This window comes from Apis florea, unplaced genomic scaffold, assembly GCF_048593485.1.
Source record: "Apis florea isolate Af1SG1 unplaced genomic scaffold, ASM4859348v1 contig_3078_pilon, whole genome shotgun sequence".
Classification (NCBI taxonomy): Eukaryota; Metazoa; Arthropoda; class Insecta; order Hymenoptera; family Apidae; genus Apis; species Apis florea.
The window spans coordinates 2,101,275-2,235,408 of record NW_028256702.1 but is presented as its reverse complement, the minus strand read 5'-3'; the positions used below and the strand labels follow the sequence as shown (position 1 = coordinate 2,235,408).

The window sequence follows — 134,134 nt, the reverse complement described above, 5'->3', positions numbered from 1 at the left end:
TTATAGGAAGCAATGAACGAAATTGATCTATTCAAGAAATCAATTATTAATATAGAAATCAAAACACAATTATTATTAATTTTAAATTTATTTATTAAAAATACGTGCAATTTCGCATTTTATTTTATTAAATTATAAATGTATAATTTATAATGTATATTTATAATATTTCTAATATAAATATATATTTCTTTTTCTAAATAAATATTATTTTTATTACTTCAATGTATAACATATGTCTTTAATAAAATGACATATCATACATAAGTTTATCACAAATTTGAAATAATTATAATATCAAAAAACATGGATGTTAAATTTCGAATATGAATATATCCAAATACATAATTAATTTTTTCAGAATCTAAAAATAAAGAAAAATTATTAATTCAAAAAATTTTATCTCTAATATTCAAGAAGCATTTATTTTTTCACTAATAAAGCATTTCTTTTGATCAGCTCTATCCATTTTCTTAAAAAAATTCTTATTTTCTTAATTTTCTTAAAAAAACTCTACAGAAATTATTTTTGCAATAATATAGTTTTGCATATATTGCAAATTTATAAAAATTTATATTGCAATAATAATAAGTTAAAATAATATTTATGATTTTTCATTTATTTCGAAATATCATAAAAAACATGTACCAGATTTTTATTCATACCAAAATGTTTACTAAATGTTTCAGCGAAATGATAACAAATTGAACTGAATACAAATTGATTGAATTGACTCTAGAGAACAGAACAAAATGCAGTCCATATTATTTGACCGACACTGTTTTCATCGAAGAGAAGAATTCATCGACACTAAATTTCATCACACTAGATTTCACTGATAATAATTTTGATAAATAACAACAATGATTTATAATATTGTTTCAATTAATAGAAAAAAAACTTCCAAAAATAATAATAATCATTGGTATTATCAATTGTCTTCTTTCTCTTTCAGATATGAAGATATTTAATTTCAAATTTATTGGTATTTCCAAATTTAGTTGATATTTTGTTTAATCTATTGAAACATGAAATATATAATATCTAATAAATATGTAAATTTAATAAAAATAATAAACATTTTTATATTGAATTGATATTTTCACTAAAATTATTTTACATAATTATATACTATCTAGTAACCCTTAATTTAAAAGCCTTAAATAATAATTATATACTAATATATATATACATATCATCAATCTTATATTGTCAACTATCACTTATGTATGAGTGGAAACTATATATTACCTATTTCCTTTTGATTAGATTGATTTTTTCAAGATTTTCTTTATGATGTATATAAAATATATAAATTTCAATAAAAGTTTAAAACGTATAATCTAACCTATGTATTATTAAATGTATACACTTATTAGATAATATATTTATTTCATAAAATTACTAGAAGTATTAAATTTAAAATTTATCTGTAAAATAATATCTTCAAAGTTATTGAATTGACTCATACAATGATTAATATTTTGATAAATAATTTTTATTCTAATATTGAATTAATTCGTATGAAATGATTAATTATTGTGATCATTATATAATATTATATTATTTTTTATTTATTATTATATTCCGCAGATTGTTTTTAATTATTTTGTATTGCCCAAACTCTCTATAGATGAATATCAATTGTAATGGATATTAATTACATTGGCATTTTTTCATCCGTTGTATATATCATGTTTGTACAATTATGAATGTGGATATTGTCGTTATTTATATCATGTGATGTTAAGAACGTGTACGCATAAACAGAATTTAATGTAATAGTTTGAAAATTTTTTGCGAATAACTCAAGAACAGAATTGAGAAATCAAAAAAGATGTTCAGAATTATACGTTTAGAAAAAAAAAAAAAATATTTGAAAAATCATTTGATGTTACTATGTATCAAAACAGTATTAATTTTTTTATAAATGAACATTTGAAAGACATATTAATATTAAATTTGTTTTTTTAAATGAAATGAACTAATTCTATAATAAATTAATCGGTGCAGATTATTATTTTTTATAAAAAATTATTACTTTACAAAATATTTTGACTTGAATTTTACATCATAAAAAACAAGGAAAGCATAAACAAAAAAATATTGCTTTGCATGTTACTTTTACTATATTTTACTATATAAACATATAAAGATGTTTTTCTATAGTAAAATGATTTTTTTGCATGAAATTCTATTCTTTAAAATCTCTTCTCTTTCGTTTATAAATTATAAAAATCTATATATAAATATTTGAATATCTTTATCAAATTATTGAATTTATGGATATGAATATTATATTATTATTTTAATATTATTTTTGATAAAATCACAAAGACAAAAAGATATATATTTGATTAATATTTATTTGTTTTACTTTTATTTTTTTATTATTTAATTTATTTGTTTAATATGTACGGAATTAAAATCTTATTTTTTTATTATAATAATAACTTATATAATTTTAAGATTTGTATATACTTTAAGAAATAATTCAAAATATTTAAAGGAAAAATTTTTTATATTAGCTGATGATTATTCCAAATATTATAGTAGTAATTTTCACATTTTCTAATAAACTATTAAACTAATAAACTATTGTTATTTCCATGAAATTAAAATTATTACTCCTATAAAATTGTTTTATTTATGGAGCAAATAATCTGTTATATCTATTATCTTTGATTTATAATCATCATTTATTTTAACTAACAATGAATCATTATGATAGGATACATGAAATTTTTATTTTTTTTTTATTTTATACTTTTATATATACTAGAATTAATCAAATTAAATTGCTATTTTCTCAAAAAACAATAAAATACGATTAAGTTTGAATGAATTTGAATTTATTGAACTCAAAATTTGAATTACATTTGAACTCAAAAAATAAATAAAATTGAAAAAATAACAATTGCTGAAATTACTTATTTTATAATTGTTATTATGATAGTATAACTCTACATTGTATATTATGATAATTAACGAGATACAATTATATTTCATTCATTAAAAAAATAATGATTTTTATTTATTATTTAAAAAAATTAATTTCTATATTGAGATTTGTTGATATGAATTTATATTCTATTAGACAACTTTTGCTATTGGATCTTCTTCTTGCAATGGTCCTTCAATGATATTCTTTCTGCAAAGGAACCTGGAATTTGGCATGATATGTTTCTTTCTGCAGGCAAAGAGCACATGAAGTTCGATTATAAAATAATTAACTAAATAACTATAATTATTATAATTAACTAATTAATTAATTATAATATAGCATATAATATATTATTATTTCTATATTTTCAAGAATATCCAAAAATCCTGAAATGATCAATATCTCAAAAATAAAGCACTTTTGAAAAAAATATTTCAAATAAAAATTAAAAAATTTTAAAGTTTTAAAAGTTTTATTAAATAACCATATCTGTTTCTGTTTAAAATTATATTTTAAAGAAAATATTTCATAAAATTCTTTTGTATCGATATGAATTCCTATAAATTGAAAAAACAAAAAATCACAGCTGATGAAAAAAATTAATGGATTTTTATTCTATGAACAACCTGAACTTTATATGAATACTCTATGATTTTATATTATACGATGAATTTTATATTATATAAACTGATTTATCTTTTGACAAGTTAGATAAATAAAATTTTGTTATATTTTATATTGAATTTTATTTATTTTCGTGAGCCGGGTACATTCGAAATTAAAATTATTGTATTATTTCAAATAATATTTGAGTTTATTAAAAAAATTAGATTAAAAATATTAGAAGAATAATCTGTTTGATTTCATATTTGTGATTAAGATATTCTTCAATAATATTCTTTCAAATTATACAAACATCAATGAAACTTTTTTTCAGGTAATGAAAGCAAGCAATCATAGATAGGTATCTGCAAACAATATTAATATTCCACCTTATACGAATGCAGTTGGAAAAACAGTAGAAAGAGAATTACATTATGTTAGTCGTACTAAACAGAAAAATGTACAATGCATAGGAAAAGTGAGTTTTTAATTTTCATTTTAATTTAGCCTACATTTTAACTCTTTTATTAAAATAATGCATATGATTAGATAATATACAATTAATATTTAATTTTAAATAAAAATTCATATTAGAGTAATATGTATTTATTATATCAGTATGCAATATTTATTATGCAACTACTTAAATTGTATACTTTATATAATTACAATATTTTCATTATATATTGTTATTTCAAATTTTATAAATAACGATTATTATTCTATAATTATTATTGTTATTATATTACTATGATTAAATGATAATTTTAAAATAAGTAATGTAATAATAATAATAATAATATAATAACCTATCAGCAAAAGTTTGTTGAATATATTTATTTAATTTTCAAATTTAAAAAATAAAATTTCATATTTTATTTATTCTCTTTTATATTTATTTTTATTTATATAATTTGATTTTGTTTATTATACATATATATTTCTGATATGTATATATGTATACGATATATAGAATATATATCTAGAATATGTGTGTGTGTGTTTGTATTATGTAAAATTATACATAATTTTATCTTTAATCTTTGAAAAAAGAAATTTTTTCTTTTTTTGTCAAATTTACTCCAATTTCTTTCTGTTAAAATAAAAAATTAATTTTTTGCAGATATATAGATATATAGATCTCATGGAATATTTTATGTTTTACCGTAAAAAATATATACAAAATATGAAGTATTAATAATTCAATAATTTATAAATTTATAAAAATAATAATTTATATTATTAATATATATTAAATTAAAATGCTTGTATATATTATTAAAATTTCTGTAATTTTAACGATAGTAATAATATAATAATAATAATAATAATAATAATAATAATAATAATAATAATAATAATAATAATAATAATAATAATAATAATAATAATAATAATAATAATAATAATAATAATAATAATAATAATAATAATAATAATAATAATAATATATAATAATAATAATAATAATAATAATAATAATAATAATAATAATAATATATAATAATAATATATAATTAATTGTAATTAAATTAAAATTAATAAATAAGTAAATAATATAGAATTATATGATATAGAAAAATATAAAATGAGAGATATCCTTCAAGATAGAATGAATGAATTCAAATGATGCATGATTATTTTTTAACATTAAATGAAACTTCTAATATTTTAAATATAGTGTACAAAAGATATTTTTTTAAAATTAATTTTTAAATTACCATAAGAACTTTGAAATTCTAATTTTTATAAAAATATATTTTTAAAAATTTTTCTAATTTTTCAATTCTTATTTATCATTATCATTCATTATAATACTTTTTTTATTCTTATATTGATTTATAATATGAATTTATTTATATTTTTAAAAAAATTTGAAAAAAATGATGATCATAGTATAAATAAACAAATTTAGAATATTTTTGAAATTATAATTTTCTTGAATTTATTAAATTTAATCTCAGTAGCTAAATCCAAAATTATTTTTATATAATAATAAAAAATGTTATTTGCTGAAAAAAAAATTACTGAATAAAAATTTATAAAATCAACGCGAAATTAAAAAATAAAATTAACAAAAATGAACAATTTGCAGAATTTTAAAATTCAATGAAATTCAAATTATAATAACTTAAATAAAAAGCAAGTTTTGTTCGCTTTTATTAAATCATGAATAATAGAAAAAAATTTTGCTCATATTTCGTTTCGTTTTAGTTCATTTTTTACTTGAGAGCTCTATAAGAATTCTAACAATTCTTATATATATATCTATTATATAATGTATTTGCTAATTATTTATTATAAAATACCAATTATAACCAATAGAATATGTTGTCAACCATCATTCTGAATAATTTTTTTTTATACATATAAACTCGGCCTTAGCTTCAAAATATACATATAAGTATACATATACAAAGCATACATCATATGCAAATATAATATAATTCAGTTTATATTCAGATTAGATTAGATTAGATAAGATATTGTATTATATGGATTAAAACAGAATAAATTAAGTTAGATTTAGATATTGTTTCTTTTAACTTGATCGTTTTGCAACAATTAGCTAGCAATTAAATATATTTGGATATGAGAAAGAATATGAATATTAAACATTGTAAAATCATCCTAATTCACATTTAACACAAATCAAATAAAATTTAAAAAAAAATACGTAATATTCAATGTACATGTATTTAATTATATATATATATATATATATATATATATATATATATATATATATATATATACTATATAATAGAAAACTATATAATAGAAATTATAATATTAGAAATATTATATTCTATTATTCTTTTTATTCTGTTATAATTTAAATCGATTTTTAAATTAGCTTTAGATAATAAATAATAAGATAATTATTATTGTATATTATTATATATGAAACACAATTGAAAATTGAAAATTGAAAATTTTTGTAAATCGATAAAACTTTTTTCATTGAGAGAATTTGAAAACTAATTTTTTAATAGAGGTTAAAAAGATTTTAAAAGTATAAATTGTTATATCAATTTTTCACTAACGTAACACTATAACATAAAAATTGAAGTATTATTATAGAATATTCTTGATTAAAATGTTCTGTCTAGAATTTCGAAAAAATTGAAGTTTCATTTTTTTTTTTTTGTATTGTTTGTCTTAGGATAAGTTAAAATTAAAATATTTCTAAATCTCTATGAAGTTGATATGAATTTCCTAACTTTACTTGAAAAGTATCTAGAACTTTAAATATTGTATATCTTGGAAAATGAAAATATACTAGACAAAATATTTTAACTAAAGAAGGTAAATGAAAATTATGTATAAAAAAGTTTCAGACTTAGAATTACGATGAGAGTTACTTATCTTTTATCTTATGCTATTGTGAAACTTGGAATATCATGAATTGTAAGCTGGAGATCTTAATAAAAATCTGGAGAGAAATGAAAAAAATATCATATTAATCAAATTTCATAATAATGAAAATAATAATGAATTTCATGATAATGAATAGATTTAATTGCAAATAACGACAAATTATAACTTATTTATTATATTATTTTATATATTATTATTATATTTATATATTATTATTTATTATAAAAGAATTAAAAAAAAAAACAAAAAAAATAATAAAAATAAAAATTTTACTCCTATCTTCTTTTTAAATAATAGAAGCTAAAATAGATATCATTTTTTATATCATTTTTATATATTTTATAAATTAAAATAATTTAAAATACTTTTTTATTATAAATTTTTAATATTAACTGTTTATAATAAATTGTAAGTAATAATTTTTAATAATTTTTTCTACAAATTCAAAAATATTTTCAATGATAATATAGATTTGTATTAAAAGTGACGATTTTTTTACAAGCTAAAATTATAGAAATAGCAATCTTACTTATGATTATGATTAATGAACTTAATGATTCTACAAAATCATGATTATCAGTTTTGATTTCTGAATTGATTTTGTAATTCTAAAATTCTATAATTTCTAAAATGATTCTATATATTTCTATTTAAATATTTTTCTGAAATTATTGTTTTAAACATGTATATATAGAATGATAAACCAGAATCTTTCTTAATCTTAAAGAATCATTTTGTTTTGTTATTAATTATTTTGATTTATACATACTTTTGATTATATATATTTAACTATAATATAATAATAATATTTTTAAATTATAATCTTTAAATATATTTTTTATATAAAAATTTATTTTTTTTTTTTTATTATAAAGTATGTTATAATTTTAAATGATTAATAACGGGTTATTATATGGGGATGTAGCTCAGTGGTAGAGCGTTCGCTTTGCATGTGAAAGGCCCCGGGTTCGATCCCCGGCATCTCCATCGTGAATTTTAAAAAAATATCATTGTAACATGAGAAAAATGATTATACAATGTATTTTTAGTAAAAAGCACATCTTTTTATTAATTCAGAAAAAAATATTTAATCATATATCTATTAAATCATATATCTATTTAAAAAAAATATAAATCAATTTTTATATTTATCTTTTCTTTTATATATATAAAATTCATAACATTACATATGATAAAGAAATAAATACTTAGAGAAATCATAATTATACATTATTAATATTCTGTGCACATTATTGCAGCAACAATGATAAATATAAAAACATAATTTATAAAGCATTATTATAGATTAATTTTTAATGTAAATGATAACTGTATAAATAAAATGAAAAAGAGAAAATTTTTTATAATTATATAATCAATATTATATACATATGTACATAATATGTACATATATGTATGATGACTATCATAATCAATTTAGGAATGAAAAAATCTATTTGAATAACATTAACTATGTAATAATATCTATACGTATTTTCATTCAATTTCTAAAAATAAAGATATATATATATACACACACACAAGTTCGATTTGACTGATACGTAATAAAATTAAAATTAAAGAATATATTTTTTAATTTTGTGAATCTTTTATGAATATCTTAAAATGATATCAATTATATATATTTTCAATTCTTGAATATCATTGTTTAAACTATATCAATTCTTTGGTTTTTAATATATGTTCAAATGTTTTTATATTTATTTTGGTGAGTTCAATTGTGTTTTGCTTAAATAAATATTTAGATAAATAATTTATATTTTAATAGAAATAAAAATTAAAATAAAGATAAAAGGAATACTAAACGAAATAATTTACAAAATTAAATAATAATTAAAACATTTTTAAATTAAGTTTAATAATAAATTTAATATAATAATAAATTTTAAGTTTAATAATAATAATAAAAGATAAAACAATAATAAAAAAATGTAAATTTAACTATATTGTATTTTATTTGAACATATCAAAACAAAATTTTTTTATCTGAATATTGTAGTACAATTTAATCAAAATTATACTATTATAGAAGTAGTTATGTATATATGTAAAATGGATTAAATATTTTTTAAATAGGAATTTTATAGATTATGTTGTATTATAACATATACAATAATACAATAATATAACATATATATAATAAAATATTATGTTAAATATAGGTTTGATAAAAAAAGAATTCATAACTTATTTTAATCCTATCTTTAGGATAGATTTTATTTGATGAATGAAAATAAATATAAATTATTAAAAATTTTTTAAATTAATATTTTTATTCTTTAAATTATTTTTTTTTATTTCATTAAAATTTTAAACAATTCAAAAACTAATCGCCATTCGAAATTTAATATTTTTAATACTTTGTTATTAAAAATATTGGATATATAAACAAACAAAAAATAATAAATAAAAAAAATTTTCATCATGTATTACCTATGTCATGTTTAATTGCCTTACAATGCTTTTGATTAACTATAAGAAAATTTTGTTTCATCTTAAAATTTTTATATAATTTTCTTATAAATTAATTTTATTATATATATTAATATTATAAATAATATTATTAATACTTATTATATTTATTATAATACTTATTATACTTATTAATAATTATATCTAAATTGCATAAAAATATTGTTTCATAAAAACAAAAAAAAATATTTTAAATTTAATTATATATTATATAGTATAATATAATAAACTTTTTAATTTTTTAAAAATTAAAAATAAGTGAATAAATAATTTTCTAAAAAATGAGAAAAGATTGCTTATTATTTACTCTTTGATTAATATAGTGGAAAAAATAATTTTTCAGCATTAACGTAATAAGAAAAAAAATAGTGTTTTCATCTTGTTACCACTCTATCTAACAGATGACTAGTGCAATCTCCCTCTTGTCATTCAATCCCTAACTGTGGCACATTATAGCGTACTTATTCAAAAAGAACGTCAGACGTTAAGATAAACTTTATTCTATATGCTAATTGATTTCTTAAAATTAATTATTATATTTTAACGCAATATTTTTTAAAATAATATTTATTAATCAATCCAATTTCATCACTCGATATAAAAGGAATAATAAAATAAGATTTTAAGATCGTTTATATTAATTATTTATTATATTCAATGATTCAATTTTAATTATATGTATAGAATTTATATATATAGATCAATGAATAAATTAACTTTCTTCACTATAATTTATTTCAAAAGAGACATATAATTGTCATTTGCCTACGCAAATGCAATTTTATTGATATGTAGTAACTATCAATTGCATCAATTACATATTGCAATATGTTAAATATAGAATGTCTTATAATAAATGCATTTTAAATATATAGTATAAAAAGACAGTATAAAATTCCTAAGAGAAAAATATTATTTGTAGCATGCATCATCATATAATTTTTATGAATTTTCTCAAATAAAGAAATGCGATGAAAAATGAATGATTACAAATGATGAAAAAAGAAATATTTTAAAATGACGCTAATCGAAAATAAATTCTTCCAAAATTTAATTAATACATAAATTTGTTTTATATTATGAAAAATACTTATAGACACTAATTAATTATTATTTATCTAAATATATATTTAGATTTTTGTTACAAAAAAAATTTTTTTTTATTTATTCATATTTTTTTTAAATAGAGATAGTAACTTAATCAACATATATAAATAATAAAATAAATAAAAAATATAAGAAGTGATTTTAAAAACTAGAACAAACATTAAAGTTGATATATAAAAATGTTAAATCTTATTTGTTAAGAATAATTTTGTATTAAATAAAGCAATTAAAGTTATATATAATTATATTTTTAAATATATAGTATATTTATATTTATATTTAATATAATATTTATTAAATAATTATATTTTTTGCGTCATCTAATATAAATTGCATATAACATAATGAATAAATCTCGAACTACATTTTTGCATTATAATTTTATTTATTTTAATATTTAAAATCGCTTTTTTTTTATATATACTTCGTTAAAAATTCTATGTACTAACAAAATTTTTATACAAAATTTGATTTTAAAGTTTTACATATATTTAATTAAAAAACTATTGATATAAAATTATTTTATACATTTTCAATTATTTCAAGAATAAATTAATATAAATATTTATTATGAATAGATTTTTAGCTTTCCTCTTTTTATTGATATATGTATAATTTTATATACATATTTTACATATTAAAAATGCTTTATAAATTAATTTCATAAAGATTTCTTTAAATATTTTACTTGTGATTTGCGTTTCAAATCAATATTAGGCTCTTATTGAAAAAGTATATAACAGTTAACAAACAGAATAATCATATTAAATAATAGAAAAGTAAAAAATTAATAATTATTGTGATATAAAATAAATGAATTTAATTCTTACACATTCTATCACAAATTTGGACAAATTTTTTTAAATAATATATTATTAGACATAATTATTAATCGAAAGAAAATATTAAAGATAAATAAAAAAAATTGCCTTTCTTTAAAAAATACGAATGTTATATATTATTATATAATATATATACGTATAATATTATTATACAATCGAAAAACATATGATTAACTTTCTCAGGAAAATTTCAGACGAAGAGGAACGATAGGAGAGTATGTCACAAAGGAAGGGGAACTATGCGTATAGGATACATCTGTGCGGTTAAAAAGCAACCGGTGGTCATTTTCTCAGCGCACACCCGTTATGTGGTGGGCACGTGGCCGTTGCGGCATTATATTCCCATGGCTGGCACGTGGCCGTGCGTCGGTACCCCCGAATCCCTCTCTTCACAAGCAAGAACCCCGCCACCTCTTATTATTGGGGAGCCAGTGCCCTCGAGGGTTGGTCGCGCTATTTAATATTTTGATCGGAGAGAAGCGTCTGCGTTTCGTTCGAGCGGCGAGCAGTAGGGGTTGTCCACGTGCTCACGATCGTTCCCTTTTGATTAATTTCGGTACGAATCGACTGGCACGAACGTGGATGATGCTCGACAAAGGAAAGCTTCGAGAAAAACTTCATCGTGGGGGAGAGGAGGAGGGGGGTGGGGGTTAGAACGAGGAAGACAGAGAGAGAGAGAGAAAGAGAAAAAAATAGGAACAGCTGGCACCGAGACGAATACAATACAAGTTCGATACAAGGGCTAAATCACCCTTCGCCTCTCCTTTCACCCCATCCGAACGTATTCTAATCGACACACGGCGTGCACGCGTATGCGTCCTCTCTGCGATCATCCTCCTATATATTATATAATCGCATACCACTTTCAATTCAGGGAAGAAATATCGTTAACGACGCTTCGTTTTCAATGAAATATATTTATGTATCGTGGCGTGAATGATTCGAATTATCGTTTCTATTACGTACAAAGGATGCAATTGTCCTGTAAGAAAGTGTTATCTTGCTTAAAATTTCACGTTTGACTTATTTGTAAGAAATAATTATTTCTTACAAATAATCAATTATTAAATTTTGTCATTTTGTCATTTCTTAATAAAACAAGAGAAAAAAAGGAATATGTAAAAAAAATTATTATTCGTTAAAATAATTATAAAGAATAATTTTTTATTTATATAAAAAAAAATTATAAATATTGATTCCATTATGTGAAAATCGTGATTTCAAGAAGTTGAAAATTTTTTATTTTTGATTCTTGATTACCTAGATATAGAATTAAGTTATATAATAATGCGAAATTTGAACAAAATATTTTCATTCACGAATCTTATGACAACTTCTTTGTGAATTTACTATAATTGAATATAAAAAATAGCAATATATAATTCTAAATGTGATTCAATTTTTATATCAATTTTTAAATCTCAATGTAATAATTATTTCCATTTATGGAACAAAGACAGATTAATTATAAAATTCTATATTCTTATATTTATATTCGTATTATATTCTTATATTCGTTATTGTAAAAATAACGACAGAAATTTTTTGGTTATCTGATATTTTTAACGTTGATGTATTTTTTGTAAAAAGAAATTGTACATTTTTCAAGTATTTTTAAAATTATTCAAATTATATTTTTAAATATATATAATTTAATATAATTTAATATAATTAAATCAAATCTAGTATAATGGAATTAATAAAAAAAAATTTATTCATTAAAGCAACTATGTATCAATTTTGCACATAACTTGAATGTACATAGATATATATTCAATCATAAAAATCTTTATATATCTTCATGAAACTCCAACTAATAAAATGTTATCAGATGATAACATTTTATGTGTATATAAATCATAATGAAACAATTTTTTTTATTAGTAAAATATCATTTCGAGAAAATGAAATCAATCCTTACAATATTAATATTATTTTCGTTTTTTTTTTTTAAATAATATAATTTCGTAATAGTACAAAATAAAACAAAATTTTAAACTATAAAATAATAGATTTTAATACTCTATTATTTTACTGTAAAAAATATTTCAGATGAAATTTACAAAGTATGAAAAAATAAATGAAAATTTTGATTTGAAATTGATTTAACATTTTCAAAAAGATTTTCTGTTGAAAAATAAATTGCTCTATGTATAACTATGTATAATCTATATTCTACATAGATATATATTTTCATTAAAATTCAGATTTTTCAAGATAAATAAATTTTCCTGTAATAACAAATGAAATAATCGACTATAAATAAGTATTTAATTTTCCTTTACTAGTTAAATTTATAATTATTGAAAATCACTTTAATTATAATATCATAATGACTTACCAGAAATAATATAAAAATTATTATTAGAATTATTATTAGAATTATTTCACATTGATTTCGTTATATATATTTCTATATAAAAATTTTCAGATAAACATCGATTATTTCAGAATTATTAAAATTTTGCTAGAATATTAGATATATGACAAGAGAAGCAAGAAAAGCAGAACTTGAATCAGAAATTTAAATCATAATTTGGAAACAGTAAAAGAGAACAGCTGTCCTCTCGTCGATAAAGGTGATCTGCAGCTGCTGTCACTAGTGTTGTTACTACTGCTGTAACTGCTGCAGTAACTTCAAACCACAGACGGTGTACCACGTGAATCCCGTTAATAAAGAATTGCTTTATCAGCTGTACGTCAGTATGATAAACACAGGCATTACTGTGTCGGCTTTCGCTAACAAATACACACATTTAATGAATATTATTTTAAATGTAGATATTTGTTTTCTTCAATTTGTTATTTTAATTTTCAATTTATATAACAAATTATAATTTAATGATGAATATGTAAAATGTTAATTAAATATAAGATAGTACAATAAGATATCTTAGATGCCAAGTTTTGAACAAAAAATATAATATAAATATAGATTGTTTAATGTTTTATTAAAAAATTATAAATATATAAAAATATAAATTCGAAAGGAACAATTAAGTAATACATATACACACACACACATATATATATATGTAATATTATATATTTTATTCTATTTATTTTTTTTTATTTTATTATTATTATTGACTTTATGTGAATTATTTATTGTAATTATTAAATTAATATTAATTATTATTGACATTAATTTTAATATAATATTAAATATAATTTTAAATATAATTAAATATTAAATATTATTTATCTATATTTTATCATTATATCACATTAAATACGCAGTAACTGCATAATTTGTTATAGTTTTCTTCAAATTTCATATTTTTATTTATAATTTTTTTATGAACTTATATTTATATAACACTTATTTAAATTCATAGAATATATTTGATAAAGTTTGATCTTAAACTTGCAATATTCCGTATATATTTTTAATTCTTATTCATAATGCAAAATCAATTCTTTGCATTCAATTCATGAATTTTTAATCATTTTTCGAAAAAAATAAAAAATTTTAATATTTTTTAAATTTTAACTTTTAAATAAATTTAAATATCAAATCATTTTTTCAAATACAATTCTTAAAGATAAAAATTTTTAAAGAAAAAATAATGTTTCTTTATTTCCTCATATTATTCTAAAATTAAAATAAATATAAAAAAATGATTGAGAATTTATATATATAATATATATATATATATATATATATATATATATTATATTATTATTTTTATATTATTATTTTTTTTATATATAATATTTAAAATGTTTCTCAAAATTATGAAAGATAAAATAAAAAGATATTAATATATTTTAAAAAATTCAATTCAAAGTAAATCCAAAAAGCATTTATTGTTTATTATCTTAAATCTTACTAAAATTTTCAAAAAATTAATGAGATAATTAAGAAGCAGAAAGAAAAAAAATAATCTATATTACAATAAAACTAAAATTATACAAAAATTTCATATTTCATTATTTAAAATCATTCAATTATTCTTATATTATTCTATTCTATTTATTCTATTTTGAAAAATTTACTTCAAGTTGATAAAAATTAGTGGGGAATTATGAAATATTTAGATTGTGTTTTTAAAGTTAAGTTTTTAATTTCTATCTAAATATTTTTTAAATAGATATCATTACATAAATGATATTTGCGTTTACTATAATATCTATTATGAAAATGAGTCTTAAAATAATTGTATTGAACAAAAAGAAGTTAAATTATATATGAATAATAATTAATAAATTTAAAAAATATTTATTTTATAATTTTTTTTACAAATTTATGAATAAAAATGAAAAATATAATTACATTTTTTGATCGAAATTATATCTTACTAATTTTTTTTGTGTATATATATATATATATATATATATATATATTTACATATGTATGCTAATTTTTTTTCAAATTTTTTATAATATTCTATATAATATTATTTAAATTATTTATTTAAATTTAATGTCCTATTTAAAAATTATTAAATAATAATATTAAATAATTAAATAATTTCGTTTAATTTTTTGCATTATGAAAGAAATTTTTTAAATTAAAAACAACTATTTATTTATTTATATTTAATTATTATATTTAATCATCACAAGTAAAAAAAACTATTTATTACATTAATAATTTTGAATAACAAAATTTATTAAAACGGTTAAAATATAACAAAATTAGAAATAATTAAAAGCATAATAGATTATGCTTAAAATATAATCAACTATTTATTGAATTATAATCAATGATCATTTATAAGTTATAAGCACAAGATTGATCAAGTTTAAAAATAAGATATAGTTAAGATATTAAAATCAAGTTTAAATGTGCTTTTATGTCTCATTTATAATTTTATAAGTAAAATTTGATTTCAATTTCAATCATTAATATATATATATATTATGTTTTATAATAAATAAATAACTCATGTAACACAAAGTTGATAAGAGATCAAGTAATTCTCAAAATCCTAATAAGAAAAAGTATCGTGTTTATTTCGTATCTTTTCTATTTTATTAACGTGATGACGCAAATTCTGTTACCAACAGGTTCCTTCTCGTAAAATTTTCCAGTGACTAAAAGCTACGTATAGACAGCTTTTTTTCCGCTGTATTATAGGGATAGGGCGGTTCTTATGAGTATGTGTATATGTCCATGATCTTTTGCCCCTCTTTTTTTTTCCTTCTTTCTTTTTCCTCCAATGTCTGCTCCCTTTCTTTGCTGCAGCTGCTCAGCACACAGGCCCCACGCCATCTGCCATTACAGACTACACATGCACAGGCGCCTCTAACAAGACCCCAAGATCCGAAATGGTTTTGCACAATACCGGGTGTGTCAAAGTTTCGAGGATTAAGTGCAATTAATCTTATATCGTTTTATTAATATGACGTTATCAACAAAATATATTAGTTTAATTTTCAATTATCGAAAGCACAAATTTTCTTCCATATCTTTCAATTATTTATTTTTTAAATATTAAAATATACTTATCAAACACAGAATAAAGCATTTGTTGTGAATTGAATTAAATTATAACAAAATGACAATTAATTTTTTTTCAAAGAATAATTTTATTCAAATTCTTCAGAAAATTTTAAATATTTCATTGATCATATTATATGTAATTTTATTAAGTAAATTTTTTTTGTTGTTTTCCTTTTTTATGTTTTTATTTTAATTTTAAATTTACAAGTATTTATTAGTAGTTATTAAAATTTTATTTTGTATATAGCAAAAGATAATTTATTTTGTAAATAGCAAAAGATAATTTTTTTTTTTTTTTTGGTATGATGAAAATATTCATCATAATACAAAAAATTATTATTTTCTTATGACAAATATTTATTCATTTTTATTTGGCTTTAATAAATGTATAAAGTTGTCTTTAGTATATTTCTGTACGTACATTTCTGAAATTATTGTATTTAATTTGTTACAATATGATATTATAATAAAATGCTTATTTCTATATGCTCTTCCTATATTTGTCTTATATTAGTCTTTATATATTGGATGCAATATTTACCCAAATTATTTTCGTATTTTCTACGTTGCATTTAATAATGCTTTGTGTTCATTATTAATATTCCCTTCAAAGTATCGTGACTAATAAGTAAAGAAATAAAATTATCTACGGTTTATATTGTCCTCAGGAATATAAGATGTTATTATATTCATGAGATTTTGAGACTCAATTCTAAATTAAATAAATCTTAATTTCCAAAACGCATTGATATAAAAAAAAGTATAAAAAAATATTGATTTAAATTTATTTATTAAATTATGCAACTGCAATTTGCGTTAAATGAATCGAGATGAATATAGAATAAAATGATACGGCGATGTGACAGAGATAGAATGTGTTTCATCTAATTTTGTTAAAAAAAAAATTAATTGTTTATAATTTAATAAATAACCCTCGATTAATATTTTTATATATCAATTTTTGTATTTTTCAAATTGATTTTTCAAAAATGTTCTACAAGTATATTAATACTTTATATACACGTATGTATATCAATAAACGATAACTATCAACTATAATATAATTAGAATTCTTTTTAATAAATTTTTATTTTTCAATAAACGATGCTATCGTTATTATTATAAAAATATAATTGTGTGCCTGTTCAAAACTTTAATTAAGAAATAGAGTACATATTTAAATAGGGAATAATATTTTTATTGAAAATGTTAAGAAAAATTCATTTTTGCACATCTAACTCATATAATAAATATGTATCCATTCATATTAACCGCTTTAATGTAGCAGTTCGAATTACGACATAACAATTGAAATTCATTAACATCATTTTTGCATGACGTGCTTTAGTTATAATTTTGCGACGGGAGTTGCAGAAAAATTACCATAAAGGACAATGAATGTAAAGAAATACGGGAAGGGTGTGGATTGAGACACACAGCTGGCACGCGCGACATGAGGTTTGTAACAATAGCTGGATCACTGATCTCCATTCAGAAGTTCCACGCATTGCTCTTGGCATTTTACAAAAAGTTATTCTGCACGATCTTTCCTCTTTCTAATTGCATAAAATGTAGAATTTGTGTTTATCAATTAATATATATTTAACATGTAATTAAATTTGATAGAATATTTTTTGACATTAATTTAGATATATTAATTAATTTATATTGTTTTTATAAGAAAAATAAAACATAGGAAAAAAAATGTATGTGTATATGTGTATTATAACAATATAATTATAATGTTTTACATAATAATTTTATGATAATAATTTTTAACTGCATTAAAAATGTGTTGATTGATATAAGGAATTAAATATAACATATAAAATAATTACATGTATTTTTATGTTAATATGGCTAACATATAAAATAATTAAGTTCAAAGAAATAGTTATAACTAAAATATAGATTTATCAAATATTAATGTTAGATAGGTATCTAAATTGAAAAAACTTAAAAAAATTAATTACATAAAAATGAACCACGAAATAATAAATAGAATACAATAAAATAATAAATTCTATCATATTTTTCTGATTCTTTTATTTTTAAGAAATGTTATTTTTTTACAACGTTACAAACAATTTTATAGTAAATAATTTGAAAATAAAAAATAATATTTAAATAATATTTAAATAATATTAAAATTTTTAAATTTCTCTATTGTTTTTTTATTCGAATATAGAATAACGAAATCATTTTTAATCATTAGAAAGAATGTATAAAAATTAAAATATTTTTAATTACATTGCATAAATCAATTAATTTTATTTATAATAATATCATTATATTAATATCATAATAATTATTTGATTAAAATTGATTTTGAAATAAGCAAAAAACTAAAATGAATAATTTTAATTTATGAAAATAAAACAAATATTTTTAATTAAATTAGATTAATTTAAGATTTTATTTATAATATTAATATCATAATAATTGTTTGATATGTAACAATATATTGAAACATAATGTATTCCACACAAGATATGTTGATAACCTAACGCGTCATCTGTTACTTTTCATTGGAGATGGGAATCTTAAAACTTTATTATCGACTGAGCTATATTATATAAATGCTAATTTTAATTATAGAATTGATATTAAAAATATCTTTTATTAAAGTTAACAAATGTTTAAATTAGGTAATTAAGATATTTTATGATTAAAAATAGCATATACAATATTATAGTTTTAACACCATAAAAATGATCTATAATAATTTAGAATAATGTATCAAGATAAGATTAATATTGAACATAAAAACAAATTTTTCAAAATTCCTTAAAAAATAATCTTTTTCAAATGAATAATTTTTGTGTTTCTGTTAGTAAAACAGTTAATTTAATATTTTATTATTTTTTTTTATTTCATTATTTTAATTATTTTATTTTATTAAAATGAGTATTAGGCAAAATTAATTTCTTTTAAATAATGACTCACATAATTTAATTATTCAATCTGATAAAAATATTGAAAAGAATATGCATTGATATTCGTAAATAATATTATTTAACTTTAATATTTAATAATAATATTTTTTAATTTTGATATAATGAATATATTATTCATATGAAATATTATTTTTTATTTTAATTTATAATAGCTTTGATTAATTATCAACTACATATGGATATTTTCGATCAAAAACTAATCTAATATTTACATATATTCATATCTAATGATTATAAAAATTTAATTTCTTAAAAAATAAGTTTTAAAATAAAAAATTTTATTCGATTTTTTTTTATCTCAGATAAAATAATATATTATTGATTATTAAATTATTTCTAATTAAAAAATTTAATACGTATTTAATAAATTTGATTTTCTCAAAACTTAATATTCAACTAAAAGAATATTATTTTGTATTTTCTATTTATCTTTCTACGTAGAATTCTTATTCTTTTCTTCTAATTATGCTTCTTCATGATTAATAAGAAGCTTTATATAGTATTTATAAAATGACGATAAATTGCAGAATTTTTTTTTTTCAATGTAAGTAAGTTTCATTCTTAAATTTTTTAAATGAATTGAAAATAAATATTCAACAAATGAATGAGCAAAATTAAAAATAAATTTTATATAAATTTAATAATAATATTAATAAATTTAATAACGAAATAGAAAATATAATCAAAGAATGTTAAATATTTAGCAGGTTTATTAAATAATTAATTTATCTTACAAGAATGTTTCAATTGAATAACTATTTTGTAATCAGATATATATTGATGATGTTCACATTTCAAAGTTAATTCGTGTTTTATTTCATATGAAATACTATTTGCTTAAAATATTATGTATGTTCAATATCATTGCATTTAACGAACGCATTGCATTAGATTAACTTTAATTAATATAAAATTATGCAGTTAACACCGCATAAAATTAGCATAGCTATTATGTTTTAGGAGAGTTATATTATTGCTATATACGATGTCTTATGTGATTTTAATATCTTGATTTTTCAGTATTATTACAGCAAGAAATATTTCAGATAAAAGTTAAATGATATTGAAGCATATATGATAGAGCATTTATGTGTTATAATGTTATTATTTTTTACAAAAAATGTTATTTGTCTGCTCATGCTTTTTTGTTTTTCATATAATTTTATAAAATTGAAATATTAGTTAATAATTTTTGGACACAATTTTTTACTTTTTTTTATAGAGAATATTAAACTATTTGATGTATATTAATTGATGTATATATAATTCCATTGAAAAAAATAAAGACACATAATTTCTTCACATAATTTTTTATATTCATTAGAATTAATAAAATCAAAATATGCATTTCTTAACAACTTTTATTCAACTTTTATATGAAACATTTTAATTATTAAAAATAACAATTTAAAAATAATAATGTGAAGATTAAGATAATATAATTAGATGAGATACTCTGTCTCATACATATTACAAAAAAATATTCACAGAATGTTGCATTCACAATTTGACATAGAAAGAAAAAAAATCTATTAATTATTGTTTAAATTTATGAAATTTATCTGTCAAAGTAAATTGTATAGCACTAGTGATAAAGTGTCATTCGATTAATAAATTGAAATTTATAGACAAAAAATTGATTCATGTAATTAGCTTTAATAATTATCAATTATTACTGTGTATTCACGTGTATATATTTTTTCTCAAAAACTTTCTTAACAATTATTATTAAAAAGAGAAAATTAGTTAGAAAATTAAATTAATTATTAAAAAATTCAAAATAATATTTATCTAATTAAAAATATTAGAAAAATTAGACAATTAATTTAAATTAATAAAATTAAAAAGTAAAAAAGAATATTTATACTTAAAAATCTCTCTAAATAAATATTTGTAATTATTTATTTATTTATTATTTATAATATATATATTAACAATTTTATTATAAACACATGTAATTTCAATTTTATTTCAAATAGAACCTATTCTGAGACTTTCAAACAAAAATTTATGAAAAGTTCAATTTAACGGGAACAAAATTATATTGAATACAAACAAAATTAGAATGCTATGCAAAGGCGTATCTTTGCACGTTCATAAAGATAACGTATCCTAGAAATTATTTTATCGCATTGGATTTCATTTCTTTTTTTTTTACAAAGAAAATCATTTCTCTTTATTATCTTGAATATTTCTTGCTCTTGATAAAAATATTTCAAATAAAAATTAAATAATGAAACAGATATAATTTGACTTTATTAATTTATTTGTAAATAAATAAATAAAAATAAATAAAAATGTATAATATAAATTTATAACATTTTTCTTTTTAATATGATAAATTTATATTATTTAATTATATAATTTTTTTTCCTTATCATAAATTTATTATTTATATTATATTCTTTACTATTCCTTTTTACCATTTCTTTTTAATTTCTTTTTTTTTCAAACTATAATAAATTAATATTGTAGTAAATTTTTCTTTTCTTCTTTATATTTAATATTTAATTTCATTTTATCTTCTTCAGTTTACATAAGATTAAATTATTCTAAAATTACTAATTGATAATTTAATCCGATACTTTTCTCTCATTATAAAAATTTTTTGAATAATTAAACAAATATTTGATGATTATCTGATGTAATTATCTGATGCAGACATAAAAAAAAAAAAGAAAATCAAGCCAAATCGAAAATCAAACAATCTTTTAGCAAAAATCAATTGTATACGAGTAAACAAGCAACACTGTATTTATTTCAATTGTCGATTTTTTATTACGAAATTTTAAAAAAAAATTTTAAATATATAGTAGTTACACATATTTAAACATTATTTATCGAAAAAAGACCACAAATTTATATATCATATACCATTTAATATATTACTTAATTTTTAATTTTAATTTTACTTACTTAATTTAATATTAATAAATATTAATTGTAAAATTGTTTTTTATAAAAAATTATTGAATTATTTGGAACTTATTCAGATAAATGGGTTTTAATAAGTGTTATTATGAATTTCTTAACGAACAATAAATTAATAAATAAGTATTACTTATATAACGAACAAATTAAAAATAACAATTCAAAAAAACATTATTTACAGAATTATAAACAGAATTATTAAGATATATATGTTTAATTATTTTCGATAAAAATTGTTGAAACTTGATTGAAATATGCTATTTCACTCGCCACAGATGTTGCATCTGATTTTCTTATTCAAGTCTTTGCAAAATTCTTTTAACTTTCTTTCTTTGGTCAATATAGAACACTTGAGTTTTTTATTGAAAAAAAGCTGAAAAATTTTCAGAAAGTAGAATGGAAAATTATGTAAAAAGTAATGAAAGAGAATAAAACAATGTATATATAATTGAATAAATATATAAAAGTATTATCTTTGTATTTTTTTAAAAAATAAAACACGAACTTTCTAACTTATTATTAATATATTTTCAATGAAAAATTTTAATTATTGAATTTTAATTTATTTATTAATTATATTTATTTATTATTAATTTATTTGAATTTTATATTTTATATATGAAAGACAAGGAATATGCAAAATAGTATTTATTTGTTTATATTTTCGTTGTTATCGATACAATAAATTTCACAAAATTCAAGTTAAATATAATTAAGTCAATATTTTTTATTGAAAATAAGTTAATATTTTTTACAGGAAAGAAGAAGATTCAAAATTACATAATTCCATAAAAAGGAAATAATTTAATTTTCATATGACTTTCAACGAAATAACATAAATTAAATGATTACATTAAATTATTCTTTTTTTCAAAATTATTCAATTTTTATTTGATACATAGATTTTTTTTAATAAAATCAAAAATAAACAAAATATTCCAGATGATAAATGGTGTATTCTGTATCTTTTTTTATCTGACATTTTACAATATTGAACTGTATTATCTAAAATCTTTAAATGTCAAAAGTGAATAAAACGTACAGATTGCAAAAATATAAAATTTCTGATTATTTTTCTTTTACAGACTGTAGAATTGATAGAAAAATGTTGATAAAGATTGATCGAGATATATTTTTATAGATTTTCCACATTCAATTCCCTTGAAATGTGAACGTTTCAAAAATTAAAAAAATGCCTTTGAGAATCTATCTCTATCTCTGGTTCGTTAGAAATGATTCAGAAAACAAGCAATAACAAAATTTATTTAAAAACATATTAAAAGCATTTTTAATGTATCAATGTATTAATATACAGTCTGTGAATATTATGTCTATTTTATAATTTGATTTTTTTTCTGTTATATTTCTGTTTCATAATATTATTAAGATGAGTTAAATGTCGGTTGGACAAAGTTTTCCACACTTGTATAAAAAAGAAAGATGATGCTTTTACCGTTTTTCTTTTGAATTAAATAAAAGAAATAGAGAAGCTAAATCCAGTCAAACTTGAACAATATTTATATGCAAGAATAAAGATAAAAAGTCATGAAATGTGTATAATATAAAAATATAACGCTTTTTAATTTATGTCTGTAATATGATATAATGTATGATTTATTCTTTTATCTAATTTACATATATATTTGGTAAAAATTATAATGAAAAAGAATAGAATTAATGAAAAGATAGAATAAGCTACAGTTTTATTCTATTTAATATTAGATTAACAATATCGATATAATAAAATAATAATTTTAAAATTTTTAAAATTAGGAAATTATATATAAAAAAATATTATCTTATATTAACTTAATTATTTTTAATGATTTTTACATTTTAATATTTATTTTGTTATATATGCATTATAGCGAATAAAAAATATTAAAAATAATATAAAAAACATTAAAAAATTAATTAATTTTATATATAAATTAAAAATTTCTAGAAATTTTGAATAGAAAAGTAAAATTAAAAAGGTAAGTTTTCACATTCGAGGTCGAAAGCTCTGACGTCTTTCATAGTTTAAACAGTAGCACGCTGTGTAACCGCCAGATGTGTACACATATATGAGAGATCCTCACATTGTACCAGCTGTGCGTCATACATAGAAATATGTAAGAGGGTTTAATGTAAAAGAAAAAGAAAGAAAGAAAAGGAAAGATAAAAAATGGATGTGTATAACGAAATTATATGTATATATAATAAAAAATGATAAATATGGAAAAAGAAAGTAAAATACATAAAATACATAAGAAAAGAAAGAAGTAAAAATAGAAAAAACAAAAACTGTAGACATTAAAAACTAAAGAGAATATAAACATTACATAATTTATCTCGAACTTGTGAAAGCACTCTCATTACAGAAATTTTCATAGAATTATGAAAAGAGCAAAATAATTTAAAAAAATTACGAGAAGAAAGCGAAGCAATATTTGTTTTCATTTCAATTACCGATGTCTATCATGCATCTTAGGCAATAATTGGCTCGAAGATTTTAAAACTTTTGCAATAAGAGAAATCAATTTTGTTGTGTGAATCGTGGCCAAATGCATGTGATAAAAGAAAAATTAGTGTAAATAATAAGTAGAGTGAAAATGTAAATATTGTCTCGTTATTTTTTACGAACAAAAAATGCATATGCACGAAGAGAAAACAAATATATATAAATATATATTTATACACAATGATTATATAATTTTATACATCACAATATATATACAACATGTAAAATATTGTATGACAAAATATATTGATGATATATTTTATAACATAAACTAAATAAAGAATACATTAGACAATAACTATTTATTTTTAGAAATAAATAATATATACAATATATCAAGTTCACGGATCTAAAACCTTAAATAAATAATTTAGTCATCTGTTGCTTGATAATAAACAACAATTTCATTTACATATAAATGCAATATTCCAATTATGCATTTTCGTTTAAAAGGAATATATGGTAATATATTATAACATTATTCTCTCTCCTCTAAAAGCAGTTATTCCAATCTCAATGCATATACAATTTCTTTATTCTATAGTTGTTTGTTTAGGGCAATTTTATCTTATTCCAAAGAAAGTTCAGTTTCTATCCATTCTTTAAAAGTTTTAGCATATTTCAACAAGTTCAGCTTGCATCTATCTTTTGTCAATTTAAATGTATTTTGAAATAACTCATTTTTTCGTTTTAAAATACTAATAAAATAGTAAATTATAATTAATATTGGTTATCTGAAATTAATAAAAAAAAATAATATTAAATTTTATATATATATGATTTTTTATGAATAGAAAAGGCTTCAATATTTTTAGTTATATTGATTCAGAAAAAGAATATGTAAAAATTCTGAGAAAAATACCGATGTATAATACTTTATTTTTGTTCATATTGAAGGTTTTTAACTTCATATTCTCACTCTTTTTTTTAACTGTTGAATGTTTCTTCTTTTTTCATTTTTCACAGAATAATATTTATTTTATCATACTTATAAAAAAAAAAAAATGATCTATTTCCAATTCACTGAAAAATTCTTTCATTTTTTTTTTTTTTTAGGAAGAATTATTAAAATTCTTCAAATATTAAATTTTTAATACTTTAATGCATAAAAAACAATTGATAAGAGATTTTATTATATACATTTGATATAATAAATGAATAAATAAAATTTCTTATGAGAAACAGAAACGAAATGATTCACATATTTTATTTTTTTATGCACATAATTATAGTTTTAGAATGTTGAAGTTCAAGAATACGAATAAAATATACAGCGTGTTAATATATTCATAGAATATTTTAAATATATGAATATTTAATATTTAATATCTGATCATATTAGATATATAATATCTATGAATATATTCGTAGAATTTTTAGAAAATTGAGAAAATAAGATAAAATAAGACAAAATAAAACAAAATAAAACAAAATAAGCATAAAAATATGTATAAAAAATATAAAATAAAACGAAAACATCACTTTGTTGGTATTATTTTTTTATTTTATATTCCTTGTTCTCCACTCGTTTCATCTAACGCAAATTTAAATTGTTTAATAAACAACTTAATAAATAACGTATTAAATAAATCTTAATCGATATTTTTCTATTTGTTTTAATCTGTAGAATCAATTTCTTCAAAGATATCTTACAATATCTTATTCAATCGTATTATATTCTGTATGATCATTTTATTGTGCAGAATTTTTTCGTGTTTTGAAAATAATTCAACCTGTGACTCAAGTGACTTAATTTAATAATTTTCATGATTAGAATATTTCGTTAATTTATTCTATATCTAACAGAAGGAAGATTTTATTTAAGGTTTACGTCTTGTAGATTGCAACGATTGTTGCACTGCTTCGACCAACGTAATTCGCATGCAAATTGCACCAAATTGCTAGAGTGAAGCAGAACTAATCTTAGTCACCGTCTCTTTACTGGTTAGTTTCGAGACGATTGGACATTACGAATAGAATGTTGTTACGAAATCGAAATTCGAATCGTTCAATAATTCTATTCACTACGATGACGTTAATTTTATTGCATGTGCATGAACTAACAGAAGAAATATTTATATAAGATAAGAAATATTTTACTCATATTAATGAGAAAGTATTAATAAAACTAGTAAAAATATAAAGTGATATACATGAAGTTTATAAAAATTTTTTATTCTCTTTTTTGAAAGTAATCTTTGAAAAATTCAATATCTATGTTAATCAAAGAGTTTTAAAATCATTCTGCTTAAATTATGTTTAATTATCTTGTCATTGTACATTGTAAAAAATCAAGTTTAGATTGGAATCACTTATCTTTATTTATCTTTAAAATATTAATTTTAATTTTAATCTTAATTTAATTTAAAAAATTTATTGATATTAAATCAGAAATAAAGAGGATAATTAAATAAAAAAATTGGTGTTTTATCATGTTATTTGGATCTTGTACACATATTAGGTAATAATAATAATAATGGTTATTCTGATCTTATAATCCATATTTAAATTGAAAAATAAATAATCGAAGCTTGATAATGAATAAAGTATAGACTCAAACATTTTTAAATTAAATAATAGATCGATATATATAGATGATGATATATAGATAATCGATATAGATATTAAATTTTTTCTAAGATTTCCTTGAAGAAAAAAAATAAAAAAATTATAGTTTAATATAATAAAAAGAAAATTATATTGATATATATATTTTTTCATTATTATTTTTAATATTCATAATTCTCACAAAATAAGAAAAGAAATTGAAAATTTCAAAATAGTTTTTGTTATAAAATTGAGATTATAAAATTTAATAATAATAACTATCAAAAAATATTATATATATCTATGTATAAAATTTTTCATAAATATGTTATTAGATTGTTTATTAAGTTTAATGGATCATTTGTATATGATAATAAATTACTCTAAATTTATAATTTATAATATTTTACATCAATTTTCCTTTTTTTTTCTCAAAATTTTTTTCAAAATTACAAAATACAAAATTACAAAATTACAAAAAATATACATTGTAAAATTTATTAACGTAGAATAAATTGAATTAAAAAATATATATTTCTTATAATAATCAGTCGCGTCTCGTTTATCTATTCAAATAATAGAACAATTAAATAATTTCTTTTTCATATTTTTCATTTTTGACTTTTTATATAAAATAAGATAAATATTAAGATATTAAAAAAAAGTATGAAAATTGTAATATTAAGTATGTTAAAATATTTTAACTTAATATTTAATTTAAAAGTTAAAATCATATTTAAATCAAAATATGATTTAAATTATTTTTGTTATATAAAATACATATTAATGTATTTAATATATATCTATATTTTATATATATTTAATGGGATGATATTCGATGTATAATATTATAATTTTTAGAATAATAATAATGCTTTTGAGAAAGAGAATAACCTTATATTTCTTTTCTTCTCTTTTCCATTCTCATTTTTTCATTTATATAAAATCAATATTAAATCATTAATAAAATATAATTATATTAAAATAAATAAATACTAAAAATCAATTAAAACTATCGCTAAAATTAAATAAATTAGAATAAAAATTCAAATTTATCTTCAAGAAATCTATTCTCTATCTATTCTCGGATACTTAGTCTAACAATAATTTATGAGCGGACATGGTTTTCGTAATGCTTTCCAAATCTTTAATTGAAATAAAGATATCACAACAACAGCCACTTTACAAGCTACTTGTACGCTATACGATAGACCACCATAAAAGCGAGGGCAAAAGTCCGAACCCCTATGCGTTGTGATGCGACCTCGCGAGGGCCCATTCTTCGAAACCGCCCTCCAACGCGACGATTGGTGCTTTCAATCCTCTTTCAATATGCATTTTCACGAAAAGCAAGGATTGGAGGAAAAACCAAAGCTCGTAGTCGAATTAAAATAAAAATATAAGACTAGACAGATAGAATTTAACGATATATTCGTTCACTCAGAGCTCATAATATAAATGATTATACAGTTCTACATAAGTGATCTTTCGAGTAGTAGCATCAGTAAGCACCACATTTATCCAAAATCGATCATCTTTCAACTTTAACAATACAATAATTATAATAAATAATAAAAAATCAGATCGACAATTATTTTGCTTTGAACTGAAATCCAACTGTTTTTAAAATAATAATGCAATCCTATCTGCCGCAAAACGCGGCGAATCAAATGATACTGCGCGATTTTTACGTGAATGATCTTTTAACGGGCGCGGACACTGTGGAAGAGGCAATCGTAGTCAAGAGAGATATAGAAACGCTACTACAATCATCGGATTTGAACTACGGAAATGGACTTCCAACGAACCCTCAGTTGTCAGGAATGCCACGGGTGAGTCCATAATTATGGACCCCCAACCCGAGAAGAATCCTCATATGTTCGATCTATGTTGAGAACCAGCACCAGATCATCTAATTATCAGTTAAATGATCCACTAGCCACCCGAATTACGAATTGGATCATTCTTTCAGAAACCGCGAGAATATTCGATTCTCTTGGGTTGGTGGATCCTGTAGTTCTTCCCGCGAAACTACTACTTCAGGCATTGTGACAACTGGAGGTGTCGTGGGACAAATCAGTGCCCCAAGACATTTACACTGAATTCAAGGATTACCTGGCCGATTTCAAATCCAAACCAGATTACCATTCCTCGGTGCGCGTTGGGCAACGGCTCCACCTGGAACTGCATGGTTTCTGCGACGCTTCGGAAAAAGCGCCTACGCCACATGCGTCTATCTACGGGCTGTCAATGTTTCGGAAGTCGTGGTCCATTTGGTCTGTGCAAAATCACGCGTCACTTCTCTCAAAACAATTAGCTTACCACACCTCGAGTTTTGTGGAGTCTTGCTATTATCAGAATTGGTGGGAAAGGTACGTACGTCCTCTCGCATCAAATTCGAGAATGAGACGAATTAGATAAGTGGATAAGGGGTCATCCAAGCCGCTGGAAAACGTTCGTCGCAAATAATCGCGTGACACAAATACATGCGAACGGGAGCGAGATCATGATGAATGGCCCCGTGCACGGCCAGTATCAAAGGAACTACTCGAGGAACGGGCTCCAGTTTGTGTGATCGTAACAATGAGACCCGGAGTTTAAGGCCTTCCATAGGCACTCGAATTATGCGCATTTACTAATTATTATTATCGTTTATTGTTTGAGGTTCTACCTCGCAGTTCGTGCATGACTTCTTGAGCGAAAACCTGCGCAACTTCTAATAATTTCGAATACTCACTCGAGTTACTCTCTCACTAGAGCTGAAATTGATCTTGCGGAGAGCGCCATCCTGGGGTGGCTCCAAGCACACACGTTTACGAGGAAAATCATGGACCTAAATTCAGGTAGGGGATTGGCGGGATCTAGCACATTGAGATGTCTGAATCTCTTTCTCGATGAACAAGTGTTCCTCAGATAGACGGAAAGCTCGATCGAGCGGATTTGCCGTATAGTTACCGACACCCTATTATATTACCAAAGGAGGAGTTCATCATTAAACTCATCCTGCATTGTGAGCGGCTGTTGCACGCCGGATGTGAGAGACGGTCTTATCATCTATCCGAAGGCGATACTAGCCACTTATGGCTAGGAGCACGATACAGGACGTGCTCTGCAAATGTATACGATGCAACCGGGTGGAATCTAATGACACAAGCTACCTGATAAACCAATTACCAGTATCAAGAATACAAATTCAAGCACACTTTTTCAGTACAAGTGTGGACTATCAAGGAGTGGACCCGAAGTAAGACCATAACGAAGATTTGTCTGTGTGTGTTTGTGTGCTTGGCAGTCCACTTAGAGGTGACCAGGGATCTCATCACGGAATCGTTCCTGACTTGTCTAAATAGATTTCTCGCATGTCGAGGTCGATATTGGGAGACCTGCTCAGATAATGGGACCAACTTTCCATTGAGCGCGTGGAATGAATCGAGTCGAATTTCTCAAAAAGAATTTATCCCACCACACGCACCACATTTCGGTGGATTGTGGGGAGGTGCGGTTAAATCGGCTAAACGACACCTTCTGCGCATGATCGGAGAGACGCGCCTCACGTATGAGGAATTGTGCACCGTGCTAGCTTGGGTCGAAGCTTGCCTAAATTCTCTACTGTATCCCATGTCTTCCGATCCCAAAGATTTTGATCCTCTGATGGATACTTCTGGCCTGGATATTTCTTCACTATCCACTAACTGATAAAACCTATTCTGACATCACCGACGTCAAAGTCTCGTCTGACTCGGTTTCAGTTGCTCCAGGCGGTCCACCAGCAATTCTGAAAGAGATGGCAGCATAATTATCTGCACTCCAACAACGATCCAAATGGAAGGATTCAGTACCGGACACTTTTGGATGTGATAGTCATGCTGAAGGAGGAGAATCTGCCACCGCTGCGATGAAGGTTGGGCCGTATAGTGAGGATGTATCCAGGATTAGATGGTGTGACACGAGTGGTGTCAATATGAACACTGGCACTCTCACCAGGCCAATTGCCAAGACCTCATTCTAGAAGACTGTAGAAGACCTAGCACCATCTTGACACCACGAATAGTCAAATCCGCGAATTCGTCTCGAGCAGCAATGGAGGAATTGAATTCGAATTCAAGACGGACGATATGTTCGCGAGCGCTCTTGCGGACAGTAAACAGACGATTGCTCGGGAAGGTCTCTGTCAAAATCCTTCTCGTCCCCATGGCAGCAAGCCATTAGTAGACCTAAACAAAAAACTGTATTTGCTGTCAAGACTAATGGTAAAGTATGCATGACTTATGCTAGTTAACATTTCAAAACACATGGAAGAACGAAATCAAGATCAGCTCTTCGTTTGGATCTATTAAGATGCGTGCTTGTTATCATCCGCAACTTGTATACAAAATATCAGCCTGGCGTGGAATTTCATCGACCTTGGTCCATATTGCGAATCAGATACTGTCGACGATGTTATTGGTCACCGGCATGCCTCACACTCCCAATTAGTCAGGAAGAAAATTAACCTGTGCCATTTTTTCTTCCTTTGTACTGTATATTGTATTTTGTACATTGTATGTGGGAGATATAGGTCTCTAATAATCGCCCAGCGCTTAATTAATCCAATGCAATGATGTTAACTCGGTTACGGCGAAAACATATTGCAACAATCTGTTGTATATCTTTGCCACATATTATGTGATATCATATGTCAATTATTTACAAATAATATATTTTTCAATGAAATTTAAAATTTCTTTTTATAATAGAAATAATAGAATATATTTATCGATACTTTTTTATAAGAAATACTTATAAAAAAAATATTTTTTATCTTTTATAATTCATTTTGCTTTTTTACGAATTTATTTAACGAAGAATGAATTTATTTAATGAATAATATATCCATTATTTTAAATAGGTTAAGTTTTTTTAAATAAGTTAATGAGTTATGTTGAAATCCATTTATTAAATTGATAAATGAATTCAATTTTTATATCTTTTGAAATATAATGAAATAATGTGAGATTATATAAAAAATAATTACATTAACATATAAATTACATAATTATTAACTTATACTTACAAATGATCATAAATTGTAAATTTTAAAATGTAAAATTTTATTTTTTTAATTTTTTTCTGAAATCTTCCATTTGAGAAAAACGCTAGAAATTAAGAGTTTAAACATCCAGTATATATTCTTTTCCAGAATGAAATTTAATTTAAAAAGAAGAATTTTATCATTATTACATCATCAATATTACATATGAATAAAATCATACATATTATACATCAATATATAACATCAAACTTAAAAATATTTTTTGTAGAAATTTTTTTTGTAGATTTGTTTTCACGTTTTTTATTATTCTTAAAATTTACAATATTTAAAATTTATATAATAGAAAGACAAAATATTGAGAAGCTTTCATAAAAAAGAAATTTAATTGTATTTATTAAAAGAAAATGTGTTAATGTTTAATGCAGAAATTTAATATAATTTTCAAAAATTTTAATTAGTGAATATAAAATTATTATTAATAACAATAAGCAATAATTATTATATACCACAATGCATTATTTCATAATATTAAAACAATCATGTTAATAACATTTTTTCATAATATTTTTCATAGAAATATTTTACTAGTGGCTTTATGAGATTAAAACAGATTAAAGGTTTCTAGGATATCTATATGTACATCGTACTTGCATCCACTTGTTCACGGCTTAAATGAAAATTGGATTATATTGTCAAATATATTATAGAGTTCAAAGTTTATTTTATTAATCCAAAATTGACATTGACTTATTAACTTTAATACCATTTATTAACTATAAAATTCTCAACTAGAATGAAATAACAATAAAGTGATTTTTTATTTTTTCATATTTACAAATATTATTAGAAAAAATTTAAATATGTTATTTAAAATTGGATTAAAATTGGATATATTTATATAAGAAGTTGAAAACATGTGATATAATTTATATATATAACAATGATTTAAATTAATATATATAACAATGATTTAATTATATATATATATATATATATACACTAATTACACATGATTCACTGATTCCAAATTTTTTGTTATTATTAAACCTATATATATATATATATATATATATATATATATTAAAGTTAATAATTTTTAATTAAAAATTTTAAAAATATAACAATAATGATTTATAAAAATCTTCAAAATATTTCAAATGAATTATTAATAAATAAATAATAAATGAATCAATAAATATTGACAAAAATGACTTTTTCAAATAAACGTATAAATTTCTTTGATATCCTATAATTTTTTGCTTAAATTGTTAATATTTTTTCTAAATATTTAATTATTTTCATATAAACTAATTACAATGATAATATAATATAAGTATTTATGATATTAATAATATTAAAATATTAATAAAATATTAATAATATTAAGTAAAAATAATTGATATAAATATTTTCTAATTTTTTTTAATAATAATTATTCTTTTTAAAATCTTTTTTACTCTTATTACGTATACTTATAATCTATTTTCTATAATAAGAATGTATATGCTCAATATAAATATAATATATATTATAATAATTTAATAAATTATATACCATTTATATATATAAATATTTATATGAAATGAATATTATTAATTTCTAATATTGGTACAAATTAATATTCGAATCAGATACTAATATCTGATTCGAATATTAATTTAATGACTGAGAAAATTTTATTAGTTATATCCAATCGAAAATTAAAAAATTCAATAGAATATCTTATTACAATATTTACAATATGTAATACATTTATATATTAATTAAATAATAATTCAGTCATCAAACGTAATAAATAATTAAATATACTATATATTAATTATAATTTAATATTATTAAGACACTTAACAGTAAAGAGTATAGATAATATTATGTGAGAACAATGCCATTTTTGAGAGAAGTATCCAAAGAACTTTTGGAATTGTATATTTTTTAGAAACATTTCTGCAAGATTAGAATGTAAACTTGGAATGATATATATATCTATGATATATTCCAATCATAATTCTTATATATTAAAGTATTTAAATATTTATTAATAATTCATCAATATAATTTTTATTTATTTATATATAATTTATATACATATTATTTATATAATATTTAGTAAAATCAAATCTTAATTTAATATAAAAATATTAAATTATTAAATATTCAATTATATATATATCTCATATCGTTTAATTTCATATGATTGATAACAATTTAAAATTATAAAAATGAAAGACCAAACATGATAAATAAATTTTCCATTGAAAAATATATGTGTAAATATCATTTGTAACTAGTATGCATGAACATTTTTAGTTTCTAATAATACTTAATTGATAATAAAATACAAAATTTATAACATATCAATAATAATTAATTACAAAATTTTATCAACTATTATCAAAATATCACATTTCTTGATTTTCTCTATTATTTGTATTAATTTTGTGAAATATAGGAATGAAATTGTTAATACAATCTTTTTGACTCTCAAATAGAAAAAAAGCAATTAAATTGCAAAAATAGAAACATAAAAATTATGCAAAAAAGAAAATGAAAAGGGTTTATCAAATCTGATAGAAACCTTTTTGTGCATTCTCGATTTAATACAGCCTCGAGCAATCAAGCACGCAACAGCGAGGTGCGGCGTCTATAAGACTACATCGTGCCAGACAATTCTTTCGATAATGCGCCGCGCCGTGCCGCTAGCATCATCACCGACAAAACATCTTTAATGTCAGAAAGTAACAAAAAAGAAAGAAAAACGTAACAAACATTGTAAAATAAGAAAGAATTGCAAAATATTTTATGAAAAAAATCATAATTAAAAGAAAATAATACTAGAAAACAAGAGGAAAAGTGTTATCAAATGAAAAAGAAAATAAGATTATAAAAATGTAATAGAGATACACACACACTTTTCTTTCTTTCTCTTTTTTTCTCTCGTTGCAATATATTAACTCTTTAAGTATAAATGAAGAATGAATAATGAATCGTGCAACATGATCATTTCAAATGATTTACAATTTATTTATATAAAAAAAAATGTTTCATTATGATAAAAAAGAGAACGTAACTCAATATGTAAATGTACATTAATATATTAAGTACATTATAATATATAAATTTATATATGATGATTTTTTTTTTAGAAAAAAGTCTTTCACATTTTTAATAAAATTATTATTTTAGAAGATATTTTAATTCGAATTTTATTAAAATTTATATTAAATGTTATAAAAATCATGAAATGAAAATATGAAAGTAGCTATTATTTTGTATGTTTCTTATCTTCTATATGATAAAAATCAAGTTAAAATAATTCTAAAATGATAGTATTAATAATCTTTTAGAGAAGAAAGAAGAAATAAGAAATTCGTATATACTAGTGCATTAAAAAGTGCATAATAAGAATATAATTATATTTAAAAATCGAAATTCACCTTCATATTATGTATTATATAACCATATACAAAAATAATATTAACATCAACATATCTTCCTTTAGATTACGTAATTTTTTTATAAAATATATTTTTATGCAATAAGTAATTTATGAGTTATTTAAATTGATCACGTTATGCGATTCATTCTGTATAATAATTATGAACAAAATTATTACTCAACAAGAATAATGGATATATTTGTACGTATGAGATTTCTTATTCATCATTTTAATGCATATATCAGAATATAATACAATATAGACAATAATAAAAATAAAAAGACAATATGATATAAAGATGGAAGATTAATAAATAATAAGAATATAATGATATATTTAGATTAATGTAATAATGTATTTATAATGTATCATAAAAAAATATAAACAAAAAACTTATAATAAGTACTATAAAAGATTAAAGTATTACATTACAGGAACTTATATAATAAAATTATATTTATTGACAATTTTACTTAAGAATTTTCTTTTTACTCCTTTTCTAAAGATGGTTCATATCAATTAAGATCTGTCATTGACAGAATCTTTTTATTATGTAAGAAATTCAGAATATCTGACAATTTGCGAACATTCAAAGTTGAATTGCATTCATTATTACATAGAATTTTATTAATAATTTAATTTAAAAAATCGATAATAGTATACTAACTAATAGTACATTAATATATATAAAAATAACAAAAACGTTTTTCAACTTAACTGTTCTCGCTCGTTTAAGCGGAATGCATGTACAAGAAAGTGAACTGAAAGTGAAAGGAGGAAGAAAGAGAAAGCATAATAAGAATGTTTCCAGAGAGGTGATCGTAAAGTGAGGTACAATAAAATGTTAGAGGAATGGAATAGTTATAAGGATAAAAAAATCAAGTGGCAGGAGCGTGGAAAAACGACAAGACGGGAAAAATAAATAAAATAAAAGAAAATGAGGTGATGGAAAGAAGGAGAGAGAGAGAGAGAGAGAGAGAGAGAGAGGAAGATATCTCGAAACGTGAAGGAGAGGTACAATACGGAAGAGTCCGAGGAAGGAGAAAAGGGAAGCAAGTTTATGGACAGAGAAGGGGGTAAGGGGAATGTTGCAGACGCGCCTCGACAAGGGTAAATGTACGTACGAATGCACCCCGGATTGGCTTTGGGATGGTTTCCATGGAGACCAATTCGCTCAGCCCGGGGAATTCTCCGCTACCGCCGGCCCAGCTTCCCCGGAAAATCGCATTGCGTCCAAACTCTAAAAAGTTCGAACCATTCGACACATGTATTCGCCTGCCCCTTATTTTATCCGTATTCATGCCTCATCTCTTACTATCATGCGAACGTAAATATTGTATTTGATGAGAGAAATCGATAAACAGAAGGAAATGATCATCATATAGGAATGGATTATTGAGCATCATCGTTAATATCGATCGACACAGGCGTATTGGACAAACATCATGCAAGATAGGTGAATTGTTACGCAATATGTATGTAAATTTTGTTAAATATGAAGATTCTTTATTATAATATCATATTAAAATCGTAAAACTTGTTTGTTTCGTATTATCATATTTTTGTTCTAAAGATAAATATTTTTATTAATAGCTATTTTTAATTATATAATTAACAGCCATATAATATGAATTCAATTTCCTTATTATTGTTACAAAAATTTATTATTAAAGTTAATCTTCTAAGAAACGTAATTGATTGAATTGATTTTCTTGTCCTCCTGATTTAACGAGATCAGACTTTTTTCTTTGAGGTATTTAAAGGGAAAGATCTACAAGTTGGAAGAATAGTTGAAGATAATTCGTCAAAAAATTCGACAAATAATATAAAAAAATATTAAGAAATGCATTTATAAAACAATTAGAAGTAGTAATTTATAATTTTATATATAATTAGAAAAATTAAATAATTATCATATGTATTCCAATGTATTTAATTCATGAAAATATTATTGCAAATTTTATACTTAATACAATATTTTTTGTTCTAACCTTATAATTAATAATAGTTATTATAAAGTTTATATTTTTTTATCAATTTTCAACGTATGCAATATAAATATAAAGTTTATTAAATAAACCTCTTGTTTTTTAGATTTATCAAAAATAAAAATTCAAATATATCCATATATTTAACTGTCGTTGTACATATAGAATTATACAATATATACATTAATTATATAGTAATAATATGTACAGTATAGAAATAAAGTTATATCTGAAAAATACAATTTATAGTTGTTAAAATTAAATAATTAAAATTTAATTATATATCATATCTTAATTATGACTGCATATTTAGTTAAAATATTATTAAATATGAAAACAAAAAAATTACTAATCTATTAATTTGTATTTTCATATAATGAAATTTTCATTTCATGAATCAATTGAATATTTTATCAAATAATAGATAACTATGTTATAAGTTTTTATATATTTGATACAATTTAATATAGCACTTTGATTTAATATGATACAATTATATCTTTTATGTCTTTATTTAATTTTTATTATGTCTTTATATAATTATGTGTATATTTTTCTAAATATCCAGTTTTAATTTTATGAAAAGCACAGATATAAAAATTATCTTATTAAATGCTGTAATTTTTAATTCATGTCAATTTCATTTCTTCCAATTCATTTAATTTGATGTGACGAATGCGAATAAATAAAAGTGTGAGAGGAACGAAATTCATCTCTATCTTTTTTAAACATCTGTAATTTGATGTATATTCATTCGTAATATAACCTATTTAATTATAAATCGTATTAATTTTACGAAAAGAATTTTTTATTTCGTAAAAATTAATTAGATTAATTAATGCTTACTTAAAAATGGTATAAATAGGATAAAACCTCGTTTTTTTTTATTATTTTTGTGATTCGAAACTAAATTAAATCGTATCACATGAAAAGATATATTGCATATTTGAATGTTGATTTGTTTGATTATTTTTTGATTAGAAATTATTTGGTATTTTTAGAAAAGTTATTGCATTCAGAAACGTTTTTTTTTAATTTTAATTTTTTTTCCAATATAGTCCGTTAAATACTTTTTTATAAATTCTTCAAATTTCTTCAACAAATTTTCAACTCCCTTTCAAAAATTTGAAATCATTTTTGTTTCAAAAAATGTTTAGAAGTACAATAATGGATAATAATGATTTGACTTGAATTGCATTCAAAATAATCGGAAATATTAAGATATATCACAATTTTCTGTTATTTTCGTATGGGAAAACCTGCAAGGATAACTTATGAAAAACATAAAACTTAATTTTATAAATAGACTTATATAGAATTACATTTGAATTATTCTATTGCAATTATATAATTACAATTTAATTATATTTATGAAATTTAGTTATAAAATATTTCAATTACATATGTTTTATTTATTTCAATTATTCTAATTTGTTATTAAAATCTCTTATTCAATTAAATTATTATATATTATTATATATTATATATATATAATTATATATTATTGTAATTAATAATATTTGATAATGTATAATTATAGTGAAATATAATTATAAAATGCAATGTAATTGAATTATGAATTATTAATTAATAGTAAGTAAAAGTGTAAAAGAAAATTTGCAAAAATTGTAATCAGGAAAAATATTATCAATGATAAATATTACTATTATTTATAAATTCAGAACAAGAATAATTTTCTTTATAATATTTCTTAAAAATTTAAATTTAATACATTTTTTAAATAAAAATACTTGCTTTGTCACATAATTTACAATATATTATATATAAGAAAAAAATAGTTCCAGTCACATAATACGAAAAAAAGACAGGAATATATTTTCCATATAGACAGGAAAAATAAATATTAACATTTCTTTAAAATCTAAACAAAGTTTCTATAAATTATAATTTGATTACATTGAATTTCAATTAATACTTTAATTATTATATTATATTTAATTATATTATATTTCAATAATATTCATAATCAGATAAAAATTAAGAATTGAATTAATTAAAAATTTTGAATTATGTTGTTGTAATTAATATAACAATTAATTATGTTGTAAATAATATAATAATTAAATCGTAATATAATCAAATTTAATTTAATTAGCATAACTCTTTACTAAAGCATCTTTAGAGGCAAACATTTTATAAGGCAAGTAAATATTTATACACTTTGCCAGGTATACAATATATAATGTCTGTAATAATAATGTTTTGAAACTAATAGCGATGGTACTATGAATCGATGCATGAATCGAGAACTGGCATTAACTCACTGAAAAAGTAATTAAGTTATTTTAAGTAATAATTTTATTTACAGTGTTTAAATAACATTTACTAATATTCGTAACTATTATAGTTGATTCACTCTTCATGATTTTAGGCATTATATTTGGCATTATATTTATCTGCAATTATTTTAATGTTTTAAATGAATTATTGAAATAACTTATTAAGATAACTTTCTAACTATTCTTAATTTCAACCGTTAAAATTTTGCCCGTCTTTGTAATGATTTGTTTAATCACAGTTGTTTAATAATTGGTTGATTAAGAAATAAATCAAATTATGAATCAAAAACAAATAGTAATGAAATGCTTGTTAAATACAAAATGTTTGATTTTGTAGATGTACATATATAATAAGACAAAGACATCAATATTAAAAAATTATAATTAATTTAATTATAATTAATTTTAATTATAATTAATATTATAATTAAAAATTTTTTTTTTTACTTTTATTATATTTTTCATTGCTTTATGATGGTTCATGTATTTATACTTTTACATAGATAGATACACTCATGTGATATTTTCATTTCATTTTAATTTTTGTCAAAAAATAATGTTATTATAATCAAAAAATAAGGTTATTATTATATATAATTCATAATCATGTATAATCCTCTGTTTATCCTTGTATACTTAATATTTTAATAAATAAATTTTTACTTTCTTTTGATATTTAAATTCCAATTATATCGTAAATTTAACAAAATGTGTATTATTACGTATTTATTTCTATTTTACATTATCTTTATTTCTTCATAAATACTAATATTTGTTTATTTGATTTTTTTTTTTAAATTTTGTAAAATATTTACAATGCACATTTTTTACAACATATTGTTTTATGAATATAATTATTTGTTCACAATGTTTATTTGTATTTTAATCAATTTATTAATGTACGAATTTTTTATATCTACTGTAATTTATACATGTAGAATATGATAAGGTTATAATAAATAAATAAAAAAAATAAAAAAAAACATAAAAGTATAAATAAATTAGAGATTGAAACTAGTTTATTCAACTATAAAAATTTCTTGATACTTTTGATTATCATTAATTAATTCTATTATTCATTTTAATCCTTTTTTAATTATATATTTGTATTTTTATTGTATTTGTATTGTATTATATAATTAATTATTTATTATTTATTTAATGAATAATAAAATCTTATAATCTATAAAATTCATTGGTCACATGTCATTGTCCCTATCAAATTTTCATTTATACTATTCACTCAGTTGACACGAGATATTTTAACGTTATAAGCAACAATTTATCAGAAAAAATATTTAATTTAATATCATTATTTATGATTTTTTGAAAAAAAAATTAAAGAAAAAAGATATAATTCAATAATATGAACCAATATATATGTATATCTTTTTATTTCATTTTAAGAAACAGAAAAGTTAAGAGAAATGTGTTTCCTTTTATTCTCTGACAGCAATGAAATCTGTACATAAAATTTATCATTTAATCTGGGAAGTAGTTTGATGTTTGCAATATAACACGTATAGTTTACTTTTGAGACTTTAACAGGAAATTTGATGAAGTTCATAGCTCGTCTATAAGCACATTCTCTTCCAGAAGTCATGCTTCAGTTGTGTTGAAAACAGAAAAGTTTCGAGAGAAAGGAAAAGATATAGGAAGAAAGAAGAGAAGGTAAATCATAAAAGTTTGTTGAAACTACGTGAAAGAACAGTAATGTATTAGAAATAGCGAAGAATATAACCACAACACAATGTAGTTTCTTTGTAATGATTGTGGTAAAAGTATAATAAAAAAAAATCTTTGAATTTATATTAAAATAAACTACATAAAAACATTTGTTTCTAAATAATCTGCATTATATATTTTTTTTTTTGTTTGAATTCTCAAACTGTCTGTAATTATAAAGGAAATAATGAAAGAAAATTACTTCTTTCTAAAATGATAATTTAGAAAGAATTTTAAAATAATAATCAATAATATTTTAAATCGTCGCTATTATTTATATACTATTATATAAATTATTTAATTTGTTAATCATAGTCATGTTTTCTAATTTTAAAATTAAATTTTATTATACGTACAATATTTTTAAAATTTAAAATTCGTAAAAATTTTTATTTTTATAAAATAAAATTATTTCACATCATAAAAATATAACTAAATAAAATTATTTTTATTTTTATTTAATTATATGATATTTTTGTAATAAATTTTATAATAAATTTTCTTTTAACTGATACATTTTATTATAACAATTTTTTTCATTCAAAACATGAAACAAAAATATTAATAATAATTAATGATCTACATTCTGTAATTATAAGAAATTATAAGACATTCTATGATTTTCAATGTTTCTGAAAATTACTAATACATTGTATTAATTTTATATATGTATATACATATATACTCATATGAACTATTTTTTTCTTAATAATGTAAAAAAAGTTAATAGGTAATTTATATTTTTTTTTATAAATTTGATTTGTTTATATGTTTATGAAAAATAAATACAGTACAATTATATAATAAAAACAAGTAGTATAAAACACATCAATTGCTGTTTAACAATTTTTTACATATTTTATATACTAAATTCGAATTTGACCAAAAAAATTATATATAATATTAAATTTAAGAGATAAATAGATAAAAAAATATCTATTTATAGGAATATAATAAAAAAAAATAATTTGTTTTTCAATCATTTTGCACCTGTAAAATCAAATTTGATCTATCATTGTAGGATTTTTTGTTTGTATTGCATTGAAATTATTTCTTTTCGGAAAATTTTATCATCTCTTTGTTTATTATAATATATTGAGTTATAATATACATTTTAATTATAATATATAAATATATATATTATAATATATTGAATTTAATAATTGAATTATTAAATTTTTCCAATTTACAAAATTATTATTTGAAGATGTCAACGATAATTGAGGAAATATAGGATGCAATTTTTTTTTATATATATATAAAAATTTTTATATAATATTTATAATTTTTATATATATATATATATATATAAATTTTATATAATATTTATAATTTTTATATATATATATATATAAAATAATTGCATTTAATACTTTTTGAATTAATATCATTTTTTTGAATGATATATTGAATATATTTACTTTTATAAAACGATTTAATAATTTCCAATTTTGTTATTTATTCATTCATTATACTTCTTCTTTTTTTTGTTTTTTTGATAAATTTTTCTTAAGATTTTGAGATTAGTCTAATTAAATTTTTTCTAAATTTTATGGAAAATGTATAATTTCTTTACAATTTTCTTTTACAAATTCTTCTGTTAATTAATAATTATATAAGATTTTTTATATTTAACTTTTTTATATATTTAAATATTTTTATTGTCATTTGTTGAATTCGAGATTATTTGAATTTTAATAATTTAAATAAAAATTTATCTAAAAATCTGTAATGTTAATACATTATTTAATTATTAAATATTGATATATGTACATATCAAATAACATATACAAATCAAATAAGAATAAAATAAATATAATTATTATAATAATTATTATTATAAATAATTAAAATTAATTAATTAATTATATAATTATTATAATAATATATAATTAATTATATATATATATAATATATATAATTATTATTAATTAATTATTATTATTATTATAATTATAGAATAAAAAAAATTCTGCTTATAATTATCATGATTTATAATAAAATGCAATTTTAACATTGCAATAACATTTAAACTACTTCGATATTATTTAAATCTATAATAATAATAATAATTTATACATAATAATTTATAATTTATAAATAATAATAATAAATAATAATTTATAAATGAATATCAAATTAAAAATGAATAATTTAAAATTACCACAACTGTTTTATGAATATATTTTGTTATATTTTAATATATATTTTGTTTTAAATAAAAATTATTTTTTACAGAATTTAAATTTTAGTCAAAAATTTTTTTTAAATATCTTGAAATTATACAGATTTTCTATTTATATCTTTGAGAGCAAATATCTTAAAAAATACAGAAAAATATAAGAAAAATGTCTCAGCGAAAGATATATAATATCAGAGAGACAGATCATATTGTCATTTATTTGATTTTGAACAGATCCGCAAAAGATAATATCGAATTTTTATATTAAAATCTATATTTTTAAAAACACAGTAGATAAAACACAGTGAAAAAAAAAAGTAATTATATAAAAACAAAACAATAAAAACTAAACTAGAGTTAATTTTAATAATAAAAAAAATCACATGATAAAATTAATTATATATATTTATTTATGACATATATTATCTTGTATGACAGATTAAAAATATAAAAGAGAAATATTTTTTATTGCACATTATTGTAGTTAAAATTAATATGTTTTCAAAACATTATTTAAACTTATCTTTAAGATAAATCATAACATCAAATAACATCAAAATATGATCCGTCAAAGTATCATATCAGCATTTCACATGATATATTGTGAAGAAACTGTACAGTTATATTTTGTATTTCGGCTCTGTATTATGTATATACATATATATGTGATATCAATAGAAATTTAATATTAATTTGAAATTTTTTAATTCATTAATTTTTTCTCTTTCAAAAAAATCTGCTATTTTATGTAATATTACAATGTAATGTTACAATAATTATTGTAATATTATAATAAAGTTATATTATAACATAACATTATAATAAAGTTATATTATAACAGTAATATTATAACATAATAATACATTATTTATTATGATTTTTAATTATTATAATATTCTAATATTATTTTCACAATTCTACGATTTATAAATGTCATTGATATCAAAATATTACTTAAGTAATTTCATATAAAAGCTATGTTAAAGAAATAATTTTAAAAATAAGTTTAATTAAGAGTAATTATTTACATTAAGAAAGTCAATGATTTTGATTTTGACATATATTGTTACTTTTCTGACGTTTTAACTGTCGCTCGTTATTCCTTAAAAATTTATCAATTATTAAAAATAAAATATTTTCTAAGTGAACATCTTAGTATCAGTTAATTGGAATAAGATTAAAGAAATTGAAACAATATGATAATACATTTATAGTAAAAGTATGATTGTGAATATATTTCAATTTTCTTTATAGTTTCATTATTTCTAATTTTAAATCGATATAATAATAAGATTTATCATAAGATATGTTAAGGACAAGATTATCGGAACGTCCTTTAATGTAAATATTTATTTTTGAGGTTGACCTTTGCTGACTTATTCAAGAATATTGCAAGATAATCTATCTCAATAATTTTAATTTGAAAAATATCTTGAAAGATTGTCTCATATTTATTACATTTTTTAAAACATTTGATCTGAAAATAGAAATGGAACATTACATAATATTTTATTGAATGCTTTCTTTTTTAGCAAATGAATATCAAATACATATCTATATAAATATATTTAATATGATTGGATAATACTATAATATTAAATTAAATACAATATTATATTGTATAATGGAAATTTTTTAGATTTGTTATTTATACATATACTAATTTCAAAATTTTAAATATTAGACAAGTTTATTTATAAAAAATAATTATAAATAATTATAAATTATTGTTTTGTAGATGAATAATCAACATTATTGATTACACAAGAAATAAATATGCATTAAAAAAAATTTCCATTTTTATCTATATATAGATATCTTTCTTTATCTCAAGTTAATATTCCACTTCGTCTTCTATTTTAAAACAAGTTTAATTTTCAATTTTTAGATTTTAGAGAATATAAATAAAATAATCTAAAGAATCTATTAAATCGCTAAAATATGATATAAGAAAAATTATAAAATACAATACTTCATTTATAGGTAATGATATTTTAATATTTAAAATAAAAAAAATAATTATTATGCTATCATGAAAATTATCGAAATTTATATATTTCAAAATTTTTGCATTTTAATAAATATAAAAAAAATATCTTTAAAAGACTGCTTCGTTAATTGTATAAAATATATCATATGATATCTTTACATTCGATAAATTTATATATATGTCATGATATGTTTACATTTATTCAAGAAAAATATTAGTATTTCACTTTATATTTTTAAGAAAAAAAATGCAATTATAAATAATGTATTTTAAATCATTCATTTTTTTTCCATTACTTTTTTTATAAAAAAATAAAATATAACTTTTTATAATTGTATAATTTATATATAATTATGGTGTTATTTGAATAAAATTTTTTTACGATTATCAGTTACAACTTTGATGATTCTCTTTCAATTATTTTTGATACAAAAAACTAATATTATGAATTATATTTTCCTATTCCCTAAAATGCTAATTATTACCAAAAATATTTTTTGATTTTCTTTAAAAAAAAAATTTATTCATGATAAAATATAATTATCTAATTTAACCAAAATAAGTATATTGCACATAATGATTTACAAAATTATTTATTGAGCATTTCATTGATATTCATATATATATATATATATTTGTATATGTGCATATATATATTTTAGAGAATATTTTAAAAGTTATATAAATATTTTAGAAAGTTAGTAAAATTTTATTTATATAAACTCCATTTATTGAAATTCCATTTTTATCAATATTCGATTAAGCTGAGTTATATTTGCATTTTTATTATTTGAATAATATCAAGTATCATTTCAACTGTATAAATATCAGTTATGGAAAAAAATAAAAATATAACATAATTAAAAAATGAATTATATGTGCAATTGAACTCATTTATTTTTGAACATGAACTCTATTTAAATGAAAAATAATAAATAGTAAAAAAATCAATGGATTATTATTATATAAATAATCTAATTAATTGCTCGTTCATCATTGAGGCTATATACATAAATGAAGTTTTATATTAAAAATTATTGCAAAATTATACAGAAAAATTTATATTTATGTATATGTTCTATATTTAACATTTTCCTTTGTCTTTACATGCATGAGGTAGCATCTTCTTTTGATATAAGCATTTATTGTTATTAATTTATTATTTATTAATTTATTTAATTCAAGTTAAATGTAAATATATTTAAATTAAGAAAAACTACATTATAATATTTGCAAATTTTATAATATTTTTTAAGTCATTGCAAGTAATACAGACATGTACGATCCTGATGCTTTCATAATCTAAAAATATAAATTAATATGTTATTTAAGTCACTGAAAGAGAAAATTTTTATATTTTACGTCATTATTAAATTGTCTAATAAGTTCATGTGTTTTTATTTTAATTATAAAATAAATTTAATTTATTTTAATTAAAAAATAAATAAAATGTTGATTCTCTCTTTCGTTTCATTTTAAGATAAATTCTTCTAATATACTAATAATAAATTAAGATTTCGTTTTTATTATATTTATATTTTTATCTTTTATTTAATTTAAATTCAAGACTTCAAAATGTCAAATTAATAAATACATCTTTCCAACATCTTGCTGATTTTAAGAAAAGATTTTATTTAAATATGTTACAAATTGCTCATGTCAATTGAGCAACAAAATAAATTGTTATTCACAAACAGTTCACAAATTATTTAAAATCACTGAAAAAGTTTCAATCCTTATAGGATATATACATATTTCTTGAGAATATATCTTGTGATAAAAATTCATATTTATTAGAATAAATATATAAGTATATTACAGTTTCTTATTCTTATTCTTAAATTGAAAATATACCATATCTAATTCTATTTTTAAAAAAAAATTAAGAAATATATTCATTAAAACTTCATATAGAAAAAAACAAAAATAAAATCGTTAATATTTAATATGTATTATATACATAATATATTTATTTTTCAAAGAATCGATTCTCGAGTATAAACAAACACAAAAGTTAATATACAAAAATATAAAATGAATTATTATAAATAATTTATATTCACATTATAGATGAATTAATATAACTTTCTATTCATATTATCTCTATTTCATTAAGTATCTTTATTATTAAGTAATTATAAACTTAAATTCCTATAATTTTATAGTTTAATTAATGTTTTTATATACTAATCTTTATATTTGTTTTGATTTTTCGAATCGATTTCCAATTATTAATATTCTAGTATATTAATGTAATGTAAAAATAATTATAATGGAAAATGTAAAACGCATTAATATAGAAAATCTATTTAACTTTATTAAAATATATAAATTTTAAAAAAACACATAATTAAAAAAACTGTTGAGATACAAATATTTTAGTTTTTGGAATTTAAATTTGATCTGTACGCATTCTCAATTACAGATTTTTAAAAGAAAAATAAAAAGAAATTAAGTCAAAAAAATTAAATAGCATTATCAAAATTCAACAAATTATTATTTTTTTTATATTTCAGTACTTTCTAAATATTGAAACGACCATTTATTAATTTGATTATTACAAGAAACAAAAAATAATATCTATATATAATACAATCGAATAATTTTTATTTATTTTTTTGGAAAAGATATTCTTTTAATCTAAAAACAATACGAACTTATTAGACAATGTAACATAAATAATAAAATCAATATTATCTTTAGTATTATTTTTATATAAAAAAAATTTGATAAAATACTAAAAGACTTAAAATCAAAAAATATAAATAGTTTATATTTACAGCTGTAAAACTTTCCATGGAGAGAGTTGCAAATTTTCCAAAAGTAAAAGTGAATCCTTTTTGAGCTCTCAATATTATGGGTATTAAAAGTCGACTTTCATTTGGATTCATGTTGTACCAAAGAAATTCATATGCTGTATCGGCAATCAATTTACTCTAAAATAAAATAAAATTTTAAAAAGAAAGCATTAAAACATATATTAATATTATGTTTTATATTTTAAAAAAAAATGTGAGTATGACGAAATTACATTAAAAATTTAACAATAAAATAAAATTTAATAAATTTAATGAATTTTTAATCATAATATTAATATTTAATCATAAATAAAGCTTAAAATTTTTTAATTATTCATTCAAATACATTAAATTATTCATGAATTTTCTTAATATATAATTGAATTTAAATATTAATAGTTTTGAACAGAATTAATTAGGATTTAACAAGAATAGAGTTTCCATTAAATAGAATCAAGTGAAAAAAAGAGAAAGAAAAAAGTTGTGCATAGTATTGAAGTAATAAACTTCTCCAAATCAAAAAGATTCTAGATAGATATATAATTATATTATAAATTATAAAAATAAAATAATATAAATGTACTTTATATTTATCTAAAGTTTATGCTTACATTCTAGGAATGTTAAAATTTTCTTTTTAGTCAATGAAGATATATAATAATTCTTGATTGGTTACTTGCAAAGAGCATTTTTATGCAAAATTGTTAATAACTAATAAAGCAAATTTTAACAAAGACATATAGAATAACTATTTTCATTGTTTTTATATTTGTAATATTTTTTATAAATATTATATTATTTAAATCATTTTAAAACATAATTTGATTTTAGATTGTAATATGAAATATATTACTATTAATAATGACTAAAAATATTTATTTTATAACAGTCATTATCATAATATCATTTTTTGAAATATATTTTATTCTATATTTTGTGTTTAATATAAAATTATATTATTTTATACAATAAATAAAATATTATATAATTTTATACATTATATATCAATAAATTGAATATAAAATGCATGAATATAAAATATAATGCATTTTTAATTTATTTATTATATTATTTATTATATTATGTATTATTACAATGTTCTATTACAATGTTCCAAATTATTATATATTCTATTTGAAAAATCTAATTACAAAGTACATGTTTTTTACCTAGTAATTAAAAAAAAATTTTTTATTTAAATAAAAAATTAAAATTTTATTTTACTAATAAATTTCTTTGTTAATTTAAATTTCTTTAATTGTTATTTTTAAAATAATATTTTAAAATAAAAAAAATAATAAAAAAAAATTTTTAAATAATATTGGAGAAGTTTATTTTATTCCCATACTGAATATATCATCTTAATCTATTGGTACAAATAATTCGTAAATTAATAGCTACATTAAGATAAAATATTATGATTTTGAAAAGAATATAATCTAATCACTTGTAAATAAAATATTACCATAAAATAAATAACACAAATTGAATTAATTAATCTTTAACAATGATAATAATATTATTGAAATATATTTTTCTCCAAAATTTATTTTCCGGAAATATCAATTCTAATAATTTTGAGATTTGATGTATTATATAAATATAATTAATTATTAAATGTAAATGTTTAAAAATAATTGTTCATTTGTTGTATAATAACAATATAACTCAAAATGACATCAAGAAAGATAAATTTATATTTTAAATACTTAAAATTAAAAATTTAGCTAAAAATTTCAAAATGTCAAATTGAAAATATGTAATTTAAAAATATACAAGATTCTAGCAATAGCAATTATAATCAACGGTTTCATATATATTTTATAAATATATCTGAAATTATATAGTTGAAATTAATGGTTAGCTATAACCAATATCTATTAATACACGCAAAAAATAATTTTAAATAAAATGAATATTAATTAATTAACATTTAGCAACAATAAGACTAACCGTGTCATTTTGCAATTTTGAAATTAAAATAATTTCCTAAATATTTTTGCTTAGTTTTTTCAATAAATTCGTTATAAAAACTACTATCTATTGCATTAATATATTTTCATATATCATTTAATATTAATACTTCATTTTTTTTTTGTAATGTTTATTTATATATATGAGATTATATTCTTTTCAAACCATTCAAATTTATTTCATTTTTTCACACAATAATACAAGGTTAATTAAATTGAAATGCTTTATATACTATTTAAAAATTTACTATCTGATTAAATGAAATTATATTATTATGTTGGAACAATATAAAAAATACATAAATCAATATTTGTTATATTACCCATGATAAAAAAATGTAATAAAAAATTGATCATTTTGATATTTTAATATATTGTTTAATAACCTTGATACTCAGGTATTCTCCAGCAAAGCAATATATAAATGCTTCTGTACAAATAGCAATATAAAACATGATATATTTTATTAATATTATATTATTACCAAGATGTAATGTCTGTAATATTAAATTTTTTTGTATTATATATTTTCGTGCAAATATATTATAATAATAATATATAATAAAATATTGTTGTTTCCCAAGAACACAAGTATAAAAAATTTGCTTGTATTAAATATTTTTAATATCTTTGATAAAATCAATGATTGTTATTCAAACAGAATTATGAGAATTATGATTTTTAATTATCCTTTATTTCTTATATTCATATTTTGTATTTTTTTTATTCTTTGTTTTATATCTGATAATTAAAAAAAATATATTTATAAATATAAAAATTTTTTTATATTTAATATATAATATATTATACAGTAATCATTTATTTACTTTACTTTTTAATATGTTTGAAATATATATTATTAAAATTTTCAAAATTATTTAAATTATTAAAATTTTTGCTAAAAAGCTATAAAAAGTTAATTTTTTAATTTTTTTAATAGTTATTTATTTTAATCATGTTGATGACCATAACCTTATATTGTATATTGATGTTATCAAGGATCCTCAATAATTTTTCCTTAATCAAATTAATTGTTTTCTGCAGTTTTTTTGAAATATATGCAAAAAATGATTGTTATTATTAAATTAAATTTAATAGCATGCAATCGCTGTATTATTGTACATTATTGGTTGTTAGTACAATATAAATACAACATGATGTATAATAACTGAACTAATAATTATTGTTCAATAAAAAAAAGCGGATGTGAAATTGATTTAATTTTTTAGAGCAGTGTAAGACATGTGTATATAGTCAATATTATATTTATTTATTTAGTATTTTTTATTGAAAATCGTAATGTATTAATAAACAATTAAAACAAAGAAAATTATATTTTGCATCTTTATAATTATATTCTTTTAGCTAGATTCTTTTATTTGTTCTTTCATTTTGTATATACGCAAGCATATATTACTTTTTAATTAATCCTTATAAATAGGAAATTTAGTTTCATTAATTTTCAATTAAATACAATTCATAATATTTATACTTAACACAATAAATTGTTATTTCTATATCGTCTGTAAATATTTAGATACAAGGGATTTTTCAAAACTATAAAATTTTTGTCAACGTCCGAAACAAATACCAGTTGTAACTGTAACCACGACGTCACGTCCGTTAAATTTAACGTTCATCGTAACATCCGTTTCAAAACTCAAAGCTCTGAGCTTCAAACTATGGCTGGATTCTAAACATTGAACAAAAAAAAATCTACTACTGGACATGGATTTTTTTATTGAACATATTTATTTATTGAATTTTCTTTGAATAGTTGTATGAATAATTGTTCATCTAATCTAAATGCATTAAAAATCTAAATGCATTATTAAAAGAAATTTGCATTAATTGTTAAATAAAATATTAGATTGTGTAAGAATGATGTGATTGATAATAAGTTGTTTAATCATGATTAAAAAGATGTTTTTGTTTCATTTTATAAATTGTAAGCAATTTAACTTAATCTTAAATAAAGCAAGATGGAGACAGAATTTTTATCATCTTCAATTTATACATACTATTTTTTATATCAATTTTTGTATTTGTTTTCTCTGAATTTGTATTCTTGAATTTCCAAAGATATTTTACAAATATATTAATATTAAATATAAGAAAATATAAGAAAATAAAAAAATACTTGTTTATCTTTAAGAGATGTTTTCGTTGTACAAACTAAAATATAATTAAAAAATGAAATTATTGAATAATATTTTTTAAATTTGGAAAAAATGAAAATTTTTAATTTATTAAAATTAATCATATCAGGAATAAAAATAATTTTTTCAATTTTTCATTCGAAATCAGGAAAGTTCATGAATTCAAATTCTTTAACAAATCAAAAATAATTTTTTACAATCACAATTGTGTTCATATTTGGAGGCACAACAATATAATTATTATTATTATTATTATTATTATTATTATTATTATTATTATGTATACAACAATATAATAGTGTTACTTACAATTACTATAAGATAACCCAAACAACAAGTAAGTAGAGTATTTGATATAAGTTGACTAAGTGCTATATAAGTAAAAAACTTTTCAATTTTATCTGCCAATAGGATGATTTCTTGATGCCTTTTAATAAAGAATTTTAATTTATTTTCATCTCGATGCATATTTTTAATTAACATCCGACACATGATATCGATTTGACAACCTACATGAAGTACCTAAATGTGATAATCTCAATTCTTAAATAAAATAAGTTTCAATATAATCTCACATTTTTTTATCGAAAGATATTAAACTTAAGAAAAATATAGAAAGATATTTCCATATATATAGCATAAATTATTAATTTCTTAATATTGAATTTTCTTAACATATTTTTAATAATTCTTTCTTCTAAGCAATAAATTTTTTGTTTGTAAACAGCAATAATTAATAAAGCAACATTATATAATTTAGCTATTATCTCAATTATATATTGTAAAAATATATAGAATTTATATTTAAAAATAGGTAATGTTTTACTAAAATTATCAAATGCATGCAATTAGACGACTTCTAAAAACGATTAAAATTACAATTTTTTATTTTCAATTTTATTCAATCAAAAGTAAAAATATTAAAAATATATTTTTTATATAATACGATAAAATATCAATCAAAATACAAATATTGCGATAAGTGTAATGATTTAAATCATTTTTATTTTATTATGTATGTATATTCATACATAGTTATTAATATTAAAAAATATTTTATATTACAAAAATTATGAAGCTACTAATCAATTTCTTATAATAAATAATTTCAAGAAAGATAAATAATAAAATAAAATTTACATCATATTAATCCTTTATTGCAATGCTTTAATATAAGTCTACTATTAATTTTATTTTATTTTTGATATATCTTAGAATGAAATAAAAAATCATTTATAGAAAATCAAATTATATGATGATAATAATTATTTAATAAATGATAATCAAAATAGTTTGGTTTTATTTTCCAGATTTAAATAATTTTAGTGTAAAAGAAAATTTCCATAAAATTGATTTTTACTGTAAAGATTTTTAATTTTTTATTTGTTTTAAATGTCTTTAATTGAACATATTTTTTTAATTTTTAATTTTTATTTTTATTTTTATTATATTATATTTTTCCTCTTTCTGTTAATTATAGATTTATTAAAATTTTAAATATGTAAAGTGATGTTTACAATGTAAATGAATTAAGAATTGATAATTCTGTAAAATAATAACTTCTTTTAATCTATTTTAAATCTAGTTCAAATTTTTTAATTCAAAATTATTTATATATAGAAAGGAAATTTATTATTTTATTTATTAAAAATAAAAATTATTATAAATTATTAAACAAAATATTGTAAAATGAATAAAAATAAATCATCAAGTAATTTATGATAACTCAAAAAATTTATTGATCAAATTTTGATTTTAATTTAAAAAATAAAACTTTTTCTTAGAAATCATAAATATTAAAAAAAATTTGTCCATGTATTCCATTTTAATGTATCTACTAAGTAGTAAAACAAAGTTAATTCTAATTTCAAAAAAATTATTAAAATAAAATATTTATCTATTATATATATTCTATTTAATGTATTAAGAAATATTTTATTTTTCATATAAAATATTGAAATAGATAATATTAACAAATTAATAAAATAAACGATATATTTGGATCATTTAATTTAATATAATATATGCCTGACAAAATATTATTAGAAGTGTATGAATAAGTGATGAATGAAAACAACATAAATTAAGAAAATATTGCACATATTCCATAAAAAATATATATGTATAAATATATGTTTATCATAAAGTGTATTTTATATACTCTTCAATTAATTGAAAGCAGACAAAATTAAATTTAATATAGAAAAAATTTCATTTGAAATAAAAATAAATATTTCTTCTTTCTAAAATAAATGAATTATGAAATTCATCCATTATTATTATTATTAATATATCTTTAATTAATATATCTTATTATTAATATATCTATTATTAATAATATATAATAAATAAAATCCGAATAATGTATGTATTTATAAAAAAATTGTATGCAACTTTGAAAATTAATATTTTCAATTTACATAAGTTAGATAAACATGTATTATATTTTGTATGAAAATTGTATAAGTCATTTATAACAATATGCAATAAAATATTAACCATATTATATCAACTTTTCATATTAATCAAAATATTTAAATATATTCACTTCAATCAGACATATAACATATTGTATAGATATATTAGATATATATGTAGATATACTAAATATAATATCTATACAATCTTTGCAAATTATATATGTATAGATATAAATATGTATGCAAGAGTTACAAAACATTACCCATTTTGATTTTTTAAAAAACATACGTAAAAATTTTTTATTATTATTTTTACTATCTTAATAAAAGAATTTAATTAATATAAAAAAAACTTATTTTAATTCTAATTAAATAAATAACATTTAATTATATTACAATATAATATAATATCAGAAAATACTATTTTTGATTAAATTATTAAATTATTTTTAAAAAAATATATTTTTTATATATTATTATAAAATACATGTGTACATTTTAAGCTTATCTTTAAAAAAAAAATTTTTTTCTTCAGAATAAGATATCTCAATAAAAGAAATTTAATAATAAAATAATTTATTATTTTATACTATTAATACTTACTATCATTAAAAGAAACGCGGCAAATACACCAAACACAAAAGCTGCCGATACTTGATAAAAATATTGTATAATTACTACAAGCTCGTAAATGGGCGATTTGTTAGTATCAAAAGGTAAATCCATTTTTAATAATAATTCTCGAGATTTAGTTACATTAACTTCTTGATTCGAAAAAATACCAATTGCATAACAAACGGTAGATGCTATACAAGTACATATTATAGTACTCGTTAAACGATAAGATAAATAGGCCGTCTTCGATATTAAATTATCCGTATCCATTATTGTATATTTTTGACATTCTTCTTCCATAGATAATAGAATACTACGAATCAAACTGTGAAATATTGTTTGGAATACAATTTTTTTTAATGACATTTATATTGTATTATTTATTAAATTCTACTATCTATTTTAAATCGTTATAAATAATAATAAATTTAATTCATCTTAAATTTACATTTCATACCAATTTCCAATAATTATCTAGTTTAATAACTTTTCCCAATTTTGTCGTATTTCAATTTTGATAATTTATTATAAATTATTAATAATAATAAAAATAATTTGTATAAACAATATATAAGAATGATATGATTAATAATTCAATTTTATATTTCATTTTAATTGATACATAATCTCTTAATTAATACAAATTCACCAATTTATTACAATAGTTTATATGAAGAAAATATAAAATATAAAAATTTAATTTTTTGCAAACAAAAGAAATTATTATTATTATTATTAATTTACTTCGAAGAATTTCAGACAACAAAATTTATAAATAATTATTATTAATAATATAGGTAAAAATAAGTAACCTGAATTTCAAGATTTTTGAAAATTTCGTAAATATAAAAATTAGATTTCAATTTCTAATTTTATATATGTACAAACATTTATTTCACTGAATAATCAAAATAAAAAACTTACGTGTTTTGTTTCCAAGCAGTAAATAATTTGATGCACACTAAACTGTGTGGCAGACAAATACTTATATTATCTATTATTTCTGTAAGAGCATCATATTTATAATGCATGATTAAATAACTGTATTGAGAAATATGAAGCGTACAAAAAACGATCGTCCAAAAAAATTTATGTAAAATCGAAAATGGTGCTCCTGGCCATGACGCAGCAAAATAAAGACCATATTTTACAGACTGACTAATTGTATTAATTGACGTCATTTCGACAAATTTATGTATATCAAAGCTTAAATTTTCGTTAAAAAACTTTTATAAACGTGCAATATACAAGTTTTGAAAATAATACCACTGTCACTGTGAATAAATTTATTATGGCACATCCATACGTGCATGTACAGATTCTTATGGTAGACTGAAATTTTCACAAGAAACTTATCGTGTCAATTCAAACTTATGGAACTTGTTCGCTATTGATAGCTATTTGCTTTGCATTCGCAATTGTTTCATAAATATTGGAAATAATATTATAGGTTTGCTGCGAACAAATACAGTTATAGAGAATACTGGTCAAGTTTTAATCTCAATTTTATTGCAACAGGAAATGATTTCCATAAAAAATACAGGAATAGGCGAATACACGCGAATGCGTATTAAATTGCTTGGATCACGAATCGAAGAAAACTTACAAGTTGTGAAAACATAGCTAGAAAATGTTATGAAATAAGAATTTGCACATAAAAATTTCGAAAATTTACGTAGTATTAAACCGGAATAATTGAAATATATTATTTCTTATAATATGTGTCTTATTTAATTTTAAAAACTGTATTTTGTAAAAACTTTTTTAATAATAATAATAGTAGTAAGTATAATTTCTTATTTTATTTAAATTACACAAATGAAAAGAATGATTAAAAAGATTAAATTTTAATTTTAAATAATTGTATGCATGCTATTTTTATTGTGTAAAAAACAAATAAAAAATATTCTTATATTATTAGTTATAAATTTTATGAATTTGATTTAAATAAATTTCGTTTCTAAAAACCTGAAGTTAATGCATTTTTCTTAAAATGCGTATTTCAATTTCTTAATTAAGCTTAATGTATATTAAATTTTTCTTCAAATATTACGATTAAATGTATCATTAATTTACGTTTTGAAAAAAAGGTAAATTAAACATTTCTTGTAATAATAGATATTCATTAAAATATTATATAACATTAAATTATTCGTTTAATACCTAATTTATATAGATTGTCTTTTTAATTATTAATATTTTTTCGAGAATATAAGAAAAAAGTTGTTTATTTGAAAAGTGTAATTATGTTACAAATTATGTTACAGATCATATTTTTTGATTCAAATAATTTAAAATAATTGTCATTTTCTAAAATCAATTTATTTAAATTATACTTCTTAATTATATAATTGATTCTTATTAACTGAAATTGTGTTTGATTACAAATAACCGTTATTCATAATGAAAAAAATTTTTTGCTTGATTTTTTGAATCTCGATCGAAAATTCAATAAAAGCAAAAAAAAATCTATTAGACTTTTATTTTCTTCTAAAACTTCTTCTACAAAAATTAAACGAAAAATCATTTTTTCAAATTTGATTTTTTTTCTCTTTTAAAATATTCGATCAATCTATAATCAAAACTACAATCAAAAAAAATTGTTTCCATAACTGCTAATGATTAATATTAATTAAACACAATTTCCATCATTGATTATTATTATGAAAAAAAAAAGAAAATTTTCGTTATCAATAATAAACTAATATTCGCTAGTTTTCTTTTACTATAATTTATATTTCATGTTTTATTTATTACTTAAATATTCAATGTAGGATGGAACAAAGAAAACATATTTATAATCTGCTAGGCTTAATAATGCTGCTAGATTTAATTTTTTCTTAAATATATTATTAAACATAGTTTTTTAATTTTTATTTTTATTATCAATTATCAATTATATTTCTTTCAAAATTATCTTTCAAAAATTATTTAAAGAAAGATACGCTTACCAATTTCGGTGATTTTTATATATATTATATATAGCAAAATTTTAAATAATTTATAATAATAACATATTATATAATAATATGTTTTATTTTATTTTAAAGTCATTGAAATCGTTGCAATAAATTGTTTTGAAAATAATAATCATTTTTTTGTTATTCTTCATATATTATAAATTTAATTGATATTTCATAATAAATATGTAAAGAAATAGTTATAATATAAACGGATAAATTAAAAAGATTTATAAAATAATTTATTTTAGATCTATCATTTCTATCTTTTCTATAATCTTGCAAAAAGAATTTTTTCATTCAAAATTGTTTTTAGAAAGATATATTATAAAGATATATTATTTTCTGGAAGACAAAAATTAAATTATTACAGTTTATTGGTCAAAAATTTATAAAATTAATGAAAATAGTAATTTAAATTGTTTGAATTATCTTACAAAATTTATTAATTGAAATCACATTTGAAATGATTCTTTTTTGAATTGATTCTTAAATATTATTATAGAAAGTAAATTTGTTTATTATTAAAAGTCTAAAATTCATTTCATTCTATTATTGAAATAATTATATATTCTTTTGTAAATATTCAATGTAGGATGGATAAATCCTTAATATTATATTGGACTATTATAAATAAATTTATTTAAACCTTACTTAGAGAAAATAAAATTTATATTAGAAATTTATATTAGAACATGTATTCTAATAGAATACATATATAAAGTTTAAATCAATAATCAAAAAATGCTCGTTTTTATTTAATTTTGCTAAAATGGGGAAAGGATTTGCACTTTTAGACTGTAATCTCATTAATAGAAAATATATATTTTAGGATAATAAAATATTTAAATAAGAAAATAATCAGATATATGTTCGAATGATGAAACTTTAAAAAAAGTTAAATTGTAATTATACGAAAAGGGTTTTTGCTAATAAATTCTACTTTCCAAAAAGAGACATTAATGTCTAAAAATAAATAGTCTAGTCCATTATCCATTTATTATCCACTGCAAACGATTCTTTGCAACGAGAAAAATAAAATATTATAATCTGTAATAAATATTTATCTGTAAATATAATAAATTTTTATAAATTTAAAAATCATTTGACGCTCGTCATATTTTTCCAAAAATATTTTCTTTTAATTGAACAACATGATAAATCAAATAATAAATATTCACTTGAAAATCAGTAGATATTAAAAAAATATGTAACAATTCGAAAATATCGGATTTAGATTGAAAATATTTTTTGAAATCGAATAATATTCTAAAAGTTTTTAAAGAAAATCGACATTCTCCAAACTTTAAACATGATTATATATTACAAAATTAAAAAATCTTAAATTTTAACTAAAAAATTATTGATTTTTGAAATATTATAAATTCGTAAAAAATATTGTCCAATAATCTATTTAAACTTATTTTAAAAAATAAAATCTCTACTTCAATATATTACAATTGAATTTTTTCGAAGATTGAAAACGTTTTCATATTAAAAAACAAAACGAAAAATTGATTAAAAGTAATATATATATATATATAGATTAATTTATTTTATTTATGTACTTATTTTATCACGATCTCATAATACTAATAATCTGAATGTTTAAGAGACAATTGGCTGCTATTCGTATGTTCATGTGACGAATGTTCATTCATTTTATCTTATTAAAAAAGATGTATATGATGTATAGATAATTAAAAATTATTGAATAATGTCATATTATTTTCAATAATTTTATTATTATTATTATTTATTATTTTATTATTATTTTCATCATCATTTTTTGTTTAATGTTAATTGAATGTTTAATGTTAATGTGAAAATATCGATGTCGATTTGATATTGTATTTATAAACGATAAATGAGAATTATTAACAATAAGCATATATTGTGTGTTGCAGGATGAAAATCATTTAGTTTACAACGCATTGACTCCCTTATTATATTTGAAATGAGATTGTGATATAAAAATATTTTGTTTTGATAATTTTATTCACGAATTACGATGTATGTGATATGATGTTTATGATTATCACCGAACAAATGCATTGCTAATTATGTTTAAAATTCAGTATCTGTATCTGTATTTTCTGTTATATTTTCTTTCTTCGTTGCTTTTTAATTCTGTGTTATACTATTTGAACTCTGTTTCTTTGAACTTATATGTTAATTCGAACTTGTATTTTTCGACTGCTCAAAAAGGAAAATGTTCGCGCTTTTAAGAGTTTCTATTAAACTCTTTGCATTCTTTTGTGCGATGTCAAAAGAAAAAAAAGTAGAGCATGCGTGAAAAATGACTTTCGAAATTTTCTTGATAATGAAAGATGAGTCCAATTGAAAGTTTGTCAGAGGGAGTTTTCTGTCAAGTTCAAAATTTATAGCATATTCTTCACTATTGAATTTTAAAAGTAATTTATGATTCTAAATTTCCATGATTGGCTAATTAAAATTAGCCATTCAGTATCTGTAAAGGACAAAAAATGAATTTTTTTCAAAATTTATAAAACCCAAACATTTTCATGCAAATAACATAATTTTTTATAAAATCTTTATCTTTTACATCTTAATTTTTTAAATTATTTTAGAATTCATAATAATATTTATATAGATTAGGAAAGATTTTAGAGATCTACGATATATATGATAGACATAACTTTTTAAAACATTTTTGGGAATGAATTAATTTTATTAATAAATCCATCTCTTTTTCTTGTATAAACTATAGAAATTAATTTAATATATTTTAAATTAAACTGATAGTTCATCTATAAAGAAGTCATACAATTTTTATATTTTGAAATAATCTTCGTTTTTTGATGATTATGGTTTTTCTTCAAAACAATTTTCGAAATTTCTAAAAAATGATTTTAATGTAATGAAGTCATCGTTTTATTATATCTCTTTTAATATCTAAAATTATATAAATTATATATCAAATTGAAGCTAAATAAATCTATATATCTATAAATCTAAATAAATATATATATAATTATAATAATTTAAATTATTATAAATATTTTATATTATTATAAATCACTAACAAAAGTTTATGGAATCAATGAATTTAATTATTAAGTAATTTGTTATATCTTGTGATATTTTGAAAAATTTATTGATCAAATTTTGTATTGTATTCCATTTTAATATATCTATTAACTAATAAAAGTCAATGATTCTAATTTCAAAAAACTATCGAAATAAAATATTTATCTATTATACAATCTATTTAATTAAAGAAAAAATATTTTATTTTTCATATGAAATAAATAACATTAACGAATTAACAAAATGAATAATATTTTTGGACTAACATGGTTTATGTCTGACAAATATACTTGAAATGCATGAATAAGTGATAAATAAAAAATAATATAGATTAACTTAAATACTGGATGCACTCCATAAAGAATACAAATTTACTGTAAAGCATATTTTATACACTTTTCAATTAATTGAAAGCATATTAAATTTAAAAAAATTTTATTTCAGATAATAATAACAAATACTTTTTTTTTAAATAAATTTATCTGGACTATTTGTATAAAATTCAATTCAACTAAATATATATATAGATATGCATGCAAAAATTACAAAACATTACCTATTTTAATTTTTTAAAAAATATATATATGTATAAATCTTATTATAATCATTTTTATTATCTTAATAAAAATATCCTCTTAATATAAAACACTTTTAATTAAAAAACTATTTTAATTGATAGAAACTTACATAAATAAAATTTAATTGTATAACAATATATTTTAACATCAAAAAGTAGTACTATTTCTGATTAAATTGTTAACAAACAAATTTCTTTTAAAAATAGAATATCTCAATAAAAGAAATCTAAAATAGTTTACTATTAATACTTACTATCATCAAAAGAAATGCAGCAAATACACCAAACATAAAAGCTGATGATACTTGATAAAAATATTGTACAATTATTACAAACTCATAAATGGGTGATTTATTAGTATCAAAAGGAAAATCCATTTTTAATAATAATTCTCGAGATTTAGTTACATTAACTTCTTGATACGAAAAAATATCGATTAAATAACAAACAGTAGATGCTACACAAGAAAACATTATAATACTCGTCAAACGATAAGATAAATAGGCCGTCTTCGATATTAAATTATCCGTATCCATTATTGCATATTTTTGACATTCTTCTTCCATAGTTGATAGAATACTACGAATTAGACTGTGAAATATTGTTTCAAATATAGTTTTTTTTTTTAATGACATTTATATTATATCATTCACTAAGTTCTGCAAATTGCTTGTAAATGGTGATAGTTTTAATTTTTAACCATCTTAAATTTATATTTTAATGATTTCGATTTAAGTTGAAATTCGATTGAATCTAATTTCTAATTAATTTTTTCTCAATTTTAACATATTCAAATTTTTTAAATTTAATATCACTGTGATATTTTTTTAATTTCATTCAATCATTAAAATAAAAGATTAAAAGAGCTCGAAAAGATATTATAATTATTTTTATTCATTTTTACGAAATAAGAAAAAATTTTATAATTTTGATTTGAAATAAAATTTTAAATATTAATTTACATATTTAAAATATTTGTTTAAATTGAATGATTTATATAATTGTAAATATATATGTAATATTTGTCTAACGTAACATGATATATATTACACATATGTATAGCATCTATATGTTTATATTTGTATTTGTAATAAATATAGATATAGAATATTTTTTAATATTTATTTAAATTTATTGATACATTTGCTAAACTCAAAAATTGAAAATGCCGATAAATACTGAAAAAAATGAATAGAATGAGTTTCAGTTATTTTTAAATGAATTCAGATTTAAAAATATCAATTTTTCAAATCAGATTTAATAAAAATAAAAATATAAAGATAAAAATATCAAAAAGCGTTAATTTTCAATCATAATGTGAGTGACACAAATATCAAAATATCACATATTCATCAAATATTCACATATGACTTTTATAAAATGAAATATTTTTATTGATTCGATGTAAATCTCCGATTGATATTACAAAATTATAATAATTCACAAAATACTTGAGTAGAGATTTATTAAAATCTAATATGACTTAAATCTAAATATATTATATATAATACATCAATTTAAATCTAATCTTTTATAAATTGTATATATTGATATAATATCTCGACATAAAATTAAAAAAAAGACATAATACCGTCAAAATGATCATAATTTTAAAATTTAATAATCTTAAATCAAATTCTGCTAAATTATTGCTAACTATAATTCTATTAAACCAAATAAATTAATGTAATTATTTTAAAAAAGCACATTTTATTGATTTCAATAATTTTGAAATATTTTGTAAAGAGCAATATTTTGAACAATTTTGTTATGCATAGGATGTTAATATATTCAGACGTCTTTGATAATCAATTCTAAAAACTAAATACAAAAAATTATAAGAATTTAAACTAAAGTTTATGTTAAATAAAGCGAAATGTAGATAGAATGAGATTTCATTTCTACAATGCTTTTTTTAAACAGATTTTTAAGTAAACTAATTTAATCTTTCTTTAAATTATAAACCAGCATAATCATTTTTTAATAGTAATCTTAATATATTTTCTAGAATATAGAACTTTATGCAAGATGTAAAAATGAATTTCAAAAATATTTATTAAAAATTTGTTTTTGAAATTTTATTTATTTAAATTTTTACATACTTTAATTTATTGAAATAGAAATTCGATTTAATAAATATAAAGAATTTAATCTTTCAAGTTAGAATTGAAAATAATAAAATAGAAATTTTATTCTACACTTAAAAATTACATACCATTCAAGGATTATATAAATGCTTTTATCAGTAAATCATTTATTCTGATTATTTTCAAATTCTCAAGAAGCACTATTTTTATTTATAAATATTTATAGTTATATAATTAGTTAGTTATATAAATTATTTTTTATATATGTTATATTATATTATTTATTGTACTATTAATATGCATAGTTATATATACATATATTGTTAATTAAGGAATTTTCTAGTATTAAAAAAAATTAAGAAGAGAAGATAATTACGTTTTGTATAAAAATTTATATTATAATTAATAGATAATTTTAAATATTTATAATTTTTATTGTACAATTGATGTTGAAATATTTAAATCTATACTAATAAATATTTCAATACAAGTTTATTAAAAATCGATTTTTTTATCTTTCCATGAGTTAATTTTGATTAAACTAGATTAAATGATTTGATTAGAATAGATAAATTAAAATAGATCGTCTTATCGCAAAACAAAATATTATAACATAATATAATTTTCGAATTCAATTTTAATTAATTGTTGGAAATTTTGTATAATATTATTAAAATATAATTTTTATTAATAATTTTCTAATAATAAGCAATGGTTAAAATAAAATTTTGAAAATTAATTAGAAAAATAATTTTTAATACGTAAAATTTAAAGTCAATAGAATTAAATTTTTTAAACTATAAAAATATACGCAGTATTAAACAAATTTTTGTTGATATTTTGATTAAAGCCAAATAGCAATTATATGTAAAAGAAAAAGTACAAAATTTACACAAATATATTTTAAATCATTAAAATTAAATCAGTGAAATCAATGAAATCTATAGATAAATAAATCTTTCTTTGTAAATAATGATTTAAATTAGAATGATGAAATTTATTTTCAACTTCATATATTACATATATTCAATTATTATTTCATTACAATACTTGAAAAATAATAAAAAGTCAACAAAATGAAAAATCAAATTCACAATTTCTTCACTTTCAAATGGAATGTATCTTGATATAATAATAAATAATAATAAACTTATTATTTGATAATAAATAATAAATATTATTCCATTTACGATAAAAATTGTAATTATTAAATGATATTATTTTAATAAATATTACAAAGTAAAAAATAAATCAAAATAAAAAATCTGCAGAACTTAGCGAAAGACTTGCTTATTATTACATTAAATTAATTATATATTATATAGTATTATTCATAAATAATGATTAATCTATTAAATTTTATATATTTATATATATATGAATATAAAAAACGGAAAAATTGTAAAATTTAAAATGAAAAATTTAAAAAATAGACGAAAATATAAAATTCATATACAATTATAATAATAAAATTTCTATTGAATTCATATTTAGTTTTTAAACGATTGAAAACTGGCTTTTCTTGCATATAATGTAATATGTAAAAATGAAATAAAATTTAATATTTCCGAAATAAAATATCAATTCCGAAATAGACTTATTTACTTAAAAGAAAAAAAATAATCTTCTTTTATTCTTTTCATATTCTTCTTTATTCTTTATTCCTTTCATATTTGCATAATGAAAGGAATAATCATAATTTTCATTAGTTGTAAAACGAAACAAATCTCTTTGGAACCAAAAATTAAATTCTTATAAAATAAATTAATTCAAATACAATAATTATTGCTATTAAAACCATTAAAAAAGAAACAAAAAATCATTAATTAAAATAAATCATTTTTTAAAATTTAAAATTTGTAGTATAAATAAAAATAATTAAAATTATTTGAAATAATATTTGTTTCAATTCAAATAAACTTATATTCAATAGAAAAACTACAATATACTGTAATAACTTCATAAAAATATAATATTTAAAAATAATTATAAAATATGTAAAAATTATATAAAAATATATAAAAATCATTGCTTGCGTTACATAAATTTAGACAAACATAATAAGAAAGAATGTAATTATTCATTTAGAAATATTGTAACTTCTAAAAATAAATTTCATTTTTAAAATATTTTTTTAATAATAATAATATAAAATTCTTTGAAACTTAAAAAGTTTTAAGTTTCTTGAATTAAAAATTTTTATCATTTTTATTTAATTCGAAATTCTTAACCGAATAAAGAATATATTGTATAAACAGTATATAAAAATTTCGATCAATAATTCAATCAATTTTGTATTTAGACTTCAAATTTATTATTGATTTATTATTGATTAATGATACAATTACAATACCAATTAATCAGTCCATAACAGTAATTCATATAAAGGAAAACGAAAGTATAAAAATTTAACAAACTAAAAAAATGATTACTATTATTACTCATTATGATTATTATTATTAACTTAACAAATTTAAGTTATTTTTCAGATATAAAAATTTATTATGATTAAAATAATAATAAGCAATTTGAAATTAAAAAATTTCGAAAATTTTGTGAATATAAAAATCAAATTCAAAAAGAATTTATTTCATAAATAATCGAAGTAAAAACTTACGTGTTTTGTGTCCAAGCAGTAAATAATTTGATGCACACTAAACTGAATGGTAGACAAATACTAATATTATCTATTATTTCCGTAAGAGCATCGTATTTATAATGCATAATTAAATAACTATATTGAGAAATATGAAGTGAAGAGAAAACGATCGTCCAAAAAAGTTTATGTAAAATCGAAAATGGAGCTCCCGGCCATGAGGCAGCAAAATAAAGACCATACTTTACAGATTGAGTAACTGTATTAGCTGTTGTCATTTCCTACAAATTGGTTATTTACATCAAATCTTAAATTTTCATTAAAGGAATTCCATTAAATGTGCAACATAGAATAAGTTTTGAAAATAATATCATTATGAATAAATTTACTATGGCACATTTGTATATCCACATACAGATTCTTACCACAAACTAAAATTTTCAAAAGAAACTTATCAGTTCGAACTTATGGAACTTATGGAACTTATGGAACTTATATGCTATTGATAGCTGTTTGCTTTGCATTCACGGTTGTCGCATAAATATTGCAAATAATATTATAGGTTTGCTGAGAACAAATACAGTTATAAGGAGTGCAGCTCAAGTTTTAATCTCAATTTTATTGCAATAGGATTGATTTTCATAAAAAATAGAGGAGTAAGCATACACGCGAATGCGTATTAAATTGCTTGGGTCACGAAAATTTACAAGTTGTGAAGTAGCTAAAAGACGTTATGAAATAAAAACTTGCATATAAAAATTTCGAAAGTTTACGTACTATTAAATCAGAATAATTGAAACGTATTATTTCTCAAAATATGTATCTTATTTAATTTTTTAAAAAGTGTATTTTATGAAAGCTTTTCTAAAAAATATAATAATAATAGTGAGTACTAATAGTGAGTTATAATATTTTCGTTTTTATAGATATAAAAAATTTAAAGTTAATGTTTTTTCTTAAAATGTGTATTTCAATTTCTTTATTAAATTTAATGTATATTAAATTTTTCTTCAAATATTAACGATTAAATGTATCATTTATTTTACATTAAATATATATAAAAAAAAATAAATTAAACATTTCTTGTTTAATAGATATAATAGATATTCATTAAAATATTATATAACATTAAATTAGTCATTTAATACCTAATTTATATAGATTGTCTTTTTAATTATTAATATTTTTTCGACAATATGAGAAAAAAATTGTTTATTTGAAAAATATAATTATGTTACAAATTATGTTACAGATTATATTTTTTGATTCAAATAATTTAAAATAATCATCATTTTCTAAAATCAATTTATTTAAATTATACTTTTATTATATAATTGATTCTTTTAACTTTAATTTATCTTTAAATTATGTTTGATTACAAATAACCGTTATTCATGATGAAAAAAATTTTTTGCTTGATTTTTTGATCATTATATCTCGATCGAAAATTTAATAAAAGCAAAAAAAAATTTATTTTTTACTTTCTTCTGAAACGTACAAAAATTAAACAAAAAATCATTTTTTCGAATTTGAATTTTTTTCTCTTTTAAAATATTCGATCAATCTATAATCAAGACTAATAATAAAAAAAAATTATTTCCATAACTATTGATTAATGTTAACTAAACACAATTTCCACCATTGATTATTATTATGAAAAAAAAAGAAAATTTTCTTTATTAATAATATACTAATATTCACTAGTTTTCTATTACTATAATTTATATTTCATGTTTTATTTATTACCCAATAAATATTCAATATAGGATGGAACGAAGAAAACATATTTATAACCTTCTAGGCTTAATAATGCTGCTAGAATAAATAATAGAATAGTTAATAATTAATTTCTTCTTAAATATATTATTAAACATAGTTTTTTAATTTTTATTTCTTATTTTTATTATGTTATCATTAATATTAATTATTAATTTTTATTTTTATTATATTATCAATTATATTTCTTTCAAAAATTATTTATAAAAAGATACATTTCTCTGATTTCAATGATTTTGAAGTAATTACGTCTTTTATAAATAATTTTTAATATTAATTTTATATTTAATTTTTTATTTTGAATCATTATAAATAAATTTTATTTTATTAGGAAATAAACAAAATGTAAATATTTATATGTAAAATATTTATACATTATACATTCCAATAACATATGTATATATATATATATATATATATATATTATATGCATTATTAGTATTTAATGCCATTTTCCAAGAAAAAGCATCAACAAGTTTGCAAAAAAAATTATCTAATTCATTATTATCTAATGATATTTTTAATGAGAAAAAGTGTATTATAATTTGCAGTAAATTATCTATAAATATAAGAATTAATTCTTTTTTATAAATTTAAAGGACACTTAATGCTTTCATCATATTTATTTTATTCATAAATACATTTAATTGAAATATAATAATTTAGACAATAAATCTGTTGAAAACCAACAATTATTAAAACAAATTTATAAAAACTTTGAAAATGTCGAATCGAATTATATTGAAAACTTTTTTTAATATCCAATTACGTCTTGAAAGTATAAAGAATCAAGAATCAAGAAATGCGCAAATATTTATTTTAATTAAATTGATTTCATTTATAATGAAACTATATAATTTTTATATTTTGAAATAATCTTCATTTTTGAATGATTATGTTATGATTTCTTTATAATAGTTTTTGAAATCTTTAAAAAATATGCATCTTTGATAAAATGACTTTGTAAAATGACGGAAAAACTTATCGTATTCTATGAATTACAAACAATCTTTTCTTGTTTTATGAAGCAGTTCTATCAGTTTAATTAATTTAAATGCTAGTAATGATTTGTATTAATAGATCCAATCTAAAAATTGGAATAGGTTGTAATGCATCATTTTTTCATTTCATCAAATGAGCTGTTAAAAATTTTTTAAAAATTGTTTAGTTATAAATAATTTCATCTAAAAGTATCGAATTATAATATGTATTTATGAAAGATTTACGACATTCATAAAGTCATATCATCATTATTTATTCATATCAAAAAATTTCAAATTTCAAAAACAATTTAAAGATTGCGAAAATCGAATTGAATTTAAATTTGGCAGAATATGTAAAAAACTCAATTTTTTCCAAAATTAAGTTTTAGTAAAAAAATATTAATCTATATTTTTTAAATTTACTGTTGTTTCTTTTATTGTTAATATCATTATATTATTTCGAGTTTTATCTATATAATAGTTAAGATCTAGATTCTTGTACATTTATATTTTAAATAATTTAACATAAACATTTTATTAATTCTTCAAATTTCAAAAAGCATCTTTTCAAAATGAAAAGATAGATAAAAAGATTTATTGATAGATATATGATTTATATATAATGATTATTGCATAATTTAGTTATAAATTATTTTAGTTTTTTAACTAAATATTGAACTTCAAAAATTACAGTTGCATAAATAATATTGAATATTGAAACAACGTATCATCTAATATTTACTTATTGTTTAAATGTATATAATTATATGCTATATAATTAAATAATAATTTGCTTATGTACCATTACTTACTTTAAAGTGCTATTTATGAGATTTTGAGAATCACCATATATTTTATTGACAATCTTACATTCTTTCATACGAAAATGTGACTCCAGATGTATCATGACATTCAGCTCGATTTTTAATTCTCAACAACTAAAAAATAAAAATTTAAATAATTTTTTTATTTTTGTTTTATTTTCTTTTATATATGAACACTACTTTTTGTTATCAACTTCATTCAAATATATTTTTGTATGAATTTGACTTGAAATTAATATATAAATAAATGTAATATAAAATATACATACCTTAAATTTATAATCATATCAAAATTGACAATTTTAAATAATATGAATTTTAATACAAATTTGATCTCTTTTTATTAAAGATATTTATATGTTTTTATTAATAGAATTTAAGCATTGTCTTTATATATATATATATATATATATATATATTATTATCATAGAATTATATTTTTTTATTATTATATTATATTACTATAATTATATTTTTATTAATTCAACATAACATTGTTTTTATGTATAATTATTATTATAATTATTATTATACAATTATTTAATAAATTATAATAATATTATATTAACTTATATTATCAATGATTTTATTTTTAGTTAATATAAACTATATGATAATTTTACTACGATATAATTATACTCTTTAATACACTGCGAGAAGTACTGATATATATGATGCCGAAATTTTCATAATCTGTAAGTGTGGAAAATAAAATAATTTTATAAAATATGGAGAAATAAAAGAGGAATATTTTTATTTAAAGAAATATAATTTTTTGTCAAAAATAAGTCAAATAATGACATGCAAAAGTTTTATATCACATTTTGTATTTGTGCAAAAAACAACAATTAAAAGAATTTTAATTACATTAAATATGCATAAAAACAAGCATATATAGTGTATCGAAAATAATTACACAATCAAGTAGAAAATAATTTTGCATGAAAAAATATATCAAAGAAAAACAAAATTTTTTTAAATTTAAGATTAAGTCAAATCAACTTTAAAAATTTTTCAAGTACAAATGAAATTAGCTAATTTCTAATTGGATATAATAAATTATAGAAAGTTATTCTTCATGTAAAAATGTGAAACTAGAATAATAGAATAGAATAAATATAAATAATGAAATAGAATAGAATAAATATAATAAATAATATAATAAATATAATATATATATATAAAATAATATATTTAATTAATATTATTATAAATTATATAATATATAATATAATAAATATAATATATATATATAAATAATATAATAATATAATAAATAAATTATAAATAAATAAATAATACTGAGAAACGTTGAATAAAATTTTATCTTTGTTTCTAATTAAAAATTGAAATTATATCAATGAATTTTCAAATTTAATTTTTGAAAACTAAATTTTAAATAAAAAAATTATACATTTTACATTTCCTGTTTATTTTCATATTATATAAAATATCTTATTACAAATAATTAATAAAAAGTTAATCGATCTCATTTGTATTTTAAAAATTTTTAATTTTGATTTATACAAAATCAAAGTCTCAAATATTTTTTTTTTTTATTTATCTTTATATATAAAATCACATATCATGATTTTACACATATATAAAATATGTTTTTAAAGTAAGGTCCGTTCACAAAAATTATATAAATATCTTAAAAAAATATTTATTATTTATATATTATTTATCCACATAGTTTATATATATTAGAAATATTTTTGATATTGTGTGTATTACTAATTTTGTTACTTCGAATCTTATACTATGCATTGACATCGTGATAATAACTATTTTTTTAAATGCAAAAATAAATAATTACTTAATATAAAATTGTTATAGAATTCATTAAAAATTTCATAACGAATTTGTTTTAATAGTTTGAACTATATTTTTTAATTAGATCTATCAAAAATAAATTTTTTAATGAATATTAAAAATATTTTTAATGCTATCTTTATTATTTTGTATTTGTGTTTTTATTTTATGTTATGTTCAATTATGTTGATAATCAAGTATATGAATTGCATGAGAAACAGCATTTTTCTAAGCATATATAAAAAAGTAAAGAAAATATAGAAAAAGAAAAAACATAGATAACATATCTATTTTAAAATTTTTAAAAAGGATTTTTAAAAATTTTTTAAAATTTTGATTTTATTTTATCTTTTCTTTTTTTTATTTTTATTTCATATATTTATATGAAATATTTTTATATTTATTTTGCATTATAATATATATTCTTATATTATCTAAAATTCTTTTGCTGTTGTCAGAAACTGTTGCATGCCACTATATTCTATTATTGTTTAAAATCATCAAATATAAAAAAAAGGAGCTTACACCTGTAAAACTTTCCAAGGAAAGACTTGAAAATTTTCCAAAAGTAAACGTGAAACCTTTTTGAGACCTTAGTATAACAGGTATTAAAAGTTGACTTTCATTTGGCCGTAAATCATACCAAAGAAATTCATAAGCTGTATCGCCGATTAATTTGCTCTAATAATGAAACACATTTTAAATTTGAAATATTAACAAATAATTTTACTATATGGAACATTTAAATAAGAGAACATACAAAATCAAGTCATTCATATTTATCATAATATAAGAAAAAATATATGAGAAATGCTGACGAAAAACGAATTCTGATTTAAATTTATCGAAGATCGAAGAAAACGAAAATCTTTATTCTCATATATGAACGAATAGAAATAAAAAAATTCAAAATAACTTTAAGGAAAAACGAAAAAAAATTTTTTTTTTTTTAGAAATTTATTTAAAATTCTGTTAATTATTAAGTTAAAATTAAGAATTTTCTTGGAGTTTAGTAATTTGCATATTATTTGTTATAACTTCTGCTGATAATTTATTTGATGATAAATTAATTTATAAATAAAAATTGAAACAATAATTTCTTTTTATTATTATTAAGAACAGATTTCTTTTTTATTGACTGAAAGATATTATTTTAAGATATAAGCAAAAATTATTATCTTTGTTTATCCATTCTTCATTTTCCAATTTGATCAATTGGTATTGATTTTTATTGGTTATTTTATTTTTCTAAATTTATTAAAATATATTACTCATAAAGATCTTTATTATATAATCTTAATGATAATCTTTAAATGGTATCAAATTTTTCAGATATTTTTTTATATAATTCTCTCTTTTTTTTTTTTAATAGCTTTTTAATAACTTTATTTAATAGAATTTGGTTCGCATTTCATTAGTTCGAATTCTATAATATTAATGTCTCCTAGATAAATTTTTACAATTTTTATTTATATTTACAATTTTTATAAAATAATAATGATAGTGGTTATTAATTTCTATTTTCAATATAAATTTGCAGCTATCTGCACTAAATTATTAAAATTTTTTACAGCACTATTTTAGATATCTATATTTTCTATTTTTATTGAAATCATTAACTGAATTGATCATTAATAAAATTTTTAAAAACATTCAATCAGTTTTATATTGTGAAATGTTGATGCTTTCTTTATTCGGATCCAAAAGATATTAATTGTAGTTTCTATAGTTCGAATTGAGATGCATGATTTGACAATAATTTTGGTTTTTATTATAAATAAATTTAACAGATCTATTAAAAAATTCCTATTTTCATTAGATTCAGTATGATTATTTGTTTATTATGTAAATCAATAAATATAATTTGTTTGTTATATTAATTAAATATTTTATTAAATATTCTAATAAACAAGTAATAAAATTATTATAGATTATTGTCTTTATTCCTTTTCTATTTATATAAGTATAACAAATGATACATAAAAATAAATTATTAAGAAAATCTTAATATACATTAATTTAAGAGAAATTTTATTTCAAATAATTTTCATATATTGATGTCTTTATTTAAATGTTCCATTTTATATGTTTGATATTTATATTATTAACAAAATCATTTTTAATCATATTTTAAGATATATATTTAAATACACATTATAAAAAAATTAAATGTACAGTAATAAAAAATTTAATAATAAATATAATATATCAGAAGAAAAGCGAAATAAAAGCGAAACATTTAATTTATAACAAAAAATAGATAAGTAAATTATAGTGATATTGATATCAAGACCACTTTCTTTTCAAACACGTCTAAAACAAAAATCATTATATTTTTTTCATCACAGTACATTTGACAAAAAATATAATGAAACAAAGTGATATTTTAGTTAACAACCTTAATACGAAGATATTCACCAGCAAAACAATATATAAACGCTTCTAAACAAATTACCATGTAAAATAAAACAGATTTAAGTAATAATGGCAAGCTATTATCCTCGTGTACTGCCTGTAATATATTTTGTTATATATTTTTAATATGAAAAAGTCAATACATCATTGTATATATAGATTGAAATATTACTTACAATTACAATAAGGAATCCTACACAGCAAGTGATTAAAGTATTTGATACAAGTTGACTAAGTGCTATATATGTAAAGAGTTTTTCAACTCTTTCTGCAAAAATAATGATTTCTTGATATCTGATAATAAAAAACTTTAAATGACTTGCACATATATGAGGAGATATATGTAATAAATTTTGGCACAGAATATCAATTTGGCATCCTATATGAAGAACCTAAAAATTAGAATTTTTATGATTATGATAAAGTAATTGAAATAAGAGTTATATTATATATTTAAGAATTTTACATTATAAAAAATTAATTTTATATAAAAAATAACTATTCAAATAAATAAATATTTTAAAGAATATTTTTAAATCATTATATTTATTAAATTTGAGTTTTCGAGCAAAAAATTTTATGTGATAGATTTTAAGCGAAACATATCTCATATATCTCTAATTTAAATATCTTTTGTTGATAGAAAAAAAATGTCGCAAGACAATGATTCGATTCGATTGAAGTGGCAAATATGATTAGATAAAAAAAAAAATTATTTTCAAAATCATTAATATTTTTATATTTTTCATCATATATATTAAATTCAATCAATTTCATATAATATTGAATAGAAAATTTTTGAATAAATAAAGTGAGATAAATGGAAAATTTCAATAAGTTCAATATATTTTATATAGATTCTAAAAGATCATTTTAATAAATGATTTTTCAATCTTTTTTTGTGTTTTCAAATCATAATTGTTTCTCAAGAAATTAAATTGATCTTGAAATCAACTAACACAATAATTTTGAGAATAATTTTTATACATTATTAATTATCATTTTATTATTAATGTTTATTATTTATCGTCTCTTTGAATCAAATAATATTTTCTTTAGACATTTTTTCCTTTGTCTTGTTAATAATGATGAGTGAAATATTTAAAATACAAGCAGAATCTCTGTGTAATTATTCAGAAGAAATATCATATTCATACTTACCACCATTAGAAGCAGAGCACTGAATGTTCCAAACGTAAGAGCTGCTGATACATGAATGAGAAATTGCGAAGTTACTACAAATTCATAATTCGGAGATTCACTGGTTTCAAAAGGCAAATCCATTTTGAAAAGAAGTTCTCGAGATATTGAATCATTAGTTCTTTGAAAGGCTAAAGTACCGGTAATATAAAAGACAGCAGATACTAAATATGAAGACATAACAATAGTTGTCATATAAAAGGAGATTTGTCCCGTTTTCGATATTAAGTTATTTATATCTATAACAGCATATTTTTGGCAATCCTTTTTCATGGTTGATAAAATATCACAAAACACGCTGTAGAATATATTAATATATCAAATAAAAATTATTGTAAAATTTGATTTTACAGCTATTTCGATGAAAAAGTAAAACAGATTGATAATGTAAACAAATACATAAATATAATGTATAATATAAATTATAAATATGAAAATTAGTGATAAAAAATTAATGATAAAAAAATAATAAAATGATTACATTATTCAAAATTACTTTCGATTTATTTTTCATTTCTTATTCATTTCAATTATCATGTTATCTTCTATATAATATAAAGTATTTCATTGTATGTAGAATATATAAAAAAAATATATATTCAAAACATAAAAGTAAATCAAAAATGAATAATAAAATTTTTTCATTTGAAAACCAGTTTTCGAAGAAATTTTAAAACTTTAATAAATACAGTAGAACTTCAATTATATAAATTTCATTTATATAAATGAAATTCTAGTAATCTCTAATTAAAAAATTTATTTTAACTTATTTTTTTATTTATTTTTTTATCACATAAGCCAAACTTTTATATTCATATTGAAAAATAATGCGTTAATCATTATTTCAAATGAATCGATATTCAAAACACATAAAAGAAAGATCGATATTGATAACATTTTCTATATTCCAACAAATATTTACAAATTTATATTTATTAAAAATAAATCATAACTTACCCATAATTTACCCAAGTAACGATTAATTTGATAAACACTAGACTAAACGGCATAGCTATGCTTAAATTATCTATTATACTCATGAGATTATCAGATTTATAATGCATAACGATATATCTATATTGATAACTTTGAAGTGCAACCATCGCTGCCAGCCAACCTAACTTATGTAAATATGGAAATGCTGTTCCAGGCCAAATACCAGCAAAATGAAGGCCGAATTTAACAGATGGGCTAAGTGTATTTAATACAAGCATTCTATACAGATTTTGTATTCTTCCGCCTATATATTTTTAAATTGTACTTTTCATTTATAGAATCGCGTAATTTTCACAAACACGTATCACTATTACCAGATAACAGATTTATCAGAAGACTAACTTATGTACTAGAAAACTTATGTATGCACGTTTACGATAGACTGAAAGATATATAAAAATCATGCGCAAGCATGAAGGAATTATCCATGAGTGACAACCATTTGTTTCGCATTCCCAGGATTCACGTAAATATTGCAAATAATATCACAATGATTGCAGGCTTGCTGCAAACAAAAGTTGGGAATAGTGAAAAGTATATTATTCAAAATATAATTTCAACTTTTGTTACAATACATAAAATGACAGGTTCTCTCAGTAAAAATACTGAAGGAAACGTACGACATGCAAGTGCATATTAAATTAGATTTGTTATAAGTTGAAGAAAATGCAAAAGTTTTGATACAAAAAGAAATATTTTAAGATTCGTACAATAGTGAATAATTAATAGTGAAATATCATGTTATACTTATTTTGTAAAGAATATATTAAAAATGATCTTGAAGAAAATTGAAAAATAAAATTTAATAAAATATCAAACAATCTAAAGATATGTACATATATAATATAGTGTTTTTATATATTTTTTAAAAGAAATTCGAAATTATCTGCAATATAAATAATTATCTTAATATATATCTTAATATAATCTTAATATAATCTTATATAATCTTATTTATCTTAATATATTATCTTAATATAATAAATTCTATAAATTGTTTTTTTATTTTTAAATTGCAAATACATATTTACAAATAAGTTGTAAATTAATCAAATAACGCTTACATAATATAATGTACTTAGTTTACATAATGCATAAATCAGAAAATGTGGAATTTTTTAATAATAATAAGTTCATAAAAATTAATAATTTACTCATTATTTTACAAATCTATATTATTTCAATAACTTTAATAATGAATGATAATATTAAATTATTAATATACATATCATCTAATATGATTATTTTATTAAACATATCACATTTTTTTATTTATTTTTATCACTGAATATTTTACTTTATATAAAATATATTTAATTGTTGGGTATTATACATTATACTTTTTTCCATTATATTACATTGATTTGAAAAAATCTTAAACAAAATTAAAATAACGCATCTTCCATACGAGATTTTATTTTTAAAAACAAAAGATATATATAACAAATATCATTTTTGGTATATACTTATTGAAATTAAAATAAAATTTTATTATCATATGGATATATGAAACTTGTTTCAAGAATTATAACATATACATAAGATTCTTTTCAAATATACATGTTATATAAATAATTTTTATTAATTTTATTTATTTATTATCATAATTTTATTATCATATTCAATAATTAATTCGAAATTGTTTTAATTCTTTTATGTATTATTATTTAAAGACTTTTTTATACTATATTTACAATATTCTTAAAATAATTTCAATTTCTTAAAATAATCAATTTTATTATCAAGATTTAAGTTTCAATAATTTTAATATTAATTTTGATAATATTAAAGAAACTAATCTTCATTCATAAAATCAGTATTTCTTTTATTTATTGATATAGCTCATAATAGTTTAACTTAATAGTAATTTCAATTTTGAAATCAGATTGTCAAAATAAATTATGACAAAATATAATTTATAATAATATAATATAATAAATTCAATTTTTGAAAATGATTTTAGCTCAAACTTTTTATCTGTTTTGTTTATCTGTTTATCTGTTGAAATTAAATCTGAAAATTGATAAAATCTTTTCCAAAATCCAATTATTTTCCAAGAAAATATTTTCTGATTTTATATTTGTATCATAAGGTTTGTTAGTTTTCTGTGAATATTTGTACATAAGATTATTAAATATGCATAATTTAAATTCAACATTAACAAGTAATTTAATAATAAATGAACGATGTACAAATTGCTAAGATATTTTCCTTCCCATTATTATTTTTATACATGATTTTTTCATGAAAAAAATGTGTGATTCCTGATTGATATAGTATTATAATAACATATAGTACATATTTGTACTTTTTCAATGGATTCAGTGTGATAGAAATGCAATAAAAATTGAATTTCGATTATTATGTTTTCTGTTTATTGGATTCTAATATGCATTATAAATCAGAATATAAATAAAATAAAAGGAAAAGATTTATTAATTAATTCTTAATATTTTTATTAAATGATAGATTTGGATTTCGATAAATAAGCAATTCAAACAATGATTTGCTGAAATGTATTGTCTAAACTTATGTGTGCATCAAAATGAAAAGTATTGAGAACGAAAAATATTTATCAGCTGATTCATTGCTGTTACAGATCTATTCAACTTTCTATGGATTTCATCGAATAAAACATAATAGCGATTTTATCTACGATTTGTATCATCTTATAATGTCGAATTATACAACAGATTTGTCGCAGTTTGTATAAGATAGTTAAGGTAAGTTGTAAAACTTTTGTTAAATAACAAAATATATTTTATATTCTAAAAAAAAGAAATTAATTATCCTTATAATTATCCTTATAATTATAAATATACGTATCTTTGCATATTGTATTGCTTCAAAATGTCAGAATAATTAATTATAATTGTAATTTAAAATAGTACGAATATCATATATATCATATATATTATTTTTAAAATTTTTAACATTATTATAATTGAAAAAAAAGTCTTCGAAAGCAACAAAAATATAAATAAGCATTAACATTGCAAAACATAATATAGAAATATGATATATATTTTTAAAAAGAAGTAATTCTACTAAATAAATAGAATGCAATATTTTAAGTTTTTATTGCTTTATATATATATAATTAATAATACATTCAAATAAGACACTTTCAATCTGTAAACATATTCCAATACATATTCATACATATTTCTTAAGATAAAGTATAATGATCTTCGTAATCAATACATTGCATATAATATTGATATATATGATGCTGAAGCCTTTAAAACCTAAAAAGTAATCAAACGTAAAATAAAATAAAATATTAGATATGAATATTTCAGAAATGTTTTTAAAGTTATATAATATACTATTACATAAAGTTAAATTTTTGAAAAAATTTTTAAATTTTTTTGTTAAAAATTCTTTAAAATTAACTAAAAGACGAAAAGCTATAAAGAAAAATATATTTCATTTTATTGCATTTTCTGTTAAAAAAAATATAAAACAATCTGATTTATCTTTTAAAAAGCATATGATATATTGCAACATATCATATATATATACAATATATATATACATATATCATATATGATAATAATATTATATTCTTGTTTTTAAAAAATTTTATACTTTAGCTATTCTAAAATTGTATTTGTAAGAACTTTAAAAAAAATAAAGAAAACTTTATAAAATTATTTCTTTAACTTAATATTTAAAAAAAATTCTTTAAAATATATATATAATTAAAATATATCATTAATTATTGAATTTTATTAATATAAAGATATTGTTTATCTTTTTTTTGCAAAAATCTGTATTCTTAATGTACAAAAGTCTTAAATCACTTTTTTTATCGATACATTAAATTACATCACACAAAACAGAAGTTTTTCTTTTTTTTTATATATTACGCGCAATAATTTAAAAATATCAAAATGAATCTGATTTGAATATTTCTCTTTCTATAATTGTCTTCTATAAAAGTGATCTATAAATTAATAGTACAATATTCCATTCGCATTCTACCACATATTAGAGATATAAATGTTTAAATCAGCATTATAAAAAATTAAGAAATCAAATTAATTTCTAAATCTATTAGAGCAATAGATATGTGGCAAAGAAGAAATTACGAGAGAGAAGAGATATTCTGAATTATAATATCACAGAAGTTGTTGTTATGAAGTTTAATATTATAAATCCATTTCGAAAATGTCAAAGTGAAGATTACATTATGATAAATTATTTGATAAAATAGTCATTCAAATCAACATTACAATAGCCAAAGTTTCATTCACAAAATATGATTAATAATCATAATGTTTTCTAAAAATTTATTTTAACCAAGAAAACTTTTTTATATCCTCACTTCTAAAAATAAAATATTGCTTAAATATTTAGCAATGTTTGATAATCATAATATATTCTATTATTTTTCCTAGTTTATTATTCCACACAGAATAAGATTAATTATATATAGTTTTATTTAAATAAGAACTATATTTATCTATACAGTTATGAAGAGAAATTATTTTTTCAAATGTAAAAGAAGAAAAAGTGACAATTTACAATTTCTGAAAAAATAAAGATATGGTATGACAATTATGATCATATTAGATTTCATATAGATTTTATATTAAAAAGATATGATTATTTTAAGAGTAAAAAAAAAATATTAAAAATATTTTTATTTTTATCATGAAATTTTTTTAGAAATAGCTTTAACAGTAGGCAAAGATGTTGAAATACGCCCAATGAATATACTTATTTGCAATAAATACAAAACTCAAACTGTTGATAAGTCATGATAAAAACCAATAAAGAACACATCAAGCACTAGCTATTTAGAGGATTCATTTTCTAAAATTCTATTATCTTAATCATCAAAAGAAAAATATTAGTTGACAATTGACTTTTTTAATCACTGTTCTTATAAGTGCTAAATAACTAAAATTGAGAAAATACTTCTTCAATATTTTGTCTGTCCTAATAATCTATGTTATCAGTATGATTGTAACAGCATTTGATAGAACATTGCTATAACAGTTCAGGTCTACATGAGTACTATCATTGCCTAAGCAATTCATAATAATCTATATGAACCGAATCTGCATGAATTTATTATAGCTTATTCCTCGTTATAATATCAAAAAAGAAAAAAATATTTTACTAATATTATCAGAATATCTATAGAAGAAATCAAAGATTTATTAAATTAAATCAAATTTATCGTATTCATCTTAAAAAGAAAATATAAAGTTATTCATGTAAGTTGTCTTATTAGAAACATAAAATTCTCAAGCAATAAAAGAAAATGTTTAAAAAAGAAATAGAAATAGAAAATGGTTTATTGATTCATTGGAAAATATCTTTGATCTGATATGAAAAGATAACATTGGAGATTATTAAAAGAAATTCATGTAATGATTCTTGCCCAAGAATACTACAGAAAAATAAGGTGAATCTCTTATTCCTGGTTAAAACTATATATATAAAATTTTAAATACAATGTTATATATTTTTTTACGTTTGATCGAAAAATTTCTGAGTATAATTTATTATTAGAATGAAACAAAGTATTGATGCAATAATGTCAACTAAATAAAATATATAATTCTAATTATTAGAGAAAGATAAGAAGAAATAAAAAAGTTTGAAAATACTAAAAAAATTATTAGGAATATATGATGTCAAAAAATGTATCTATAAATCTATTAGTATAAATATAAAAGATTCTTCTATATATGTTTTAAATTTTAAAAAGCTGGTAAATTTTCTATTTGAAAAATTCTTGTTTTCTAGTTTCAGTTAGTCTATTCTAAATTTTGCAGTTTATTTATCCTAAATTTAATTAACAAAATTTGTAAGAATATTGATTTTAGTCTCAATATAAATCCAATATAAATCAATATAAATCTCAATATAAATAATATTTAACATTGAACAGATGACACAAGGTGAGGAGAATACCGTTTTTGAAAAAAAGAATTTGGACGACTCCTCGTTTTGTATATTTAGAAACATTTCGACGTGGCTGGATATCAATGTGATCTTAAGGCTTTGAGATGACATTTTCCAGCTATGCCAGTCTCAATGGCAATCAGCATTATCCTACTTGAGAAGAATTATTGCAAACACTTATGGAACAGTTTCGTGGGAAAACAACAGACTTTGTGAGTGCTATAGCTCCTCAGTCTCATTCTAAGAATTTTCTTTAAATTAGGGATATCGTTGAATCAGGAATAATGTATTAGTCACTTGTGTACCCCAGTGAAGAAGACCTGCGATCTCGCGAAATGAATGTAGAGGGAACTTTAGAAGATACCAGTATTTTAGGAGAACTTTTTGAATGTCAGAACTTTCAGAATCTTTGAATCTTTCGAACTTTTAGACTCCTCTAACCTTCAAGAATCTTTTGAACTTAGAACTCTACCGAACTTCGAATCATAATGATAAATCATTAGCATATGAACTTTGGTTTTGATCATTTTATAATTGTATTTGTTTACAACGAATTTTGTAATAATTATTATTTTTATTATTATCATATATCATAGCTCCAGAAACAGATTGGAGCTAACAAACATATTATGTATCTTTAAAAACATTTTTAATATATTAAAATAAATAAAATTGGACTTACATTTGCGAAGCCTTGCATAGATAAATCCATAAATTTTCCAGCAGTAATTGTTAATCGTCTTTGTGATCTTACCATAAGAAGAATCATTACAGCTCTATTCTTAGGACTCAATAAATACCAAGGGGATTCATAAGCTGAATTACTAACTGACAGACTCTAAAATAAAATAATATATTTTTTGCATATTAATTTAAAAAATATATATTCTTATAAGCATACATATGTATAGCTTAATTATATACTAACTTTATTACTAAGATATTCTCCGGCAATGGAAAAAATAAAAGCTTCCAACGTAATAGCAATGTAAAAAAATGATATTCTTATAAGTAATTTTAAATTTGAATTAACCGCCTATAATAATAGAAATTTTTATAAATTATAAAGTATATGTATATTAGCGAAGAAGTATTTTTAAAAGAAAGCAGATGATCCAATGTTCTTTCGCTTTCGATTGCTTTATTACAAGGATTGAATAAAAAAGAATTTTTGAATGATGCATTTCTGGACAAAATAATAACACACATTACGATTTTCATTGTTTCTCTAATAAAATTTATTCAAATTTTAGATATATATCCATATAAAATATTTTTTTATTATATCATTTTAATTTTTCATATAAAAACTTAGGATAGAATTTATAAAAATAAATTAAATTTTATTTTATAGAGTTATATTATATTTTCACTATATTTTATATTAATAAATAATATAAAGGGATACTTTATATTATATATATAAAATTTGAATACATTAATTTCAAAATACTATAATGTTTCTATCATTTTATCTGAAAATAGCAAATAAACTTCAGACAGTCTAGCTTGGTCTAGCCAGTTGAACAATCTGTATATTGGATGTATTCGCACACGCGCATGCGCATATTGATATACTATTTAGAAAATTAATATGATGGATGAATCTTGATTCGATTGAATTGAATACTACGTGTTTAAAGGAATACAAATATTAGACCATATATAAAGATAAATTTTTACTAATAATTTTTTAGTTAAATATTATTTCGTATACATAAAAAATGAAATATTTACTAAGAACACATAATATTTCAATTTAAAAATTCAAATAAATTTTAGCAATATTAAGTTTGCCTATCTTAATTTCCTCCTAATCATATCATTCTGCATTTATATCTCCAAAAATTATGGTTTCTTTAACTTTTCTAAACACAATTTTTTAGTTTTTCTTTATTATTTTATTTGTAATATATAATATTATTTTTATTTCAATTATTTCTTTGTTTTCATTTATAGAATTTGCAATTGAATAATTAAATTAGTAGTATTTACTTACTTATCAAAATTAATATTTATTTAAGATTTTCTACATTCTACTAGAAGAAAATGATATATAACATAGTATTTGCTTTTATACTTACAAACTTTTTAATTATTTTTATGCATATGATTCATTATTCTTATAAAGGATCATAGAATGGATAAGATAGATAAAATAGAGATATATCTAAGAGAACTATGAGTATTTATTTCAATACCATCAAGAAACGAACAGATTAGGGAAGAATCAAATTTTTAATATATAAGAATTATCAAAATCAAAATATAAATTGATATAAAGTATAAATAAAAAATTTTATATACTTACAACTACTATTAAAAATCCTATACAACATATAATGAGAGTATTACATATTAATTGCATTAAAGCAATATATGAAAATAAACTTTCGATATATTCGGAACCAATAATAATCCGATAATGTCTATCGATTAATGATTTGATGATAATTCTGGATGATTCGGGTTTTTCATCTTTGATAGAAATATTTTTTAAAATCTTATGCAATATTTCTATTTGCCCACCAATATGAAATATCTAAATAATAATTATTATTATTTATTATATTATAATTAGATAGGATTTATTTATAAATATTATTTATAAAATTAAATGTATAAAAAACTACAGAATGCATATGATATACAAAAACAAATATAAAATAAAATAAAATATATATAAAAACAATATAAAATATTTGAAGTATAATATGATACGTACGATTTTTTTGGTAACCTTAAATAATATAATTTTACAAGAAAATAAGGAAAACAATTTTTTAATTAATCATTCTTATAAAATTTTCTAGATATTTAATACTAAAAGAATGGAAAATTTAAATAAGTTTCGAATTTTGAAACTTTTTCTTACGTATTTACGATTCAAAATTTAAAATTCAAATAAGAAATAAATCTATATAAGTAATGTCAATTCAAGAATGTCATGAATTCATATAAGATGAATTTATTTTTATTATTATTATTTTTATTTTTATTATTATCCATAATAATTCAATTATTAAGTTTATTAATTTATTGCAATAGTTTATAGAAAGAAAAAAAATATAAAAACTTAATTTTTGCAAGCTAAAAATATGATATTGTTACTGCTAATCTATTTGTTGAAAAATTTAATTGAAATTTATTTAATAAAATTAATTTTTTTTTAAAATATATACTGGATATCAATGGAAAAATTTTCGGAATCTTTATAAACTTTTCCATATTTTTAAATTTAAAAATTAAATTTCGATCTATCCTTAATATTCTTCCAAAGAAAAATTTTATATTCGTAAAATTTTTACGAAATAAGTAAAAATCAATATAATTTCTTAAACATTATTTTATTATATATATATATATATATTTACATAATATTCAAATTATTAATCAAATAAAAATAAATATATTTTTAATTATTATATTAAAATAAACTTACCAATGTAATTATTAAGGCATCTAACATAGCAATACTAGATGCAATAAAAAATAGTTGAATAAATTGTACAATAAGTACATACTCATATATTGGACTTTCATCATATGTAAAAGGAAGATCCATTTTTACTAATAATTCTGGTGATAAATTAGATCGATTTCCTTGATCCTGATTTAATTCCAGAAATACACCGACATACATAAAAACAGCAATAGCATATATACCCATAATTAAATTTGAACAATAATATGCGAGTTCAGTTTTTTTTATCATATCTTTTATGATAAAATCGGCAGCTAAAGCATTAGTCCAATCATGATACATGCCTATTAATATATTTTTAAATATTCTGTAATACACATATAATGAATATAAAAAATTAAAAGAAAAATTTTGAAAGCAATCTTTCGATTGATCTTCTTTATTTTTAGAGATCTTTCATTTTTCATATTTTAATTTATCACTTTTATAATAAATAATTAACTTTTATTATATTTCATGATCTAAATTAAAGCATTAAAATTAAAAGCATTAATTCAAATAAAATTTGATCGATCAAAGTTATGAACCAATAATATTAGTTATAATAATTTTAATTAATTTTATATATAATTTCCTTAATTAATTTTTTTTTATTTTTATCTTTAAATATTTTAAAAAATCATAAAATTTGAAAATCTAAATATAAGAGATTAATAATTCTTAAATTATAGTTCACGGATTTCTATGTCTTTGAGAGTTAATATAATTAAGAGTTAATATAATAATAAAAATTCATAAAAATTTTTTGGAATTTTTTAAATTAAAAATTTAATATTTTATTTAATTTTGATAAAATAAATAATAAAAATTTCATAACAATTTAATAATAACTTTTCATTAAAGTCAATTATTATATGTCAATTATATTTCATTAAAGTCATTATCAAAAAAAGATAATAGTTGGAGATTTTATATAAAATATATATCATATGAAATAATAAATATCAGTAATATTCTTAATCTAACAAAATTTAAGGACCATTATAATAAGCAAATATTATATCAGATATTTCCATTATATAGGTAATATCGACAACAAAATACAATAAAAATAATTTCTTTTAGGTTATAATAATATTTAATTTCTAACAATAATAATATTATACAATATCAGTTATGAAGTATTCTATTTTATCGTATTAAATGAAAGGATAAAATTAAAAGGATATAACTTACTCGCGTTTAGTCCAAAAACTAATTAATTTAAAGCACAATAGACTATAAGGCAAAGTAGTGCTCACGCTATCAATTAAATCTGCCAAATTATCAAGATCAATGTGATTTATTATATATCGATATTGAAATATCTGTGCACACATCATAATAATAACCCATATAAATCGGACTATAATTTCATAGGATGATTTTGGCCAAATTCCAGTCAATCTCAGACCAATTACTATTGGATGGCTGATACTTTTGATAGGTATCATTTTAAACGAAATATATTGGTTTCATGAATTATACGTTTGATATTCAATTTTATTTATCTCTGCACAAAACGATCGAAAATGTTTTATCCTAAACTGTTCGTGCATAGGCAGCTGAACACAATGTACTGAAAATATTTACAGTCAGATAGAACTTCTTGTACATTGGCCATATTTCTATGAAATATTCATATAGTACGAAGAATATACAAAAGTTATAAAGTGCAAGCTATAAATATATAATCAAAGAAAAAGAACAAGTTTACGCAATTTTCCCCAAACATTTCCTTCTAGAATATTAAATAAATTTGCATCATGAAAGTTCATTTTATTCTTTCCTAAAACATATGACGAATCTCAAAATTTTTAAAATAAATAAATTTTAACAATAAATAAATATTTTGATATATTTCATGAATCTGTTACAAAAAGAAAATAAATTTAATATTAAAATTTGGTAAGTCATATTTTATATAGATATTCATTATTAATTTCTAATTTAAAATATTTTTATATTACAAAATATTAATAAAGATATAACATACTAAAATTAACATAATTATAGTATAATCATGATTTATATAATATTAAAATTATATAAATATAATTAATATAATTATATATTAAAATTACATGAAATTAAGATTAAAATTAAGATATTAAAATTATTTATTTTTTGAATTTATAATTATTTCTTTATAAAAGATATACAAATATATGTATACATGGAAGAAATCAGTAACATAGTAGATAATACTTTCTATCTTTTTATATTTGTTTTTATATGAATCAATATTTTTTTCAAGTATTATTTTTATATCATCAAAGCAAAAGTTATTCATTTTATAAAATACAGTAACAAGCAAAAATATAAATATTCAGTATTTATAAGATTAAAATAAATAATAATTGAAATAATTTCAATTATTTTATGAAAATTAAGTTATTATAATTACAAGCTAAATCTAATAAATGATATGATACTTTATTTTTACTTATATTAATAATGTACAGATTATTTTAAAAAATGAAAATCTCATTTAATGTTTATAATTTTGCATTTTAATATTTCGTATTTACATAAGGTAATATTGTAAATTAATATTTTTTCCATTTTCATTATTTTATTTTCAAACTCATAATCAATTTTTTTTTTAATTATTTAGATATATTATCGTTAATATCAAGGTTTTATTTATTATATTGACTATTTTATTATTATTATTGAAAAATTTTGATTATCAATTTTTCATTATTTTCATTGTGTATTTTATATCTCCGCTAGAAAATCAGTTTATCTTCATTACATTGAATTAACAATTATTGATAATTAATTGAAAAATATCTAAATAATATTTCTTTCTCGTGATCTTTTTAATTTTTACTGAAAAGACCAATATTTTTGTATAAAAATCAAATAATATATTAAAGTTAATACAAATATAAATATATATATCTTCGAATTTCATGGCTTGTTTTACTTTTAATATTTTTTATTATTAAAGTTCAATACTTACTAAAATCTTTCATCTGATTAAAATTTATTTTTATCTTATTAGATCATATCTGTCTTATATTTCTAGCAAGTCTGACATCAAAGTACAAAATAATATATAGACTGTATAGGACAACGTAAAGAAGAAATGGTCATACACGAAAGAAAAACTACTTTAAGAAGGGATTAAACTTCGAAAATCCTAAAGTAATATTGGCAACAATATTAAAAAGAAAAAAAAATGACTACGATTCATCTAAGAAAAAAACAATAAAATTACATTACAAAGAAAGATATACAGCATTTTTTTTATCAAGAGAAAAGATATTATATGTATGAGAAAAGATATTACATGATGAAGCATATTACATATAATTAAGCATCAATATAATAAATGATTAATGAGATATGATTTATAAACAATGAAGTGACGAGATTTAATTTATTAATAAGATTGATTTATTATCGTTTAAGAGTTTAATTAATTAATTAACTAATTAATTATCGTTTAAGGAAAGATGGCAGCACTATTTTACTGAGAGATAATGCAGAGTATGACGTTATTGACCAAGAAATAATGCTCCGGAGGTTTATCTAATGATAAAGTAACAATGATTGAAAATATAAGGTATGTGAAAAAATTTTTTCTTGATCATTATATAATGATAATAAAATATATATATAATATATATAATGATATAATATAATAATATAATATAATATATATAATATAAATTTTACATACATATATCAATGACTATTACATAAAAACATTGTTATATAATTTCCATACAAATCAAATTGAAAGACACAATCATGCTTGTTTATACTTACATAATGTTTATATTTGATCCCGAATAAACACTTCAATTTACCTCTCGAGTTTCGTTATTGTATGTATACGTCATTAACACAAATATATTATGTCGCGTGCATACTGCTGTTCGCGAATAGTTGTGAAACATGACCACTTTAACGAATAGTTGGTTATTCGTCTGCAAACAGTATTTTCTCGAGCGGTAATCAAAGGATTTATTTGTGAATTAAAATAATATTTGATCAAATTGTAACGATTTCAATAAATTTAATAATGAATTGACTAAAACTATTCAATCACAATCGCAAGTTTCAATGCGGATATGATACTTTTATTGTTTGTGAACAGCTCATGAATAACTTTAAATGTAGCCAGATGCAATATTACGAAATTAATAAAAATGAAAAAAATAACACTATTGACAATCAGACGAGAATTCAAGAATAAACATAATTTTATACATCAATTATAGCAATTTCTTGTATAAAAAAAAAATTAAAAAAATATTTAAAAAAAATATTTTTGAAAATGATTATAACATAATTTCTTTCATACCTTGTTATTGCTTTTTTTTTATTGCCGTAGTTTAAAATTTTATAGCTTCATAATATACAATTTTATTTTATAAATTTATCAAAGTAAATGGTAAAAGTAAATCATTTTTTTAAAAAATCTTCAAAACTATGCCTGTATATAATTAATTGTTTTTTTTTTTTTGTAAATTTTTATAAAATTAAACAAATATGCTGTAAATCACGATAGAAATTCATTTTTACAGTATAAATAGACATTAAAATATGAAAGTAGACATGGATATACTACTTATTTGCAAGATATCCGTATGATCCCACAGAAATGCCCGATTGCTCTTGAAATAGTGTATGCAAACTATTTGTAGACAATGTTTGAATTAGATTGGCTTTAAATAAAATAACATATATATAATATAATCTCGTTTATTTAAACAAATTTCAGAATTAAGAATAAAAAATCATTAACTTAATGGTGTAATTCATTCATTCCACTTACTTTTATTGGTCAATTTAATATATTTCATTTTATATAATATACAATTCATTCGCCTGTTCTTTCTTCAATATAAAAAAATGATAGTTAAATTCTTCGATATTATCAAATTCAAACTTGAACTGATCGATCTGTTGTATCTATCCACTTAATTCACAACCGGTAAATAATATTTAAATTTTAACATTTAAATTTACATTTTCCAATAAAATTCGTTAAAAGCTTTTAGAAAGAGTGTACTACGCTACCTTGCATCGCGAAGTGAGTAATAAATAGTGAATAATGAGTCATGTATAGCAGTATAGAAATCGGACATAGATATAAACAAGATCTTAATAACAGAAATTTTACATTGACTTTTCTTTCTATCAATTTGACAAACTAGTTATAAAATTATTCATTTTCCTCCAATCAATATTGCTAATAATGATAAATAATAATGATAATGATGAATATATATTGAAATTGATACAGAAATATTTACACTAAATAGTCAATTAATACATACCTTTCAATCGTAAATTAACATAAACAAGAAAGTAAAAAAATTGAACAATATATAAAGTTTTATATATCATTCAGGCATTCGTCATCAATATAAAACTCTTTTAATTTTTCAATAAAAATCTTAAAAAATAAAAATAGATATAAGGATTGATATTAAAAAATAATTGCCTACGAGCTGTTTCTACGTATTCGCAATTATATCTTACTATAGTTCTAAAAATTTATTTTTTAACAATGAATATCATGTAAAAAAATATAATATAATGATTAATTTCAAATAAAATATAAAATTTTAAGCAAACTATACCAAAAAAAAAATTCGATAAAAATATTTTATCTATTGATTATGAATTATATAAAAAATTAAAACTATGTAAAAAGAGATCCAAATATATTTATTATATATATTTTAAGATTAAAAACAAATATAGCTATATTGTACAATATATTGAAAAAAAAGATTTCAAATATCCGTATAAATATAATTTGATGATATGTGATTTGATATGATTTTGACAGAAAATGATTTTTATAACTATAAATGAATTCTTAAATTCGTATAAATGATTTTTTACGAACTAATTAGTTGGATGGATTTTTGCAACTATAACTAAAACTAAAATAAATATAACATATAAAAATAAATCGTATAAAAGAACTGTATAAAAAAAAATTAATTGCACCAACTAAAAAAAGAGCAAATATTACAAATTGTCATATCGTTTTAAAAAATATACAAAACATTTAATGCTAATTTTTTACATTCTTGATCCTTAATATAATAAATCTGTTTTTATCCAAAAATAAAGTTGAATTATTAGCAGAAAATTTTTAGCAAACACGCTTATCTAGTTTCCATGCAATTTCATTTCAGGCTGAGGCAATCTAACCCATACATTGATTATCAATAAATTTCTATCGTCACTGCGTCAAAAACAGATATATTATTAGATTAAATAATATATTTAATAATTAATAATTAAATAATATATTTAATATAATGGAATATATTTATCTAATATTATATATATAATATTATATTTATATAATATTTAATATAAAACATAATTAATAATAATATAAAATATAATAAATACATTCAAAAATAACAATCAATAATAAATCTGGTTTAGACAATAAATCATTATAACACAAACTAAAAAGCTTTTCAAGATATTAATTCTATTTATTTTCAAACAAAATTATATTCTCTCAATTTTCACTTATATAAAAAAAACGTAAAAGTAATTGTCATCATATAATCAGGCAAAAATTGAAGCAATCTGCAAAACTACAAATCAATCATATTTTTAAACATATTCGAAAAAATCTTGGAAGAAATAACATAGAATAAACTCAATATTCTCTTTAGCAAAATCATTGACAACAAATAATTTGATTCTAAAAGAATATAAAAAAAATAAATCTTATTACAATGGTTCTCTTGGACAAAAGTTTTCAATGTTATGACTGTTATGTCTGACATAACGAATTAATATTGATATGACAACAATTAAATAATTAAAAAAATAATTGAAAAAATTTCATAATATTAAAAAAAACATTTATGTCATTATCTAATTATATTGCCATATTGATTAAACTATTTAAAATCGATATGTCTATATTTAAATCTATTCAATTAATATTAATTTAATTAACGTATTTGATTCAATCAATAATAATTTAATAAAAAATAACCTAAAAAATGAAGATTCCATTTTATGTTTCCATGAATTAATTTTGGCTAGATTAAATAAAAATATTATTGTTTAAATTAAAATGAAATTATAATATAATCTAATCTAAACACAATATTTTATAATAAAAATTTCTTTAAATTGTATAATTATTTATAATATAGAATTAAAAATATTTTTATTGATATTAGAAAGTAAAAATAAGTTGTTTAAAATATTGATCTTGGCAACATATTTCAAAATCATTAAAATCAGCTAAGTTTTTATATATTACTAATTTATGTATTTATGTAATTTATTATATAATTATATAATTTTATATAAATAAATTTTCTTTTTAATTCATTCTCATTACTTTTAATTTTTTGAAATTTTATATCACATATAAAACGAATTTACTAATTTTATTATGATATGTATATACTATGATATGTGTTTATATTGAAAATAAAATAAATTTCTCTAGAAAAATTTTATATTAATTAAGAAATTCTATAAAATACAATTTTTTTCAAAAAATATCAGTTTCGAAATATAATTGTTGCTTAAGAAATATCTTTATTTCTTTTTTTTTTTAAATTGAATATGTTAAAAACATGAACAATTTTGAATATTGCACAAATGTAATGCCTGAATTAATGTTATTGCTTGAAGGATTATTTATTACCATAGGAACTATATAATTGTTTATATTATGAGATCTGTGTGAATAAATGATGATATTTTAACTCTTTGCAGCTAATTGTGTGATTCTAACTGTATTTTGATGTAAACTGTATCATTGCTAAAATCTATCTACCTTCTATATCTATTCTAACAACAAGACTGTTTGTGAGCTTTGGTTTTTCTTCCAATCCTTGCCTTTTCGTGAAAATGCACAGAGAAGAATTGGAGGAATCAATCATCGCGTTGGAAGACGCTTTCGAAGGATGGATTTTCGCGGAGTTGCGTCGCAGCGCGAGACGGGGTCACGAATCTTTGCACTCGCTTCCACGATGGCATACAAGTGTGACTTGTAAAATGACAATTTCTGCATCTTTTTGCTTAAATCAAAAATCTGGAAAGCGTTAGGAAAACCTACTCATAAATTACTGCTAAACCATTGGAGGCTCGAACTGTTGAAAATAAAGGCTAGATCGCTTCACAAGCCCTTAATATGCCGCCCACTTTGAAGTCACTGGCAACTTTAACACTGTAATAAACATGCTAATAACATTAACTCTATGTCTCTAACATTAACTCTAATGTCTCTATAACATCTATGTTTCTAGATGAATCTAGATGAGACGAAGTATCCTAATCCATTTCTTTTTGATCGTTTTGATTGTTGCTTGAATCTAATGGTGATCCATTATCGTCATGTATAGATAGGATACACAATTTCACCGTTGATCGCTTGATGATGCTGCTGGCGGTTTTTACGATGGCCAGGCGCGAGATACCATCTGTCCCAAGGTAAAATTGCATCATCCTATTCATGCGCCATTGTAAAGGGAGGAGATTTTCTTCTTGTTACCAAATTGTTCTCTTACAGAATGCTTGTCGACTTATGTCACTTATTCTTGTTGAACTGCTGTAAATATTCTTTGCTCTAGGGTTGCCAAAAATGTTGGAACATTTGCTGAATTAGCTGATATCGGCCGAGGTGATTCACTTTGACCTCTCGCATCGTTCTCTGATATTGCAGTCAACGCATTGCCGATCAGGAAATGACCAAAATGTGATGTGTGCAGAAGGTTCAGGCGTCATTCTATACTATTATCTTTCTAATTTGCTTTTCAAGAGTACGCCTAATTCGTGAAGCTCATTTCGCGCGCCTATAAAGTTTCCGTTATCTGAAAATATTGTCCTACATATTCTCTGCGAACTATAAACTTACACAAACAATTTAAAAAGGTCTCAGTGGAAAAGTCCATGGCTAGTTCTAGATGTATGGCTTTCGTGATGAAGCATAAATAGGATTTCACTATACGGTTCTCTCACGTGTTAGAAACGGACCTGTGTAGTCAAGATAAAAAACGCAGATAAAAAACGGTCTAGTCGGTATTATTGAATTGCAGGTAGCTGACTCATTACGCATTCTAAGGGTCAAGGCCTTGCCTTAAAACACTTTATACATTTTCCTTACTGAATTGCAGACTATGAACTAATATCGCAATGATACTATTATTTGTTGACATGTAATAATCTAGTATACTCGTTCCTTATTATGATTTTTATAAAGGGGTACTTAGAGTAATACTATAAAATATTTTTTTTTTTTGGAAATGTACAAGTGCATTTCGCAATCTGTTACTTATTCTTATAATTTCATCCTCGTCTAAAAATACACATAATTTGTTGGATTTGATAGCAGCTTCTCTGTTTTTAAACACAATAACTCGGTTGCTTTCTGAAAAAAATTTTGATGCATTGGATTTTTCGTAGTAGCTAAGAATGATACAGACACCATGTGACCGTATTTAATTCGTACGTACTAACTGATGCATGCTAACTTCCGATTTGATTTCCTCTATTTCTCAAAATTTGACAAGCAGTTTATCTAAATCATTGTTTCTAGCCAAGTGACACCCGACACGTATCGGATTCTGTCGGTTAGGCCACGTGAAAGTGCCGCCAAACATCGAGTCTTTTGCAACAATAAGCGAAAATCTGACCGTGCTGACCTACACATAACAATGTCTAGAATGGAATTGTTCTGATAAGCATATTTATTATTCTACACTGATTGAATTGAGAATCGGCTAATGAACGGCTGATGTGCAACGATATTTCTAAATTTTCCTTCGCTAGTGAGAGATTGGCAAATCTATGGTAATTTTATCTATGTCCAGACAAGAAATGTTGACGTTAAAATCGTTATATCTGGAAGAAATATTAATAACCGTTTCTCCTGATTTCTTGTAAGAATCACTAGAATCATGGTATCCCACAAGGATATCTCATCTAATTTCTCTAATACGCGAAGATGGTTTTTTGCATCATAAATAAATTCTCTTAAAGCGATGGAAGATCTGTTTTTGATTGCTGGCAAGTCTAAAAATGCACCCGCATAGTAAACAGGAAGATTCGTGATTTTGTCATATCGGGTTTGTAAACTCTCCCAAGCCACCCTAATTTTCTTCGGATAAGGACTGGATCGTGAGAGCAGCCTAATCCTTTAACGACGCTCGCAAATAATGAAATTTTTGCTAATCCAATAAAAAATCATTATTCTGAAATAATGAAACAAATGTATCCTCTGAAACTAATGCTTAGATCTGTCAAAAATTGACAAGATCCTAATGAAGAAATACTCTTTTCTCTTTTTTGACGTGCGCGTGCGTCTTCTATAAAATCTTCTACTGTGGATATTATATTAAAATATATGTTTTCAAACTTGACAAGATGAGCTGCATGTGATGATTCTGATTCAGCAATTTCTTCTATGCTTCTTTCAACATATATGTATTTGTCGTATAAAGAACTATAGGTCTCATATGATTTTTTGATTTCCATAAACGTAAATGATTGTCTGGATTCTTCGAAAAATTTCTTAAACCTCGTCAATGAGATTTTGATCGAACGATGCTCATTGATTAGTGACTTTAATTGAGCGTCCAATGCTGGCTGCTATGGGACCGTCTAATGCTGGATGTCATTGGATTGGGAACTCGATACAATTTCCCATTCTGATAATAGCGTTGATCTTCTTTTCAGGCCAAATCAGGAACATATTGACAGTTCTTTGATAGTGAAGTGAATCCATTCTTGATAACAAGGATTTTTGATTGCTCTTCATCACTGTTCACTGATTACTGAATTGAGCTCACTTTCGAATATTCATTCTTTATTGTTAAAGTCGAAAGCAAAATGAATTTGGATTTTGGATTTTTCACAATGATGTTACTGTTGAAAAGATCACTACTATCGTAGGAACTGTATAATCGTTTATATTATGAGATCTGAATGAATAAATGATGGTACTTTAACTCTTTGCAGCTGTGTGATTCTAACTACATTTTGATGTAAACTATATCATCGCTAAAATCTATTTATCTTCTATATTTAGAATAACTCAACTGCAAGATTGTTCGTGAGCTTTGGTTTTTCTTCCAATTCTTACCTTTTTGTGAAAATGCACACAGAGAGGGATTGGAAGGACCAATCGTCGCGTTGGAGGACGATTTCGAAGGATGTACGTGGTCAGAATGTTCGCTCCCACAATGGTCCATTGCATGGCGTGCAAGTGAGACTTAAAATGGCCATTTCTGTGGCATCTTTGTTTGAATCTGATCTGAAAAAGATCTGAAAAGCGTCAGAAAAATCATGTCCACTAGGCCATTCGAAAATGTAGAAAATAAAGGCCAAACCCGATCGTTTCACAAGCCCTGTGCTTAAAAAAATATATAATCAAAAAACAATCAAATATTCATACACTTGATGAATTTTTAAATTCAATTTGTTCAGAAATAATTTTCAAATGAAAAAAATGTTATTGTACATTTTTCATGGAATATATAAAAATTATTATTTATTTTCATAGAATAATCTTTTGTCTATTTATCATCCAATCAGAAATCAATTAAATTAATTTATTTTATTATTTTATTATTATTAAATTTATTATTAATTATTATTTAATAAAAATAAGAAATTAACTAAATTCAGATATTATATTTGATAAATTTTTAAATTCGAAAATGAAATCTTAAATAAAAAGTGTTATTTTTTTTTTTTTTTTTGGTCTCAGAACTACATAACCTATATACAATTTTTATATTATATAAAACTATATTTTAAATTTCAAATAATAAAATATTTAATCATTTTTATGTAATTAAATAAGTTGATTCAAATTATTATGGAAGTTTATGGAAGCAAATAGTCCAGAATTTCAAAAGTCTAGTGCATATCCAGATAGACTGTTTTCAATTCCAATTCAAATATTCATATTCAATATTCAGTTCAATATTCGGACTATCCTGTAGAAAAACAACTTCCCAACAGATCTTCCTGGTTTTCCCGATGAATCACAAAAATAAAAAAACAGAAATAATGAATATCAATATATCTACAGAAAATGTCAATATCAATATAAATGAAAATGAAGTATAAACTGAGGGAGATGTATAAATTATTATCATTCACAAATTTCATATCTTTTATTTGTTTAAACAAAATTAATATACTTTAAAATGTTAAATAGTTTATTTAAGTAATAACAATTTTTAATTCGTTCATTTAATTTTCCATTTGTTTTGTATAATTTTTTAGAATTCAATCGAATAATTTTTCAATTCAATCATAAATGAATTCATTGATGTTAAACAAAATGAAAAAATACATATGTAAGTAATATACCTAACATATACTATAAATAAATACCTAAAAATAAATTCTTTAAAAAATATTTAAAAAATACTATTTAATTAAATAAAATATTACGTAAATAAAATTACCAATATCAGATGAAATAAAAAAACATCAATGTAAAATTTATGACAACAAATCGTTTATTGACAAATCGTTTAGATTAATCACATAGCAATGATAAAAAAATGCTCAATGTTCAAGTTATCGGATAACGCTACATTTCATTTATTTTTATATAGATATAAATATCACATAATCCTTGTTTATGGCTTTTTTTAGCAATATAATACATTCAAAACCACACTAAAAATCGAAAAAGATTTTGGTGATGGATATTGATTTTCAATAAATATAAAAAAACAATTGTAAAACGCCGAAAAATGCAATGAAATTCAAAATAGTTATGCATATCGATGACAGCACTTGTACTAAACGCATACAAAAAAAAAGCTCAAAATTTTTTTCTTTCACATTTTATAAAATTCATAACGTACACGTCATAAGATAAAAAATCTCTATGATTCGTACATTGCGTCATTGATCTTGAATATATTAAAAGCATTCATATTATCCATTTTAATTTTTATAATTACAAATAATATAAACGCATAAAAATTTTGATCATGCATAACATGACTTGATATTCTTAGGTTAATTAATATTTCTTTCTTCATTTACTTATTTTTAATCAAAATTTATGCTATTTACAATTTAATAAATATATATTATAAAATATATATTTTTTAAATAACAAATGTGTATTTTTAAAATGTTTATATATATATATATACCTTAGTAAAAAGTAATAACAAATGTCCTCTTTCACATCTCATGTAAATTTTATATGAAGTATTGCTTCATGTGAATTATTTGAAATAATTATATTAAATAATTCACTCTATATGTATAACTCATTCTCTCTATATATAAACGTCATATAAATATATATAGGATATAGATATGAATGAGTTTTAAAACATTCTGTATACATAGATGTTTATGGAAATATAAAATAAAAATATAAAATAATATATGTGAAAAAAATCGAGATCAAAGAACATTAAAAAACTTATTAAAAAGAAATCAGAGATACAATTTTTGAAAAGCATATTTTAATAAATTTAAACTATTAAGAGATAATATTTTTATCTTTTATATTCTTTATAACTTATTTCTTTTAAAGAATTAAGAATTAAGAATTCTTTTAAAGAATTAAATAATTACTTACTTGTAGTAGTTTTTATACATCGCAAGTAATGTCTGTTTCTGAACACAGAAAACAAACGCATTATATCGTGAGGTTATTGACCGCAGATACATGCACCCTGAATTCGAGAATTAAGTTTAGTCGAGGGTAGTCTAGCCATGAGGGGTGTTTGAACGGCCCAAGTTCAAGGACATCTCGGTCGATAAACCCAGACGGAACTTGAGAAAAAGAGAAAAGAAAAAGATGAGACAAAAAAAGAAAGAAAAAAAATCTAATATTAATAAGCGATTCTATTTTATTATATCATATAATAATAAATTACATACATAATATGCATATTTATTATAATATGTAATAATGTAATTATAATATGTAGTATTTCAATTATAAAATCTTCCTTTTAAGAAAAACATATTTCGAAATTATACTTTTATTCTAAATATTTTTCATTACATTTTATATAATTGAAGATTAAAAATAAGTAAATAATATAATATTAATAATATTTAATTAAAATTGTATTATTATATATATAATTTTTTTATTATATACATATATAATAATATATATGTAATTTTTTTATTATATATATTTATAATAAAATGTTATAATAAATTATTAAAATAAATGATTGAAACAAAAATTTATATTTTCTTATAAATAATACAATAATAATTTCTTATAAATAATATAATCAATTTTAGGGAAACAAAAAGGTAAATATTTATAATCTTATAATCTTATAACCTTGTTTATAAATAAATATATCATCGTAACTTATTTTTATATTTCGATTAAATGTATCAGTTTAATCAATCATAAAATCAAGATTATTTGTCAAATAATATTAAAATATCACAATAACAGAAAAAAGCAATTTTACTAAAAATTGAAAATTTAACTTTCCAGAGTGTAGAAATTTAAATTCTTCCATAATAGAAATAATAACTATTAAGAGATGTATTTGAATATATATTTAAAACATATTTAATACAAAAAAGAATTGGAAACAAAAAATTGGACGAAGAATAAACGAAAATGATTATTATAATATAAGATAATCATCGAATTATTCAAAAAATTTCATTTCAGAATCACAGAAAGCTTCATTCAGAATTGAATTTAAATATCTATGTTCACAAAGATAATGATATGAAATTGAATTAAAATAATACAGTATTAGACTTTATATTAATATTAAAAATATGAAAAACTGTTAAGCTTTGTTAAAAAGTATTAAAAATTATTTTTGAAAAAAATAATTTTGTCATCAAAATATTTTTGAAAATAAAAATAAATTCGACAATTAAAAAATAAAAAATTAAGTTTATAAACAATCAAATGAAATGTAGAAAAAATAATTTATCATACATCATGATTCTCATATCAAATTTTTTTTACAGTTTACGTGAGAGATTTTTCATATTATTTTCCACGTAACTTTTTCAGTTGTAATCTAACTATGTAATAATGTTTTTTTAATCTTGAATTTCAAATTTTTTCAAATCCTTATTTCGCTGATGAATATTTATATATCAATTTTTTTTTATGTCAAATTAATAAAAAACTCATATTATATAATATATCATGTTATATATATATAATATCATATATATAATTTATTTTGTTAATTAAAAACAATATAATGTTTAATATATTACCATCGAAATATTATTATATTATATTATATATTATATTATATATTATATTAATCAAAAGCAAAAAAGAAGAAAAATAATAACATATAACAATTAAAACAATTTTTTAGCAATTCATTCTAATTATTTATTTAATATTATACTGTACTATAAAACATTTTCCAAATAAAAATATTTTTCAATCTTTTCAGGTTAGCTGAAACACATTTCAAAAATAATTATATTTTCACGATATATATCTTTACGTTGTAATTTTTTAGAATGAAAATTTATATTTGTTAGAAATTATTATATATTTGATATTTTTTGTAATATATTATTTAGTAAAAAATATTTTAAATTTATATTAATAAATATATATAATATAATAAAAGTATTTATAATTTAATTAAATAATTAAAAAATAAGCATTTCGATCTAATATTAATAAAGATAGTAATAAATTTTAATTGTCGTATTGATTATAATTGATTAATTGTTCAAAAATTATATTTCTCGACATTCATAAATGTTAATAAATATTAAAAATTTCTACATTTAGTAAAATTTTAATAAAATCCTTACGAGATATGTGAAATATTTTCGCAATACATTAGTCTGTCGCAACATATCGATTGGGGAAACGTTGCTATATTAATATATTTTTGAACCTCTTTCGAGAATTGATTCTCCAAGAAGCCAAAAGAATACAAAAATTGATATATAAAAATATCGATTAAGACTTATTTAAGTTGCAAGCAATTTATATTTGTGTCAAGTAATCCAAAATAGAAGTAAAATGAAATAGCGAAGACATTATTAGAAAATAAATATTTAAATTATTTCAAATTATTTTTATTTTTATTTTAAATTACATATTTATCTAAGTTTAAGTAGTAATCTTGTTCACGTAATTTATGATCAAATGAAACTATGATGAAGCTATAATTGCATTTAATCCTATATATATATAAAAATACTATAGGAAAATTTCGTATAAATATGAAAGAAAATAAAGGAAAGCATATTAAAGAATTTACTCGTTAGTAGCAATTGTTTGAAGAACGATAATAATAAATTCATGTCTTTTATAAAAAAAATACATTTTCTTTTTTTATGTTTCAGAATTTTAGAATTAATTAATAACGTTTAAAATATGTGATGCAGTATATAGTATATAGTATATATGCAGTATATAGTAGCTTATTACAAGATTTTCCTCTATTTTCGATAATATCCTTTGCCTTAAAAATTTATTACCTTATTAATTATGTACATTATATCTAAAAAGTAGCCAACTTAATTAAATTAGGGAATTATTAATTTAGCCATTTGTATTAATATTAAGAAATTTTTTAAATGATTGTATAAAATACCATAAAGGCTACTTAATAGTCTCATATTTTAAATATTGGGATAGGAAAAATTAGATTAGATCTCGTATCTATTTTATTGTTTTGGCAATCATACAGAATTTATGAAATTGAAATATTGAATTTACAGATTTTTATTTTTGTTAATATTTATCAGTCGGAAAATAATTTTATAATTTTATCAATGATTTTTTCTTTTATTTTTGTAAAGAAAAAACATCCAGCATTTTTCCATTTTTTCGAAAATTATAATTATTATCGCAATTAATATTGCAATATTTATAAATACATGTAACTATAATAAATTATGTGTGATTAGAATTATAATAATTATCATTGACTCATAATGTTATAAATTAGTAATAAATTTTAATAAATTAAAAATTAATAAATTAATCTTGATAAATTAGTTTCAAAATCCAAATGTATTTAATTAATTTATTTAGAATCGGTGATATAATTTCTGTGATATTAAACTTACAAATCAATTTATTATATCTATTCTTAATTCAACGCTTATTTTTTTCCATTAATTTAATGAAAACAAACTTAGAAAATAAAACCTAAATTAAACCTTAAAAAAAAATTGAATAAACTTGAAAAAATCTTATTTTATACGAAATATGCTATATATAAATTATTTTATTATAAAAAAATAATATATTACTTTTCTGATTTTTTTTATTTTTATAAATAATGACATGAATTTATTATTACTTTATAATTAAAATTGTTAAAAAATTTGTATATCTATTATATTTTTTATTTTATTTTCATATAATTCACAACTTTTGATAATAGTAATGAAAATTATAATAATATAAAGTATATTTATATTTACAATATTATATTAATATAAATATTATATTTATAAAGTAGTATTAGTTTAATATATAAATCTAATATATTGTTTTTTTTTAATATTTTTTTACTTTTCTAAGTTCTTCTTCTAAGTTCTTTTCTATTTTAATTGAAATTAATTTTGATAGGAATTTTGTTATTTTGATAATAATATATATTAAATATATTTAAGTCTCATTTACATAATTTATATTTCATTTTTTTCTTTCTCTCTTTTAATCTATGCTTATTATATTTATCTATATTCCCACATATTATTCTTATAAATAGTTACTATTTAATTTTTCTACTACTATAGTTACTATCTAATTTTTCTTTATTGAATATTTTGATCATTAATATCACAAATTATAATATATTTATAAATATATAGTCTATTATTATATTTATCTCAGTTTTATTATATTATTCTATTATATTTTATATTTTTACTTAATTTACAATTCAATTTGTCATTAGAGCTTTATAAATAATATCTTCTCTTGTATCTCTCAATAATTCTAACTCTATTCCTTTCTGATTATATCTATTCCTATTCATAGATATTTTGCTGTCTCTATATTTTTATTTGAATTTCAACATTTTCATTTTTTGGTTTTTGTTTTGGCCCCTTGATTAGATATCATAATTAATCTAACTTTAAAGATCATTTGTAATATAAACAATATATTATTTTTATATATTCTTTTACAAAAAGTTTCAAGAGATTAAAGATTTTAATCTAATGATTTGATGTTTCTGAAGAATCTAATTAATTATATAGCTTAAAATTTTAAAAATGACAATGATATAAAATTATACTAATTTATAATCCAAACGTTCACTCACGTGATACATATCCAAATATAAAAACAAAAATTTATAGCGATTTATGAAGTATCAAATATTGCAAATTAAAAGAGATGAAATAATTGAATCAGATAAAATAAAACATTTTGAAAAGTGAAATAAATTGTTACATGGAAAAACCGCTACAGAATTTATACAGAATATATTCAAAAATTTTTCACATTGATTAAAATAAATACATTTATAAATTTATATATTAGTAATTATTAGTGATGTATTGGTCTGCGAGAGTTTTCATTCATCATTACATTAATTTATCAAAAAACGCATTCATTCTAATCACATTAATTATAATTAATTTCCAATGATTTTATTCTATTCCCAAAAGTAAAGAAAATATAAAAAACATTTTGATGATATTAATAACATTATTTTTCGCTTTCCTTTTTTTTGTAACATATTATTTATTACAGAAAGTAATTAAATTTTATTAGATTTTTGAATTTATATTACAATTTGAAATTTTTTGAGATAAAATCTTGCTTTGTTGTATATTGTATATTTAAAATGTACATCATTACGCATCACATGAAACTTATAATATTTCAGCATTTTCTTTTTTTTTTTTGGGGCCAAAATAATTATACGAATGAAATTTTGAATTATTTTTTTTTATTTAATATAAATGACTTAATGTTATTGCAGAAATTAATTTTTGTGCAAAAAATAAATAAATGTACTTACGATATAATCCTGCTAGTATGTCAGTTAGCTATAAATGAAATTATTCGAATTTATATATTGATCTATTTCAACGTTTCTCTGAAGATAGAAAATAAGATATAAAAAATTTTGAAGTAATTTAAGCAAGATCTTTCGATCAAACTTTCTAGGATTGATATAAGTTTAAGAAAGAAAGAAAAAAATTGTAAAAGAAGAGATAAATGATATCTAATCAGTGATATTACCGTTATAATATAATTTAACTTGGCTGAATATTATACTTGATAATGACATCAAGATAATTGGTATTGATCCAAACATTATGAGTAATATTAGTTGCTTATAGACCTTGCGAATATTAGTGTATCATTCGAAGAAGAAACATTCATCAATCTAGAACAGATTATTTAATACCAAAGTTGATATGAGAAGAGAAAAAGAACAGAAATGTATAAAGATAACACATTATAGAATATAGACACGTGTTAAGTGTTCTCAAAAGAAAAAGTTTAAAACTTTTTAAATTGCATATAAAGTATTAGAAATTGCAATGATGCTTAAGACTATAATTACCTGTCCTATAGAAGTTTGTCTTCGTTTGATCGGCGTTTGGCCATATTCTTCGTATAGAATTGTGCAACGTGTTTTTTGGACAATAATAATGGGCAATTCCACAGTATTCCAACTTTGGTATTGTATTTCTTATTTTAAAACAGCAGATTTACTTGATTTGTTAGATGGCATAACTTTGACTTTGTCAAATACGGTTTTGTTCTTTAAATTGATCATTCTTTGGTTTAATTATCGGTAAGATATATGTATTATATTTTATATCATGACTCTTAATTGTCTTTAAAAATTAATTAATGACGCAAATTGTTTAAAGATGTAAAATTTGTTTAAATTTGTTTAATTTTTATATATTATTCATTCGATTACATTTATTTTTTATTATATAATTTTATTATATTTATTTATATTATTTATCATAACTATTTTTCATCTACCAATAATATTTATTAAATTAATACTTATTCAATATTATTTTTTTAAAATTTTTTTATATTGAAATTTTATTTTTATATTAATGAAATATTTTAATAAATTTTATCAGTTTGTTGATTATAAAATGATTATAAAAATTATTTTATGCAGAATACTTCACAATATACTAACAATTGTGTTTGAGGATTGGAATAATCGTGCTCTTACTGATCAAAAAAAGCAACTTATGGTGGAAAATACTCATTTATCTTCTCGCATTTCAAATTTTTTATTTGGCATTTATTCGGTAACTTGTATTTTATATTCAGCAAGTATCGCGCTGATTTCTGATGATATTGATAATACTAATAATGAATTGATTTTGAATAAGAAAAAATTATTGCTTAAAATGAAGCTTCCTTTCGATTTCACGATTTTTCCACTCTATGAATTCGTTATAGTTGCACAATTTGTATTTGAATGTTTTGTAGCTCTCATGGCTGGGATGTTAATGGCATTTTCTGCGGCATTAGTAAGTTAATCGTTTTTAATTTTTACATATACTATTATAACCATTATTTTCAACAATCAAAAAATTATACAGAACAAATTGATTTTTTTTTTTATGAATATGATTGTTCGTATTAACGAATTATTTTTAATGATATCAAACTCATAAAGTTTAATCCTAAAAGACTGAAATTAAAATTTTTGCAACTTTGGAATTTACACAATAAATAAAAAAAAAAAGAAAAAAAATATATCCAATTGTTGATTTTTTCACAGGAATCCTGAAATTAAATGTAACAATAAATAGATATTTGAAAATTTTTAAAATGAGAAAAATAACATTTTTTAAAAATTTTTTAAATGATCTTAAGGAATTTTTTGATCTTTCCAAGATTTTTTTTAATTGGTAGAAATGATATCAAATAATTTTTTCATTTGTAACAAAATTTTTTGTTTTGGTTTTATTAAAAAATTATTAATGAAAAATACTAGCCAATTAATCAAATAAAAATAAATTAAAATGCATCTGAATAAATAGTGGAAGCAACATATACGGAGCCAAAATATATCCAATTTTACAATTGCAGCGCAATAAGTTTATGTGCTATTGTTTTTTATTAATAACTCGTTAACAAAATCGAAATGAAAATTTTCACAAAGGAAAAAAATTTTTAAAATCATCTTAGAAATCATATTTTTGTTAGAGTTATATTTTATCAATTGACTTTTGGAATATTCTATAGAATTATTACGATAATATAGACGATATTTCTCAATTGATATATCACGATCAATTAAAATATTTACAAAAATTTTATAAAAATTTTATTAAACATGAAGATATTTAATGCTTATTAATATACTTATTAATATTCTTATTGTAATAATTTGTAAATATTATATATATATATAATTGCAAACATTGTTTCACGAAAATATATGAACTCAGTATAAGTAAAACTTAATAATAAAAATATATAATATATAAGTATCAAATTTATATAATATAATAAGTATCAAATTTAAATTCTAAAAGTATTGTTATAATTAAGATATTAATATCAAGATTATATATATACGAATTTTTTTTTAATAAGATATTGTTTTCTTATAATTTTATCATCTATTTTACTCTATTTCTCTTACTAAGTTTCTGAAAAATTTTCCGATCTTAATTATAATTTTTTATTTGTTTGTGAATAGTAAACATTCATGGCATTTGTGATCTGTCTATTCAGATAAAACTTTTCTTGGATAAAACTTTCTATATTATTATGGCTTTGAATAATCTCAGATGATGTTGCTAAAGGTCAATACCATTTTTCAGTAAAATTTAGCAATTGTATATTTTTATAATACTTTAGCCTGGCTAAACTGCAACATAACCTTGCTCCACGGCAATTAATATCATCCTATTTTTAATTAGACTTATGATTGATATATGCGAATCAATTCCTAAATAAATGTTTTTATGCACTCATCTCAATTCTAATTCAAAAAACTTTTTATAAAAAAACCATTATTCAACGGATTGATCCGCGGTATTATTTGGTTACGATATGCTTTATGACTTTTTTAAATTGTTTATAAACAGATACAATACTTGTAAAATTGTGTTAATCATCATCACATTCTGATCGCCGATATAAGTATCTAATACATAGTGCTCTGACTATCAAATATTGTGAATCATACGAAAAATAGCAACCTCGTATAATCAGCTCCATTCCAATTTCCATTCCAATACAGTTCATTATTCTTCAATATTTCCAATTTCAAAGACATACACCTACTAAGTTTCCAATTATTTGCTATTGCAAACATGATCCTTGGGCTGGATATTACATCCGAAATAATTGTGAATTGTAAATGTAAAAAAAATGCATAAAGAAAAGATTGAAAATGTGAAGTGGATTCATTTATTCGATGTGGGAACAGACTAACAGCGCACTCTTCCCGACAATCAATGCACTGAGCAGATTGTTTCAGCTGATGGTAGACATAGAAAAAAGATAGCAACACGATTTCTCCAATAGCGGAACAAAAGATTGTGCACTCCTATCGCAAAATTAGATGAATGTCAGAATCGTGATTCATAAGAAAATCTTTCATCTCTATTATGAAAGCTTTACCAGAAATTATAGAGAAAGATTAAACGTGATACGAAAGATATGAACCAGTTGATAGTCCATTGACTAGGAATCGTTATTTTATCAAACAGTGCGAAATCACTTTTCAGAATTGAAGAAAGAACAAAGATTACGATGTATATCAATTGTTTAAGGACTTTAAATCTATATTGCTACTTTACTATTCTACTATTTAATAAATTAATCACATGTAATTAGTATCAATTATTGTATAGAAAAATTAACAATTAATTTTAAATTAGCAGTCTTATTATTAATATCATACTCCTATTATACAGCAAAATTTGTAACTAATTGTTATAATTATTATTTTGTTACGATTTTGAATGCAAATCTTTTAAGATGGATAATATATTTGAGTAGTAAATATTTACGAAATTAATAATTTATAGAATAATGATTTTTTAAGCTTAAGAATTTAGATGACATTTGCAATTATATATTTTTAAGACAATTACATATTTTTAGTTTGGCTGACCCTAACTCTATGATAGTTCCATATTCAATAGTGATCAATATTCTATTCTTAATTAGATTTACACATAGTTAAATTTCACATACATAGTTACACATATGAATCAATATGTGTCTTTGTGTGGCATTTTTCACAGAAAGCATAACAAAATTTTCTATAAATTGTATCATCAACTTCGTATTGACTGCTGAAGATAATTTTGACCGTCGCATACGACTAATATACAATATTTATATAAATACTATCAACATTGTAAAAAATTGCAGTTTTATATAAGCATATTGTGCCTCCATTTCAATATCATTTGCTATATATACATATTCAATTTCCAGAGATATGCACTCAACTTAAATATTATTTATAGTCACGATTATGATTTTTATTTTTCATCTTCACAAGTTTGATAATTGCAATATTTTAGCAATCCTTTTGAAATTCGCTACATTCATATATAAAGATATAAATGATTATGTATACAATTTAAAAATGTTAGTTATCTTTTTTTAATTGTTAGGTATTACATATAGGTAGTCAAATAGATATCATATGTCAAGAACTTATCGAGATTCCAAGGCATTATAAAGGAAAAACATCATATATGTTAAAAAATATTATTATCAAGCATCAAAGGATTCTTCGTTTATCTGAAAACATTAAACATTTATTTCTATATACATCACTGATACAATTTTTATCAAATATTTTAGTGATATGCTTCTTAGGATTTATTCTTGTAAATGTGAGTCAATTTGATATTTCTTGTCACAAAAGAACTGTCATCAAATATAAATCGCTGATTTTCATGAAACATTATGTTCAATATATTTTTGAAAAGTTATTTGATATATGTCAAAATCTACTATAAAGAAGTGCAAAAACAATATATATTTAAAGTAAATTAAAAAAATATTTTAGAAAATGTTAGGGTATCCCATAAGTTTCTTTTGCACCATGCTAGCAATGACTTTAACTGGTTATTTTTATATAAACATGCAGGCTTATTTATTACTCGTTTATGGCATTGGTTTCAATCGTTCCAGAATTCTTTTAAAGTACGTTTCATTAGTGACACAGTCTCTTTTAAAATTTTTCTCTACACCGTTCAATATGGATAGTTAAAGGAAGCATTTGCAGCATATTATGCTTCATTGCTTTAAAAAAGGTAATAGTGCAAATGATACTGCAAACGAGATGGAAGTGGTGTTACAAATATTATTGTCAGCAATTGATTTAGGAGATTTAGAGCTGACAATTTTGACTTGAAAAATGAAGCGCCCAGCAACAACGAATCTCATTAAGATCATACTCGCTGAAAATCCGCGATATAATGTGTGCGAGATAGTAGATGCCACTAATATTCCCAGAACAATGGTACATAATCAGGATGGGATGTGTCAATCGATGTGAAGTTTGGTTTTCACAGTTATTGACAGAAACCTTATGAATTGTGTCTCTGCATGCGATTTGCTTCTCCAGCGACGTAAAAGAGATTCTTTCTTCGCTTGGTCTAAGGACAATAGACCTTCAACTGTCGTGAAATCTGGACTTTACCCAAAGAAACTTCTTTTGTTCATTTTGGTCTGGAAAGGTGTTGTTTACTATATTCTCCTTTCTTAAAGTGAAATCATCAGTTTTGCAAAATAGCAATTATCTTGATAAATTGAAAGTCTCCATAGCAGAAAAACGGCCAGAATTAGCGAATCGATGAGCATTATTTTTTACCACGACAATGCAAAACTGCATGTTGCATTGGCTGTAAGAGAAAAGCTGTTATAATTTAATTGAAATGTTCTTCTGTATTTTCCAAATCTTGCTTTATCCAACTATTATTTGTTCCTGTCATTAAAAAAATTCTCATGATAAATGGTTTCAATAAGCGAAATAAAAATGTAAACCCCAACAATTTTGGAAAAAGGGAATAATGAAGCTTTCTGAAAGATGAAAGAAAATGATAAAGCAGAACAGTTCGTATATAATGCAATAAATCAATCTTAAACAACAAATATATGTATTTATTTCGTATCAAAAAAAAAGTAAGAAACTTATGGAACATCCTAATATTTTTAAAATAATTAAGTTTAAAATAATTTACGTTTATACAAATATATATTTTTATAACAACTCTAAAAAAATTAATTTTTTAAAAAAATTATAATAAATTTTCTTTAATTACATTTTAAAAATTTCGATCAATCAACATCGTATTGAAGAAATTTTTCATCTAATATTTGATGAAATTGCAAGCTGGGTATTCATTATGCAATTTATATTCGAAATATAAAAGCAAGTGATCAATTAACAAATATTTTATTTCATTATTGACATTCTAGATATTTCTAGATATATATCTGAATTTGTTATATTCGAAGCTATGTAAATAATATTTACATTATTATATTATTTTTAGCTATTATTAATGAAAATATATTTTAAAATAATAAATTAAGAAATAAATTACGTAATTAAATAAATTTAGAAATATTAAGTATACTAAAATAATACTTTACATTGTCATGTCTCTATATTTAGATTTAATAAAATGCTAAAAGAAAAAACATGCAGAGAAAGATAAAAGAAACTTATTATACAAATATATATATGATTCTTTTTTGTATGATGCAGTTACCATGTCTTATATATCGCTTATTTGGCAGAATTATATCTCTCAATATGTAATTCCATAAAAAAGAACATTTGCTACTTTGAAAAAATATATGAAAAAAAAAAAATATTTTAAAATAAAAAATATAAATATAAAAAAAATGTCTTGAATAATTTTGTTATTTATTATCATATTTGTTTTTTTAATATTGATCAAATAGTGTTTTTTCTTTTTTATCATTAACAATAGATGTCATTAAATATTAATTGTAATTGTAGAATGTTTATTAATAATAAATAGTGTTAATTTTTTTTAAATTTTTCTTTTCTATCTAATGTATGCAGGAAGGGATCGCAACTTATCGTAAAAGATAATTAGAACCTAAACGTGGAAAATGTATTCTCTTTTATTAAAATTGGCGATTTATATACAATTTCTTGTTAAATATTTTAAAAATTCATTTTTTCTATACATATATTCCATTATGCATTATTTATTTCAGGCTTTAGGTACTGAACAAGGATCTACAATATTCATAAAATGTTTCCCTTATTATATTGCTGCAAATTGCGAAGCGTTCATTCTTTGTTATACTGGAGAATATCTTATGTTTAAGGTAAAATAACAAATAAAATTAAATACATTATTAACTATTTCTTATATTTTGAAATAAAAATTATGTTATTTATGTATTATTACGTTATACTTCTGAAAAAATATATATATATATTCGATGATCTTTATATGAATTTCATTATAAATTTCTGCATAATCTATGTTATTTTAATAATATAGAGTATTTTAAAATAATAAATTAATTTTACAAAAGAAACAATAAATAATTATGATATGTATATTTATATTATAATATATTAAATGAAACATTTCTTCGAATCTGTTTTACTTTTTCTTAAAAAGTTTTAAACACATAAAACAAATTTTATCATAAAAAATGTTTAATTTTTAACGTTTCATCATTCTTATTGTAAACAATTTAAAGCAAAATTGCAATCAAAATACAGGATGTAAAAAGTGTTGAAAACTTGGAGATTGATTCTCTCAAAGATTTTTTTTTTTTGTCAAAAGATACTCTATGATATAACTTATACTTTAACATGCATGCAAATTTTCATTAAAATCAGAATTATTGGGTTAATCCCCCAATATATGTGATCAATTTCATGAATTACTATAAATAGAATACTTTGCATTTTCTTTGTTCCTCTTTTTCATATGCTAAATGTCACAAAATTAAAGTTAAAATATCTTTTATATAAATATTTTAAATAATTTTTTACTAAATAGTTTAATAGTCTTTTTATATATCAGAAATTAATCTATTTAATATATATAGCTAATTAATATATTAAAAAATAAATATAAAGTAATTTATAAAAATTCCATTTAATAAAATAAAATTACTTTTCATATATTCGATTTGAAAAAAATTATTTAATTTATATTAATTGATATTCTTTTCAAATTGTGATAAGGTTAATTCAAAACATTTTTTTAATCGTGAGATAATTATAAAGTATAATATTTGTTCTATTATATTATCAAAAAATATTTTAAATGAATTATATTAAAAAGAACTCATCAAATAAATGCAATTTCATTTTTTTACATTTATTATTGAAATCAAAGGCTGACCGATAAAAAAAAAATCATCAATATTCATCAATATTCATAATGTGATAACTTTGAGTTAATCTTGAATTTCAAAATTGAAGAAAATATTATTTATATATATAATTGTATAATTATTTCACTTTTAATGTTTTTATTATTAATGACTCAATTCATTATGCATTAACTTTGGAAAAAATTTATAATAATTATTTTCTAATTTTTGAATTGATCGAAATGGATCTATTAATTGATCATAAAAAATTAAATTCATTAAACATTTTTTTGTATAAGTGATATTAAAAATTATTATTTATTACAATGCAATAAGCATTCAAAAAGATATATCATAACGTATTGAAAAAACGATAAATTTAAATCAAGAAATTATATCGTATACGCTCAATTATTCGAAAATTATAATTAAAATTAAAATAAACTATTTTTTCGAAAATTATTCGAAAATTAAAATTAAAATAAACTAATTTTAAATACATATTATGACAAAAAATAATAAAACAATTACATTCAACATTTTCTTTGATTTTGAAGATCAAAGTTAACTCAAGATCACAATATTATAAATTATTGAATTTTTTTTCATCAACTTTAATGTAATATTAAACATTGTCTTTAAAAAAATTCATTTTATTCAAATGATTACTTTCGATAGTACTTTTTATTGACTTGCCTTGATATTTCCTTCCCTCAATCATTAATTTTCTTCTGCTATTAATTTTTTTCAGAATGAAAGTATTGTTCACGCAGCATATAACACGCTTTGGTACAATTTAAATCCACGGGACAGTCGAATTGTATTATTAATTTTAATACAAGCTCAAAGAAAATTGATACTTTCAGCTGGGAATTTTGTGACGCTTTCTGTCCAAACATTTGCTAGTGTAAGATTATTATAATATCAAATATCATTATTTTCGAGATATTCACAATTATAAGAATATATTTTTGAATATCTAATAATTATTACTAAAAATTAAGAAAAATCTAATCATTATTGAAAACTTTTTTTATTATTTAATTTATAATATAATTAATTTTTTAGATGCAGAAAGTTTCGGCTTCGTACATCTCAATATTAATGACGATATATTAAAAAAAACAATGACGCCATATCACTGAACTTATGCGTGCCTACCTATTATATATTATAAAGAGTAATATTAAATAAAGAAAGATATAATTTTAAAAAATCTATTAATTATTCAAATTTTAAAACTTCTATTTAAAATTACCGCTAAATATTCATTTAATGAAATTTTTAAATATCACATTTTAATATCTCAAGGTAAATATCGCATATTGTATTTGATGTAAAATTAGACATAGAACTGAAATTATAAGAAAATTGTAATTGCAAGCAAGAATATATTCTGTTATTGCTACAAACAAATGAAAGAGATTATTTTTCTTTTCTAAAATAAAACAATTATGGTAATAATAACTTTTTTAGTCTTTATGTTCTCTGCTTAAAAATTATTTGTGTAATAATACTCAGATAATTTTATTTAATTGATAACTAAATTGAGAAGAATTAGGACACTGTAAGTATTCAAATATGCAACTATTAAATCCCATTAATCTACATTCAAAATATATTTTATTTCATCTGTTATTATTGTGACATTATTCGAAAAAACTTTAATTATTTTTTGACTTAGATTTGATTCACAAAAATAATTAATTAAGGAATGAAATTTTATTGATAAAATAGATCTTTTTGCTAAGGAAAATATCTAGTGAAATTGCAAAATCAATTTTTTTTTTAATAGAAAAGCAAAATAATTTGAAACACTGAATAATGACGATCATCTTTCCTGCCGTTTAATATATAACGTAATTAATCTATGGAATTGCAAAGCGTCATTAAATACTATTGCCTTCGCTATACGTTATGTTATTTTTATACATAATATATAGGCCACGAAACTTAAAATATTTCAACTTTTTTTTTTTATTTTTTACGACAAATATGAACGAAAAAATTTTGAATTATTTATTTTTCAATAATGTTACATCATGATTATTGTAGAAATTAATTTTTGTATAAAAATGTTTTATCAAAAAATAAATAAAAGTACTTACAATATAATCCGGCTAGTATGTCAATCGTTATAAATGAAATTATTCGATGCATTGATCTATTTCAATGTTTCTCAACTGAAGATAGAAAGTAAGATATAAAAAATTTTAAAGTAATTTAAGCAGGATCATTCGATCAAACTTTCTACGATTGATATAAGTATAAGAAAGAAAAGAAAATTGTAAGAGAAGGGACAAATGATAGCTAATCAGTGGTATTATCGTTGCAACTTAATTTAACTTGACTGAATATTATGTTGGATAATGACATCAAGATAATAGATATTGATCATAATAAGAACTGTTAGTTGCTTATAGACGTTGTTGAGTGTTAGTGTACCATTCGAGGAAGAAACATTCAAACAAGAACAAGTTATTTAATACCAAAGTTGATATGAGAAGATAAAAAAAGAACAGAAATTTGTAAAGATAATATAATACAATATATATAATATAGATATGTGTTAAGTGTATACGTGTTCTTAAAGAAAAATTTTTTTTTTAAATTGCATGTAAGGTATTAGAAACTGTAATGGCACTTAAAACTATAATTACGTATCCTATAGAAGTTTGCTTGCGTTTAATCGGTGTTTGGCCATATTCTTCGTATAGAATTGTACAACGTGTTTTTTGGATAATCGTAATGGGTATCTCCATAGTGTTTCAACTTTGGTATTGTATTTCTTATTTTAAAACAGCAGATTTACCTGATCTGTTAGATGGCATAACTGTGACTTTGTCAAACACAATCACGTTCATTAAGTTGATTATTCTTTGGTTTAATTATCGGTAAGATATATGTATATCTATGTATGTTATTATAAATATGATTAATCATCACCTTTAATCATAAAATAGTTAACGATGCAAATTAATGATGTAAGATACAATGTAAAGATAAAAATTGTTTAGCTATTAATTTTTGTGTATTATTTATTTGATTTATTATTATATAATTATTTTTTATTATGCAATTTTACTATTTTTGTTTATTTCATTTATTATAATTTTTTTTCAATGTATTGTCAAATTTATCAATACATTTTTTTTTAAATTTTTATATATATTGAGATTTTACTTTCATATTTATGAAACATTTTAATAAATGTTATTAATTTCTAATGATTAAAAATTATTTTATACAGCACACTTCACAATATACTAATAGTTGTATTTGAAGATTGGAATAATCGTGCTCTTACTAATCAAAAAAAACAGTTTATGATAGACAATACCTATTTATGCTCTCGTATTTCGAATTTTTTATTTGGCATTTATTCGATGACATGTATCTTATATTCGGCAAGTACTATGCTGATTTCGGACAATGCTGATAATATTAATAATCAATTGATTTTGAACAATAAAAAATTATTGCTTAAAATGAAGTTTCCCTTCAATTTTACGATTTTTCCACTTTATGAATTCATTATAGTTGCACAATTTCTATTTGAATATTCTGTAGCTTTCACGGCTGGGATGTTAATGGCATTTTCTGCGGCATTAGTAAGTTGATTATTTTTAATTTTTATTAAAAATATTATAACTATTATTTTGTACAATCAAAAAATTATTATAGAACAAATTGATTATTTTTATTTCGATGAATATGACCGTTTGTGATAATGAACTTTTATGTGCAAAATGTTCCAGAAATCAACCAATAAATCTCAAATAATGATTTCCTAAGATAATATCAAACAATTTTTTCATTTATAAAAATTTCTTCGTTTTAACTTTGTTAAAGAATTTAATTTTGAACAAATCATTGAATTTTGAACATGTGTTGAATTTAACCATTAACTAAATATATATGTATATTCAATATTTTTATTGCGACGCAATAATCTATATATATTTTGTGATTGATTAATATTTTTCATTAATAAATCGTTAACAAAATTTTTGCAAAAAAAAAGTTGTTTGAAATCACACAAAAATTATCAATTAAAATTTATCGGTTGACTTCGAGAATATTCTGTTATAATCTATACCAATATTTCTCAACCAATATATCACGATAAACTAAATGTCCCTAGAATATCTGAAATGTATAAAAATTTAATGAAAACTTAAACATAAGGATATTCAATATTTGTTAATATAAAGTTAATAAATATTATATAATTACATATACTGATTTAAGAAAGTATTTAAATGAAAGTATTTCAAAATTTCGTCGTTAAAAAAATATACTATTAACTTAGCAATAAAAATATATACATGAGATTTAAATTTTGAAAGTACTATTTATAATTATTCTAAGATATTAAATATTAAGATGTATATATGAATTTTTTTTTAATAAGACATCACTGAAAGAATATTTTTTTAGTATTTTTAGTATTAAATATATTTTAGTTTTTAATATTTCTAAAATATAACTATATCGTAATGATACGTACAGATAGAGCAACTTTAAATATATAAATTAGTCAAATTTAAACTTTATTTTATTATTCAATTGTAAAACATATTGTAATAACAAAATTAAGTTAAAAATTACTAAACAAAATTGTAATAAAAAAATAAAGAAATGCTAAAATTTGATAGATTTCAATGTCAATTTTTGAACAAGATTTTTCATAAAAAAAAGATTATTTTATTTATAATGTATTATATTCTCTACTCTTGCTACATATACATAAATTTTTATTTAAATTAGAATTTTTAATTAGAATAAATTTTTTTGTAATATAGTATTCAAATACTTTCATAAATATTTATATAAATATATATATTTTTATTATAATATAATAAATATATTATAAATAGTATATGTACATAACTAATAATAGAATTGAAAATTGTAATTCATAGATAATACGATTAATGTGATGATAAAAATTCTTATTACATTTTAAATGTGCAGATATGTTATAAATAATTTTATATTTCATGTTATATTTAATATATTATTTTTTAAAATAATAAACTATAACAGATGTATTATCATTAAATAAGTAAATAAAAATTTTCCTCACAATAATGTATTGGGAAATATTGGTTTATACATTGTGAATATAAACACAAAAACAATATTTATATTTTTATTTTATTTTCAAATCTTATAAATTCACTCAATGATTTATATAATTAGCATAATTGGTGATTATTAAAAATTAAATGAAAATATTAAAATTTTTTATTATAAAAACAATTGAATTAAATTCTATTGTATTAGTTGTATTATTATATGAAATAAAAAGTTAAATCAATTTGATATGATCAAATAAATTTGTTGTGAAGCATATATTTCTTACAATTTTCTTATAATAACGTCTATTTATTTTAGATTTCTGAAACGTTCCGAATTTGATTATAATTTTTGCATTTGATTTATATATTTTATCTTTCCTCATAATTTTAATAATTACATTATTTTATGATAATTATAATAATTGTTATTTTAAAATACTCTATATTCTAATATAGAGATCGTATAAAATGATTATGTATAAAACAATTTAAAAATATTAGTTATCTTTTTTTCATTATTATTATATATAGGTATTACATATAGGTAGTCAAATAGATATCACATGTCAAGAACTTATTGAGATATCAAGCTATAAAGAAGAAATATCATATATGTTGAAAAATATTATTGTCAAGCATCAAAGAATTCTTCGTTTATCTGAAAATGTTAAATATTTATTTCTATATACATCATTGATACAATTTTTATCAAATATTTTAGTGATATGCTTTCTAGGATTTATTCTTGTAAATGTGAGTCAATTTGATTTACAATTCTTGTTACATTTCTTAATTATTTAAGGATTATCACAAATGTAAATCGCTAATTTTTATAAAATTTATATTTAATATATTTCTAAAAAAATTATTATATATATATATATATATATATTTTTTAAATTTGTATCAAAATCCACAGAAGTCAAAACACAAAGAAGTATAAATACAATATATATTTAGAGATTAAATAAATATTTCAGAATATTTAAATTTAGAATAATTTATATTTACTAATTAATTATTTTTAAATAATCTGTAAATTAGATAATTCTAAAAAAATTCATTTGTTTAAAAAAAATCATATGATGAATTTTCTTTAATTATTTTTTACAAAAAATTTTCTATAGGGTTTTTAAAGAAATCTAAATTTCTAAAGCGAATATGCAAAATAATCAAATATTTGCACTATGACCAATCTAACATTGTATTGAAGAAATTTTTCAACTAATACTTTTACATTTAATATCATTGAAATGTAAAAACATATTTTAATATCGAAATGATTGATCAGTTAAAAAATATTCTATTTCATTTATTTTCAAATATATCTGAATTTGTTATATTCAAATTTATAAATGATATTTACATTATTATGTTGCTTTTAAATTCAGTTATTATTAATGTAAATATATTATAAAAAAATAAACTAAAAAATAAATCATATACAATCACGTAATAATAAAATAAACTTAAAAATATTTAAAAAATATTTTGCATTGCATGTGATGTTTCACATTTAAATTTAACAAACAAAAAAGTGCTAAAAGAAAAAAGCATGCAGAAAAAGACAAAAGAAATTTATAATTTTTTTTCTATAATATTTTTATTTAGTTCCATAAAAAAAAACATTTATAACATTGAAATTTAAAAAAAATTTATAAGTGTCTTGAATAATCTTTTTGTTTAGCATTTATTCTTTTAACTTAGTAATTTTTTTTAATTTTCTATTATTAACAATAGATGTGATTGAATATTAATTGTAATGATTGAATATTTATTAATAATATAAATCCTATTAATTTTTTAAACTTTTCTTACCTAATATATGCAGAAAATTATTTGAATATGACAAAAAAATAATTGAAATTTATATTACTTATAATTGAAGTTTAAAAAAAGTAAAAAAAATGTTTATATTATTATATCAAAATCGGCGATTTATATAAGGTTTTTTTAATAGATATTTTACAATTTTCATCCAATTTTCAATATATATTCTGTATTATCATTTATCATTTCAGGCTTTAGGTACTGAAAAAGGATCTACAATATTCACGAAATGTTTCCCTTATTATGTTGCTGCGAATTGCGAAGCGTTTATTCTTTGCTATACAGGAGAATATCTTATATTTAAGGTAAAATACATACTATAATTAAATAACATTGACTAATTGTTTAATTGTTACATTTTGAATTGAAAATTATTTTATGTACACCATATAAATTATCTTAAATGGATTTTATTAATTTTTGTATTATATGTATTAGCAATATACATATAAAATGTTTTAAAATAATGAATTAATTATATAAGAGTAATAATTTAATTATGATAAATGAAATATTTTTTATTCAATTTTACTTTTTTCCAATACCGTTCAAATATAGAGGAAAATTTGATGATAGAAATTTTGCATTTTTGAATTTTATTATGAGATTTATATAGTAAATACAGAAGCAGATCGGAAACTATAATAAGCATAATTCTATAATTACACGCACGTATGTAATGATTATAGAACAACATTTTTCTGAATCAATTTTCAATGAACTCATCGTTCACAAACTCACAAATAGATAATATAATAATTTTTTACGTGTTTTATCTCGTTTATTCAACATTTTATTTATTATTTTCTATTTTTATCTAATTTGTTTAAAATTTTAATCTGTATTATATATTATTAGCAAATTTTATAATTATTTTTGAAAAGAAAAATTTTTATGCAGAAAATTGAGAAACTTAATTAAAATCTTGAATTAATTAAAAAGAAAAAATAATTATTATTTTATTGAAAAATTTCAAATGAATTATATTGAATAAATTATATTAAAAAGCATTTAACAAATGAATGCAGTTTCAAGAAAAATATATTTTTTTTTAGAGCTTTATAATCGATGAAAAGAATAATTCACCGATGTATAATGATGATTTTAAGTTGATTTTGAATTGAAAAAAATGTTATAATTTATTAAATTGAATTTTTTTTTTCATAAATTACAATATTAAATATTGTCCTTGAAAAATTTGTCATCATTGATATCTATTTAGAAGATTTTTTTATAACATCATTATTTTAATATTTTTTATTTTATATATATATTTTTTTTTATATATTCTTTAATTTTTTTTTAGAACGAAAGAATTATTCAAGCTGCATACGACATGCTTTGGTACAATTTAAATCCGCGAGACAGTCGAATTGTATTGCTGATTTTAATACAAGCTCAAAGACAATTGACACTTTCAGCTGGAAATTTTGTGACGCTTTCTGCTGAAATCTTTGCTAGTGTAAGATTATTATAAAATAAATATCATTATTTACAATACATTCAAAATTATAAGAATGTATTTGTAATTTTTAAATAATTTTAATAATTGTTACTAAAAATTAAGAAAAATCTAATAATTATTAATCAATTAAAATAATATAATTAATTTTTTAGATGCAGAAAGTTTCGGCTTCGTATATTTCAATATTAATGGCGATGTATTAAAAAAAATAACTGCGTTGTATCACTGAATTTGTTATGCGAATATTATAGAGAGTAATGTTATATAAATAAAGACATAAATGATTTCAGAAGCTCTTTAATTATTCAAACTAAGACTTTAAAATTTCTACAATTTAAAATTATTGTATTCGTTTAATGAAATTTTTAAATATGAATATCCTATTTAAATATAATGTTTCCCTTATTAGAATATCTCTTTTTAATATCTTAAGGTAAATATTGTATATTGCATTCGATATATATAGTTAAATATAAAAGTGAAATTGGAGAAAATTAGAGAAATTGTAATTGCAAGCAAGAATATATCTTCTTATTATTACAAATGGAAGAGATTATTTTTTTTCTTAAAATAAAACAAGACAATTATTGATAATAAATTTTCTTGTTTTTATCTTTTCTTCTTAGAGATTATTTGTGTAATACTCAATAATCAATACTCAAATAATTTCATTTGATCGATAATCACATTGAGAAGAATTTAATACAGTGGACACATAAATATATATATATATGTTAAAGACATTATATTGCAATCTGTATGATTTTATTTCATCTTTTTTAATTAACATTTTATCTTTTTATATCGTGTAATGTTATATTATTTATTTGAATGATGAATAAATTCGATTTATTCGTATCCAACGTTACTACGATTAGCATTTCGATTGATCAGTATTTTCTATTAATAATTTATTAACAAAATTTTGTAACGAAAATTTTTGTAATGGAAATTTTTGCTTAAAATTACGTCAAGAATCTTCAGTTAATATTACTATTCTGAGATATCCTATGTAATATATATTTATAAGTAGAAATTTAAATTTGCCTTATTAAATGAGAACAACGTTGTAATAGAAACAAGACAATTTTACTTTATTAGTTTTTCTTTTCTCTAACGCAAACTTCTATTGCTTACAACTTAATAGATAAATTTTAACGGATATTTTCATATATCAATTATTCTATTTATATCGATTTCTAGAATCGATTCTTCAATTTTTGTATTTTTCATATTTCTTTGAGCATAAAAATTTAATATAAAATTAGCAATGAAAATATATATATATCGTACAATATTAAAATCATAATATTTTTTATAGTGAAAATTCTTATTAAAAATGGAAAAATTAATGGAAAAAGCAATAGAAGAAAATATTGAAAAAACTATTATTATATTGTGTAAAACACCAAATAGATTGCGATAATATAATGATATTAATATAATGAAATGATTTTAATGTGATAAAAATATTAATAGTAAAGAAAATATAATACACGTAAATCTCACACAACCAGAAATATTTTCTATCGTATTCAAGATATTTGAAAAAGAGTTTCAATAGTTTGTAGCATAATATAAGAATGTAATCTTATACAATTATTTAATGTTTAAAAATTATGTATTTTAATTTTTTAGTCAAATAATATAAGATTCTTAAATATTAATGTAAACAACAAATTTTATTTCTATTTGAATAAAGTATATTTAATATAAGAGGATATTATTTACAGCCAAAAGAAAATGAATCTACTTGAAAAAAAATTAAAAATACACATTTTTTCGTATTCTGTTTTATTTTCGAATAAATCGATTGACATATAAACTTGACTGTATTATATTTTTTTTTTTTTTTTGAATATATATATATAAATTTATCATCATCATTTATCATTATTTCTTATTATTCTTTCAAATTTTTAATTATTAATATTATTCTTTTTATCAAAATGATAACACAGTGAGAATCAAGGATGCATCGACATATGTATCTTATTTAAATTACTGATATTCGGATAGATTAATGATTAAAAAAAATTAAATGAAAAAATATCACTTTATCTTTTTGATTTATTTTTTAATAAAGATTTATCTCTTTGGCTTACACTATTATTTCGATAACATGTAAAAAAAAAGTGATTCTATCATTCAAAGATTTTCTTATTTGATTGTTTTATTTTCTTATTAATACTGAAGAACTAATATTTTTATATTTATATTTATTGTTATTATTTTATATTTATATATTTTATTTAATAACGTAAATTACATTAATTGATCTATAAATCATCTCATTTTTAATGATTAACTGAAACTAAGTCTAATATATAGATATGTATAATTATTTATGTTTACCTCAATTTACATCTGCTATTCTGAAATAAAAAATTAATAATAATGCGACAAGACACGACTTGATCTTGAACTTGAATATATATTTTTATATAACACAGCACAGTATGTAATATACAATTAATTAATGCAATCAAACTTATTATATAGTATAATGTTTTATCCATTTCTAACCATCTGCTGCAATGTATATCTCTTTTAGAAAGAAAGTCAGAAAAGGGGAAAGATGTGCAATTTGTATATTGAAGATTACATCCACAAACATTATTTTTCAAATGTGTTACGTTTATGAGTAATATTGCGTGATACTTTCCCTTTGCACCTGTTCAATATCACAAATTGTGCCAATATATAATGCAACCAATAATTATTATCTTCCACTCAGGTATTATCTTTGACTGCAGCACAAAACTTATTTCCTAGATTATTCTTTTTTGAAGTGTTATACTGACTATGATTTATTAAATTCTTTGTGCATACAAAATAATTTTATTTACGGGCAACATCTGCAATGATTCAGTTGTTTTCGAGGTAATGCAATAGTACTTTATCATCCAACAATCGTATCGCTTTATTCTAATTTAATTCTTCTTCATTCATAAAGCATAGTTCGTTTCTTGAAATTATGTTGAAAAAAGTGACACCAGAAAAAGTAATTTACATTATTCGACTCAGCGTAGCTATATGTTGTTGTTGGCCACGTTCTTTCAATAGTACCAAATATCAAATTTTCGGTTTCAAAGTTTTACAAATCAGTACCATAATTAGCGCCTTTATGGTGTTCCTGCCTTTGTTGTATTCGATTTATTTGCACAATGACAATATCATCCATGTTTTCAAATGCATCTGTTTGTCAGTAGGTATTACTCAACTTATTGTCCAAACTCTTATATGTTTCATCAAACACAATTCATTACAAGTAAGTTCTTACTTAATTTCTCTCAATATTTGAATGAGAAATATAAAATATATGATGTACATATGATAAACAAAAAAAAGGATTGAATATGTTTAGATGAAATAATATTTTACTTTATTTAAAAAAATGTAGAATTATTTAAAATCGTTCTCTCTAGAATAATATTTGATTGTTAAAAAGAAATATAAAAATGACAATTAAAACTTATTCATTAAATTATGAATGATTGAAATTTGCATTAGATAAAACGAAATAAAAAGCGAGACTGTTGTATTACTTTCATACTTTGTTTCTAACATGAATTTAAATTACATATTATAATTTAATAAATAAATTTTAATTGACATTTTTGTTTTCTACAATCAATTTTTATGTTTATTTTAGCAATTTAATATATTAGCACGAGATACATTAGAATTTTTTTTATTTATTTGTATTACTTTTCTTATCATATTCTTCCATATTCTGTAACAACTATATTTTTTCAAAAAATAAATGATAATAAATTTATCTTTTCTTGAATTTAAAACATTCAGTCCTTTTTTATCCACATCATATTTGTAAAATTATGAATTATTGTATTTTTATCATATTTATTATATTATTAATATTTATAATTCATTTCATTGTATGTTTTGTATATTTGAATTATATTTTGATATTCTGCACTCTTTGTATTATTCATATATTTTTAATAATAATTTAAGTCAATAATTAAATACAATAGTATCAGTTAGAAGCAATAACAATATGAATATTTGATGCTGTATATTAAAATATTTATTTTAATCTAAATTAAATAAAATATAAAATTAATATAAATATAAATATAAAATTTCATAAATTTATTTTATGAAATATTAAATGAATTATTTAATTACAAATACTTTCTATAAAACCATTTATTTTCTATGAAATACTTCATAAAATATTTGTATTATTTCAAAAATAAACTATTTCTTATATATAATTTTATAAAATTAATTTTAAAATAATATATAATTATAATATATAATTTGAAAATTTCTTAAAATGTCTGGTTTTTAGTCATATCTATTTTGAACAAATAAGAATAAAGTTACAAAACTTTGAAATTTAACAATTTGTCAATAATATTCAAATAAGATAATTATTAATAAAAATATATTTAACTTTGATTTTTTAATATTGTTAAGATTATCACTCTGAATAATGTTGTGAAGATTTTACTTGGAAATCGTTGTAATAATTCTTATTAAAAAATTATTAACAAAAACTTTTTTCAAAACAGTTTAGCTTAAATCAAATTAATTTTAATTGGATTTACAGACAATTAATGGTTATATTAACTCAAAAATTAACTCAAATTCAGAAAAAAATCGATTAATAATTAAATAAGTTTTGTTATCTAATTCAGATTTAAAATAAAATGAAACTTAGAATTAACTAAATTAATTAATGTCATACAAAAATTTATTTAATTTCTAGTTTTATGTTTATATTAGATTTTGGATTAATAACTTTTTAATAAATAATAATTTCAATTTACTATAATTTAAATTATTTTTTATTAATAATTTTTTAATAAATAACGATTATCAAGTAAAAAAATTTTCATTTTATTATTCAATAATCTTGATAACATATTAAAAAATCATCAAGATCGAAGGATCTTTTGTAAATATATTTTTTGTAAATATTTATTTCAAATATTTCTAATTTATCGATCAAAGATTTTTTTATTATAAATAATTATATAATCTCGCTAAAATTATACCAATTTAAAATGATTTAAATTTAAAGTCTAAATGATTAAATTAATTCAATTAAATTATTTTAATTAAATGAAAATACATTCGTATCATGATATAGCATCATCATTCTTGTAAATTATTTATACATAATTACTTATGTATATATATAAATTTATCTTTACTGGATTTCAAGATTCGAGAACTCGAAATTTTTGGAATCTCAATTTTTCGATTCAAAAATCAAATTCCATAAAAATTAAAAAATGATTTATAGATCACATATCTATTTGTTTTCATTTTAACCACTGATTACAGCATGTAGTCGAAGAAATGGTGAATTGTGTTAAACAAGCGCAACAAAGCGAAATAGAAATCTTCTACAAGTATATCGAGAAGTGCAAAATATTTTATGGAAGTTCCTTAGCATTTTCATATTTGACTGCGACTGCTTTTATGCTAGGACCTGCAATACTACCAATTTCTTTTCCTTTAGAAGCAGAATATCCATTTCGAGTCAACGATTCGTTAACAACTATCATTATATATGTGCATCAATCTTTAGTTAGCTACCAATGCTCCGCGAATGTATGCGTGAGCATATTTGGTGCATTGTTACTTTGGTTTACGGTCGCGAGATTTGAATGCTTGATTGTGGAATTCCAGAAATGTTCAAATGTTGATATGATGATTGTTTGCATTAAGAAACAATTACAATTAAAAAGGTAAATATAACATTAGAATAAACTATAATATATATATATGTATCGTATGCTGAATAGTAATGAACTTTGTATCTCTAAAACGAAGTAAGATATAGCTTTACATGAGCACTCTATTTAAAATATCTCTTCTTTATAAATATATATAAATAAGTTTATATAATTAAGCTTCTTATAGATAAGAACAATATGTGATGTCGACATACTTTTGATTTATAAAGAAGATACATCTCTTCTTTATAAATATATATAAATAAGTTTATATAATTAAGCTTCTTATAGATAAGAACAATATGATGATGTCGACATACTTTTGATACAAATTTGAAATTTGAATTCACTTACATTTAACCTCTTCAGGTTTTCACTTCTTTTCAAAATTGAATAGAACATATAAAGATATTCATTTTTAGTCAAGTGATACAGCAATGATTTCCTTTATCAGAAGTAAACTGGCAGAATTTTTTTTTTCGATAATAAGATGAAAAAATTTGTGACAAATGTTATTGGAAAAAATTTATTGGAATCAATGGTGATTATATTGAAAAATAAATATAACATTTTATAACTAAGAATCGTACTTTCATTTCGATAACTGTTTTCGAAATACAAATGAAAGCGTTCATTACTTTTCAACCAATTTTTCTATTTATTCTATTCATTCAATTCTTATGTTCATTGTAGATACGCGGAAGAAGTAATCAATTGTTTTCGTTATATAGTGCTTTATGGTATAGCAGTAACAACGTTTGCTTTGATTCTTTGTGGCATAATACTACTTATGGTAAGTATTTATAATATTTTATGTATCGCATTATACGAATTGAAGATGGAAATTGTAAACAGAATGCACCGCTAATAGTAAAAATGCAATTCATAATCATATGTATCACTATAATGACGGAAGTTTACATGTACGCATGGCCAGCTGATTATGTGAAAAATATGGTAAATTATACATTATATTTTTATTGTTTTATATATATATATAAAACTTATTTTTAATTGATTAAAATTTTCCATAATTTATAGAGTATAAACATATCAAGAAGTGTGTATGAATTATCATGGTATGAACAGACGTTAGAAATGCAAAAGAACTTTTTGAACATATTGGTATATCAAAAACCAGTAACGTTTTCTATCAGTTATATAGTACCAGAACTTTCTTTACGTTACTATTGTTCGGTAAGACAAATTAGCTTTCAAATATCTTTTGTTCAATATAAATATAAATCGAAAACAGGATACACAAATAATAAATTTATAAAATTTTAGTATCTCTCCAATGCTTTTTCCATTTTCACTACATTGCGTGTTCTATTGGAAAATACTTCAGCATAAATGTATTCTAAATTTAATCAAACTAATTATGTAATAAATTCTATAATTATATAACTGTACAAACATTTTTGTGTTAATGAAAATAATAAAGGATCAGCAATATTCTTAGTATGAATATTTTATTGCTAAATTGTTAAATTTTAAACGAAATAATAAATTATTTTAAAAAAGACAATCGTTTAAAATGTTAAAATATTAATGTTGAAAACTAAAAAAAATCTGCCTATTACATGCATAGGAAAAAGTTATTCAAAATGATGATCTTGGCGATATATTTCAATATATTTTAAGATCATTCAAGTCAGATTATATTTTCTTTTTTTGTTTCTATATTTTACAGCTAATATATCATTTTATATTTACATTATTTTTTTATCCTCTCATTTTTCAGCTAATATTCCCTTGCATGATCGTAAAAGAATTTGAAATCTTTTTCAATTTTACCTTTAGAATATTTTTTTCTTTGACTTGTTTTAAATATATTAATGACTTTTTCTCCAATTTACAAGTTTGATGAAGAACAATTATTTAAAAAGTATGTATCCATGATCAAATATTTGTGCGCATAAATATTATGATATTTTTTCATGTATTATTATTAGAATTTCTTCCTTATCAAAACATCTTGATCTATGAATACATTTATATTTAACACTATATCTTGATTCAGATTCGCATAACTTATGAGAGTTTATATAAAAATGTACTCTCTTTGAATTGTTTATTTGTAATAAGCAATGATACTTTATTAAATAATTTATATAATCGATTATGTGTTACTTTATTATTTATGATATATAAAATCAATTGCAAAAATTGCCAAAAAGACATTGTTTTTTATAAATATTTGAATCTCAATAATATTTCTTCTTGATTAATAATTTGACCATTAAAATGTCCATTAATATAAAGCAAAATATACTTTCATTTTATCTGTATTCTTATTATTTCTCCATTTCTCTTACATTCTTACTATTCCTCTTCAAAATTTTTTTAATTCACGAATTTTATCATATATCGTCTGACTTGTGTAACAATTAATTTTTGCTATTAAAAGTTTCTCATTTCAAGAATATAATATCCTCTTTTAATGATTTTAAAATAAATTCATTTATCCTAGAAATTATCGAATATTGTTTCATTTTTAATTTTATATGGATCATCGCAAATTGAATTTTTTAAATTTTTACATTTTTCGATGTCTATCATTTATTTTTGCATTAATCAATTTTAACAAAATTTTCAGAATGTAATAACATAAATCTACAAAATGTATGTTTCAAATGTATTTTTATTATCTAGATAAAAATAAAAAATGATCTTTACTATTTTCTTTCTGATTGATTAAGTAGTAATTTAGATATCTCATAGCTGGCGTGGTGAGAAAGAGAAAATGGAAATATAATGCTAGAGAGTGTGCAGTTGCATAGAGCGAGCTGAGACATTAATCAAAACTTTTTCAAAAATTTTTGTATACGTTAATTTTTTTAATTTCTTAAAAAAATTCAAATAAATTCAATTTGATTGAATTTTATAAAAGTTATTTTTTTTAATTAGTAGACAAATTTATATTATTGATAGTCTAATTGATGCATATGATTAGAATTTTCTCATACAAAATTATCTCATACATGATACGAATATATTAAGATATATGCGATTATTTTGCAGTTACTTTTAATGTGCATTTAATATAATATTTCTCATAAAAATTTATATATTATTTTTTCTTTTTTTACGCCTTTTCCTTTTTTAAAAGGAGAAGAATAATCGTTTTCATTCAAATCATTCACATTTGTAGAATTATCGAAATAAATTGAAATAAGAAATTGAAGCTTGAAATAACAAAGTTGATTTAACAAAATATATTTACAATAATGTAATTATTAATTTTAATTATTATTTATTATATTATTATTAGATTAAATTAATCAATAAGTAAATTATATTTTCTCTCTAATTTCTGTTTTAAAAGATATCTTTGTCGATATTCATATATTATAATTCATTTATTATGAAAGCAATAATTGTGTTAATATATGTATCAAATTTCAGTTAATCGTATACTATAGTAAAAATGACATAATATAACAAATGCATTCGAAATTTGAATTGTTTGTGAAAATTATCCAATTTTTGTGGGAAAAAAATTATTTTCAACAAGCAATTTATAAAGAACTCGCATATAAAATATAAAATATTCAATTGTTAATCTATTATTAAATAGCGAAAAATAAATGATCGAAAATTATGAGTGTCGTGTAATCTTAAAATAATATGGAAAAATGATATGAATTTTTATAAATACAAAAATAAATACATAAATTGATTTCACAATTTCTCATTGAGGAAGGATTGAGAAATTATAATCACATATAAGTTTATATTAATAATAAAAAATATTTTTTTTTATTTACTTATATTTTTTTTCATAAAAGAAGGATGTAATTTATTTATTAATTAAATTATGTATAAATAATTTTTTTTTATTTTTTCTTCTTTTGTTAAATTATAGATTAAAATACAACAAACAAGATATATAAGCCAACCAGTTTAATATTAAATCATTTGTCATTGATGAAGACCTGAAAAAAAGAAAGATTACTATCAGGAATATCACTGCAAATACAGAAGAATTTAGAACGACTATATCAAAAAATTTATTATATACCAAATATGACATGTACATGTCACACATAAACAAATATATAATACATATGCAAATACGTACATTAAATAAAAAACAAACATTACAACACTTCTTATTTATATTTCAAGTAATGACGATATAGTATTTCAAAACGAATACAATATGAGTTTAGAACTTATAACCTACCTATTAAATAAATTCTAATATATTCTTTCCTCATAAAACATTAAGAACATATAATAGAGAATATATTAATTTATATTTCATAAATATGTTACATTTATAAAACATTTTCTTAATATATTAATGTTTACAAGAATTTATATAATTAGATAGAGAATTCTGAAGTAATATTGATGTAATTACAGTTATATGTAAAATTTATCTTTAATTTATCTTTATACAAAAATTAATTCATTACTGAAGAAAATAGAGCAATAATTTCTACAATACAATAGGAAATTCTGTATAAGTTGTTCCATTAATTTTTGTTAGAAAAATGCAATTCCAAAGTGTTCATAAAAATAATTATAAAAAAGTTGATTTATAAATAAGTACAACAAAAATATAATTTAATTCTTCTTTAATAATTTTTTTGTAATAATAATTCTTATATCAATCACTTATTTATATCATTTATTTACTTTGTTTAAATAAACGAGTTTGAATACATCAACATGCTCTTAAAAAAAAACTTATATTTTAAAGAAGCTATTTTTGAGCAGATTTCAATATTGTATTCTTAATTAAATTGCAAAGAAAATAATCTATATTTATACAAGACATTTTATACCTTTCATATATGTATCATAAACGAATTGCAATTGATAATAAATATACTAATAATAAATATAGAAAATTTGATATGAGCAAATTAGTCACTGATATAAATTAGTTATTAAATTATTTACTTAAAAAGATTGAATTATTTACAGATTTTTAATCCTTTATATAAATAAACAATTGTATTGTCAAATTCAGTAATTAATTTAATTTCGATATCTTTCTAAATTTTCTATCTTCCAGTCTTTGTAATATTAATATAATTATTAAAATTGTTTCTAAGTTATAATTTGCAGATTACTACAAGATCGATTTATTTTAATTAAATGAAATAGGTAAGTCGCGAAAAGGAAAAGTTTCAGTAAATTTATAGTAATAATAATAAAGTTGTGTAATAATAAAATTTGAGTAAATAAACACTCTCTTCTCTTTCATAGAGTGGGGTTCTATATATTTCCAAAACATAAAGCATACTTCCTTTCCTCTTAACAAAAAAAAATATAATTTTATTGTAAATATATATTGCAATAAATATAATAAATATTTATCAATAAAATAAAAAAATGTATTTTTCTCAATCAAAAAAATGTTAATTAATAAAATTTCGTTTTGTAATATAAAAATATAATAGATAAATATAATACAAATAAAGCGAATAAAAAATATTATTTAAATCTTTTCCATTTCATTGATAATATTAAATTTTCTTAAAAAAAATATATATCGAATTTATAATATATCTTACGATTGTTCTAAACGATTATAGTTTGAAAAAAATTAACAGATTTTAAATGTCAATTATGTGTATCCATTTAAAATTATTGAAGTTTCACTTCACTTAAGAATTTGTTCACTTTTTATTACTTTTCTGCCACCAGAGTATACTATGTAAATATTGCTGTGATTTTGCTACAAATCTGACGCTAGAG

The 134,134-nt window shown here is 20.1% G+C and overlaps 7 protein-coding genes, 1 long non-coding RNA gene and 1 other non-coding gene across 20 annotated transcripts; 5 read left to right on the top strand and 4 right to left on the bottom strand.

The window, feature by feature from the left end:
- The first annotated feature begins 7,843 nt into the window (after nt 1-7,843).
- On the top strand, nt 7,844-7,915 carry TRNAA-UGC (transfer RNA alanine (anticodon UGC)). Its single transcript has one exon. It is a non-coding gene; the product is annotated as a tRNA-Ala (tRNA).
- A 22,922-nt stretch (nt 7,916-30,837) lies between these two features.
- Nucleotides 30,838-31,453, top strand: LOC147657577 (uncharacterized). Its single transcript, XM_086908365.1, has 2 exons — nt 30,838-30,973; nt 31,050-31,453. Exons 1-2 carry the CDS (start codon nt 30,838-30,840, stop codon nt 31,451-31,453), a joined length of 540 nt encoding a protein of 179 aa, XP_086764491.1.
- A 16,015-nt stretch (nt 31,454-47,468) lies between these two features.
- Nucleotides 47,469-68,181, bottom strand: LOC147657576 (odorant receptor 4-like). Of its 5 annotated transcripts, XM_086908400.1 has the most exons (7): nt 68,072-68,181; nt 67,668-67,927; nt 63,218-63,554; nt 53,650-53,862; nt 51,568-51,678; nt 49,191-49,346; nt 47,469-47,712 (listed from the first exon to the last, which is right to left on the bottom strand). In XM_086908400.1, exons 2-7 carry the CDS (start codon nt 67,922-67,924, stop codon nt 47,662-47,664), a joined length of 1,125 nt encoding a protein of 374 aa, XP_086764526.1. In that variant the 5' UTR covers nt 67,925-67,927; nt 68,072-68,181; the 3' UTR covers nt 47,469-47,661. The 5 variants fall into 5 exon arrangements, with proteins under 5 accessions (XP_086764526.1, XP_086764528.1, XP_086764527.1 ...); XM_086908402.1 differs by lacking the exon at nt 51,568-51,678; XM_086908401.1 differs by lacking the exons at nt 63,218-63,554; nt 67,668-67,927; nt 68,072-68,181 and adding exons at nt 56,364-56,688; nt 57,300-58,131.
- Nucleotides 68,182-71,817: 3,636 nt separating this feature from the next.
- Nucleotides 71,818-78,111, bottom strand: LOC116413847 (uncharacterized). 2 transcript variants are annotated; one of them, XM_086908398.1, is made up of 6 exons: nt 77,617-78,111; nt 76,621-76,957; nt 75,636-75,851; nt 75,443-75,556; nt 73,572-73,725; nt 71,818-71,922 (listed from the first exon to the last, which is right to left on the bottom strand). In XM_086908398.1, the coding sequence occupies exons 1-6, from the start codon at nt 77,871-77,873 to the stop codon at nt 71,852-71,854; spliced, it is 1,149 nt and encodes a 382-aa protein (XP_086764524.1). In that variant the 5' UTR covers nt 77,874-78,111; the 3' UTR covers nt 71,818-71,851. The 2 variants fall into 2 exon arrangements, with proteins under 2 accessions (XP_086764524.1, XP_086764525.1); XM_086908399.1 differs by lacking the exon at nt 71,818-71,922 and having other exon boundaries at nt 73,578-73,725; nt 75,463-75,556.
- A 2,630-nt stretch (nt 78,112-80,741) lies between these two features.
- LOC100869403 (odorant receptor 82a) lies at nt 80,742-88,938 on the bottom strand. 4 transcript variants are annotated; one of them, XM_012491358.3, is made up of 6 exons: nt 88,238-88,938; nt 87,020-87,368; nt 85,889-86,119; nt 84,506-84,613; nt 84,260-84,415; nt 80,742-80,903 (listed from the first exon to the last, which is right to left on the bottom strand). In XM_012491358.3, exons 1-6 carry the CDS (start codon nt 88,492-88,494, stop codon nt 80,853-80,855), a joined length of 1,152 nt encoding a protein of 383 aa, XP_012346812.3. In that variant the 5' UTR covers nt 88,495-88,938; the 3' UTR covers nt 80,742-80,852. The 4 variants fall into 4 exon arrangements, 3 of the variants coding, with proteins under 3 accessions (XP_012346812.3, XP_086764523.1, XP_086764522.1); XR_015292168.1 differs by having other exon boundaries at nt 80,757-80,903; nt 84,506-84,546; XM_086908397.1 differs by lacking the exon at nt 84,506-84,613.
- Nucleotides 88,939-94,613: 5,675 nt separating this feature from the next.
- Nucleotides 94,614-106,361, bottom strand: LOC147657575 (uncharacterized). The gene is made up of 4 exons (XR_015292170.1): nt 106,227-106,361; nt 106,003-106,030; nt 100,620-100,816; nt 94,614-98,312 (listed from the first exon to the last, which is right to left on the bottom strand). It is a non-coding gene; the product is annotated as an uncharacterized LOC147657575 (long non-coding RNA).
- Nucleotides 106,354-115,637, top strand: LOC116415002 (odorant receptor 82a-like). Of its 2 annotated transcripts, XM_031918830.2 has the most exons (6): nt 106,355-106,788; nt 107,137-107,497; nt 110,615-110,839; nt 113,205-113,318; nt 115,078-115,233; nt 115,395-115,637. In XM_031918830.2, exons 1-6 carry the CDS (start codon nt 106,532-106,534, stop codon nt 115,443-115,445), a joined length of 1,164 nt encoding a protein of 387 aa, XP_031774690.2. In that variant the 5' UTR covers nt 106,355-106,531; the 3' UTR covers nt 115,446-115,637. The 2 variants fall into 2 exon arrangements, with proteins under 2 accessions (XP_086764516.1, XP_031774690.2); XM_086908390.1 differs by lacking the exon at nt 110,615-110,839 and having other exon boundaries at nt 106,354-106,788.
- Nucleotides 115,638-116,642: 1,005 nt separating this feature from the next.
- On the top strand, nt 116,643-122,994 carry LOC116415003 (odorant receptor 85b). Of its 2 annotated transcripts, XM_031918831.2 has the most exons (6): nt 116,652-117,220; nt 117,577-117,937; nt 119,942-120,163; nt 121,432-121,545; nt 122,547-122,702; nt 122,858-122,994. In XM_031918831.2, the coding sequence occupies exons 1-6, from the start codon at nt 116,964-116,966 to the stop codon at nt 122,906-122,908; spliced, it is 1,161 nt and encodes a 386-aa protein (XP_031774691.1). In that variant the 5' UTR covers nt 116,652-116,963; the 3' UTR covers nt 122,909-122,994. The 2 variants fall into 2 exon arrangements, with proteins under 2 accessions (XP_086764517.1, XP_031774691.1); XM_086908391.1 differs by lacking the exon at nt 119,942-120,163 and having other exon boundaries at nt 116,643-117,220.
- A 2,092-nt stretch (nt 122,995-125,086) lies between these two features.
- Nucleotides 125,087-133,773, top strand: LOC105736509 (uncharacterized). 2 transcript variants are annotated; one of them, XM_086908405.1, is made up of 6 exons: nt 125,087-125,976; nt 128,025-128,431; nt 129,113-129,212; nt 129,275-129,376; nt 129,461-129,616; nt 132,288-133,773. In XM_086908405.1, exons 1-6 carry the CDS (start codon nt 125,683-125,685, stop codon nt 132,327-132,329), a joined length of 1,101 nt encoding a protein of 366 aa, XP_086764531.1. In that variant the 5' UTR covers nt 125,087-125,682; the 3' UTR covers nt 132,330-133,773. The 2 variants fall into 2 exon arrangements, with proteins under 2 accessions (XP_086764531.1, XP_031774693.1); XM_031918833.2 differs by lacking the exon at nt 132,288-133,773 and adding an exon at nt 129,707-129,969 and having other exon boundaries at nt 125,640-125,976.
- The last annotated feature ends 361 nt before the right edge of the window (nt 133,774-134,134 follow it).

Excerpts from the sequence above, each read along its gene's own strand:
- LOC100869403 (XM_012491358.3), bottom strand. The coding sequence starts at position 88,494 with ATGATACCTATCAAAAGTATCAGCCATCCAATAGTAATTGGTCTGAGA. Across the intron at positions 86,120-87,019 it reads ATGCCTTAATAATTACATTG|ATATTTCATATTGGTGGGCA; the intron begins GTAAGTTTATTT and ends ATTATTATTTAG. Across the intron at positions 80,904-84,259 it reads CTATGCAAGGCTTCGCAAAT|GTTTTAAAGGCTTCAGCATC; the intron begins GTAAGTCCAATT and ends ATTACTTTTTAG.
- LOC116415003 (XM_031918831.2), top strand. The coding sequence starts at position 116,964 with ATGGCACTTAAAACTATAATTACGTATCCTATAGAAGTTTGCTTGCGT. Across the intron at positions 117,221-117,576 it reads ATTCTTTGGTTTAATTATCG|CACACTTCACAATATACTAA; the intron begins GTAAGATATATG and ends TATTTTATACAG. Across the intron at positions 121,546-122,546 it reads GAGAATATCTTATATTTAAG|AACGAAAGAATTATTCAAGC; the intron begins GTAAAATACATA and ends ATTTTTTTTTAG.
- LOC147657577 (XM_086908365.1), top strand. The coding sequence starts at position 30,838 with ATGGCTAGGAGCACGATACAGGACGTGCTCTGCAAATGTATACGATGC. Across the intron at positions 30,974-31,049 it reads AGCACACTTTTTCAGTACAA|TCCACTTAGAGGTGACCAGG; the intron begins GTGTGGACTATC and ends TGTGCTTGGCAG.
- LOC116415002 (XM_031918830.2), top strand. The coding sequence starts at position 106,532 with ATGATGCTTAAGACTATAATTACCTGTCCTATAGAAGTTTGTCTTCGT. Across the intron at positions 106,789-107,136 it reads ATTCTTTGGTTTAATTATCG|AATACTTCACAATATACTAA; the intron begins GTAAGATATATG and ends TATTTTATGCAG. Across the intron at positions 115,234-115,394 it reads CTGTCCAAACATTTGCTAGT|ATGCAGAAAGTTTCGGCTTC; the intron begins GTAAGATTATTA and ends TTAATTTTTTAG.
- LOC105736509 (XM_031918833.2), top strand. The coding sequence starts at position 125,683 with ATGTTGAAAAAAGTGACACCAGAAAAAGTAATTTACATTATTCGACTC. Across the intron at positions 125,977-128,024 it reads TCAAACACAATTCATTACAA|CATGTAGTCGAAGAAATGGT; the intron begins GTAAGTTCTTAC and ends CACTGATTACAG. Across the intron at positions 129,377-129,460 it reads CTGATTATGTGAAAAATATG|AGTATAAACATATCAAGAAG; the intron begins GTAAATTATACA and ends CATAATTTATAG.
- LOC116413847 (XM_086908398.1), bottom strand. The coding sequence starts at position 77,873 with ATGCTTGTATTAAATACACTTAGCCCATCTGTTAAATTCGGCCTTCAT. Across the intron at positions 76,958-77,616 it reads GTTACTTGGGTAAATTATGG|CGTGTTTTGTGATATTTTAT; the intron begins GTAAGTTATGAT and ends TATATTCTACAG. Across the intron at positions 75,852-76,620 it reads GTGCTCTGCTTCTAATGGTG|GTTCTTCATATAGGATGCCA; the intron begins GTAAGTATGAAT and ends TCTAATTTTTAG.
- LOC147657576 (XM_086908400.1), bottom strand. The coding sequence starts at position 67,924 with ATGACAACAGCTAATACAGTTACTCAATCTGTAAAGTATGGTCTTTAT. Across the intron at positions 63,555-67,667 it reads ACTGCTTGGACACAAAACAC|TCTAATTCGTAGTATTCTAT; the intron begins GTAAGTTTTTAC and ends AATATTTCACAG. Across the intron at positions 51,679-53,649 it reads TGGGTTATCTTATAGTAATT|ACATTACATCTTGGTAATAA; the intron begins GTAAGTAACACT and ends TTAATATTACAG.